The sequence below is a fragment of the Artibeus jamaicensis genome, unplaced genomic scaffold, assembly GCF_021234435.1.
Source record: "Artibeus jamaicensis isolate MK-2021 breed Jamaican fruit bat unplaced genomic scaffold, CSHL_Jam_final contig_889, whole genome shotgun sequence".
NCBI classification, from domain to species: Eukaryota; Metazoa; Chordata; class Mammalia; order Chiroptera; family Phyllostomidae; genus Artibeus; species Artibeus jamaicensis.
The window spans coordinates 4923604-5067782 of record NW_026522005.1 but is presented as its reverse complement, the minus strand read 5'-3'; the positions used below and the strand labels follow the sequence as shown (position 1 = coordinate 5067782).

Here is a 144179-nt window from a genome sequence, read left to right as displayed (position 1 = left end):
GGTGCAGTACTTCTAGGGTGTAAGGTACAAGTGAAGCAGCAACCGAGTTTATTACTAAATGTCATTGTGTGACTTAGGTCTGTAAAATCTAGACCTAAAATACTAGGTCTAGACATCCTAGTATTTGACTGTGACATTCCCCCCAATAATAACGCATGTGGCTTACAAAAATACCATCTAGGAAGACCTCAGATCAAAGACACTATTTAAATGTGAAGCACTATTATTTTTATTTGTGTTATTACTCAGCCTTTTCCACATAAAGAGAAAAAATATGATTTTAGTAAAAAATGCTTTTGTTTTGATATAAGCTAACTACAGTAAGATCGGTGTTATGGAAACTAAAATTATAATACTGTATAGTAAATATTACAAATTTCTTTGCAAAATTTCAATCTCGGCATCTTTAATCTTTTTTTCCACATCACATTACTTAAAAAGACTGAAGTAAATACTACCACATATCATAAAACTTTAATTTTATGATCATAATTAAAAGAATATTGGTCATGAGTAACAGCTGAAAGCACTATTATAGATCATCTTGCCTCAGCTTTGCGGGCCAGGGCGCCGATGCCCGGAGGGAAGCAGCCTGCACTTGGCTGGGGGATGGCAGGGCCCAGGTGAGAATCCAGGCAGGCCTCCTGATGCCTGGTTCTGGCTTCAGTCAGCATTTCATTCTACCTCTTTGAAAGGTGAGTACAACTGACCCTCGAACAACTTGGGGGTTAGGGGCTCAGACCTCTGGCAAAGTTGAAAATTCACATATAACTTTTGACTCCCTCCAAACTAAAGTTGTCCCTCAGTATCTGTGAGGGGTTGATTCCAGGATGCCCCCCCACCCCACCCCGTGAATACCAAAATCCATGGATGCTCGAGTCCTTTATATAAAGCAGTGTAGCTCAATGCATACAGTTGGCCCCCCGCATCCATGGACTCTGAACCACAGATGGAAAACAGTACAGGTACTTACTGAAAAAAAGCCACCTGTAAGTAAACTCACGTGTAAGTTTAAACCTGCATGGTTGAAAGGTCAACTGTATTTGCAACACCATCCCTGCTCCCCCTACCCCCTTCTTCACTGCTTTTATCTCCTGTTCATTTTGAGTCAGTCTGGAATCCTCAGTGAGAAGCTTCTCTGCGCCTCAGCCTCTTCACTTGTAAGACAAGATCGTTCGCGTCTAGTTTGCAGACTCGTTGTGAGGTCCAGGTGACATAACGCATTTGGGAGGTGCCTGGCATATGACAAGTTCTCAATAGTGACATTGAAAATACTAACTGGTCCTTAAAATCCATTTTTCAGGGGAAAATTATTTTTATCTTGGGACAGGCAAGAGATTATTTACAAATATTTTGAGGGGCTTGGACATAACAGCGAAGACAGCAAGGCTGTCTCTCACTCAGACTTGGCGAATGGGCAGTGTTTTCAGTTTACAGACTGGCAGTGCTCAGTAGTAGCCGAACGTGAGAAAGGAGGAGTCCGTACTGAAGCCCACTTGACTGTGATTGCGCCTTCCTTCCTGCAGGGATAGGACCCCTTTCTGAAGATGGAGGAGCCACAACAATACGATAAGGATCGTTGCAGCGACGCTGTACTGGGGGTTTGCTATGGGACAGGCACTTGCTAAGCTCTTCACAGGGCTTTCCCTTCTCCAGTCTCATAGCCGCCCTAGGAGGGAAGTCCTCCCCGTATCTGAAAAGCTGAGGTCTGGAGTTCAAAAATTTACACAAGGTAAAGTACAGAGTTAAGACCTTCAGATCCCAAGTCTCAACTTAAAAAATATTTTATTTATTCATTTTTAGAGAGAGGGGAAGGGAAGGAGAAAGAATGGGAGAGAAACATCAATGTATGGTTGCCTCTTACGTGTCCCCTCCTGGGGACCTGGCCCGCAACCCAGGCATGTGCCCTGACTGGGAAACAAACTGGTGACCCTTTGCTTCACAGGCCCACGCTCAATCCACTGAGCTACACCAGCCAGGGCAAGTCTCAACTTTTAATTCAGGTCCCTATGCCCAAATGCTTGGTGGTCAAACTCATCAAATAACTGCTCAATTTTCTCCTTTGCTAGTGTAGATGAAGGTAATTCCCATCTCTCTCTGGTGCCAGGGGAAAGGCAGCCTTGGACTGGTTTCCAGGCAGTAACAAAGCACCACAAATTGGGTGGCTTCTTGTGGTTCTGGGGCTGGAGTCTGAAATCAAGGTGTTGGCAGGGCCATGCTCCCTCTGAAGGCTCTGGGGAAGAACCCCTCCTTGCCTCTGCTACTTTCTGGTGGTTCCCAGCAGTCTTTGGCGTCCCTTGGCTTGTATTGAATAGTTGTTCTCTCCAATCTGCCTCTATGCCTGACCTGTGCTCTGTGTCTGAGTGTCTGAATCTCAAGTCATTGAATTTAGGGCACACCCTGATCCAGTATGACTTTATCTTAACTAGTTACATCTGCCAAGGCTCTATTTCCAAATAAGGTCACATCAGAAGTGCTGGTTGGACATGAAGTTTTGGAGGGACACTATTTAACCCTCTATAGACAGTTATCTTTGGAAAGAGTATTACTGGGGTGAGAATCCACTCCCAGAAAGGACACATTTTTGTCTTTCCCAGGACAAAACATAAGGCATCTTTCACTTTACATCCCTATTATTTCTACAATCAGGTATTTTCTGTTGCAAATCACAATGGCACATAGTTAGTCTGGAATCTATTTCATAAGCCTTTTGAAATTTTAATGAACTGCAACTAAAATCTAATTTTTCAGAAGAAATAATGCAGCAGTCCCTTCTGAAGCAGACTCAGAAAGTTCGTGGCCGTGAACCCTTGCAAGGAGTCACCCCGAGAAAGCTCACGTCTCCTTCCTTCAGAGCCCCGGGCCCTGGAAAGCAGGGCCATTTGTCAGGAAGCCATTTATCTGTCTTCATTGCTGGTGGGAGTGAAAAGTGACAAAACAATGTTATCGGAGGCTGCGTTCACAGTTGTGATAGGCGTCAAGGAGACACCAACTGGCTCTGCATTTATTTATCAGAACTGCCAATAAGATTTGTGTGCACACAAACAAGTACAAGTATGCATCATAGTTATGTCATAATTCTGGTTGAACTGGAAAGAAAAATTGGCCCCTTCTTAAGCTGAATTTTTGAGCCCTCTTTCATGTTGAAAGCAAATGATTTCTTTGTCGATTCTCTGGGATCCAGCCCTGCTGGTCTTTTCTCCATCTCTGGAAGATGCCAAGCTCGCTCCTGCCTTTATGTGACTGTTGTTCCCTCTCCTTCCAAACTCTCTTTCTCCAAATCTTCCTGAGGCCCGCTCCTGTGTCTCACTCCTATCTGCCCTCAGGATGTCTTCCCTGACCACTTTGGTTTTAGTTTCACGGTAGCACAATCTTAACCTCACTAGTAATTATTAATATTCTGTCTAATTGTTTATGTATTTCTCCTTCCCACCCTCCATCTAGAATACAAGCTCCATGAGATCAGAGACCTCATTTAATTTCCTGCAACATCCCCCACACCTACAGTAGTGCCTGGCACAGAGTAGCTCTCAGAGTATTTGGGACTGAATTCCCCGGCCCAGACTAGATTCAGTCCTCATCTTGGACTAAAGGGACTCCAGAAACTCCATTCAGGAGGACTCACTGTCCAGTCTCTCCACTGAGACAAGCAAGGGGCCAGGCTGCTGGACACAGCTGCGCCCAGCCCTGCTGGAATTGCATGGCTAGGTACTGGGAAGGGTAAGAAGTACTGTCCAGGGCTGCAGAGCTTATTGCTAAAGGCCCAAAATGAAGTGAAATAAGGCCAGAACCCAGTTATCAACCCAAAGGGAATAGGCACAGAGGGAAAATCCAGATTCAAGGAAACAGGAAGGAATTAGGGAAACCAGACCAAAACAATAAGGTTCAAAGTAAAGAATGGGAGGTGGAACCTGGAGGAAGTCCCTGAGCCATAAAATCGTAGACACAGCTGCTTATAGGGTCTTTCACCAAGTGCACAGGTGGAAAGGAAGCTATTAAGGGTAGTGACTTAGACTCATTCACTCGGAATCAGATCAGACTTTCTACTGGACCAGTTCTGACCTCGCACACTAATTCTAGTTATTAGACCTTGATCTTATTCCCCGAACCCAGTGTTCTCCATGGAACCAGGTCCTATATGTCAACATTACTCTTGTTCCCAGTTATGGAGAGACGAGGTGAGCAGAGGATGAAATTAGGTATAGAACGACAGATGTTCTACTGTAAATATATTTGGCAAGCCTGGTTTCTGACTATTAAGTGTGAGCTTTGAAATGTGAAAATACTTATGAAAAATAATTATTTAAAAAGGAACTTATAGTGAGCCTTGGGGAAAAATAGGGGTCATATGTTGCTAACTAGCTAGTTATTCCTATGGATAGGCACTGTTTAATCTTTAGCCAGAGCAATACTGAGATGTTTATGAGCTGATCTATAAAGTTTTAAGTGTGCTTTGTTTACAATGAAATCTTAAAAGTCTGAAAAGTTATTATTGGCTGGATTATATGGGGTAAGAGTCTACATGCTGCTGCAGAAACACATTGAAGAAAGAGAAGCCATGGTCCTAGCCCTGGTCTTGCAGCTAAGTAGGGGCAGGACTTTGGTCCCCTCACATCGTCCGCCAAGTGAGCAGATTTCTAATGTGGTTGATTTTCTGTTCATCTGTAATACGTGTAAGATCAGAATTCGTATGACAACATATACATTTCACTATGTTTTCAAGATATGTGAGCAGTTAGGTCTGAGTCTAAAAGTAAATTTGCTTTCTGATATTACATCATCTGCTTACATTAAATATAGTGTCAAAGTGCAGCCTGGTTTTTGGCTTAAGTTCCATGTGTTAAAGCCAGGACTCCAACTCGCTCATCTCACCTCTGTACCTTCTGCCACAAGGCTATTGTGGACTTCTCAGTTGTTTTGCAATCTCAGCATCTGTTTTTTTGTTTTTTGGAAACATCCTTATAATCTCCCTTGGGGGAAATGTCCCCTCCACCCGTAGTTCATGTTTGAGGAGGCTGTATGACCTAGAATGGGTCTGTCTGAGAATTATCTTCCTGGGGCCATGGTGAGTGGTTCACGGGTGGGTACACGATCCCATCAGAACCAACTGGAACTAATCCTTAAAAAAAAAAACAATTGGAAAAACGGCACATGTATTTCTGCTGGGGCTGTTAGGGATCGTGGGTGTGAGTCTGGAGCTGCTGACTGCGGTCTTCACACCATCAAGAACAGGCTGACTGGCAGTGGAGCAGCCGTGGAGAAAGCGAGGCTGCAGTTTTGTGAGTTGTCAAGTTCTGAAGATCCAGATGATCTAGCTAAGTGTGAAGTTGGTTACTCACGGACTTTAGTTTCATGAGCTCTTAAATTTTATTTTTTTGCCGAAGCAAATTTGAAATGGATATTGTTATTTGTAACTGAAGGAGTCTTGATATAAAGGCACTTTTATCTTCCCTATTGATGGAACAGTAAAAATGAAACCGTTCAAATTTTAAGTCTCATGACAACAGGGATGTTGGCTTTTCCATGACCTAGGTCAGTGCCTGGCCCAGAGAAGGCCCTCGACGAGCATTTGTTACAGTAATTAGAACAAGGAGGCCCACGGACCTGTTCTGTTTTTTAAAATGCCCTCTTTTCTCATTATGAAGTAAATGTTTACTAGAGAAATTTTCTAAAAAGGGTAACAGAGGAGTAACTATCACTAATTACTTGGCTATTAAAAGATAAGCATGGTTAACGTTAGGGTACAGGGTATAGTTTATCTATCATGTATTATGCATTTTAAAAAATGATTTGTATTTCATATATTGTTTTGCTCACTAATTTTCAGTGAATGTATAATAAACCAATTCCCAAGCCACTGCATAATGCTTTGCAGCATGCATGTAAGTGGCTACATAATATTTTATTGTATGGATCAACCAAAAGTTACTTAAGAAATCCCCAGTCATGGACCTTTGGACTACTTCCAATTTTCAATAATATAACCAAACTCAATATTTATAAATATCAGTGATTGGTTTCTTAGCACCATTTCCTAGAAATGAAATTATCAAGCCAAAGGGTATAAACAATTTTAGGATTTCTAATACATATTACAAAATGATTCTGCTCTTATTAACCTAACAATTAAAAGTTTTAAAAATCTTTGCAAGATAAATAGGGTAGACCTGATATCTTTTTATTTGTTTTTCTTTGTTAATGATTTTATATATATATATATTTTTATAATAAATTTTATTTAGTTACTTTTCAAGTACATTTTTTTTATCTATTTCTCCCATCCCACCCCCCGGAGTTTTATATTTTTAAGAAGTACTATCGGTCATTATAGTTCTCCTTTTGTGAATTCCAGAGTAGTTCTTTATTTAATCGACTGTTTTTAAAAACATTCATTGTTGTTTTATATTTAAAGCCGCTGCTCCAGGCCTGTGGAGTGGAATGGCTGCTTCTGCAGGGAGCAGGTCCTTGGCCCTGCCGTTCACAGCCACGTAAGCCTTTTAGAGAGCAACCACTGTGGGTTTTGCCGTTTAGTCCCACGAGCTGCAGAAACATTTGGGGTCCCCCTGCCATACCTGTTTGATATGCTCATGACATGATTGCTTGATATAATCGCCTTCCAAGGTTCCTGCTTATTTCGGACTCTCAGTGTCAGTAGTAGCCTCATCAGATGTTCCTACTTCACTAGTTCAAATCACCATCCTCTTTCCCCAGATTATTGCAACACTCTCCCAAATGGTCGTTCTTCCTCTGTCTCCTCCCTACTCTGATCTGTCCCCTGCCTTCTCACCTGGAAAATAAACAGTCACCCTATCAAAAAAATCTTCACTCAGATCACATCAACCTTCGGTGGTTCCGCATTGCCTGCTGTGTAGAGTCTGAGCTTCTTGCACACTCCAGGCCTTCTGAGCTCAAGGCCTCTCATGCTCTGGTCTCAGCTTTACTTCCATTCCAATTTTGCGGTCCTCTTATAACTCATGAATCTTACCCACCAACAGAACTGAACTGCTCTTTGCCTTTATTCACATTGCTTTGTTTTTCTTGAGTGCCCCTTCACTTTCATCTCTGCTTGTCAAAATCCTTGAAGACACAGTCCATATGCCCCCAAACCACTTCGATGAGGTCATCTCCACTCCCACAGCCAGGAAAGTCTCCCTCTTCTGTACATCAAACACATATTACATATAAATCTTAGAGAACTTACCTCCCCCTGTGGCCTCCTATGGTTATTTTTATAGATGACTTATCGTCCTTAATGAGAACGAGAACACTCATCTAAATATATGACTGTAGCTCTGAAAGGATTGGAGAAAAAAGATCAGTCAAAATATTTAAGAGCCTATGTTTTTTCCCCCAGTATATTGCCAATCTCATCCTTGGCATTTCCTGTGTTTGTATGTCAGCAACCCTATTAAGCTGGTAACTTGTTTATTTCTCTAACTCTGACCCTCTCTGATTTTCATCCTGAAATTTGCATGAGGTTTTCTGAAATGTACTTCAGGATTCCACTTTGTTTTTCTTCTGTGTTTAGGAGGAAGAGAGGCTGGGAGTTGGTAAACACAGCCTGGAGACCTACCCTAAACAGGCAGCCAGATACTTTGATCACAGTTCTGTTAAGTGTCTTCCTTTCTGCTGCCTCATGAGGATCTATTTTCCAGGCCTGTTTTGAGGAAGCAGGGAGCCATGGAGCTGTTTAACAGGGTGTTTGTTTCTTGCGAACTTAATTACGTATAGTCAAAATTCTACAGTCTAGAGCAGAAGTTATTCTTTCCCTTTTATGCTCAGAACAAGTTGCCTGGGCAGAGGGGCTTCTTATGCTTAAGTGCCATGTGGTTGAGAATCACCTACCCATCCAGTATGATCGTGATTTCACTTGGCTTTGACCTGTTAGAAATCCTCTCTTATGTCATCCTGGTTTTAAGAGTGCTAAAATAAATACTCCTAAAAGCATCACAGCATGTTGATACAGTAAGGAAGATAAAGATACAGCCATGCCTCAGTACTCGTCAGCTTCAGAACTTGTCAAACCCTGTAATGTTTCAGCACTCAGGGCTTGCTTGGGACTCACTGCACCTGCTAGAACTTGTATGAGTCAGTTTCAGTACTCGTCACAAGTTCCAGAATGAATGAACAGTGAGTATCAAGGCACGATTGTATTCTGTTTCTCCAAACTGTTTTTCAACCCCCTTTTTGCTCACTGAAACTCATACAAGCAAGATGTGATGGGTGGCTAAAAATGAATTTCATTTTGCACATGACTTTGAATACATTTGGTTCTGGCAAGGGATGGCTTGGCTTAAGCTGGGATCTAAGTCTTTGGCTTTCCAGGAGTCACCGGCGGCCCTGGGGCCTGAGCTCAGGAGCCAGGCACAGAGTCAACCTTCCAGTGGAAGTTTCCACAGCTCATCGACAACCACAAAGGAATCTCCATTGGCCTCTGCTCTCTCTGCCCACCTGTCCCGGTTCCTCTGTGATGTCTACTGCCTTCGTAGTGCCTTCATTTCTGTCCAGCGTTTCTGCAAGGTGCGCTGCAGCTGCGTTGGTGCCTGGCACCAGGATGCTGACCTGTTGAGGAAAACCCTGAGCCCTTCACACAGAACTTCTTGGTTTGCAAGTCACTGCTGACCGGGCTTCAGGCTGGGGCTGGGTCCAGTGTTCATTAAGCACCTTTTGTGTGCCAGGCACTGAGCAAATTGGGCCAAGAGTAAACGCAGTGTAAGGGAGAGGCAAATGGAGGTGAAAGCAGCCTGCTTTCATTACATAGTTAAGGGGCCCAGCCGTAAGGATGAGCCATCATCTTCACCAGGAGGCACTTTCCCTTATTTTGAGCACAATGTGTATTTTTAGTCAAACTCATCTATTTGCTTTCTCAGCCCTAAAGGGTCTGAGCCAAGCATTCTGATTCTGACTTTCAATGTCTCAGTTCATTGATAAAGAAACTGCTGATGGTTCACTGGCTACATTATAACATTTACTCATTCATTTATTCTTTATTTATTAACCTCCTATTCTGTACAAGGCCCTAGACTCACTAGTGTGAAAGAAACAAATATGAATAATAAATCCTTCAGGCTTGCATAAAGGAACTTCTGGACTAGTAGCCGAGATAACCACTATACAACTGTTACAGAAATACATAGAAAATAAGTACTTTTTAGTGGTATATACTACAATGGGAACCCAGAAAAGGAATAATTAATTACACTCAAGGATCTCTGAGGTGATTGATAGAAAGGAGAAACTGAATTTGGGTCTTAGAGAATGAGTTGGACTTTGGTAGGTGAAAAACCGGCAGAAAGGCAGTCTTCTAGGTTGAAGAAATAAAATGAACATGACAGTGAGGCTTGAAAATGCAGGGCATGTTCAGGTCATGGTCCCTTGAGCTTGGGGTGTGGGTGGATGGATAGAACTAAAGTGTTGAGGTTAAAAAGACAGGCTGGTGTTGGACTTTGAAAGGTCTCAAATGCTATATCACCAACATCGGAACTTTATTATTCAGGCAAGAAAGACACGTTCAAGTTTTCTGAGGGGAGCAGCGACCTAACAAAGGTTGTATTTTATCAACGCCATTCTGGCAGCAAAGAGTGAGTTGAAGGGAAGAAGTTGTGGGCAGAGAAACCAGGTGAGAGCTTGTCCAAACAAGAGATAAGGACGGGCAAAAGTAGGACAATAAAAGGGATGCAAGACTATTTTGTCAACCTAATTTACTCAATTCTTTCCTTTATTTTAAAACAGATTGACTTCCAATAACACTTGAAGAATGAGGATGACAATTTAATTTTTTAAAAGGAGGCCTAAACAGGGCATTTCTAAAGTCCTTGTTAGACTGCCAGTATCAGAGAAGCATTTGTTGAAGCCCTAGTGTTTGTAAGGCCTTCCTGGGAGTACATGGGAGGACAAAGACTTCACAAGACACAGTCCATTGTGAAGACCCAGACACAGTGTCGTAAGAAAAAAAATGAGGATTGCAAACACTGTATCCAATATGGGGTTCAGATAATAAAATGCTCCAGGAAGATTGTTCTCCTCCATCCGTTTTATTTTATTTTATTTTATTTTATTTTATTTTATTTATTTTATTTTATTTTATTTTTGTAAGAAGAATTCAGTTAGCTTCCCTTTTTCTGATAGCATCATGGCAAGAAGCCAAATGTAGAAGAAGCAGTTGGATATTTTCTAGAGTACCTGATGGAAAAGCAAAAGCTCATCATCGCCAAGGCCTTGAATCTTTGTTTGCTTTTATAAAAAATTCAATATGAACATTCTTCAGTAATGCATAACCTATTTAGTTAAATTCAACTCACTTTTGTGCTGTACCTGCAGTGTTCTAGAGTTCAAAGACCCCCAAGGAAGCGCCCGAGTCTTCCCTCACTGGCGGGAGGGCCGAGGCGGGTGCTCCCATGACTGTGTGTGGTTGGAAACCTTCTCACTGGCGCACTGCTGCTGAGATAAGGAAAATGAATGGGGGGGGGAGTAAAGGAAACAGTGGGAGTAAGTCAGTTCTCTGTTGTCTTCTTTTTTATGTTGTTAGAGATTTGGCTGAATTGGGTTTTTTATAATCGCTCTGTAAAGTTCATGGAGTCACAGCTTATTTTCCTCATCTGAAGTATAGGAGTCATAATTATAAATGTGCAAGTGCCCAGTTTTGGGTCCCAAGTACTCAATAAGTTAATTTTATTTCCTTTTCCTGTTAGATCTAAGTCCTCAGCATCGGAACTTCAGCTCTTTCTCAGATGAATTTATTATTTTCTCTGAGGCTCCATGGTTGTTTCTTTTTTCCTTTTTCCCTTCCCCCTCTCGTTCTCCCTCCGCCACCCCCGCAAGATGATTTCTTTTTGCCTCTGACTCTTTCCCTCCTTAGTTGACTTGCTGTTTAGTCTTTCCTCTGCTTCTTGATACCGTCTGCCTCTTTGGACTATAAGAAGGATTTAAGTTTCTATTTTAAGGCTCTATTGTATTTATTATATAAACTCTTATGTTCCTGATTCTACACTTAAAAGTAGGTGAATGTAATGTTTCATGTTTATTTCAGAAGACCAAGTGGTACCTTTTATTTAGCCTTGTCATTTCCTATTCTTCACGGAGAGGTGACCTAGGGTGGAAAGTCTGTACCCCAGCGTCTGTTGGAGATAAGAATCGCCCTAGTACACTTTATCAATGGATTAATCTGTGTCTGATTATTGTCTTAGGTAATTGGCCAAGCCAGCTTTTGCCAAGGTACCTCACTGTTCATTTTTCACTCTCATAGGCAGCCAGATTTCAGATCAGCTATTTTGAGCAGAGCTGAGCTCTGGAATAAATTTTGAAAGGCAATTCCAATGAGGTTGCTTTGCCTTTGCCTTCTAAGAACACATGTTCTCTGGTTTGGAGAGGTGAACTAGTCCCCATAGATTGAAGTGAATGCCTGAAAATATACATGTATTTTTCTTGCTTTAAATGTAGAATAGTAGCATTCATTTGTTCATTCGTAATGTGTGTTGATTTGCAGCCTGTTCTGTGCCAGGTGCTGTATGTTGACCCTATCACGTATAACTCTTTTATAGAAGAGGAAACTGAGCCTCAGAGAGAGAAATGATGTTACCACGAGAAGTTCTCTGAGATGTAGGCCTGACTCTGTGTGACTTCTATGCCTCCTCCCATTTTCTGAATGTTTACCAAATGCTTGCTTCCACACTAGGTGAGTTTATGGCTAGTTAGCATAACAACAGCTAGAAATAAAGATTATTAATTCATTTTGCAGGTGAGGAGCTTGGAATAATGACTTGAACTTAAGTACTGAAGAGAGTGGTTTTGAGATGGAGTGGAAGGCAGGATTAGGAGGGCCGATTGGTCAGGGGCCTGGTTATGGAAGGGCCTGAGTATGAAGTGAAAAAGTATAGACTTTAACTGAGACTTATTGTGAACAGCGGAGTTTTTTGGTTTTATTTTTTTGCTTTATCCCCAGAAGAGAAATAGTATTCCCCCAAATCTTAAAGCTTAGAAGTTATTACAAAAATAAAATATATGTGAAAATTCTTTTTTTTTGTAGAAAGGAAACTTCTTAAATTAAAGGTATTACTATATTTTAATGTTTATAAAACATAAAATATATTTTGGTGGAATTTGTAAATGAAATAAATGAGAAGCTGGCTGTATGAATTGATAAATATTAAAGTCACAGCAAAAAATAAAATATGAAGAAAAATCAAAAGAACTACTCACTGAATATAAAAAATAAATCAATCTACTCCAAAGAAGGGTCTTAGAGCTGTTTCACCAGAGCTAGGGCCAAGGATATCTGCAAAATCCACATTGAGAAATGATGGAGCAATCTTTCATGACCGGGATTTTACTCTAAGCCGAAGATATTTTCATCAGTTGGACACCATGGATTCCAAATGCATAGAATTTTACTTTGTGCTATGAAAAAAGGACTGCCAAATAATTTAATGATCTGAACAAGATGCCATGAAGATATTTAAAGAAGATATTTGTGCTTGAGAGCACAAATCCTAATTAAGTACCTCCAAGTATTTCAGAAAAACATTTTATATACAATTTATTATCTGCTAAAATGGTTTTCTTAGGCCATTTTCTAAGCCTCACATTAATTAGTTTGGTTTCAGTATACATTTGAAGGTAAATGCTCATATTTATAATCTTTTAAAATATTAATTAGTGCAAGTAGAAGGTTTTTAATCTTCAAAATGTATGTGTGCTTTTAACATATTATACCAAATAAATCAGTTAGGTTTCAAAATGTAAGATAAGTTACATGAGCCATGCACATTCATTTGAAGAAATTGGCAGAGCTGTTACTTAATTTTAGACTTGCAATCTGCTTAATATATTTGCAATTAGTATCTGATGATTAGGACTAGAAACTTCCTTTTACTAATGGTGTTCAGAATATTTTGGAAAATAAAGGGTCTGAATCTTATTTCGTAAATTTGTGGCGTACACTTACATATTACATATGAAAATGGTTATTTTTAATTTGACACAAGAACTAGGGGATTATATGATCCAGGCTGAAAATATCATCATAAAGGAATAGTGTAATATGTACAGCTGACTTTAATCTTCATTTTTTTCCTTTGTAAAACTTTCTGTATGTGGGGTGGAAAGGGGACCTGAAGCTATTATCCTTAATAAACAAAAGCCTTCTATTGTGCATTATCTTCAATTTCCTTTGTGTTTCAGGTAGAGGAAGTTTTTATTTTTTGCCAATAATTTTTCAACATTTATGTAAATTCTCTATTTGTGTTCCTTCTATACTTAACGCCCTTCATTTTGAAGCTGTTCTCAGACTAGCTCTGCTGTTCTCAAGAATAAAGAACCTGTGTTTCATATACTTTGCATTTCCCCAAGTACCTAGCACAGTGTTCTGCATATACTCTAACCTCAATAAAGTTTTTTAAATGGTGGTATTGGAGTTGATAGTGATGATGAAGGTGGTGGTGGTGATGATAAAGATGGTCCCATAGTGAGCACATTGCAATATCAAAATATCAACTTAATATATTTAGAAAACATACTGAGTTCTTTCTAAGTATAGCATATAGGATAGGAGTATAGACTCTGGAATTAGACTGCCTGAGTTAAAATCTTTGTTACTCTACTCATTAGATCTGCAACTTTGTGTAAGTATCGTAATTACTCTGTACTTCAGTTTTCTCCTCTGTAAAATGGGGATGGTGGTGATGCTTACTTTTTAGGATTATTACAAAGATTAAATGTTATAAGGTTGAGTGTTACTGATATATAAAGGGTTTAAGAGAGTGCCTGCCATAGAATGGACATTTGATACGTGATAGTTATTATCATCACCATCAGTGTTAAATAGAGTCTTAAAATAAAAAGGTACATATTCATTACAGAAAATTTAGGAAGCACAAAAACAGAAAGAAGGGGAACCATCCAGTGTGCTATCCCCCAAAGCAACCATTTATTAATGGTCTGATGTATTTACTTTAATTGTATATCAAGCTGTGCAACTTAGTAGTGCAGTCTTACAATACGTAAGATATCCAGTTTACACCAGTGATGGCAGACTTGGGTGAATTTTAGGTAAAAAACAGTGATCTTTATAAAAATGAAATGGTGTGGCCATGTGGAAACATGGGGAAATGTTTAGCATAACGTTAAGTGGAAAAAGATAAATGTAAAATTAACATGCACATACAGTATATTCGATTTTATAAAATTAACTATGCAAAATAAAATTAGAGTTACTGGGGTAGAATAATGTATAATATATTATAATCATCGTCATTATTAGACTTGTTATTGGTATAATTATTGTTACTTTAACCTTTCCATATCAAACTAATTTTTTAAAACACAGCGGCTGGTTGAATTGTAATTGTTCCATGGCTGAGTCATCAGATGACAGTGTGAACTCTCCTGTCCCCCATACCAGAGGCCTGGAAGGGACACGTAAAAAACAGCAAAGTGCTACTTGCTGGGCACTCATTTGTGTGGGGTTAGTTTGAGCAATTGTATGGTCCGAGTTTATTCAGGGGTATGTCCTAGGGTGTGTGTGTTGGGTGCAGAAAGAAGAGAGAAAGAGACAGAAGAAGATGCAAAAGAAGGAGGCTAGAGGAAGCAAGATCTAGGATAAAAGGGGGTTACAGTGTTCCCTGGGCTAGAAGTTGGGGAAACACCCAGACAGCTACAAACTACATATTTTGTTTTATGTGATAATTAATGCATCCCCCCAATATCCGAATTTCCATGGCCACTTTTTGACTTTTCAATAAAAATGCATATTTGAGTTGAAGGTTACGTGCCATCTGTATCGAGAACCCTCAAGTGACATAGTGACTTGGCAGAGTGGACTACGTGGGATGTTTGTAAAACCTATAAAAATGTCCCACAATAAATAACTTTATTTAAACTGCCTGAGGCTGTCCTAAAGAAACAGCCAGGTTATTATGCTGTGTGTCTTACTCTGTCAATGGTAACTTGACCCCTGGCCTAGGATGAATGACAATGTTCTCCAAGTTCCAGGCATTTTCCTAACTGTAACTTTGAAAGGGGCAGGCAGGAGGTGGAGGCTGCTGAAAACCCTACAGCTGCTCAGAAATACTTATTCATTGGACTCAGTTTAGAAGATGGAAGAATGAGCTGCTTCTGTTTCACAGAGTGGCTGCCTGCTGCCAGGCTAGAATTTTCCCCCGTAAAGCCTCTGCTGTTGAACAGTGTGGCAACAGCAAGCAACTCAGAGGGAGTTTCTCTCAACTGAAAGAAAATCTTTCTTTAAAATCAAAGGCACATTTAAATTTTACCTCTTGGGGTAAAAGAAAATAATGGCAATATCTATTTTCCATTTTGCATAGTTTTATAACACTTTATCTCTAGGGCCTTTATATTACCTCTAGCTCTTGGAGGGTCACAGTTTCAGCCTGGCAGTGGGCCTCTTTTGGGGGTGGTTGCTAATGCTGTGGGGAGGCAATGTTTTATTAAAAGCGACATCGAAACACAGAAAATAGTCCCTGTGAAAAGCAGTGGAAAGTGGCTTGTGCCATGACACTTGCCAAGACACGTATAAAAGCAGTGAAACATTTAAGACTCAGAAGGAAAATAGGGAGGACAAGAAATTCACTTTCGGGGAGAGTTGGAGGACTCCGGAGAACTTCCTCCGTAACCCTATCTTCTCTCCGTGTTTGTGTAGCTAACAGCCTCCATCTGTGCAAACAGATCAAGGGACCTGCATCCTCTGGGCTGTTTCGCTGGGATCTGGGTTGAGGTGGAGGACTTTGGCACTAACTTTGAGTCCATCTTAGATGGCAGGATGGACAGTTAGGGGGCACAGTTTCCTGGGCACATTTCAGAAAGAGTCTGTACTAAGTTATGGGGGGTGGAAAATGAGTTGAACTTTGGAGGTTCTTTACCCTATTACTTTTCCAGCAGTTTAATGATTGACCAAATACTTATCAGCAAATTAAAACCCAGTAGCACCAGGCAGACAGACACAACTGGGCTTCTGTTCAGCAACTCAGTGGGGCCCAGTGGATGGGGGTCTCCGGAACTGATTTGAATAATCCACCTCACTTTGGGTGACTGAGGTGTTGACGGGACCAGGCCAGGCGTGTGTTACCCCTGGGTTGGGAAACAAAAGTTCCTTAAGAAGGATGGTAAACATAAGATCCTTGTGCTCTCTCCCCCCACTTTGCTCTGTAATGCATTTAATCTTTTATTGAATACTTGTATGTGATATAAATATTTAATCATACCCATAGTATATACATACTCAGGCATATGGGGTAAGGCAGTACGGGAATCTGTATTCTAAGAGCTCAAGCATGGTTGGGAAATGAACACACAAAAAACTAACTATGCAATGGCGTGACTATTGGAATAATTCTGATGTGTAGCAACTGGTAAGTGCAACCACTTTGCAAAACCATTTAGCAATGCATGCTGAAGGAAAGTGCACCCATATACCCTGTGACCTAGCAATTCCACTTCAGCATATATACCCAACAGAAATGAGTGCATACGCCCACTGAAAAAGGTACATACAAGAATGTTCATGGCAGCTTTACTCATAATAATCACCCCTGAGTTGAAGCAATCCAAATGCCTATTCACAGAAGAATAGACAAACTGTGTTACAGTCAGGGAATAGAATACTACACAAAAGTATACCTACTGTGTGATATCCTTTATATAAAGTTTAAAAACAGGAGCATTCATCTATTATCACAGAAGTTAACATAGTGGTTACTTTCGGGTGGCCAAGTACTCCTAGTCGGAACAAACCAGGGTTTTCTTGGCTACTGAATGTTTGATATCTTGATCTGAGTGGTAACCACAAGGGTTCACCTTCATCAAAATCAATCAAGCTGTATAGTTAGGATTTGTGCCTTTTACTATATGCAAGTTATCACTTAATAAAGTAATTTTAATTTTATAGATTTTATTTATTTATTTTTAGAGAACGGGGAAAGGGAGGGAAGAGAAAGAGAGGGAGAGAAACATCAATGTGTGGTGGCCTCTTGCACGCCCCTTACTGGGGGCCTGGCCTGTAACCCAGGCATGTGCCCTGATTGGGAATGGGACCAGTGACCCTTTGGTTCTTAGGCCCACACTCAATTCACTGAGCTACACCAGCTGGGGCTTAATAAAATACTTTTATACAATAATTATGTTAAAATAAAGGAAAGTGATATGGTAACATTGATGAGGAAACCATCATTTTTCCCCTGGGAGAATGAGATGCACACACACGAGAGACATTCGACATAGTGTTGGGGGGTTTGGACCTTCCGATCAAGGTTCCAAGGATTCGGGAATGAGTCAAGAGGCAGTGTTAGTGGTCCTGAGAGAAAGCTGACTGGGGCCAAGAGTCAGGCAGTAGGAATGGAGGCAGAGGGGAGGGCATTTCAGAGGTAGGATGCGAAGGGGTCTCAAGTGACTGAAGCTGTGTGTGTGAAGGGTGGGGAGCCAGAAAAGGGGAGAATAAAGACAAGAGTGGCTTTAAGTGCTCTCTTTAGGTGACTGAGTTGCTGATGCCCTTACTAATAGAGAAGTTTGGCGGGGGAATGTATTTGGAACCACCTTAAATCATATGATCAGTCGGCTTAACTTGGCAGAAGTCAGATCAGCATTTAAGATAATTAACAATCTAAGACATGGTTTGAATTCCTCCTCTTTTTGTTCTACACGTGTGGTCACGGCACAGGCCCCTTATAGCATGTCTGCATAATGTAGATCGTAAGTAGGGCCTTTTCAGTGCCCTGAAGAAAAGTTTCCAAATGTCTCATTGTGATGTTTACACACTGATGTAGTTTGACATGTTCAACACCTGATATTCTTCTATTTCAAAACTCAGGTTCATTCTGGAGTATTGTTACATTTTATGAAAAATTCCTAACACAAACTTTCCAGCTGTGGGTGCCCTACTGTTCCAAGTCTAGGAGGCTAGGCACAGTGATATGTGTGTGTATGTGTGTATGGGAGCATGGGTTTTCTTATTACTGCTTTGTTTGCTAGGGGGTGCTGTTAATCATCTTACTGTTTATGCTCATTTGAGTTCTTAGAGTTGAGTACTACCGTGATGTAGGGTAGTGTTCACCCAGAAGAGTTATGGGCTCCACAAAAGCCTTTTGGAGATGGAAAGTAGCTTGTCTCCTGCTTGTTTACTGCTATTATGTCCCTTTTTGTTTTAAACCTACTTAATGTGTTTTTAGGGGACAGTTCCTTTTCATTTCCTCCGTGTTAACAGTGAATGGATGTCACCAGGATGTTAGGAGAATGATGGGGGTTGCAGATGCCTTCTGCTCTCTACCTACAGTCCAGGTCTATAGACAGAATAAACCATTTCATTTCCTGGGATAGGTCAAAGTGACTGATATGGCTCCTCCTCCTGCTTTTCCTGCTGGGGATGGGGGCAGGGTAAGGATGGCTGACAGTTTCCTGTTTCCTGTTTGCCTCTAGGAGAGCACAATTCTAAATGGCCCCATTTCTCTGCCTTTGCAAAAACAATTGTCCTCTGCTCTTAATCAACCCTCCTGGGAAGTCACCTGTGATTCTTTGGGGGGTGTCTAGCCTTCTAGAGATAACAGTGTTGTTAAAAACTTCTCACTGTATGGCTTGTTAGAGGAAAAGATGAACCAGGTAAAATTGATGAGGAGTTATAGCTACGGTTATAGCTAATTTAAGGAAGACTTTCTGAAATTAAAACTTTATTAACTAATCTTTTGAATGTTTTTATATTTTATTTATTTTTAGTATATAATAAATCATGTCTTTTATCTGGAAAACCTTATAATACATTTCTGTTACATTTTTAAAAGTAAGAAAAATTATTTTTCTAGGTCAACCCATTAAATTCGTAAATTTGAACAAATTGATTTTATGACTCATGAAATTAGTGAGGGTTTTCATGAAGTAATTTATGTTGTGAAATGCATTGAGAAGGCCACCAAATTCACATTCGGAGACAGAAATGTACCTGTGATGTGACCCTTCACCTGAGACTCCAGGCTCTCTCTGATTCTATCTGTGTAGTCTCAGTGTTCTTAGGTTTTAGAGTCCTCTACCCTTGTGAAACCCATCCATTCTCAGCTCTCTGAACCTGCTTGCCCTCTTTCCAAACTCTAGGACAATGGCTGTAGGAGCGGTTCAGTGCTTATCAGAATCACCTGGAGGGCATCTTACAGCATAGACTGCTGAGCCTCAACAGTGTTTCTCCTTAGTAGGTCTGGGGCGAGGCCTGAGAATTTGCACTTGTAACAAATTACCAGGTGAGGCTGACCTTGTTGGTTCAGGGACCACACTTTAGGACCACTGCATTAGACTTTTGCTTGAAATGTCTGTGGTAGACTAAATAGTGGACTTCCAAATATGTTCCCATCTCAATCCCCAGAAACTGGCGAAGGGACTTTGCAGTTATGATTAAGGATCTTGAGATGGGGTGATTATCCTAGATTTTTGGTTGGGGCCCAGTACAATCACAGCGGTCCTTCTAAGAGGGAAGAAGAGATCAAAGGCAGATAAAGAAGATGTGGTGACAGAAGTAGAAGTTCAAGTGATGCACTTTGAAGGTGGAGGAAGGAGCCACAGACCAAGAATTTCAGGTGGCCTGCAGAAGAGGGAACAGACAAGGAGACCTTCTCTCCTGTAGCCTCTAGAAAGAAGACCACTCTGCCACGGCACTGATTTTAGCCCTATAATACTCACTTCAGACTTTGAACCTCAGGACCATGGGACAATACATTTGTGGTGTTTTAAGCCATTTGCTACGTGGTAATTGCTTTTAGCAGCAATGAGAAACGAATCCAACATCCCACCCCACACTGCAGGCTACCTAACTCCTGTCCACTTTAGCTCGAATGTTAGCAGCCGTCCACCTCAACGTGCATTTTCATGGTGTTTTACTCAATGACCTCAGTTCAAAGTTCTCTGTCCTCTGTGAATTCCTAGAATATTTAATATCTTGACCAGTTATGTACACTTGGAAGATCTCATTCGTTTAACATCTGGCCACATTGCAGACATCAAGCTGAGGCTCACAATGAAAAGCTAGAATTCCTCTCTAAAGGAGCTTCTCCTCCATCAGGGGAGGCAGACATACCTCCTTAATCATATGTAGCAGATACATGACTATGTTCCATAACTGTACGTGATTTATATGTGTAGCATATATCATATATAATACAATGAACTGCATTAGAATATGATCATTCAATTACATGTCTTTCTATAATACATAGAGGTTATATACTTCTGGCGAATAGGGACCATTTCCTTTATCATTCATTTTCTGAAGATGGCAACAGATGTTCTCTTGAGCTGTGCTCATTATTTCAAAAAGCCTGATAGAAAAATTATACTTTTCTTATATAAGGATTAGATAAATCATCATTTCAGAATTACATATATGTATAAAATCTTTCAAAAGTATGGGTCCATAATGGGAGAGGGGAGAGAGAGAGAGAGAGAAAGGAATCTCTTTTTCAAACCAACAACTCCCACTTCATCATGAAAAGAGCATTGAATGGAAGCCGAAAAACCAAAGTTATTATTTTGGAGCAAATAAGTCTTCTGTGAAATGAGTGAATCTAATTAGGTGATCTCTGAGGTTCGTTCAGATCTGCAGGTCTGTCCTCTTTTCTGACAACCAAAGCACAGTGTTTCCCGGACGAGGAGGGCTGGGTGAACGACGCAGTCTCGGGCTGTGTGCCAAGTGCCCCGGACTGCTCTGCGCTCCACGCAGCACTGAAGCGCAAGCGCCTCTGCTTGGCTTCTCAGACATACACTGCAGTGAACGCTTACACTCAGGAGAAGTTACTTATTTGAAAATGAATTCAGATAGGCTATTCTAGTGTAGCAGTTTAGCATATATGTAATACGTTTTGTTCTCTATTAACCAAAGAAAAGGTCTCAATGTTCTAAACACATTGCTGCCTAAGGGACGGGCTACTCAGGACAGCACAGAGTGAAGTGAAGGTCCGGCAATCAGTGTCGATTTGACAGATGTAGGTTAGGAGAGACTGCGAGTCACTGCAGGGCAGCTCGTCAGAAATCCCCAGTCAGGACAGTTCTGGCTGAACTGCAGATGAGTTCTTCAAATGGCGATGATCAGAAATGATACATAAAATTTAAAAACATATCTTGAAATCTTTGAAGGCACCTGAGAGTTAGCAAGACAGACAGAGTTCGAGGAGCCGAGGTGCTGGGGAGAAGAAAAACGCAAAATAAATCCAACGTTTCGTTGCCAGTATTTCCCTCCAGGCGTTGGGTGATTCACAAGTGGAGGGTGAAATGTGAAGAAGCGGAACAGAAAATGGTGGCTGAGAGGCTGTTTCCACTGAACTGTTATATGGCTGATGGAACAACATTGGAATCTAGGGCCCACCAAGAAGCGGGGCAGCTCTTGTAAACATTCCGGACATTCATCTGGGATCCCCCTAAAGTTGCAACCTAGGAGTGAGGATAAAAGAGACAATCCTTACAAAAAATGAAACCCTTTTTCATGCCAGCTCAACCCTTAATTGGGTGACAGGGATCTGTGACTACTTGCTAGAAGCAAAAGTAAATCATCTCTGTAGGACTACAGTATCACACAGAGCTCCAAGTCGTCTCTGTAGCTTTTTATCCTCAATGTCTGGCATGCAATAAAAATTTGCCAGGGACACTAGCAGACAAAACTGAAAATCAAAGAAAATGGTGGTCAAAAATCAAGACAAGAAAAACAGACCGTAGATACAGATGGACACAGGTAAAGACACAGGCTCCAACATGATGTGTTTGAAAGATCAAATGACGAGATGGAAAATTTCTGCCAAGAACTGGAGACCATGAAAGAAAGCTTAACCGGGGTCTTACAACTGAAAATTTCAGTCATTGAAATTAAGAATTGAATAGATGGGCTTAAGAGCACATTAGAAAGAGCAAAGAAAAGGTTAAGAAACTGGGAGTTAGATCAAAAGGGAATATCCAGACTGAAGAACTGTGAGAAGGCAATAAGACGAATACAAATTCAAACACAAGAGACACTGGAACGCAGTGCAGGGTTCTAATACATGTGCCTGGAGTGCAGGGTCTCCCTGGAGACAATACAGCAAAAGCAGTGTTCTCATTCTGATCAGAGTTCCCTGAAACTGATGGAAGATATCAAAGCACAAATTCAAAAAGTGCTGTGGACCTCAAGCAGAATCTTCAAGCAGAATCTTCAAGCAAAATACTTGCTCTGGGGCCTGGATCACCTGAATGGGTTACTTAGGCCTAGTGCTAGTTTACCCAACTAGAATATTACAATGTTCAGACTGTCGTGCAGTGAGGGGTGGCCACTGAGATGTAGCAGAAGTGGTTGATTTGGTTCGCCAGGAAAATTCTTTAAGAGAAATAGATACTGTCACATGCCCTTTGCCCTTGCCCATTACCCCCTTTCTGTTTCATAGAATGAGGCATGGCAGCTGGGATGCAGCAGCCTTATAGGTTCATTGTACCATCTTGGTGGTTAATTTTGTGCCTCAAACTTGTGTAGGCCACAGCACCCAGACATTTGGTTAAACACTAGTCTAGATGTAGCTGTGAAGTATTTTTTAGACCATGTCAATATTTAAGTCAGTAGAACAAGCATCACTTTCCTTCTGTAATGTGGGTGGGCCTCACCAAATCTGTTGAAGGACTAAGAGAAGAACCAGTATCCCTCAAAGTAAAGGAGATTCTGCCTGCAGTTTCCCTTTGGACTGAAATGGAAACGTTAACACTTTCCTGGGTCTGTGGCCTGCTGGTTGCAACATCCTACTGATGTTGGACTTGCCAGCCTCCATACTCATGTGAGCCAGCTCCTTAAAAATCCCCCCTCCCATGGATTATACATGCCTCCTATTACTTTGGGTTCCCTGGAGAACCCTAATACAGCTGTGAAAGTCATATGCCAAGGACAATGGAGGAGAAAGGCACAAGTTATCTGGTATTTCCATAGCAGCTCTAAATCACCTCCCTACGGACTTCTTTTGTGTGGGAAGCAAGTACATGCTTAAACCTATATATGCTTATGGGTTTTTCACAAGTTTTTTAAATTAAATACACAGCCCAAAATAATACTCATGGAAAAAATGGCATTTAAAAAGTACCTGAGGACTTGGCTGGGTAGCTCAGTTAATTGGAGCATCATCCTGATATACCAAGGTTGCAGGTTCGATCCCCAGTCAGGACACATACAGTGTTTGATATTTCTCTCTCATTCTCTCTCTCTCTCTCTCTCTCTGCCCCGTTCATCTTTATCTCTCCCAAATCAAATAAAAACTAAAAAAAAAGGAAAGTACCTGAATGATGACCAACTTTTCTTTTTACTCATACAGTAGGCATGCAGGGCAATGGTCCAAGTTGATTCCATTTTCATCACGTGTTTATTAGTCTCTATTTTAAAACATGTGAAGGGACGAGGAACATGGAGTCTCTACTCTGTGTCATTAACAGTTAATGGCCATGAATCAGACCAACTGAACCTTTCACATTTATCTAGTTCTACCACACGAAGAGAAATTTCTCTTGATTGGTATTAAATGCTCTACATATGTAAAAAAATCTAATCAAATTTCTATTTGATTCATATATGACAAGTGAGGTAAGGCATTAAAGCACATAATATGTTATAAATAGCATTTATAGAACAGCTGTTTTAGGACAATGACTCAGAAACTTATTTTTTAATTCCTTTGAAAGAAGAAAAACAAGCTAGTTGAACATCACAAAAATGAAGCAAAAATATAATTTAGACCAAACCTAAAACTGAGAAAGACTGGCTAAAATTATTTGCTTTTATTCAAAGGTCAATTTAAGACTAGAAATTAAATATTGTACACTAGACTGTCTTATATATGTAGAATCAAAATAATGTTACTTAATATGTATTTTCTCCCACCATTTGCCTTGCCCCCTACTGGGTTCTTAATTGTACCCATCATGACAGTGATTTTATTCTCGTCTTTAAGAAAAAAATTGGCTTTCCTTTAATGATTTTTTTTCATGAAATATGTTGGAAGGAATTTATAGATGCTCTTGTTACAGGTTTTGTCTGGATTCTGAGAGAAATTTCCATCACATAAATTGTGATGTGAATAAATGCTGCATCATTGGCCTAAAAGAAATTATGTTAAAATTTAGTAAAGTCAAAAATAAACAAAATGCTTTGTGGCTAATGATTAATTCCCTATTTAGGATAAGTTTTATCAGATGCATCCTATCTAAAGTTGGTATGGCTGGGAAATACATAGTTGGCAATTTTTTTAACAGTCCAATAGTAATATTTTTCTGAGGCTGACTATAAAAATTTTAAAACCTTTCTTTGAGAGCAGCATTTTCTGAGCCCGAGAGCCTTTTTTACTTTTGTGTGCCATAATCTAGAGAATTAACTGGGTGTTCAAATTGCAAAACCACAATGTCCAGAAAGTGTGAAGGCCAAGAATAGAGAAGTCTTTGAAAATCCAATGTCAATGTGAAATTGGGTTTCTTTATTCTCTTTATTTAATCTTTTAATTAAAAATATTTGTTTTCTGTTCTTTTGTCTGTCATAAATACCTCTGGTAGGCCTTGCAGACTCGCAGGCCAAACTTAATTAACCAGCCGAGTGACATATCTCTCCTTTCCCTGGCCCCATGGTTTATTTTCCCACCTTTATCTACATCCTGTTCTACTGTAACTTTCAACTCTTTTCATGTTACGATTAGCCAACTGGCCTGAAAACCCCTTCAAAAATTTCCCTCTTATTGTGTCTTTTTGTTTTATCCTGAAGAAAAGAGTTTAATAGTTTGAAAATAAAACAGAAGGCAGAAACCATATGGGGAGGGTGGGGGTGCAAAAGTGGGTTTACAGTTGTTCGTATGGAGAAAACATGCAGGTTATGAATATTACAAGAACTCTATTAACTCAAAAGAATGTCACTCACAACTGTAAAACCACTATTTAGTTGACTTCCTTTGGGGTTTTCCTTCAAGGCTGTACCTTGTATTTTATTTATTTATTATATTAAACATTTTTCAGCTACACTTTGTACTTTGAGATAGCTGTGGATTCACATGCAGTTGAAAGAATAATAGAGCAATACTGTATTTTTTTTTACCCATTGTTCATAATGGTGACATCTTGTAAAACTATGGCATGATATGATCAGGATATTGACATTGATACAGTCCTGATACAGATTCCCTTTACCATGGGATCTCTCAGTTGCCAGTTTATAGCCACAGCTGCTTCCCTCCCCTCACCCCTTACTACCTGGCAATCAGCAATCATTGTGCATTTCTACAGCGTTGTCACTTCAAGGATGTTACATAAATGGAAACATAGTAGTAATAATCTTTTGTCTGGGTTTGGCTTTGGCTTTTTTTCACTCAGCATGATTATCTGGAGTCGAAGATCTTTTCCTGTACTTACTTGCCTTTTGTGTATCTTCTCCAGAAAAGTATTTTTTCATGTGTTTTACCTATTATCTAATTTTCTGCTTACTCATTTCTGTTTGTCATTTTTTTTACCATTGAGTTTTGATAGTTCTTTATATATTATAGATACTAATGCTTTTTAGAATTTGTGGTTTGAAAACATTTTTTCTAGTTTGTAACTTGCCTTTTTGTACTTTTAATGGGGACTTTTACAAAGTAAAAGTTTTGAATTTTGATGAACTCCTATTTATCGATTTTTCCTTTTGTGGCTCATACCTTTGGTATTAAGTGCACACACTCTTTGCATGAGCCTTTGCATAAACTCTTTGATTCCAAAGATCCCTTCTCTTTACTAAGTTTTATGTTTTACATTTAAGTCTGTGGTCAATTTTGAGTTAATTTTTTATCTAAGTATGAGACTTAGATAAAGATATTTCCTTCCTTCCTTCCTTCCTTCCTTCCTTCCTTCCTTCCTTCCTTCCTTCCTTCCTTCCTTCCTTCCTTCCTTTCCTTGTCTACGGATGTCCAATTTATTGAGCATCATTTTTTGAAAAGCCTGTCTTTTGTTTACTGAATTGTTTTGCACCTGTGTCAAATATCAGTGGAGTATGTTTCTGTAGGTATATTTCTGGGTTCTCTATTCTGTTTTATTGACCTATATGTCTGTCTCTCTACCAATACTCTGCAATCTTCATTATTATAGCTATTAAGGTATTATTAATTATAATAATAATTAAGATATATTTTTAATTTGGGTAGACTGAGCTTCTCACTATATTCTTCTTACTCAAAGTTGTTTTAGCTATTCTAGCTTCTTTGCCTTTTCATCTAAATTAAAAAATAATCATGTATCTATGAAACAGTCTTGCTGGGACTCACTAGGAACTTTGTTAAGCCCTTACACCAATTTAGGGACAACTGACATCTGTACTATATTGGGTCTCCCAATCTATGATCATCCTGTCTCTTCTCTTTATTTAGATGCTCTTTGATTTCTTTCTTCAGTGTTGTGTAGTTTTTATCATACCGGTTTTGTACATGTTTAGTTAGATTCACATCTAAGCATTTCATTTTATTAGAGTTCCTGTACAATGACTTAATTTTTAATTTATGTTTTCATTGCTAATATTCAGAAATATGATTGAGATTATTTTGCTTATTTTATGTCCCATGACCTTGCTGAACTCACCTATTAAGTTTGGGATTTTTTTTGGTAATACTTCCTGATATTTTACTATGGGACAATTATGGCATTTGAAAATAAGAACAGTCTTATTTACTTATTCCTTCATGGTCTTCATACCTTTCATTTCCTTCTCCTGCATCATTGCGCTAGCTAAAACGTCCAACACTGTGTTGAAGGGTGGTATTAGCAGACATCTGTTGTGTTTCTTTTCTCAGAGGAAAAGCACTTTCTTTTGTGACGGAATATGATGGTAGCTTCAGGTGCTGGTACATGGTCTTCATCAAGCTGAGGAGGTTCATTTCTATTTTTTTCAGATAGTTTTTAACATGAATATATTAAGTATGTTTAAATGCCATTTCAGGTATTTATTTTTATGATAATGTGCTTTTTCTTCCTCAGCTTATTAATATGATAGATTACACTGATTTTCAAATATTAAATCACTTTTTACAATTGAAATAAATCCTACTTGAACATGATGTAAAATTCTTTTTATATATTGCTAAATTCTATTTGTTGGTATTCTGTTAAAGATTTTGCATTTATTCAAGAAGGATATTGTCTTATAGTTTTGTCCTATAGTTTTCTTTTATGGTACTATCTTTTCCTCATTTTGATATTTGAATAATGCTAGTTTTAAAGTATGAATTAGGAAGCATTCCTTCTTTTTTTCTGTTTGTTGGAAGGGAGTTTATAGAACTGGCAGTAATTTCTTCTTCAAATATTTGCTGCAATTCTCCAGTGAAACCACGTGGTCCTAGAAATTTCTTTGTTGGCAATTTTAAGATTGTGAACTCAAATTCCTTAATAGTTATATGCTATTCAAGTTCTTAGTGTTTGAGTTGTGGTAGTTTGTAGTTTTTGAGGACCTGGTCCATGTTGTCTAAGCTGCTAAACGTGTGCAGACGTTTTTGCCGTGGTCCTTTATCCTCCTTTAATGCCTGCAGCCTCCCCAGTGATGTCTCTTTACCATGTCTGATACTTATTTCAGCACTTTGTGTCTTCTCTTTTTTTTTTCCTGTGTCAGGTTTGCCAATTTTATGAATCTTTTCAAAGTACCAGTTCTTTGTTCTGCTGATTTACTCTACTGGGCTTTTTTTTTCATTTTCAAGTTTAATGATTTTATCTTTTTATTATTTCCTTTTTTCTTTTTCAGTCTGCCTTCTTCTCTCCACCTTTCAGAGTCTTTTAATGTTTGTTTTCTACTGAATGTCTAGGTTTTCAGTTGTAGCTAATGGGAAGAGTACACCTACTCCACCTTCCCTGTCTGTACGTTTTGTTTATATGTTGGGTAATGTTCCTGTGTTTCACTACTGGGGCATAGGTTCAATCTTATCCTTTGCTGTGCTAAGGGACAACCTTTGGAAATATGGGGCATGTTGAGAAATAGCTTTCTATGTTGGCTTTTCATCCTTGTGATGGATACTCGGTAAGTGCGTATTGGAAGTGAGCAAGACGTAGAACTGAAGACAGTGAATTCAGTGATTACTTATGGTAGATATAAAACTTCTGCTAGTAAGCTGCTGCTAGGAGGACTGCCTCTGAGTTTCTGACCTTTTGGTGGAAAGGGGAAGGAGCAGCTGGCTCAGAAACCTTGTTGTCAACTCCCCTTCAACTCCGTATTGTTCCCTCTTCCCTTGCTTCAAAATGATCTCAGACCTGGAAAGAGAAAAGCAATGCATTTTCATGACAGAGATGCCAAAAATCACTTGGATTTACCGTAATTTTATATATGCTTCAATGACCAGTTGAATTGTATTCATTTAAGGTTTTATATTACTTGTGAGTCAGTTTTATACTGCAACGGTGCTCACATTTTGGTTGCCTTTTATCATTCTGATGTAAAAATCATGTTGAAGGGGAAATTGTTTGCGCATATAATGAGTATAACTTGCATCCTAGGGGCCTTGAAATGCAGTTTACTAAACTAAATACAACAAACAACAGTCTAAACATAGATTTGTCCGTAGTCAAGCTCTTCCTGTGAAGGCTTAAAAAAATCCAAACCTAGGGAATTGTCACAGTTCCCATTGTTATTCACAGGCTTGTTTGGGATCCTATGGTGGCAGCTGCCAGAGGCCTGACCTTTCGGCAGGGAGGAGAAGCAGGGACAGAGTTGAAAGTCTCTGGATCTAAACAGCACTCCCATGTTCACTGTCACCCTTGGGCTTACTTGAAAATATGGTAATGGTTGTAGAATTTGATTAGATGATTCCAGTAGTAAAACAAACTCAATTAGCTAACAACACACGTGAATGCTGCAGAATAGAGAGTTAAAATGCCTCCAAGTCCTGTCAGTTGTTTTAAACTCTGCTTCTCAAGTGGCTTGCCATCCAAGTGAGCAAATATTTGTTAAGAAATGGCCATGTGCTGGGCACTATCACAGGGGCTATTGGCAGCACAGTAATGAACAAGCCCCAGTCCTTGAATTTAAGGAATACACAATCTAGAGGAGAAATAAAAATGCATGCAAATAACCGCTGTACAATGCGCTGGAAATGAGGCTTCATGAAGCAGCTGCCATTTGAACTGAATCTTGATGGATTGTTTAGTGGCTGGAAGCAGCAGAGATTGACTCTGGCCAAGTGAAGAGTGGGGGAAAGGAAAGGGGGGAATCTATAGAGAATTGTGGGTATAGCTCCAAAATTGAACTGAAAACTGAACCTCTGAGGGCACAGGCATTGTGGATCGATGTATCAGGACTAGCGCTGGATTTTTCTTCAGAGTGTGGCCTGTAGGATGGGTCAACACTAACACTATCGGGCCCAGTCACTCCTCTCAAGATGCACATCTCAAGGCCAGAGGGCCTGGCAGCCATGACTTGGACCCTGTGTCCACCTCTTGGCCAGTGCAAAGCCAGGGGAGTCATACCTTAAAGGAAGATCACAGGCTGAAAGCCAAATCCAGTGGCTCTGATATTGTGCTGCACAAACGACAGACAGGTGGAGGGAATAGTTGAGTAAAGACAGAGGTAGGGAAATAAGGAAATCTTTGAGTATAGCAAAAGCTAGTCTGGCTGGGGCATAAGGTGAAGGAGGGGCTAAGTTGGCAGAGATGAGGAAGGAGAGGCAGATTGGAAGTGGGCAGTAAAAGGCCTTGGCCACTATGTTTGGAATTGGTTTTAGAATCAATGGCTGGGAGTGGGAGGAACCAGTTTGCTAAGATCTGTGCTGTAAGAACAGTTCTCTGTAAATAGCCTTGGGTTGTTAAAAGGAAAGTCTGGGGCGAGAAGATTACAGAGGAGGTTGCCTAGGTGAAAACAGGGAGAGAGGGCATATAATGATATTATACTTTGCTTACCATTAAATAAACACAACAATGAACAATTTTATATGCTTTATTTTTACCCAGTAAAAAGCACAGGGTGTGCATTATCATTCCTCTGAACAAATATAGTATCAGAAGCTTGACAAGCTAAGGACTTGCTTTAGATCCCATGATGGGTAAGCAGGAGATGGGACTCCCCCTCAGGTCGTCTGGGCAGGGCCCCTCTCTAGCAAGGGAGACCTTGCAGCCAGATCTACATGGCTTGGCTTCACTGCATCACAGGCTGTGACCCGTTTTCTTCATGACTAGGATGAGGTTGTGCCCCAAAGTACATAATTCCAGTGCACCTGAATTTTGGCTTATGTTTGACTTGCTTATATGCCCCAAATAGGTTTTTCTTTTCTTTCCCTTGAAAGAGGATTTTCCAAAAGGAGTTTCAAAAAGAATCTGTGTGAACCTGTGCTTAGCAGGTACGTGTGAGGACGATGGTAATGCAGGAGGAAACCGAGTGGTGGACAGTTATGAACATGAGGCCGTGGGACGTCAGGTTGCCCAGGTTAAAACACCTGCTCTGCCTTGCACTGGCTGTGTGACCTTGGTCAAGATGCCTGACTATCTGAAGGTCAATTTCTTCATTTGTAACACGGAGATAGTAAGGGATCTACCCTAAAGAGTTGTTGTGAAGATCAGACGAGATAATGTTTTTAGAGACCTTGGGAGAGTGCTTGGTATATAGTAAGTATTTCTAATGTTGTTATTTTTACTATTGTTATTATTTTCTTAACAATAACCAAAATAATATGGCGGGAGAAGTGTTCCAAATAGTTCTGTGACATTTGAGCTTCGGTGCCATCTAGCGGCCAGGACATTTCAGAGTGTGATTTCAGTTTAGGTATTGTGCCCACAGGTGACTGACCTAAGGACCTGTTACTCTGTAACTGAATGAGTTGCTTCTAACTGATGTCAAAGGTGAGTCTTGGGCATGCAGGCCAGGATCAGGAATGCTGTATGACCTCATTACCAGTCTCAATTGCATAAAGAAGATAACTTTGTTTCTGTAGACAAAAAAGGAAGTAGAGCCTTTCCTCCCTTGGACTGGCCACACAGTGGACCTCATTGTGCTTCCAGTGGGTATAGCGGCCTCTCGGAGGGATGCAGGCTACTAACGGACTTGCCATTGTAGTGGTTAGGAATGTGATTATGGTGGTCATGTGTATTATGACTCATCAGTGTAATGACTTTAGTAAGTTACTCGAGCTCTTTCAGCCTCTGGGGATGGCTATCACAATGTGATAACATATGTAACATACAAAGCAATAGAGCACTATGTACATGAAATATTGTTTACTATACGGAACCATAGAAAATATGTACTCTTCTCTTATTATAAGCAACAGAACAGTAAAGCTCAACCAATTCTTCCTGGCTGGTGAATGAACACAGATGACAGACTCTTTTGGGGATTCCTAGGGTTACTCCCACACAGGGGAATAAACTAAAATCTAACTGAAACAATGACGTAAGCTTTTCTTTTTTCTTTTCATGTTTTAAAAAAGGGAACATGAGTTAAGACAAAATTGGCCAAGAAGCCCAAAGGCTGGAAAACAGTTGATTCTGAGTATCTCCTGAACGCACTTTGCTTGGGAATTTCTGGACAACGGCCATGACCATGACGGTGATGGCACTGATTCTGCGGCAGGCTCCGTGCTCCGGACGCACTGTGTGGCACCTCATTTACTCTGTGCCACATCTGGGAGGTAGGTTGGTTAAGAAGAGTTTTGGTGCTGAGGCTGCTACCGTTGCCACATCAGTACCTCCCGGTGCTCAGTGGACTCCCCTTTCTGGGCCCTGCACCCCTGTTTTGGTGCTGTTGGCTTCCTGAGCAGCAAGCATCTTCCTCGATCCTACTTGGCAGCTTGTTCCCTAAAGTAGTTTCCCTTCATTGAGGGATGTTCTGCAGCCCCGAGGGGATCATTAAAAAGTTAATTTTATAATACTTTATCTTAGTGTAGTTTTTCAGGGTCAGGATCTTTTACCCAAATCCCCTGTTTTATATTTCCGTTTCAGCCTCCATTGTTGAGTTCTGTGAAAACAGCCTCCTGTTTACATGCTGCTGCCGCAGAGGGAGCTTAGTCTTTCCTACAGAGCTGTTTTTTGACTTAAAAATATTTTTGCCTAAAAATGTGTTCTGCCTTGTAAAAGCAGGATCTTCTTTTTTACTTTGCTCTATAGAAGTGGTTTATTGCTACTGTTTGGGTTTTACCTAAGAGTTACTACTACTGATTATATTTCCAGTCGATCCTGGACTGGGATGGCATAACTTTCAGAAATGCCTTTTAGGCAGTGATGTTGGGGAAGAAATATCCACATGATTAGAATGAAATTGTTTAAAGTGCTGCCCCTTAGTCCATGTTTTCTGAAGCATAACAATGGTCTAAAATCTCACTCCCCCCTATGCCCTAAATTGACTCCATTGTTGCTTTGGTTGCCATGATATTTTATCTTGAGCTATAAATCTTGTTTCTTGATATTGTAATGTAACATCCCTTTGTTCTGTGAAGGCTGGGGTTTTAAAGGACTGTACTTGAGTCTATTTGTTGCTGGTGGTGGTGGTCTCAGGGAGTTAACGTTCCTACCTGCCCTGGTGACTTACACAGGAAGCTTAAGGTGCAATCAGACTATAAAGCCCCGACCAGAAAGGAGACCATAATTTCAGCTACACACTAAGCAGATAAGAGATGTTAGCTATTTGCTAGTCAGAAAGATAAGGGAATGAGTTTGATTCCTCATTAAAAGCTTCATGGTTTAAGTAAAAAAAAAAAAGAGAGAAAGAAAGAAAGCTCTGGGTCTTGGCTTATTAAGTTACATAAACAGAGTGAAGTGTCATGGGGGAGAATGGAAACTCTTGGTGTGACCTATAATTAGAAAATTTCCACACAGGGAATAAAAACAGAGACCGTATGCCACTTCCTGACCTCAGTAACCCAGAGAGGCTAAGCCATTGGTGGGAGACAGATAAGAAAACACCAAGGAAAGGAAACCTGAGCAGTCAGTCTGCCTACTTGCTCTGATGGGACTCAGCCTGAGAGCCATGCTTGGAAGGTGCCCTTACAGTTTAAATCACCTCCAAGACAACAGGAAGGATGAGGGCTTCCTGATACCGAGGTCTGTACGAGGGAAGAACAGGCTGTGAGGTGACTCCTGGGAGGAAGGCAGACGGTCAGAATTCTGCTCTCCCACTCGTTTGTTATGACTTTGGGAAAATATTTCACTTTTCAGAGCCTCCATTTCTTCCTGTGTATATACAGTAAGTCCTCACTTAATGCCCTGGATAGGTTCTGCAACTTTAAACTATACGGTGTATAAGGACACCAGTTTTACTATAGACTATTTGATATAAACCGGAGTTACATTCCTATGGCATCTCATCAATATTATAATGAAAGGGCAATGAACAAAACAACCTTAATCAAGGACCTGCTGTATCTTCCTCCTACGTATCCCCAGATATCCTGGAATGCAGTAAGAATGTTGATTCTGGTGGTTTGTTGGTAGGTTCCATGGGTCAATAGACCTAAACTGTTTGAGAACAGGGATTGCCTCCCAGACACATAACACAGCAACTGGCATGTGGTAGATACTCAATTAATATTAACTGAGTAAAAATGTTTTAAAAAATCCTAGTATGGTGACTGGCCCATAATAGCTGCTGGTTGGAACTGTGGTTCCACCATCGTGCGCTGCTGGAGGGAGTGCGGATTGGTGGAGCCACTACGGAAATTCCTCAACAATGAAAAATTCAACTGCCTTATGGCCCAGTGATTCCACTTTCAGGTATATAGCTGAAGAAAAGTAAAACACAAATTAGAAACAATATATGCACCCCTGTGTTCATTGCAGCATTATTTACAATAGCCAAGGTATGGAAGCAACCCAAGTGCCCGTAAGTAGACAAGTGGATAAAAAGGAGGTGGTGCGTATATACAATGGGATATTACTGGGCTATAGAGAAGAATGAAATCTTACCACTTGTGACAGCATGGATGGCCCCAGAGGGTATTATGCTCAGTGAAATAAGTCAGACCGAGAATGACAAATATCATACGATTTCACCTATTTGTGGAATCTACAGAGCAAAATAAATGAGCAAACAAAATGGAAACAGACTCATAGATACAGAGAACAGACTGATGGTTTGACAGAAGGGAGGGGAATTGAGGGACTGGGTGAAAAAGGTGAAGGGATGAATGAGTACAAATTGGCAGTGACAAACTAGTCTTGGGAATAGGAAATAAAGTAAATAATATTGTGGTAACTATGTATGGAGTGAGGTGGTTACTTGAAATACTGAAGGAACCACTTTGTAAAGTATATGATTGTCTAACCACTCCGCTACACATCTGAAACTAATACAAAATAATATTGAATATAAACTGTAGTTTTAAAAATAATTGTAGTTTCATTTCATATATATATTTAAAGATGTATAAGGTCACTGATTGAGTGACCTTAAACAAATCTTTTTACCTCTCTGGGCTTAGTTCTTCATCCATAATAAAAGTTAGAGCAGTCTGCTCTATCTAACAAAGATTTTCTTTTTTCAAAAATTATTTGTACCCTACCCCCAATGGAGGCCAGTCTGTTTTTAATTAATAAATTATAGCTTTGGAATCTGGCTTAAAAGTATATGGTATAAACAAGGAAAGCCTTAACATGTTAACTGACTTCAATTTCTACCTGAAAACTCTATTACTCCTCAAATAGTCCCGGTTTCTTCATATCCCATCCAGTTAGTGTACTTTCCACTCTCAAAGGTGTCAGGTTTGGGAGGTATTTTATATGGTCACCAAACTATGAATGATGCGGAAAACTGGCCGCCTGGCCAGTGAGCACTGTGTTCTCCTAAGCTCTCTGGCAGGAAGGTCAGGCCTGGTCGTTTGTCCTCTATACTGGCTTGAGCAGCTGTCCCGGACATGCTGTTGGCTTCTGGGGAGCCAGAGAAACTCCAGCATATTTAGAGAAATTTAGAACTCTATCATGAGGAACAGCATTAGGACCAGGAGGTGTTGAGCTTAAAGAAACCTCTCGTGTGATAGCTGATTTTTGATGTTTTAAAACCATCAGGACTCTTCGAGTGACATAAGAAAAGTCCACTAAGGACCAGTGAGAGACCCACTTATAAGAAACAGATTAATCATGGCTTTTGCATGTAGTGATATCAGTTCCTGTGTCAGGATATGGGACTCTGTCCACAATACACAAATTTTTAAAAAGCTGGTGGCAGAAGAATATATGTAGAATCTGATTCAATTTAAGTAAAGATGCATTCATATGAAGTTTGTCCAGAAAAAGCCCAGTAATTGTTAATATGATAAGAATGGTTCGTGTGACATTTATGTCACCTAGAAGCCAAGGAGAGTGGGCTGGAATGTGCATGCATGAACAATGACGACTGCACTGTGCTAGTCAATGGGGGTGGTAGATGCTGTTGAGTGAGCATGTGTACTGTGTGACCATTGCATTCAAAATGACTGAGTGAGTAGAGCAATGAATCTGCATCAAACTTTGTGTGAAGCTTGAACATGCTTCCATGGGAACTATTCAGATGATTCCAGAAGGCTACAGCTGTGGGCAACTGGTGATTGCCCACACAACAATGTGCCCACTTGTGCATCATGTATTGTGCAGAGTTTTCTGACAAAACATCAAATCACGCAGGTGACTCAGCCCCACTACAGCCCAGATTTGGTGCCCTGTGATTTCTGGCTTTTCCCAAAACTAAAAATATCTTTGAAAGGGGAAGAGATTCCAGATCGTTGATGAGATTCAGGAAAATACAATGGGGTAGCTGATGGCATTTGGGAGAACTTTGTGAGGTCCCAAGGTGCCTTCTTTGTATCTTGTATTTTCTTCAATACATTGCTCTATTTTTCACATTATATGGCATGATACTTTCTGGATGGACCTTGTATATAACTTTGTTTAGAAATGGAAAGTGTGTGAGTAAATAGAATGGAAAAACCACTGTTAAAAAAGTTACCTCTAGAAAACAGAATTTGGTGGTGTGTAATGGGGGATCTGTAATATTTTACTCTACAAACTTTTATAATGTTTCACATTAGAAAATGCTACTGTTTGAGTTATCATGGCTTTTTAAAAGAGTAAATGAGAAAATGTTGTGATGAGAGAAAAATAACGTAATGTAAGGAAGAATATCAGTACTTAAAAGAAAAAGGTTAGTTGCCTTTGGAAGTAATGAGGTCCCCTTTTCCAGAGAAAGCCAAGTTTGGAGAAAGGCTGGTCAGTTCTGGCAGGAGACACTAAGGTTTGATGGAGTGTTGAATTAGTGATTTGTAAGGATCTGTCATCCCTGGGATTCTACTGGATTTTGAGATTCAACAAGATTAAACCATTCAATGGTTGCACTTATAACCATTTCAAAACATAGTCCTGGGCTAAAAAAGCAAGAATTAAGCTATTATGATTACTCTCTGTCTTACTGTTTCCTCTGTTTAATGTTGCTGTTATTCTTCTTAGTTACAGTATTATGGGATATTTCCTGAGTGGCTACGGTGTTGCAGACCTTTTGCTTTTCATATGTAATTTTATTTAATTTTCACTATACTGCATGGTGGAATTATTATTACTTTTATTTAATGGATGAGGAATCTGAGGCAAAGAGAGGCAATACAACTTGCTCAATGTCTCAGAGCTAGCAGGGTGGCAGAGATTTCGGGTGACAACCCTTCAACATCCATTTGATCCCCTCTCCAATTACATACGTATTACAAAAATGTAACTTTAGAAATTACTTCCTCTCTAAAGGAGGTTTCTGATTAATTGAAGCCAACAATTGTAATGAAAATTTTAAAAGTTAACATTCTCCCCTCATTGTATAATGATTGGGAACTTGTTCATGTGCTTTTTCAGGTTAATCTTTCTGAGGCAATGACCTTGGCCCTGGTGGGACCAGGGCATCCATCTGCTTGAGTGGGTGGGGTGGGAAAACACGAGGGGAGGGTGTGGAGATTAGACATCTTATGTATAGAATGTAAAGACAAAGGTGCAAATAATAATCCCTCCTGCTGTCGAAAACAAATTGCATTCTGCCGGAAGACAGCTATTGTTCTGAGGAGGGATTTTCTAAATTCCTTAGTTTCCCCCTAAGATACACTGAAGAAAAGTTCTTGCTTTCTCAACTAGAAATGAGATACACTAGTTACTAGGCTTGTTGCACTGCCATATAACATGGGCACGAGATGATTAGCCCCCCTTTTTCCAACCCCAAAGAGTGATGGGAAGAGAAGTGGGCAGGACAGATAAGGGAGTGAGGAGAGAGATGAGGAGCAGGCAGTGTTATATTGTTTTTTTCACAATAAAAAATAACAGCTAAAATTGAAATAAATTTCAGTCCCTCATTGTCACTATCCATATTTCAAGTGTTTAATACCCACGCATGACTCATGGCTTCCGTGTTGGATATTTAGAACCAATGCACCATTGTAGAGTGTTCTGTTGGACAGTGCCTCTCCAGGTGATGCTCAGTCTCAGGTTTATTAGCCCTCTGGCCCCTTCCTGGTTTGTGGGGATTGGGTTTTCCCCTTCTGGGTTGAAACTTCTGAGGGAGGATATGTGTTAAATGTAGCCAGAGAAATTTTAGGGAGCCTGAGGGGCCTTGCCCCCATCTCTCAGGCACAGCCTGGAACAACTGCAGTCTCTCTGGGAAAGCTGGGTGCCTGCAGACTTAAGGTCAGAGATGGCTGAGGGAGGCTTCTGATGCAAAAGAGGTTCGGTTTCCTGAGATGCTGAGGCCAGAGTGACAGGTGGTTGGAAGAATCCTGGGGGCCTAACTGCTGAGGACGTCTGAGAAGATGCTGGCTGAGGAATGTCAGAGAAGGTGGGGTGAGGAAGGCTGGCTGGCATCCCCTTACCCTCTCAGACCTGCCTATGAACTGGGGCAATGTGTCAGAAGAATGAAGAGAAACTCAGCCTCTGCAAAACCTTTGCCGTCAGGAAAGTTGAAGAAAGATGTCTTAAGGGTGACTGAAGAGCCCCAAAGTCCAAGAAGCCCAAGCTCACTGAAGGCCTGCCCCAGGCCACAGGTCTCCTGCCTGCCCAAGCTAGAAGGAAGGGAAACCATGCCCCTTTTCCCACCTGCCAGAACCCCTGCAGATCTCACCCAGGCCCCACCCAGTCCCCACCAGCACAGGAGGGGCCAGATGGTTGAGGACTCCGACACCGAACGTTATCTAGAACAGCACTGTTTTATAGAACATTCTACAAGGATGCAGACATTTTAAGTATCCAATATGGTATTTATGAGCCATGTGTGGCTATTAAATACTTGAAATGTGGCTAGTGACACTGAGGAACCATAGCAGTTTTTATTTAAAAAACAATATAACAACATTAAAGGAAAATTTAAAACAGAAAACAGTAACATAAACTACTAAAATTCTTCAGTACATCAAAAAAAATATTTTTCCTGATCTGACAAAAAATAGGTATAATTTTGATTGATTACAAAAAAAGTAATAATAGTAATTACCTACCCTTTTTGCTCCAAAGAGACCTTCTAAAAAAATCAGGCACCATACTTGAACATAAGGATTTCTGGTACCAAGAATTAACCAATCAGATACAACCTTATTATGTGACCTGACCAATAAGATGCAACTCTGTTACATGACCATATATTTATGGTTCAGGATAGGGCATTTACACCAGGTGGCTATTATTGTATTGCATGGTGTCCTTTTTTTTATTTGACATCTAAGGGAAAAGAAGTCAGTGCTCCTGACTAAATAGTCAGATATTGCATGTTTTTAAAATCCTTAGAGCACACCTGTTGAAAATTGTTGCTCTAACATAAAATTACTTGTGTATTCTCTTTGAGCCTTTATTTACTTGTATCTCTATTTTACATTTTTTAATTCATGGAACACATACAAATGAAAATAAACTTCAAATTAATTTGCCTCTAAGGGTATACTCTAAAATATTTCTGAGTACAAGGCTATAAAAACGAACTTTGGTATATTTTTGAGGATGATTTTAAAGACTCAGTAAAAAAATCAAATAATGTAGCTGTGTACGGGTATTGAGTTTTAAATATTAACTAATTAACAGGTAAAATAAAATAGCCACAAATATCTAGTGGCTACCATACTGGCCAGTGCATACTCTATAGGAACTATTTAATGTACCGATTGAACTGTGTTTTAAAGTAGGAAGGATGAAAAGATAACGTTTCCCCTCTGACGAGTGGGCGTTGTAAGGAAGAATGGGTTAATTACACATCAGATAAAGAAACTACCTCTTCTTTGTATGTCCAGTGAGTGTGAGATAAATTTGTGATCCCCTTTGCATTATTGCTAATGAATATATGCTCATTGTTGAAAACTCTGGAAAATACAGAGGAGCTAGAAGGAAAAATGAACTAGTATCTATAGTCCCACCACTTCCCTCTTTATTTTCGTAAACATCCGTCCAGTCAAATGTGTGTTTGCATGATTATTTTTACGAGTGGAATTATACTGTCCTAATGTTTTTGTCATTTGCTTTGCCTCCTGAATTATGTCACAAATAGTCCCCAAAGAAGCTGTTAAGCCCCCACTGTCTTCAGTGGGCTCGGGTCATGAGTGTTGCTCTGATAAACGTCTTAGAGGTTAAATCTTGTGGAGAGTCACAACTTGTTTCTTGGCTACTGATCTGGAGAGATCCCGTGTGCCCCCAACTTCTGTGAAATTTTCTTCCTGGCACATGCAATGTCCCCTTCCGTTCAGGAGTCATCTGCCCTGCTCCCTCTTCCCATCCACCCCCGCTCAGGAACACCCTCCTCCTCACTGAGGGAATTATAGGAAGATAGGAGTTATGCCCCCAGTGAAGGAATTATAGGAAGATAATTTACCTCATTTTAGCCCACCAGGATTAATCCTGGTTGGGAGTAGGGTTCCCCACTTGTCTCCGCATAAGATTTAAGAGGTAAAGAGGCCATACGGTTGTTTCCTGTTTATGGAAACCTCATCTTTCTCCGTGTGTCCTTCCTGTTCCCTTCTTCCTGTCTACGCTTCATGTGCCCCCCGATTTCCTGCTCTGTGTCCTGCCGTGGAAGCTTCTCTGAGCTCGTGGTGGGGAGGTTGGAGAGGATCCTTACCAGGCAGGGCCACTGTGTATTCTCTACTTACTCAGTCATAGATTAGTTAAAAACCCTTCTTTCTAATCTGACTGATTTCCACAGTTTAGAACTATTTCCCCAGCCTGGCTCCCTGCTCACAGTGCCAAACCATTGTTCTATGGTCACTACGGGGAGATAGATTCTTTAAATGATTAAACCATGACAAGAGTAAGCGGAATGAGAGAGTCATTCATTGCTGATAATCCTCTTCACACCATATGAATCATCTGTCCCTATGTGTCTGCCAGAGTGAATAAGAAGTTACTATAAAGAATAGTAAAAATTATTTTATTCATTTTATTTTGAAAAGGCAATACAAGCACAAGGCAAGAAATGAAGAAAGCACAGAAAGGTACAGAGTGAAAAGTAATTTTTCCTTTTACCCCCATCCCCAGAGAGATTGGTTCTTTGCAGAAGCAACTGCCAATGTCCTGCGGAGATAACTGTGCTTGTGATGTCCGGCGAGGGAGTTGCCAGCCGCCTGTGCCAGCGTGTGTGTAGCAGCCCGGAGTGCGTGAAATGCAGTCAGTCCAAACTGAGACGTGTATAAGTGTAAGACACACATCCTATCTCAATGACTTGTGAAAGGAAGCTTGTAAAATACCTCACACATAATTTTGTATTGATTGTTAATGTTATATTTTGGATATTCTTAAATGCATTTTACATGTTTCCTTTACTTTTTTTGTAGCTACGAGAAAATTTCAGTTACATATGTGGCTCGCATTTGCAGCTTGCATTATGTCTCTGTTGGACATCTCTGGGCTACATGGAAGTGAATATACACGTATACATGGTTGTGCGTGTGTGCCCACGTGCAGGACCATGTATGGCAGCATGATACAAACTTCGTTCTTCACCTTTCTTTTTCCATTCAGCAATGGGTCTTGGAAAACATTTTCCATCACCGCATAAAGAGAATTTTAAAAGATTGATTTACAGTTCTGTTGTATAAAACTCTATTAACATAACTAGCCCCTTTTGTTGAATCCTTAGGTTGAGTTCATTTTTTCTCAATTTCTACAGATGACACTTAATAAATGGCCTTGTATATTTTAGATTTACGTAGTTGAAAAAACTAGATCAAAGAATATTTATTTATGGTTTTGGCCAATGGGCAGTTTTGACAAATGTCAGGTTTATTTCCTTAGAGGACATACCAATTTGCACACCCATAAGCCATGTATGAGCAAGCACATTGCTCCTGACTCCCTGAGCACAGTGCGATGCCAGACATTTTATCGTTGCCCTCCTGATGATTGGAAAACTATGTGACTAGTTTAGATTAGCTGGTCATATGTATGGTTTAAAATATATCTGAGAATAGTAATGATGAATTTCATGTTTTCAAAGAATTTCAGGTGTTTCTCATTTAATCCTTACAATAACCTAGTGATATAAGCATTTTACCTGGAAGCAAACCAAAGCTGAGGTAAGGAGGAGAAATGGGTGCAATAAATGTTTATGCACATACATTCATTTAATTCTCAACACAACATGGAAGAAGATTTCATAGTTTGTGTTATTCCCATTTTACAGACGAGGACACTGAGGTTCAGCATGGTTAGGTAACTTACAGAAGTCCCACACTGAGCAAACAGAGATGTGATGGTGTAGCTTTGCTGTCAGACAAGTGTGAATGAATTACTTTACCAGTTGTGTGAACTTGAACAAGTACATTAATATGTAAAATGGGGCATATAAAAGTATCTATCCCATGGGAGTTGTCAGAATTAATCAAGATCATGTATTTAAACACTATGCCTGTGTTTAGCACGGTGCCTCGTACACAGTAAGCCCTTAAATCCACGTGTGCATGCCTCTGTATGTGTGTGCCAAGACTTAAACCCAGGTTCTTGGTCTCCTGAGCTCCCACTTCATTTTCCCCTCCTGGTGACTCAGTCACTTCTGGGCAGCCAGTTTGTCTGATCAAGTTATCTTTGTGTGAGTTGGGGGCAGGGCAGGAGCAGAAAGGAGGCATTTCCTGGTTGTCTTGTGCCTGCCACATCCTCTCCAGCTAGGGAAGGTGCTGATTCTGTCTGACCTAAGCATCTTCCTCACCAAATGGGTCATGGGGTAGTATTGATAAGGCGGAGACTCCTACAAGGTTTGTTTGATGTCTTGGAGCAAACCAAATTGTAAGCCACATAGACTTATGAACAAAAACAAGGGGACACTCACTCACACGGGGCCTCATGTGGGAATTGCGCATGGCCTGGGGCCACTGTTGATTAAATCAGGCAAGCCACAGTGTATTGAGATGGCCCCCAAATCAAGTAAATTATTATAATACAACAAACTACAGTTTGAGCAGAATTACTGTGCTTTTAGAATGGTCTTGACTCTTTTCCTTTTGAAAAAAAGACAGGAAGTAGGTGATCAGGAAATGCAGGAACAATAGCCATTTCCTGGAAGAGTGGCTCTGAAGTGATGACTAAATGTTCAGACACGCGGGAACTAACTGGCAGAACCCGAGGCCCTGGGCCACTGCAGAGAGAAGGGCCAGAGTTAACTATGGGAGCGGCACAGAGCTGCCTGCTTCGCTGAAGTATGTTATGTACACATTTCCCTATCTGGCGAGAATGAATGACAGATTGTGGCAAGGTTATATTGCACCTGGAGACCATCAAGCTGATAATTGGCAAAAACTGCTACCTGACTCCAAGGCTTTAAAAAGTTCTTAGTGTCAGGCAGGAGCAGCCAAGAGGCACTGCCTTCATTTGCTTCAATAAAGGAAACGTCCTCGAGGTTTTCGAGGGCGTAAACATGGCAGCTCCTTGGGCTGGGCAGAGTAGGACAAAAGGGGAAAAAGTGGGACAACTGTAACAGAATGACAGTAAGATATTTTTTAAAAAATGGTAGCTCTACCAGCAAACGATGAAGGTTTGTTGGCTTGTTGGCCTTCGGTCTTTTAAATCTACTGAATTCCGTGTTTCAAAAGCTTCTGTATGACTAACAGAGTTTATTAAGCTGAGAGTTGTTTTCTCTTTCAAACTAATGAACCATAATTTGTAAAACATGAAACTACCCCTCTGAATGTCTTATTGGCCTTAGGATATCAGAGTTAATCACACTGAATTAATGCCACTCCCGGCAGGAGCACAAGCCCAGGTTGCTTTAGCTATGCCAAGCGGCCTCATTGCCGGCCAGCGCAGGATTTCTGCTAGGCTTTGTGAAGGGTCGGAAAGCCCTCCCAGACGCCTTCTCTTCACCTCCTCCGACCCTGCTGGGGACCTGGCCCCACAGCACCGGTTTTGCAGGGACCCCTTGGAAAGGAGAACGTCTCTTTCCAGTGGAGCATCATGTTCAAGTACCATGGATGTTTTCATGTTTATGAAAACATTTTAAAGATGAGGAAATTAAAAAAAAAAGATGAGGAAATAAAAAAAATTCATAATTCCACCACTTGGATGAAATAAGTGTCTTCTTTACCTCTTCTCATGCCATTTCCCAGAGGTGACGCTGTAAACAATTTGTATATATTCCTCCATTTCTTTTCCTGTGTGATTAAATGTATACTCACTTTCTTAAACAACGTGGATCCAATTGGCTACTTTTTACTTAGATTTTCCACATCAGTACCTAGAATTCTTCCTTTTAAAAATGGTTGCAAAAACCGTTGAAGTTTAGCAAAGTTTAGTAGTACGTGCTATTTATTCTTCTAAGCACTTTACAAGTATTTACTCACTTTAATCTTCATAATGATCAATGAGGTAACCACTTTTGTTATTCCCATTTTACAGAGGGAAGAATTTGCCCAGGATCATACAACATGAATGTAGCCAGGATTCCAGCTCATACAGTTTGACTCTCACCTACACAATCTGGTCCGTTGCTCACATTTGTAGCTGCCGTGGCATGGAAGGACCACAGTCTTGTTGGCCATTCCAGTTATTTTCTTCTTTGTTATTGTAGTGGTTAATGAACATCCCTAAACATCCTTCTTCATGCAGTTGTGCTTTACTTTCTGAGGGGTTATCTGCTAGAAGTGGGATTGCTGGGTCAAAGTATAGGTGTACTGAAATTTTCAGTTGAATATCCTTTCTGAGCACCTGCTAGGTGCCAACTATATTTTCTTGTTCACTATCACGTTTAACCTTCATGGCTATCTGGTGCCTGTGTGTCTTTTAACCTCTGCGGGTTATTATCATCCTCATAACCCACAGAGGTTAAGAGATTTGTCTTGAATCCCACAGCTGGTCTGTACCTGAAATCCCAGCTCTGGTCTCCTGGCTCCCACGTCCTGTGTGAATTCCACAGTGTGCTAGCTTTTAGTGCCGTAACTGCAAAGTTGGTTTTTTTTCAATTTATCTGGGGAGCCAGAATTTAAGCCTAAGCCACCAAACCAGTCACTGCTGCACAGTCTCTGCTCTCTCTCAGTTAAAAGGATTTGCATTCCTAGGGGGGGGGAAACATATTTCCTTGGAGCTCAATGTTACTAGAATATGTTGATCTTGAAAAATGATTTGTAGAGTTTAAATTATTTCTAATGTTTTAGCATGCCTTTAATAGAAGGCATTAACGGTATTTAACGAATACAGTCTATATACCTGTATCAAGGGTTTGCTTAGTAAACATACTAAATAGAGAATCATAGCTTTATTTAAAAATCTAAATACAGTCTGATCAGGCAACAATTGTGGGTTTTCTAGGTCTCTTCTCTCCTCCCTTTTTGGGACCTGTTACTACTACTCTGCTGCTTACTGATGGGCTAAGCCTGGGTAAGTTATTTTATCATTTTAAGCCAAATATCCTTATCTGGAAAGTGGGGATAACAAAAGTACCCCACTCTGATTTATTGTGAAGGTTGAACCAGGTCATTCATGCCCAGCATAAGCAGGCAGCCGCGGTAGGAGCACAAACCACGCCCAAGACTGCACAGTTAGTTATCAAGCAATCTGGGTGCAATATGCAGTCCATGTGAAAATTTCCAAAATGGAGTGTAGAGAAAGCTAGTGAATAAATGAGGTTTTTGGCATTTGGAGTGAGTGCAGCGAGGAGTCTAACATGAAATAAACCTGACCCCTGAGCCTGGTGCCTACCACTGGCCAGCCCCTGCTCAATCAGTCTCCACTGTGACACTCCTGCGAGGCGCTCCCGGCTTCTCTGACTACTGTTCTTTTACTCAGCCGGCTGCTCCACATGCCTCCTGCCTTCAAGGTTCTGTCTCCAACTGCTTCCATTTCTCATCTGCAGCCTCTCTATGGTGATCTGTTTATGCTTAGGTAATTACCAAAACTTACAGATGAATTAAGGATAGATCAGAAAAAAGAAGTTTTATGTTATGGGATGGCCGGAAAATGCCTGGGAGGCTGGGCTAATTTGGAGATGGGGGGTAAGGCAGGAAGAAATTCAGTTTAAAAGTGTCAACTTTTGTGCTTGATTTTCACCATTGGCTTTTTGAGTTCCTGGTTAATTGAATCTTTTTGCCAAAATGATAAAATGCTCCTCTTCTGAATTCGGGCGAGTGGATAGGAACAACTGAGACTCCGTGAAGTGTGCTGAGGAGTGTGCGACTCTCTAGGTGCGTGTGGGAGAGCAGTTCCTCCAGATGTGGAAGCCCAATCAGTTAGCATTGCTACTCCCTGCAGCTGGGATGAGGGCTATCTGGAAAAGAGGCTGAATCTGTTGGCTGACACAAGACTGAGGGTTTTATCCATGGTTTTCCATATTCTGTGTCATTGAATAATTAAGAGTTGGCTTGATATTAGTGATGTGGGAGCCTCAGAAATAATATGTGGGAGTTTGGGTGAATAACATTTTAGTGCTTAATAATACCTGGAGATGACTATTGGGTCTATAAGACTAGCCAGGAATCTCATGAAAGAAGTTCCTGTGCTGACATATTGGCTCCCGTTTTATTTTATTTGGTGCAGTGATCCAATGAAAATAATAATTTTTACTTTTCTGGTTTATTTGTGGGTTGAACTCAGAAGCTAAGGAACACAATACTGAAAGAGAACTGGGAGGAGAAGGAATTAATGAAGCCTCCCCAAGGCTCTGAATGAAGAATGCTGTAGTGATCATCTGTGGTCTGGCCTGCCCAGTGTCCTTCTTCTACACACAGAGTTCATATCATTCTTTAGAAGAATCGCATCTCTCTGAAACTTATCTTACTGTGTAAATAGAGATGGCGCTGCTCCCTGGCTGGAGAGGGGACTCGACTTCAACCAATTAGAACACCACATCCCTCTGGGCGTCGTAACTGATTCTGGGGTGGGCCTCTGACCAACACTGGATCAAAGAGCAACAATCCTGAACCTCCTGCTCCAATTGTTGGGAGAAAGATTATTTCTTTCTGTTGGCTTGCTGTACTGGCAGAATGTGTACCTGGAACTGCTGGAGGTTTATCTGCTACCACACAAGGATAGCCCACCAGAGAAGGAAGCCAACATAAAGAAAAGCAAAGTCAGGGGTAGATAATTCCCGATGACACCACATGAGTATCTGGATCCAGCCATACTGGAAATGAGAACTACTTGGATATTTGTTATATGAACAAATAAAATCTTTCTTTTTTTTTTTGTTCAAGTGTGTTTGAGCTTTTTAAAATCTCCAGTAATTTAAAATCTATTCTATTCCCAGAAAGGAAAAATTGATCAATAAAGAAATTTGTAACCTAGAGAAATAAAATGTCAGAATATTCTGTTAATTTTCATGGTGTTAAAAACATGATGAGACTGGTTTCCTATTGGCTGGTTTCCAAAATATGTCAGGATGAGAAATCCTGTTATCCTTTTTCTTTTCTCCCAATGTGTTTCTGACAAACCACATGGCGGTCAGATAGCCACGACCATGTCCAAATCCCCTGTCCATCCAGTTTTATCCTGTCCAGAGTCTGTTTTGCAAAGACTAGGTATCTCTTATCACCCTTTTGTATTTGCTCTACACATCCTATCTTATCTGGCACCCAGTGATAGCCAAGTTTCTCTGCAGATGAGCATCTTCCCAACATGAACATGTGAATTACACTAACCTACAGGTTGTCCTTACCCGCCAGGTCTTGAGGAAAGAGCCTAGAGGGCTTACAAAGATATGTGGTGGTAATCTATAGGGAGAGAGATGAAACTGCTGAGACCACAAATGCAAATGAGGTTGACGTTAGCTTATGTTAGAAGGATGATTTTCTCCAGAGAGCAGTTAGTGCCACCCATTGGTTACCAAGAGCTGCACCTTAGACCTTTGATGTAGGTCTGTAAAGTAGAGTTGGCCTAATGCCAAGAGGGCATTGACAATGGAACTTCCCAACCCCAAGTGTCCAGCTTTACACTGTAGGAAAACCATGCTCAACTGGCAAGAGTTTATTTCATGTTCTGAGCAGTTTGCAATGGGCAGATGAGACCCAGCACTGGCCTGAGCAGTCCCTAGGGATTGAAAACGAGAATGTCTGCTGGGGCCAGGCAGCTGGCGGAGTTGGGCGAAGTGCCCCGTGTCCGGGCCTGAGCTCTGGCTTGTATGATTGAAGAGAGCTGCCACTGTTCAGCCCCAGTTAGAAGGCATGTACCCATGCAGCATGGGGCCTGCGCTGCAGATCTTCAATGCTTCACAGAGCGGCCAGAAACCCAGAAGGCATCAGTTTGTAACATCTGACTTGATGGTAGCATTAGCGACTGTGCCAGGTGGCTGGATTTGGGGTTGTGTTTAAACTTCATTTAGTTCACTTCATCAGAGCCCAGAGTGTCGTAGTTTAAAGTGCAGATTCCAAGGTCAGGCTGACCTGGGTTTGTGGCCTGGCTGGACACTCACTAATGCCATGACCATAGCCAGAGAACTTAACGTCTTAGTGATGAAGCTTCAACATTTGTAAAACAGAACTGCAGTTTCCACATCAGACTTATGTGGGGTTGGGGATGGTAGAATTGAGGTTAAATGACATGATACTCTTAAAGTTGTTATGCAGTGGCTGTGTGAGAGTATAAAGCTTTAATAAATGCTGGTAACTGTATGACCAGAGCAATACGGTTTTTGTACTCCCCAGAAGCAATCAGAGAGACAATTTGCATAGTGGTTAAGAGTGGAACACATCTGGAGTCAAGTCTTGCTCTCTTTCTGGGCATGAGCTTTTGGCCTCAATGTTCTCATCTGTAAAATGAAGAGTTAAGGGGGCCTGTTCCATAAGATTCTGAGGAGGGTTACATGAGTTAACACATATAAGTGAGCTAACATTCCTAAAACATTTAGACCAGAGCCTGGCACACAGCAAAGACTCCAGGAGTGAAAGGTTATGATATTATTATTGCAGTAAAGTTTAATAGCTCTTATGACTTGTCACTCGAGTTAAGACTGTTTACATACCCTGGAGCTTGTGGTTTACATTGTGCTACCTTTAATAACACCTAATGCAGTTATTTTTTTAACCAAAAAAGTTGGAAATGTTTACTTACTATTAGAAGGGCCACTTCAAATCTACAGTGAAAGGTGTAAAATGTAGAATGTAAAAAATCAATGCAGTTATGTCAAGTTCTTTAAAAGCAGGTTTTACAAAGCTGACCTAGATTAGGAAAGAATAATTTGAGAGTCCCTTTTGTGCAATGCACATTGCTGGGTCTGGAAACAAAGCTAAAACAATAAATGGGGAAGGTAAGCACCTCTACTTCAAGCAATGTTTGTGTTCACACATGCATATGGTTGATGTGGGGGCATTTTCTAAATTAATCTAAAATTTATTGCCCTATGCACTGCCTGATTCTTCTCATGATTGGAGAAGTATAACTGCTTAAAATGGAGAGTTGAATATTTTGCTTAATTGGGTAGCTATTTATTGAATGACTCCTGTTGTAAGCAGCTGTCTGTATGGTTTGATCAGTGTGGACAGCTGGTCTGAATAACATGAACCTCTTACATGATTTTGTCAATAGCTTTTGGGAGGTTTGGGGATATATTATTGACATATTGTCTTCAACTGTTCACTTCATTTTCTCCATGTTTGCCTGTTGACCTTCCTTTTATTTCCTCCTATGGAAAGGTGTTATAATAAATAATTGGCTTTGTTTCTGTGTTATTTCCTACACCCAATTCATTCTTATTTAGAACTGCAATGAAACATTATTAAAAGGTTTAATGTGGGGTTTCATAGTTCAAGCTAAGACCAACTATATGTGGGGAGAATAAAATCTTATTTACTTTATTTTAGGTCAGATTATTTTCAGATAATTGAATAAAGTTAGATAGATTAATGTGTTAGATAGATTAACACTTAAGAATTTTAAAGAGAGAAAAATTCTTCCCCTAACAACTATATAAATGAGTTTGGAGGAGGAAAAAGCCTCAAGTTGTATTTCAATAAAAAGAAGCATACTTTCTCTAGGATAATTTATAATTTGAAGATCTGACCCTGTAGTTTGAGTTCTACATTATAATCTTATTACAATTAAACCCAAAGAACTATTTTCTCCCTTATTGGAAGTCCAATTGCATACATGATCTCTATATAGTTTTAATAGTATAATTATATATTGCCTCTAATTTGTTGCCTAAACACTATTCTAACAAGAAAGACCTTCCTTCCTTCCTTCTAGATTCCATTTATTTATTTATTTATTTTGAGAGAGAGAGGAAAGGAGGAAAAGAGGGAGAGAAACATCAGTGTGAGAAACATTGATCAGTTGCCTGTAGTACATGACCAGACAGGGACTGAACCTGCAACCCAGGCATGTACCAGACTGGGAACTGAACTGGTGACCTTATACCAGAAAGACAGTCCTTAGAGGGGCGAAGTTATGTGGCTCATTATTATGCCCCTCCACCCAAACTTTTCTCTTAGCTGAGCCCAAAGTCAGTGCATAATATCCAGATGTATTTGTTGTATTGTAATGTGTTTCTATTGGGCAAGATATTGTTTTCCCTAATTTAGCTGAATAGTCCATTGTCAATTTGTACTTTTTGTAAATTTAAGTCTCTAATAAATTGCTTTGGTGGTCAGGCTTCTGTAATGATTTCCAGGGGGTTAGCACTTTTCTTCTTTAATCTGTGTAAGATTTAAAGATTAAAGTCTCTTAGAGAGAGTTTTGGGTGACACTCAGTGTGAGCGTCTTTGAAGAAATAAAGTGGAGGAAATGCCTTGCAATTATGCCCAAACATACCTACTGTCATTTGCTTTGAGTTTTTGTTTGAGGTTCATAGAAAACCATCTCCTTAAAGAGAGCCATCTTGGATTATATTTAGCCTCTCTTTTCAGTGTATGGAAGGGGTGGGGGGTAAGAATCACGCTTCTTTCATCACTGATCACTTTGGGTGACATCAAAGGATTAAGGGAAATGTTTTTTTTTCTGGGCCTCTCACCTACTTCTCTTGTCCCTTCCTCTTCACTCTCCATAAAGCTTATCTTGGAAGCCAGGCACCATTTGCCATGTGACAGTAAGGTGTGTATAATATATGTTCTGATAAGTTTGTGTTTATAACCCAAATACATGGGGCTGTCACTGAGGTAGGAATTGCTCGCTATCCCAGGGTGCATCCTGAATGGGGATTACCAAGGCTGGCCTTTGGTCAGACTGTCTTCCTGACATAGCTCTCTCTCCCATTTAACATCTATATCTTCACATAGGAGATCCCCCTTTTTGTTGCTGTTGTTCATTTTCTTTTCTAATCTCCACCCATCTGTGCATAAACTTTTGTTTCATCCTGAGTAAAACAATTTCTTCCAATTTCAGGGGTGGGGGTAGATGTGAAAACAAAATGAAACGGAAAGCTGTTCAGATAACCCAGGAGGATTTTAAGACCCCTTTGTTACAACAATCCTTTTATGTTTGAAATATTTATTGGGCCTCTTCCTGGTCACGATCGGAAGGGAAACCTGAATTGGTGCCCTCTAAGCTGCTTGGGCGGGCGGAAGAGTACATGTTTACAGTCAAGATGGTGCTTGATCTTGAAACGACAGGAAATGATTTTGCAAATCCAGATAAACTATTTTATCCTAGAAAGCATACATGCCAAACACAGTTTAAAGTCAGCACACAAGACTTCTTTTATATTGACCCATGGATAGAGTGGTGGGAGAAACTGACCCTTCATATTAAGGACAATTTGATGCAATAATAGCCTTTTAGTGGTGTGTGTTGCCTGTGTGTCTGTCCTCTTGCAGATGTAAAATTTTAGACTTCGATGATGGAGCAATGCATAGTGAAACAGTGAAATTTGTGTGAATGAATGAATGAGATAGATTTTCACCCATCCTACAGCTTTTGGAGTTTGCATCCTCATGCCAAAACTTCAAGTGAATCACAATAGACTCGAGCTCCACTTTTTGTACTAGTTGTGTATTCGTTCACTACTAGTTTCCTTCTGGAGAGGGGAGAGCAAGTGTCTTAGTTCCATTTCTCCATCCAAAATTATTTTAAAATTATTTAAAGTTTATACTCATGAGTAACAAGGGAAAAGATTATCTTGAAGTTTATATAAATGAATATTATGGGAAATTACCAAGAAAATTTTGTAAAAGAAGATTAGGGAGAGGCACTTTCCTCAGCAAATTTTTTAATTTGCTATAAAGCTGATAATAAAACAATTTAGTATTTATACATAGACCAATGGAATACAAGGGTCTGGAACAGATTCAAGTATATTTGCTGAATTCATATTGCTAAAAGAGGCATTTTTGATAGAAAAATTATTTAGTAAGTAGTGGCAGGACTTTTGAATTAGATCAGTTAACACCTAGCATTTAGTGACTATTTACTGTCTGTCAGATACTATTCTAAGAGCTTTTCATGTATTAACTGAATCCTCATAACAACTCTTTGAGATAGAAACTATTATTACCCTCATCGAAAAAAAACAAACTCAGGGAGAGTCCAAAGTCACAGCTCATAAGAAGTGGAGTCAGAGTTTGAACATAGGCAATAAAATGACATCATTGCCTGGTTAATTCTATATGTAAACAACTGAATTTCAGATGGATCCCTTTAATTTTGTAAAACACAATAATAAGAGCATTAAATATGGTGAGTACATTTATATTATCAAACATAAAAAATATGACAAATATATAGCACATTATTAACATAAGGCATGTGCCATAACCTTCCATGGCTCCTGGGAGCAGGCAGAAGTTCAGTGCAGCAGCGCAGGCACTGAAACGTCTTCAGGAGAAGGACTGTTGTTGCTATTAGGATCCTAGGACGGTGGCAGAGGATGGTGGGTTCAAAGCACAGAAGAAGGGATTATTTTTAGATCAAAAGAAACAGAAATAGGACAGGAACAGAGGTAGGTAGGTTAGCCTGTTAGAGAATGGGAGATGAGATATTCCACCTGATGGCTTTTCTCTTTTCCCTAATGTGGAGTAAAGGGTTAAAGGAAGTAAAGAAGGCTTGAGGAAGGTTTCCTGGAGAATGAGAAAGGAAAATAGTAGGATGGCAACGGGTCCATTGAAGGTTGGTGAGCATCAGTTTAGAGTGGAAATTATATGCTATTTTTAGATTTGTATGCACACAGGAAGCTGTATTAGAAATGAGTAAAAATTTCTGATAAGAAGTTAGGAGTTTTACTTTGCTAGGGAGAAAATTTCTGAAGTCCCATTTTGAGAAAAATATCAAGAATTGAAAGGAGTTACTTACTCTTATGTTAGATAATTTACTTTTAGTCACAGAATTTTTAAACAGCTTTGTTGACATAGCACTTATATACTACACAATTCAGCCATCTGCACTGTACAGGTGAATGGTTTTTTAGTATATTCATAGATATAGGCAAGCATTACCATCATCAATTTTAGAATATTTTTATCTCCCCTCAAAGAAATTCACACTATTTTTAAAAGATTTTATTTATTTATTTTTAGAGAGAGGGTAATGGAGAGAGAAAGAGAGGGAGAAAAACATCAATGTGTGGTTTCCTCTTGCACACCCCCCACTAGGAACCCGGCCCATAACCCAGGAAATGTGCCCTAACTGGGAATTGAACCAGCAACCCTTTGGTTTGCAGGCCCATGATCAATCCACTGAGCCACACCAGCTAGTGCAGAAATCCATACTTTTTAGATACCATCCTATGCCCTAACCTCCTCACCCCCTCATCCCCTGGCCCTCGACAACCATCAGTCTATTTCCTGTCGCTGTGGATTTACATGGTGGGGACATTTCATATAAATGGAATCATACAATAGACAGTCTTTTGTGACTATCTTTTTTCACTTAGCATAATGATTTCAAGGTTTATTGTAGCACACATCAGTAATTCATCCCTTCTTATTGCTGAATGATATTCCGCTGTATGAATACACCACTTTTTATTTATTCACTTATCATTTGATGGGCATTTGGGGTGTTTTTAACTTGTGAATAATGCTGTTATTAACATTCTTGTATAAGTTCTTGTGTGGGCATATGGTTTCATTTCTCTCGGGTATATACCCAGGAGAGGAATTGCTAGGTGATATGGCAACTATATGCTTAGACTTTTGAGGGCTTGCCAAGCTGTTTTCCAAAGTGACTACAATCATTGAAATTCAGAAGTAGGGAGAACCATGGAAATTTTTAGAGTTGCTTAATTCATCTCTAATAACTATTCCAGGGCAGTTAATGGACTTAACCACAATTAAAAAGCTAGTTAGTGGAAGAATCTAGATTCTGATTTTTTGTTTAATTTTGTTGTGTTTTATTTCTTTAACTCTTTTATCTTAGATATTTTAAATTTCTTTACACATGTCCTCACACATACACATGGATGAATTACCATGTGTCTTCACATGCATTAGTTTTCATTAGCATGATGACAAACATACTATTTTTAGTATAAACTTTGCATTTTCCTTTCTCTTTTCTGTGCTCATCTTCTTTCTCTCTCCCACATTATCTTCATTCCCATTCAGGTAATTAATACTAACAACCTAAAAACTATTCTCTCATGTCTTCTCAATGATAATATTTTTGCAGACACATGCATAGATATCACATCCACAGAGACACCCGAATGGAATTTTTGTCACTATTTTACAAAAATGGGATCATGTTATGCTATTTTCTGCATGTTGCTTGTGGAATTCCCTCCAAATCAACCAGTAAACCTTTCTTTCTTTATTATAAATGCCTGCACAATTCTCAATGATGTGGGTATTTTATAATTTATTGAGCCTGTTGAATGAGTGTTCATTCATTGTTTCTGGGTTTTAATTTAATTCCTAAAGGTCAATGCTACAGTAAACATCCTTGCTACTCAGGTGTGGTCCATGGGCCGGCAGTACTGGCATTGCCTAGAGCTTTATGGACGTGGAGACTCTCAGTAGCCCTGGCCTAATGCATTAGAATCTGCATTAAGTCCCCCAGAAGATTCATGTTAGTACTGAAGACTGCACACTGACCCAGCACATGTAACCTTTCATTTCACGTTAGTGCTATCATTTTGTTATTTAGGTCCCAGAAGTGGGATTCTGGGCAAAAGGAGGTATACATACTTTAAATTCTATTAGATGTTTTAACAGATTGCTTTCTCTAAAGATTGCAGTGCCTGAATTTCTACCAGTAACTGTCTGAGAATACCCTTTTCCCATGTTCCCATTATGAGTGAGTATTAATGTTACAATTTTTAAGGACATTTGCTATAATAGGAGCATTTAGGTTTTATTAGTTTTTTCCCCATATAACTGAGCAAATTGTTCATAAGATAGTATTATCAGAATAGTACCAATGTGGAATTTTGGATTTCTAAGTAAAATGATAGGTGAAACACAAAACAAAAAAAATAACAAGAATAAGGATGTAACAACCCTAATAGAAAATTACTCTCTTCTCCAACCTTTCTTGGTAAACGTGAGGAAATGAGTACCCAGAGTAGTAACCACCTGAAAAGCTGGGTATTGCACAACGCCTTGTTCACACTAACTGGCAACAGTTTCAGATAAATATTTGTCAGAAAAGGCAAAGCACAGTAAAGGTTTGCACAAAGCTTGCTCAAGCTCAAAATGAGTCAGGGATTCAGAGATTTTTTTTTAAAAATACCATAGTTTGCCCATCAAAGCTTTAAAAATGTTAGCAATATCCAATGTTAGTAAAGATGTGGAAAACCAGACAATCTTACAAATTGTTGATGGGAGTAGAAATTGATAATGTCCTTTCAGGGGATGATTTGGCAGGGCATATAAGACATCTCAGAGCACATGCCTTAAGACTCAGCAAGATAGGAATCTGTCTCACAGAGATGGTCAGACCTGAGGGAAAGAAATATTAAAAGATCCCATTGAAAAATCTTAAACGTCCATTAGTAGGGACATAAATTAATATAGTTTGTATATTGACAATGTCTATATCAGATATGGGATGCTCTACAAGGCATAGTGCTCAGCAAAAAAATCTCAAAACAATATATTTTGTACTACCCACTTTCGGAAGCAATAACACTAGATGTGTGCATGTGTGTCACAGGAAAAAACACACACACTGATCTTCTAGTGCTGGTCATCTCTGGGTACATGCGTGTGAGGCAAGGGGTTGGTGATCAGAATGATGGCAAAGGAGGGACACACCTAGCATTGTCTAAGTAATAACAGTTATAATCGTTAACATTTATAAAATACTTACCACGTATCTGGTATTGTGCTAAAAGCATTACATGAATAATCTTACTTAATTCTGACAACCACCTTATTGAGGTATTACTGTTATTATCTGAATTTTCCCTGTAAATTAACTGAGTCACAAGTAGGCAGTGTAATTGGCTTGAGATGATTCAGACAAGAAGTTGTTATGCTACGTTCAGAACGAAGGCAGTCTGACTCCAGAGACCTTGCTCAGAACCTCAACTCCATCTAGCTGCACATCTATACATCTTTCCACCCATTCTTCTACCCATGACCCACCTACCTATCATATCTATTGTCTATCTATCTATCATCTATCTAACCATCTATTATTTCTCTCTTCATCTCTTCTGCCACACTAAGCTTCTCAGGTGGCCTTGAAGAAAATTAAACCCAGTTACTCACTCCTACCATTGACATATAATATAACTTCTGAAAATACAGTAAGTTTTTCAGAGTCGCACAATTTACAGGTGATGTAATTGGTTCTGATTCCTATCCAATGTGAGGAGGATTTGCCTCATTTCAGGACATTTGTGTGACAGCCTGATTGTAGGTCTTTGAACGGAGTAGAAGATATAGCCAAGTGTAATCTACCCACCCCCCAACTGGCCACTGATCCCCAGAACAGAACATTTCATAACAAGGAGACCTCAGTCATCCTCTCCCTTATTTTACTAATGAAGAAACAGGCCCTGATTATGCCAGTGGCAGAACCAGTGTTGAAATCAAGTTTTCTGACTCTTGGTTTAGTGTTCTTTCCTCTGTATTAAGATTTGAGACTGGGTTAATCATGACACTCTGTTGCTTCTTGTAGGGTGTCACCAGACAGGTGGACACAAGGTACTGGCCCAGTCCTGCCTATGGAGCCCTCCAAATTTGTCTATCTTTATCTAGAAGGAAAGAAAGTACTGAACAGCCAGTGTTGAACAGATGTTTCAATCATCAGCCATTGATTTGGCCAGTGTATCCTCCTTAAAAATTACAGAGGTCAAACTAATTCCCTTGGGGTCATGTTTAACTATGCAAATGAGCTAGTTGGTTTTTAGAGACTCACTCCAACTCTTCCATTTTAAAGGTTTCAGTTTCCCATAAATGAGAAAACCAGCCTGGTGATATGGTTAAGCAACGGGCAATCAGACAATGGTGGGCATGAAGCGAGTCATCTGCAGAAGCCATGGGCAGACTGATGAAGCACAACGGTGGGTCTGGGACATAGAGAGGGGCAGGAAGTCATTTTCAGCTAAGCTCATGTGCAGGTGACAAAAAAACAGGTTAAGGGTCAGGAAACATGTGGACCCTGAGGAGAGCAGAGTAAGAGCTGAGCCCAACCCACTTTTCCTGATTTTATTCAAGCCAAGCGGAAGGCAAAGGGCTGCATCAACTAACTTTCCCTGAACTGGTGCATCAGCAGAACGTGCCGAGCCTCAGACACTGGGGTTCATGACCACCTGGCTGCTCTGCTTTGGGCTCCAGCAGGCAAAGGGAAAGAAGGGCCACTTGGACACTTAGAAGAGCTCAATCTTTCTCAAGGATGGCAGCTGTCAGAGAATGTCATTACCCAACAGAGCATTTCAGCATGTTCTCCACTTTATAAACCTTTAGCCTCTTATAACTTATGATAAATTCCATGAGTCATATTGCATCAGATTTAAAATTCAGGCTTCTGAGGCTTTGGATGTTTATTAGCACCGAAAAGTCAAAGTATTTATCCATCTATTAATTGAGGAAAATTTTATTTTCAGATTTATTTAAATATTGTTTAAAAACAATATTTATTGTTTTTTCTAACCCTTACCCAAGGATATGTTATTAATTGATTAATTGAAAGAGAGAGAAAGGGAGAGAAAGAACAATCAGTGTGTGAGAGAAACACTGATTGGTTGCTCCCTGTATGCACCCTGAATGGGGATCGAACCTGCAACCGAGCTATGTGTCCTGACCGAGAATTGAGCCCACAACATTCTGATGTACTGGGAGACATTCCAACCAGCTGAGCCACCCATCCAGTGCCTAATACTCTTAAATTTAAAAAATCTGTGTATAATGAGCATTCTTCATGCCTAATGGTTGACTTTTATGGCTTTTTTGTTAGTATTCTACCTCAGTTTCAGTGGCTGTTTCTAGGTCATTTTTGGTAAAGCAAGACTATTGGAAAAGAAAATAATGTAAATATTATATATATGTATGTTAATTAAATTATTTTTTAAATTATAAATGTAATACATTTTTAAAAAATCTCCACCAGAACAGAAAATAATAAGACAAAAAATAGAAGTCAGCTGCTAATCTCACAAATATTAACATTTGTACAATTCCTCACATTGCCTTCTGGAATTGGTTTGTGCATAAGGTGCATTTTAGAGGTACAGATGTCTTTTTTTTTAAATTAAATGGGATCAGATGAGACACACCTACTGGCAGTTTGCTCTTTTCCATTAGCAATATATTTAACTTTTCCCTATTGATAAATATTAAGGCTGTTTTTATTTTTTAATCTTTTAAAAGTATTTAATGGAATTTATTGAGGTTACATTGGTTACTAGAATTATATAGGTTTCAAGCGTATAGTTCTGTATCATCTGTATATATATAAAATTACTTTTATTGTATTTTATTGTTGACACTACTACAGATGTCTCAGTTTCTCCTCCTCTGCCCCCTCAACTCAGCCGCTACCCCATCTTCTCCCGACCTTCACCACACTGTTGTCCGTGTCCATGGGTGACGCATGCAGCATGTATGTTCTTGGCTCATCTCTTCCAGCCCCCCCATCCCTCCTCTCTGAGATCCATCAGTCTGTTCCATGTATCCACACCTCTGGCTTTATTTTTCTCATCAGTTTATTTCGTTCATTAGATTCCACACATGAGTGAGATCATACGGTATTTGTCTTTCTCTAACTGGCTTATTTCGCTTAGTTTTAAAGGCTTTTTAATCATTTAATACTGCAATAAATACCGTTGTTATAAGCACCTTTGTAGACTTGTTACCAACTTATTACTGTAGGTAAAACTTTTGAAAACCGGAAACAGAGCCTAAAGGCAAAAATAAAGGCTATGACACCTCCATACGTTTATCCTCTTTGGTCTTTATCCTCAACGGCTGCGGGTAATTGGAAGCTGACTATAGGGAAAGAAGAAAAGCAGGAAATAAATATATTTGGGAAATATGGACAAGGGTTTTCTTATTTGTCATGAGGTTCAGCTTTTAGTAGAGATGTCACTTGGTAATTTTCCTCCTGGTATACTATTTAAAAGGAAGTGATTGCATCTGCCACAGAATAAGTTACTTTTTTTCTTTAAGTCTCTCCACCGTTGAGGTTTTTGTATCACCCCAGCCCTTGGTTTTGCTTCTTCTGAAGAATCCTCTGATAGTCGTTGCATATCCTGTAAATTTGAACGCTGTGTATTTAGCCTTGCATATTTATTTTATGCCTATTTATTTTATGCCTAATATACCTATTCTGAGCTGTTAATTTCATGAACCTCTTTGGCAAGCTTTATACCTCTCTATATCTTTATGCCTATATTTTATGCCTATTTATTTTATGCCTAATATACCTATTCTGAGCTGTTAATTTCATGAACCTCTTTGGCAAGCTTTATACCTCTCTATATCTTTTGTAGGAACTCTGCAGCAGTACACACAGCTTTGGAAATGGTAGTGAATACTTAGTCACTTCAAGAATTGATTTCTCTAGACTTGAAGAGTCCTACCTTATCCTCTATTCAACAGCAACGAATAAATAAGGGAAATATTTATTCCCATAGACCCTTCCTAAGGTAGACCAATACTTGGCATCCCAATTGAGTTTTCAATCTGTGTTTCCAGGGTCCAGGTGGACAATGACCATGAACCTTTGTTTTGTTTCCTTTCATGGGTCAGGTGGCCTTAGCTGGCTCATAAGTAGAAACAGATGTTGAAAATAGTAAGGAGGTACGTGGTGCCAATGTCTCAGTTCTGGGAAAAGGAAACACTTCAGAGAATAGGTGCCACCTGTAGGGGTTGCAGTCTGCCAAGCGAAACCAGTTAGGCTTAAAGATAGTGAGAAATAATCCCCCGGGGTGTAAGAGATGTTTGTTTATACATGAAGTTGAGTGGGTGTGTGTGTGTCTGCATGTGCGCCCAGAGCTTGCTCCACTCCACTGGTGCCTGTGACCTCTTTATAAATCGCAGTTGCTGAAAGAAGACTTTTTATTTAATATTTGACCTATTCAGAAGAACAGTGCTGTTAAATCTGTTTTAATAGGCATAAAATAAAGAGCTTTGAACTTCCTTCTGTTTTCAACCATTTTACTTTTGTTAAGTTCTCTAAAAAGGGTTTAGGGCTTTGAGGAGCTGTACAACTCTGCACAAAGATTAAACATTATTTACATCTTCTTTTCAGCAGAACTTGGTTATATGTGTGCTACTAATTTTACCTAAGGCCATTGGATGAAATTTAGTATAGACTTAGGTCTCTGGACAAATTACTAACTTGTGCCTCAGTTTCTTTACCTGTAAAACAGGTGTAACAATTGTGCACATCTCCTATTTTTACTGAGATGAGAAAATGTTCTAAGAAAGTCAGGGACCTTCTGCCAAGATGGAGGCATAGGTGGAAGCACTGTGCGTTCTCACACAACCAAGTTTAAAAACAACAAAGTTTTAGCAACAAAAACGTAGCCAAACCACAGAAAATTGAACTATACAGAAATCTGACAACAACAAACCCTTCAGCCAAACTGGTAAGAGGGGCAGAGCCAGTAGCAGAGCGGGTCAGGCTGGAAAGATCCACCGGACAGACCTGGGCGCTCGACCCAGATGCACGGCATCCATAGGCAGATCCCAGGTGTGGAGAAGCGGGCGGACCCACTGAGGGCGCAAGGTGGTGGACTTACAGAGGGCTGACCACGGTCACACTTTCACATGCAGATAAAGTGGTGAAGGAGCGAGTGCTGAGACAGACCGTGCAGGCCCCAGTGGCAGGAAGTGGCAGAGGGGACCACCATTGTCCCTCTCTGACCCTGCCCCCACATACGGCGTCACAAACCAGCGACCTGGGTGGCCCCGCCCTGGCGAACACCTAAGGCTCCGCTCCTCATATGTAACAGGCACAAACAGATAAAAACATGGCTCAAGAACAACTCAGAGCCCCAGAGCCAATAAATCTAAGCAATGAAAAATAGCCAAACTTTCAGATGCACAGTTCAAAACTGGTGATCAGGAAGCTCACAGAACTGGTTGATTATAGTCACAAATTAGAGGAACATATGAAGGCTAAACTAATTGAAATGAAGGGAAATGCACAGGAAACCAATAGTAATGGAAAGGCAACTGGGACTTGAATCAAAGGAATGGACCAGAGAGAGGAAAAAAATGGCCAAATAGAAAAGGATGAAGAAACAAGAATCCAAAAAAATGAGGAGAGGCTTAGGAACCTCCAGAACATCTTTAAATGTTTCAACATCCAAATTATAGGGGTACCAGAGGGGGAAAGGAACAGCCACGAGTGGAAAACTTATTTGAACAAATAATAAAGGAGAATTTCCCCAATCTGGCAAAGGAAATAGACTTCCAGGAAATCCAGGAAGCTCAGAGAGTCCCAAAGAAGTTGGACCCAAAAAGGAACACACCAAGGCACATCTTCATTACATTAGCTAAGATTAAAATGAAAGAGAGAATTCTAGAAACAGCAAGAGATAAGGGGACAGTCACCTACAAAGGAGTTCCCATCAGACTGTCGGCGGATTTCTCAAAAGAGAGAGATCTTACAGGCAAGAAGGGGCTGGAAAGAAGTATTCCAAGTCATGAAATCCAAAGACCTACATCCAAGATTGCTCTATCCAGCAAAGCTTTCATTTAGAATGGAAGGCCAGATAAAGTGCTTCTCAGATAATATCAAATTCAGGGAGTTCATCATCACCAAGCCCTTATTATATGAAATGTTAAAGGGACTTATCTAAGAAAAAGAAGATAAAAAAGATGAACAGTGAAAGGACAGCAAACTCACAGTTATTAAGAACCACACCTAAAACAAAAGCAAACTAAGAGGACAGCTAGATCAGGAGCAGAACCATAGAAATGAAGATCACATGGAGGGTTAGCAACAGGGGAGTGGGAGGAGGAGAAGGAGGGAGAAGGTACAGAAAATAAGTAGCATAGACAGTAGATAGAAAATAGATAGGGGTGAGGGCAAGAATAGTAGGGGAAATATAGAATCTAAAGAACCTGAGACACGTAGTCATAACTAAAGGGGGGGAATGGTGGGGGAGGGGTGTACAGGGTGGAGGGGAATGAAGGCGGGAAATAGAACAACTGTAATGGTGTAATCAATAAAATATATTAAAAAAGAAAGTCAGAGTATGTAGCACGTAAGAAGTCATTTATTACTACTACTACCTTACTACTCTTGCTAATGCCATTACTGCAGCTACCACAACTGTCCCATTCCTTCATCTCTCTCTCTCCACCCTTCTTTAATTTACAAAGGTCTTCGATAGTTTAATTTAACTGTGACATTCTAGTGAAATTTGTGAATATTTCCTAGGTATGGAATCCATAGTTTTCCTTGAAATTGGAATTTCAGTCACGAGGCTTGATGTTATACAAAGAGCGCTGTATTATGAGCTGAGTTTCGTTGCAGCTCTATCACCTACCAGCTTAGTGACCCTGGGGAAGTTGCATCATTCCTGGGCTTCTGTTTTCTCACTGTAGAATGGGAGTGGGTGAATGAATGAGATGATTTCTAGGGTCCTTTCTGTGAGAAACTCAGGAGGATTTGGACTATATAAAACCAAGGTATAGCCCTGGCTGGTGCAGCTCTGTGGATTGAGCGTACGCCTGTCAGCCAAAGGATTGTGGTTCAATTCCAAGTCAGGGTACATGTCTGGGTTGCAGGCCAGTTGCTGGCAGGGGATGCACCAGAGGCAACCATACATTGATATTTCTCTCCCTTTCCCCTCTAAAGATAAATTTTTAAAAAATCTTTAAAAAGAAAAAAATGAAGGCATAGAAAAACACCATAATATTTTATACTACAAAATTAATTCATACTACAAGATTGCTAATTTGTTTTACAGAAGCAAATTTTAAAATAATCCAATACAAATGAAACAAATTAGAGTTGAACAAAATTTTTCTATAATTAATAAACAGGACTAAAAATAAGGACGTCAGATGATGAAATTTCCAGTAGCAGGAACAATGTATCAATAGGGGTCCATGTACCTTCAGAAGTTAGCCGAGGGCCTGGTACATAACATAGTAGATCTCCAAACACATTTGCTGAAATAAATTAAATAGAATTTACAGTCTCTGTGGCATGTGAACTGAAGAATATTACATTTGGATTGAACCCACAGTTTACATTGTGAAGAGCCTGCAATTTCTGAAATATGAGGCTTCATATTAAAGCCTTGTGGTTGCCGAGCCAACATCATCGTTATTACCTGGGAACTCGTTATACATGCCGGTCCTTGAGCTTTACCCCAAACATACTGCAAGTTATTTTTTAAGCAAATCCATGATAACAATGTTGCTTTACCTGCAACTATATATGGCTCAGACAAATAGAAGGGCAGGGAACACTTCCCAATTAATTTTATGAGGCTAATATTGTCATGATCACTATACCAGAGAAAATATTACAAGTAAATTATAGACAAGTGTCCCTCCTGAACATTGATTCAACAATCCTTAACAAAATATTATCAACTCAAATGAAGCCATATATAAGGAAGATAGTACATCATGCCCAAGTGGGATTGAATTCCAGGTATGCAGGTTTGGCTCAATTCAAAAATCAATCCACAAAATTTTCCAGAACAGCCATACGATGATCTCAAGAGAGTCAGAGAAAGCATTTGACAAAATTCAGCATTCATTCATAACTTCCAATAAACTAGGAATAGAAAGAGACTGTCTCTGATAAAAGGAATCTATGAGAAACTTATAAAATTATAGTTAATGATGAAAAACTACATGCTTACATTTTAAGCATGGATGTGAGGCAAGGATGTCCACTCTCATCACTTCTATTTGACATTATATTGGTGATCCTAACCTATGTAATAAACCAACAAATAAAAACATACAGATCAGAAAGGAAGAGATGAAACTGTCTTTATTTACAGAAACATGGTAATCTACATAGAAAATCCCAAAGAATCTACCAAAAATCTATTGGAACTACAAGGGCACAGGTTATAAGAACAATATAAAATATTAACTGTATTTTTATGTAATGGCATAAAACAATTTAAAATTAAAACAAAAAAAGTAGCATATGCAATGACATAAAAAAACATGAAATTCTTTGGGATAAATCCACAAAAATATGGTAAAGACCTAGATGCTGAAAATTATGAAACACTGATGAGAATAATTACACTCAAATGCATGGTGATTTTCAGTGACTGCTACCCCTCAATATTTGATCCCTGGTATCAATATGTTCTCCCACAGCAAATCAGTCTGAACCATGTAACTAGTAGGATATTGTGGACATAACAGCATATGGCTTCTAATTCTGTGTCATAAACCACATTGTGGCTTCCACCTTTGTATTTGGGGTCACTTGTTCTAGGGAAACCAATTTCCATGTCATGAGGATGCGTCAGTAGTCCTGTGGACACTCCCAACATTCAGCAAGAATGTGAATCCTTCTGTCAAAAGTGGTGTAGGTCACATCAGAAGTAAGTTTTTCAGCCCCAATCAAACCTTCACAGGAACCTAATTCCTGGGCTAAATGTCAACCACAACCTCATGAGAGACCTGGAACTAGAACAATTCAGTAAAGTGCTCCCAACTTCTGAACTACACTCATGAACTACACAAAACCCTGTGGTACTAAATGCTTATTGTTTGAAGCCAATAGCATTTAAAGCAATTTTTTATGAAGCCATAGAAAACCAACACAGGTTTTGGTACCTGGAAGTGAAGTGTTCTTTGAACGTTTAAAATGTGGGAGTGACTTTGAATGGAGTGGTCAGAAGAGGCTGTCAGGACTTTGAGGAAGATGTATAAAAGACTAAAGAATATTGATGAGATGATTATGTGATTTTTATCCTTCATTCTGTTAATGTGGTATATCATATTAATTGATTTCCATGTGTTAAACCATCCTTGTGTCCCAAAGACAGATCCTACTTGGTCATGGTGTATGATTATTTTAATGTGCTGTTGAATTTGATTTGCTAGTATTTTGTTGAAGATTTGTGCCTTGATATTCACCAGGAGTATCAGACTGTCGTTTTCTTGTGGTGTCTATGTCAGGCGTTGGCATCAGTGTCATGCTGGCTTCGTCAAATGAATTTGGAAGTGCACTCTCCTACTCAATTTCTTTGGAATAGTTTGGGAAACATTGGAGTTCATTCTTCCTTAAATGTTCGGTATAATTAAATTTGTTATTCAAAATGAATGCTTTTGCAGAGATCTATTGTACAACATTATTCCTGTAGACAAAAATGTTCTGTTTTACATTTAAAAATCTAGTAAAAGAATAGATCTCATGTTAAGTGTTCTTAATACAATAAAAAAGTAAAACAAAATAAAAAAAGAAAATTATGGCTCAACATGGTTAAAATTGTCCAGGTAGCAGAGCTGAGATTCTAATCTGGGTTCTTCTCGCACCCAAACTCCCACCCCTTAGGAATGTGCAGTACTGTATTTTCCTTTCAAACAAACCTGGAAGACTTGGAAAAGGAAAATGTCTTTAGGAGATTCCACTGGAAACTAAATACCACAGATTTTATTATGTAGGAATCTGATTTTAAAAGTAGCAATGACAGGTTATACCTGTAAGCTAATGAGAATTCCCTATATATTTTGAGTATTTCCCCCTTTCACAGCTAGGTGGGATATATTTTGAAGGATTTTTCACCCTTTTAAGTCATAGGGATAGAGTTATTAAAGATCTCATTATGAAAGAAGGACCTATGTTGAAGAATTGAACAAGCATTAATAAAAAAATCAATCAATCAATGTAAAATTAAAAAATATTTGGACCAAACCTTGTATATCAAATCTTCTCCACATAAAATTATATCAAGCCATTAAAATATGTACATGTAGAAACATTACATAAAGAAATGAATATTCATGAGACTTGAGTGTGGTCTTAAAGGAAAATACTGGATATGAGGCATGAAGTTTAGCAGAAAGACCTAAGATCTTGTCTCAGAGCTTATTTAGTTAAACAGTTGGGTTTCTAGGAAACTTCAAGGCCATCGTTTCCCAGCAGCCTGAGCAGAAGCCCAAGATATAGAAACCTTTATCTCAAAGAGATTTGTGGGTGTTGGTTTTGACTTATAGAGTGACTATCAAGAAAAGTTGTAAAAGAACTACAAAGTTTTTACAAGAATTATGTCAGCAACATTATAAACAACTTAGACCAGTATTCAGTTATTGCTCAAATTTCCTGATTGCTTCACAATTTTAATTTAAGGACACTGATTTGTGAAGCTAAAAATATGTAGATTTAGTTCTGGCTTTTCCATTTATTAGTGGTGCGGGTTGTCAAAGGTGCTTAAATTTTCTGAGCCTCATAGGATAAGTTTTGAAAAGTAAGTGAGATAATATATAAGAAAATATCTTGTACAGAAGGAGGTTCATACATTTTAGCTTTTAAAATGAATTATTGCTGAAAACTTGTGTCTTTTCTGAGGTCAAGATCCTGTTTTGACACTACCATACAACACACGTGGAAGCACAAAATATTATAAGAGAACTGCCCCGTGCTGTTTAAGCAAGAGAGAGAGAGCCAAGCACCGCGCTGCACCTTTCCATACCCATCTGGGCAAATGAGGTGTTGAGTGTAGCCTTTAATGGCTTTCTAAATATTCAAAATGTATACCACATGTTTATTAATATTTAAAATATAAATTATCAATAAAATATTCAAAATATGAGTATAGAATAATACATAAAATCTCTTCTGTCTTCCCAGCCCAACCTGGATCCTAAGGGGTAATTATTTTTAAGTTTGATGCATGTCCTTCAAGAATTTTCTTCTTTGCTTATATGTATAAAAAGTATTATGTGACTCTTGCAGAAAATTTGTCATCTGTATTTTTCTCACCGAGGAATAACCACTGTTAAATTCCGATGTATATGTTTTTAGTCTATTTTCTGTGTACAAGGACACACATACAGATATTTTGAAACTTTTAGAAATACAACCTCATAAAGAATTTTAAGGATCATTGTGGTTCTGGGGTCCTCATTATAGACTGTGATTAATTCTTGTGACTGGATGTCAGAGCTAGTTCTACATGTTACTCCAGTTCATTGCAATTTGGCTTTTGACTTTGGGAGCTAGGAAGGGTGAAAGACAGCATCATGTACTACCTTGATTTCAGCAGTGTTTCTAGATCAGAGAAACTGATCTAAACGATTCATCTTTCTTGAAATTCAATTTTGGTGTCTTCCTCCCTCTCAAACTCCCCCAAGCAGTTCTTTCATTCAGAATTGCATTTAACAAAAAGCACAACTCAGAAGAAACAGGAGAGTAGCTTCAATAAACATAAAAGCTTATCTTCTGTTTGAAGCTAAGGCCTGGGAAGCTGTAAATCTTTCTATTGAAATCAATTGTTGTTACCAAATGGTTGGCTTCAGACTCTTTTATTCCTTGACATTTTCTTCAGCAGCAGATAGGAATAATTCATACTATAAATATTGAATCATAATTTGAAACATTCAAGAATATAATAAGACCTTTTATTTTATTTGTTTATTTTTTAAATTTGTATTGAATTCATTGGGTGATGCTGGTTAATAAAATTATGTTTCAAGTGTACAATTCTGTAATATGTCATCTATATATTATATTGTGTGCTCACCATCCAACGTGAAGTCTCCTTCTGTCACCACTTATCCCCCCTTTACCTTGTCCTATTCATCCCTACCCCCTTTCCCTCTGGTTGTAAGATCTTTTTATATTGCAGGCGCTCTTTAGGGAGACTCGCCCTGAATCATGGCAAATACATTAAAATGCATTCACATCTCACATTAAGTATATTTTTGGTTGAAGAATATTTAAAACTGTTTTGAATAATTTAGAGTTTGCTAAGAATAAATTATTTTGTTCTTATAAGTTACTTTTTACATTTCTCCCATGTTTTTGGTACTCTTTAGAAAGCTCACAGTGACTATAGTACACAATGGATAAAGTAGCCCTGAAGCTATAATGGATGTTTTTATTTCTAAGTTTTGGAAGGATGTTTTTCATTCTCATAAACAAGAGTTTAACAAGAGTTTAATGTGATTAGAACCACATTAGTGCACACACACACACACACACACAAATCTATTGGTCAGGTTTTCCTCCCAGAGATTCAGATTTAATTGGTGTAGGAGGGTGCCAGGTACCACCAATATTTTTTCAAAATGCTCCAGATCCAGGGGATTCTAATGTGTAGCCAGGATCGAAAACCACTGGTTTAACATTAATTAATACTCTAGAAAATAAATGAAATAATAAATGTCTAATAAACACTCTAGTAAAAACAAGAATAGTATAGTACATTTAGTTCGTGGGTAAGTTTTTAAATGGCTAAACTTCTATTGTTTTCACAGATATGCCATAATTACCTTGCTATAAAAGAGAGATGGATAATTTGCTGAATAAACAGGGATTGTTCAGTAATTTGTCACCTATACTTTAGAAGCAGACCTCTGGGCCGAGTGTGGGGCAAAACCTCATAGTGTTGATGTTTTTGGAAGACTGTGGCAGTCACATGCTAGAAGAAATTCTATGTCGCCAAGTGTGGTTGTGGAGAATCTTTTCAATCCTTTTTTCAAAATGCAAATAATCAAGATCTGTCTTCAGATCTTTTTACCAAGGAGTACATTTCATTGAAAGAAGAACCAGCATAAGAGTTTGCTTTAGAGTATAGCTTTGGATTTATTCTGCATTGGCTCAAATCCTGTATCCACCCCACACAACCTACATGGCCTTGGGCAAAGTATTTAAAGTCTCCGAGCCTTAGTTGCTACATCTATGAAATGAGAATAATAGTACCTACTTTACAGGTTGGTGGTGAAGATGAAGAAAGTCAAAACATACAAAACGCTTATAATAGGGCCCAACACATGATAACTCAATTAGTTATTGTTATGATGATACCAGTGGATGAAAGGAAAGTATTTCAGTGAAAGAATGAAAAATACTTGTCCTCAATTGACTGGAAGTTTAAAGAAAATACTTAGGAGAACTACACTAAGCCTGCTGTCTATGTAACAATATAATGAGGAAGACAGAAATACATATCCAAATAAATTTGATATAAAGTAGGATATCATATTCACTACACCAGATAATGAATATGGGTTCTTGGAGTGTGGGGAATATAGTGGTCATTGGTTTGTTGTCTCCTTAAGATCTATTTTCCCTTGTTTTCTAAAAAATCTTCACAGTTTTCTTTGAGACATAGTTCCTTCCTCATTTTAATGGTGTGGTTTTGATGCTATAGACAGCACCTTTAATTTCAGAAGCAGATTAATTGATCTAAGCCTATTTGTATCAATTCTGCTTGCTATATGGTCTGAATGTTTGTGTTCCTCTCTCCCTCAATTCATATGTTGAAATCTTGATAGGTGAGGTCCTTGGTAGATGGTTAGGTCATTGGGTGAAGGGCTCACTAATGGGATTAGTGCTTACATATAAAAGATCCCACAAAGCTCCCCAGCCTCTTCTGCCAAGAGAGGACACAAGAAGAAGTCTGCAGAAGAGGGCCCTAACTTGACCATGCTGGAACGCTGATCTCAGACTTCCAGGCTCTAGAACGGTGAGAAATACATTTCTGTTGATTATGAGCTACTCAATCTGTAGTTCTTGCTATAGCAAGATACTACGGTGCCCTATGATAATTGATCTAGGAATGAACAAATGAGATGAAAAATATTTGCTGAAGACAAAGAATCTTCCTCGTTATTCCTCAGGGGCTTCTGGCAAAGAGTTTTCTCTTTCTGTGGACAGTGTGGTGTAAGCCCGGCCGTTTGTTTTGTGCTATGACGAGCATGTGAGGGCTGAAGTCAGAGAATCACAGAGAAAAATAGCAGATGACACAGTGAGACTGACAAAACTAGCTGAATCCAGCCCGGAACTTACAGTACGTGATCTTACACATGTAAGCCAACTTGAGTCAATTTTTCTGTTGCTTAAAACCCAAGGAATCCTGAGTATTATATCAGTGAGAGAGTAATTCAGATGGGCAGGGCAACAGGGACAGGGGAGATGTCTTGGGGCCTGGTCTTAAAGGAAGGCCGGCCTCCTAGAAGCAGATATGGGAATAAAGTACATTCTTATTTTTAAATATTTTATTTATTCATTTTTAGGTAGAGGGGAAGAGAAGGAGAAAGAGAGGGAGAGAAATGTCAGTGTGTGGTTGCCTCTCTAGTGCCCCATACCGAGGACCTGGCCTGCAACCCAGGCAGTGCCCTGCTGGATACCAAACTGGCGGCCCTTTGGTTTGAAGCTCATGCTCGATCCACTAAATTACACCAGTCAAGGGGGAATAAAATCCATTCTTAACTAAAAGAACACTTTAAGCATAAGCCCGAGACAAGGGAGTATAAAGTATTTTCTGTAAGTGGCTGGTGGGCCTTATATGGCTGGAATATTGAATATGTTTATGGTTCAGTGGAAGGTAAGCTGAAAAAAAAACAGCAAATGGGCAAACAATGAAGCTTTTGAACATCAGCCTTAGGTTTGGGGGCTTTATGCTGTGTGCAAATGTCAACTGTCAAAGATAAAAGACAGAAGGACCCTGTGTGTTAGGAAGAGAACTTTGGCAGCAGAGTGATGGATGGATTGGAATAGTCTAGGACAGAAGCAAAATGGTCATGAATCGGGGCAGACTGAGAATGTATCCATCCCCCCAAGTAGGGGATGGATACAAGAGATGTAAATAACATCCACAAGATTGGATTTGGGTGGAAGGGGAAAGGCAAGGCAATGACACAGCTGCCAGGAATGGAGTCTACATGTCTGGAAGGCCTCTGTGCTTGACAAGGCTGACAGAGCCGGTGTAGGAGTGGAGAGACAGAGTTCACTTGGGGACACTTTGAACTTACGACATTGATAGAACATACACATGGAGACATCCAGGAAGAGCTGGAGATCAGAGTCTGGAGCTATGGTAGGAAATCACAACTGGAAAGCACAGTTTTGCGAGTTATACTGCCAAAGAAGATAGTTGAAGACACAAAGGGGAATGAGATCCTTGAGAAAGTCATGGACAGAGACAAGGGATGATGAGCCAGAATGGATTTGGAGATTCCCTATGTTTAGGGTTGAGTGAAGGAGCTTAAGCCACTGAGGGGTCTTGGCTGGATAGCTGGGGCTGTTCAGTGTAACCAGAATCAAGCAGAGACGGGGCTTGAGCAGGGGGTGGACAATGGGATGGCTGTTACGGAGATGCTGGGCAGAGTCAAGACTGAGAAGAAGTTACCGTGTTTGCGGAGACAAGGTGAAGGCTGACTTCTCTTTCAAAACATTTCCTGATGAAGGAAAGAAAAAGTAACAGACAATTAAGTAGCTTTAGGGAGAAGTAAGGACAAGGTTTTTTATGATAAGGAAATGTATATACAATTGGCCTTTTGTATACAATCCAAAGGCCAATTTTATTGTGTAATATTTTCGATGCGTTGCTTTGTTACTGGACTCATTTTCTCCACATCTGGAGCTTCTATTTATATTATGTGGTCAGATGCATGAAATGACTCCCTTCTGGCTTTTCATTTGCCTATAACCAGCCTGACCAATTTTTTTATGATTATCAGTTAGATCTGAAGTTGTATTTTTCATTTTATGTATAAATTTCTCCCTGTGTGAGGTGTTCCTTGGTGAATTGTTTCATTTTGGTTTTATTATGTGCACCAAGTTAGTGAAGTATTGTAAATGAATGTTCAGAAACACTCATGGAGAGAGAGCTTTTATTTGTGCCTCAGGGGAATACTCACCCATGTTTTGGAAACTCTGGAGACTAAACATATACAAAAAACGTAAACTCTTCTGCTGTCATTGACTAGCAATGCTGGTGAAGCAATATTATTGGGAAACACTACCTTTATTCTGTAAAAATGTGAACACTGCAAACTAACACAACTAACCTGGAGGTTTATGTATATGAAGGGGGACCCCAAAATACCCTGAAAACATCTTCTGGAGGATGGGCCCCTTGTGGTACAGGTGTCCCTGGCTAGGTTAGTGTTCTGGGAACCTCTCTGTATCAGTGAAACAGCTGGAATTGTTGTGAGAGGCTGTGTTAGGGTCCAGTGAATATTTTTTTGAAGGCTCCTTCAACGCATTTGCCCATTTCATGATGGGCAATTTACAAGGGCACCTGCCCACACCTCGCTGAGTGTTCTGCAGTTTTGACCAAATACTCCATGACCCATGTGCCCCACCCTCTCTGTTCACCCAATCTCGCCCCAAGTGACTTTTTTTGTTTGTTTTCCTGAATGAAAAAAAGTCCTCAAAGAGAAACATTTTGCCAGTGTGGAAGAGGTGAAACAGAAGAGCAGAAGGACTGAAAGACATCAAAATCGACGAGTTCAAAACTGTATTGAACAGTTTTGAAAAATGTCTCAATAGGTGGATTGTGTCCAATGGAGAGTGCTTTGAAGGTGACTGAAATTTAAACATGTAAGAATAAATACACAATTTTTATAAATAAATTCTGTCTTTTGCGGGGTTCCCCCTCATATATCCTTCTGTGAGGGATGAGTAATTTGTAATGATTTACTTGGAAACAAAAGTGATTTTCTTTTTTCATTATTCGGTTCTTAAAAAACCTGATAAGCTTTTAAGAGGGGAGATGGTATTAATTTGTTGGAAAGTGGTTACAGTCTGCAAAAGGCACAGCCATGAAGTTCAACACACACATTTCTTATATAGTACGTGCAAATCTTAGAAATATTCTTTTCCTTTTCCTTCATCACTCCAAATCAAAAACAAAACTCCCATCCCCACTGCTTAATAAATTAAGGACTTGTTCACTATTTGTAACTATGTTGCTGTTGTATAGTTATATTTATTCCAACAAGTTTCTCTCTGTAGATAACTGCAATGGATACTCCAGAGGCATGTCACTGTGGGGGGTGGGGAAGGGAAGAGGAAGGAAAGAGCAGAAGAAAGGGAAATGATGAAAATTACTTGAAATTCATCAATGTATTGAGAGGTGAGTATGCATAGAGACTGTGTTAGGCACTGAGAACCCAAAATAAATTTGACTTAATTCCTGCTTTTGAGGGAAAATCATTCATATAACTACATGACCATATTATCATCTATCGTCTATCATATCATGTAAGTGTACTGTGTATATAGAAGAAGGAAAATAATTTCCTAGCTCTGTGAATAACAAAATAGCCCATATTAATTTGCTTAAGATAAAGAATATATTCAGTGCAGCCCTGGATAGATTTATTAAATGTATGACTATTATTTAAATGTCCACTTAAAAATGATCAGGTAAAGTGCGCGATACATAGCTAGCACGTATTTTTTTAATTGAAAAAATTTAATTGTTGTTCAAGTACAGTTTTCTGTCTTTTACTCCCATCCCCGCCCACAACGAGCACATATATTTTTAACCCCGTGGTATCTTTCGCAATAACTCTACTTAACCAGACACATCATGATACGTCTATAGTGTACAAAATACATTGAATTAAATAAGCATCGTCAGCATATATTTCACCACTTTCATTATAACTTAACAACCATCCTTCTAAATCCAAGTACCTGCCCAGGTAAGATTTAATCTCTGCCTCCTTTTTCTGAATGGGTCTCAGTTGAAGAAGACAGCTGGACACAACTAAAACATATCACTTAGGAAGGGCATGGAGCTGGGTATTGAAGGACGAATTCTAGTGCTTTCAGGAGAATAAAAGACAAGAAAATAATCCATGGGAGAAAAGAAGTCCCCCAAATGCACAAGCACTTAGGTGTATAGAAGCAATTGTTTTACTTCGGAGGAAAAGACCAGTGTTCATGGGTAGAAGGTCAAGATCTAGTTGGGTTGGGATTCCTTGGGAGGGGGGAGGGGGATCTAATTATCTGCCTTTCATTTTTCCTTGGACATTTGTCCCAGAGTGATTCGCAGTGACTCTTGGCCTTCCACCCACCTAGGAAAATGAAAGTGGTTACCGCGAGGAGGCTGAGGAAGCCGGTGGCGCCAATTCACTCAGCCTCACTCCTTGAAAGAAGCCAGAACTCAGCAAGAAACTGTCAGTGCTGGAGGGGCGTGTCCTATATGTTTCCATACCTCCCTGCTACTCAATCCCAGTTTCACCTCTTAGTTTCTAAATCTTATCTCACCCCAGCCCCGACCTGAGAATAATAATAGTATCTTCTCCATTCAGTCACTGACAACACTGCAGTAAGAAAATCCTAGGAAAGTACCTGGCACATAAGATCTACTTATTTTAAACATCAAAGACTGTCTGGATTAGTATCATGTCATTAACTGGTGGTGAGAAAAACTATACATTAATTGTTTGAAAACAGACAAAACAACTTCTTTTTTGCAAGAGTTTTAGAAAGGCAAAGGAAGATTTACTTACATTAAGAATAAATAACTTACTGTCCTTACTCTCTTTTTTAAAATTTTATTTTAATTGTTGTTCAAGCACAGTTTTCTGTCTTTTACTTCCATCCCAACCCACCCCCTAGTCCTTTCCACCGCCCTCCTATTTCCACTCCCCCTTGTAATTGTCCATGTGTCCTTTATACTTGTTCCTGCAAACCCTTCCCCTTACTCTCTTCTTTACTAAGGACTGCTCATTGTGCTTACTGCCCTCCCAGGATGCTGTGGAATGAAGGAGTGGTGAAGGGAAGCATTCAGCACGATGCCTCAATGGGTGTTGGCTACTTTCATTATTTTCTAACATCCTTTTCTGGTGCCACGTGGATTTCCAGTTAATTATTTAAATTCCCCGCATATTTCCCACATTAAAACTTGTTCTATTTATCCTCATATGAGATATAACAAGAGACTAAGTGGGAGAGCTTGAGAGGGCACACAGGCATATGTATTTATCATGACTGAGATTGTTCCTTTGCAGGTGAAGGTCGTGAAGTTCTGTCTCATCTGTCCCCCACATGGGGTGGGGAGTTGTTTCATATTTATTAGACTGTAAGACTTTATGAATAAAACCAAACGCAGACATACCCATCCAAGGCAAGCCTGGCTTTACGGTGACATAACCTTCTTTATCTTGAACCTACAAATACATTTTTGATTGCTTATTTTTTGTTATTCTATTAGAATTGTCCCCAATTTTTCCCCGTTGCCCTCCTCCACCCAGCCCCTGTCCTTCTCCCACAGTCCATCCCCACACCGGTGTCCATGTCTGTGGGTCATTTGTACATGTTCTTGGCTAGTCCATTCCCCTCCCCTCCACCACCATGCCCTACACACTCTCCCCTCTGGCCCCTGTCAGTCATTCCATGGTTCCACGTCTCTGGTAGTTTAAGTTGAAATATAAATCACACGGAGAGTAAAACAAATGTGAGTGTGTGAGGAAGGGGGATAATGACAGAGAAAGGGTATGCTCATAACCTCTTAGTGCTTTGCTCACATCGGTCACAGGTTCTGGTAAGTTACAGCATAAATAAATACTGAAAACAAAGTAAATGAAGTAAACATGATAAAGGAGAGAGTGTCATGCAAATCTGTGGTCAACAAATGGCAATATTTGAAAATATAACAGGCACTAGAAGACAGAGTAGATTGTGATTTACACCTTTTGTTTGTAAAAGTAACACTTTCTTATTTTGACAGAATGTTATAGAAATACATGTAGTCAAAAGCTCAAGTTTCCACCCACCTGCCTCTCTGCTTCAACCATTTCCCAGAGGTAACACTGAGACACTGACAAAGTGAAAACGTCAATGGTATTTTACTAGACCAGGTACCACTTTGATTCGCTTCTTAACTCACATTTTTTTAAATCATAAAGAAACATGTAAAAATAGAGAGAATAGCAAAATGAATGCTTATATACTCATCACCCAACTTCCACAATTATTAACCTTTTGCTTATTTTCCTATTTACTTCTTAAGATGTGACGTCTGAAATACTGGTGGCAATGGAACCAAATCACACAGAGCATAATTTAGGCAGTGTGCTTTGGTGATGTGAACACTGTATGTTCTGCGTGTACAAGACCCAGAGAAGTAGCTGGAGAATACAAGGCACTCTCTGTGAGTAAGTTAACTTTGCCCTGAGTGGAGCTGCTGTGAAGACCACTCACTGTGCTCTTATTACCTTTGTTGTCAGTACTGTAACCTTAGTCCTTAGTTCAGTGCCTACTACATCGTAGGTGCTCAAAGATTGTTGTTGAATGAATGAGCCTCATTTGCAGTTTAGGTCAGGGCAGCATGACGGAGACCAGCATTGCAGTGTAACTGACCTGTGCAGAATACTTCCTATTGTGTCTGGGGCGCTTACTATGTGCTACGCACCTGTGCTTACCAGATGTTAGGTCCTAGTCTAAGTGCCTTACACACAGTAATTTAATTGTTGCAAAAACCCTGCAAAAAAGTACTATCTATGACCATTTTTGGTGTATTTTATAAGTATGCAACCAGTTAGTTATTCAAGACCCCATGAATAGTAAGGGGTAGATCTGGGGGTCAAGTCCAGCCAGTGGCTCCAGAGTCTGCGAACCTAGTCCTGCTCTTTGTTTTACCCTCGAATGTGTCTGAACACTGTTTACAGATCACTGAACACACATGGGTATTTTGGTAAGAGGGAGGCATACCTGTACTGACAGGTTAACTCATAAAGTCACTCATTCCCAGTAGCACCTAATAATGGAACAGACTTTTTTTTAACGGACACTGTCATTTTTCATGAACACAAGGCCACGTCTGAATGCTGGGTGGGAGGGGATGCCCGAGGCTCATTTCATTGAGACCCTGCCAACTTCTGGTCTTGTGGCCATCAAAGGCGCATCATTTCCTTCCAAGGCTTCTAACGGGGGTTATTACCATGGCCTGCAGGTTCTGGTTTGCATTCAGAGGAGACACTATCTTCTAAAGTGAGACGTGAAAAAGGAAGTGTCATGAATTGCAACTAAGGCTGAGAAAGAAGAATTGTTTGGAGATAGAGATGGAGAAAAATTGCCTTCTCCAAATCAGGCTCCCTCTCCCTCCCCCTTATCCAAGTTTGCCAGAGCCCATCCTGTTTTCTTTGCTAAGTTTACTAGCAGGAAGTGAGGAGTTTCTTTAAGGCTACTCCTGCCCCCGACAAATAAAGAAGTCTTGGACTAAATAGCAGTGCATGCACACAGTGGGACACCATGCCACCATTAAAAAGAACAAGACGGAGCCCCGAGGGTTGATGTAGAATGATTTCCAGGTTATATTTTAAAGTGAAGAAAGTCAACTTTCAAACAGTATTTATACCAAGGCTACTCTTTGTGGCCCGAGGAGAGTGATATAGTTATACTTACATGTGCCTAGTCTTTGCTAGGATAAAAAGGAGAGGCAGAAATGCTTGCTTCTGCCGAAGGAAGGGCTTTTTGTTCTAAACACTTTCATATTTAAAAAACCCTTTAATCCTATACATACATTATATTTCAGAGTTAAACTATTTCAATTGTTAACCTGGATAAGTAGGAAAGTAAATACAGTAAAATATTTTTTAAGTAGCAGAACAAAAGCAACAGTGTTCATTGATTGTGTATTTCAGAAAAGGTTTGGACTAGCTGTAGAAATAACACTAATTCTACCTCTTCATCTCGCTAAAGGATGGTCCTTTAAGTTGTCATTCAAAGCACCTGAGAGCTAGGAGACAGGGATCCAGGACGCCCCTAAGTTAGGGGACATCTAATGTCATTCCCCGCACGTGGGGAGAAATGGAGAGGAAAGAAGGAACAAATGTGGTCAGAAAAGGTTCCGAGTTCTCCTCCACACAGGCAGACAGAGTTGTGAGGTTTGTACTGGGCGTTCTGGGTGCCCAGGGTCTGGGTGTTTTCGCTTCATTGCTTCTCTAGTGAAGCCGGCTGCTGGGCGTCCGTCCCCTTCGCCTAAGGGTATCTTGGCTAGACGCTGTGCTCTGAAAAGGCGCCTGGTCTAATGCCCAAGAAGAGTAACGTTAGGGGTTCCTTGTGGAATAACACGATGGGCAAAAGCCCTTTCTCAATGAGAGCCACGCTGGCGGGACCGGGGACCCTCTTGCCCGCTGCGGGTACGCCAGAGTCCTGAGCACCTCCAGATCTCAGGAGGCCCGAGGTAGGTTTTTGGAGCAAGCGGAGTTGGGGGAGGGGGCTCAAAATTAAATGCCTTTGGTGGCTAGACAAGTAATTTAAAAACAGTTGAAGCAGCCAGGTAAAAGAAAATAGCGGGCACTTTGGAGAACTGGGCAAACGCGTATTGTTCCAAAGACATTTAGATTTAGGTTTTTAAACTACACCCGAACTATCGGAGTTTGAGATCCTGGTTTCCTTCCCCATAGTATCCGCTTTTCTCTAGTTGCTTCAACCTGTTGCCAATCCTCAACCTGTCCCCTAGTCACTTGAGGCTCGAGTTGCACCTAAGACGTACCAAACTTTGGCTCGCGTCCTGAGGGCTCGGTGTCCCTCGTTGAGCCCCCAGTATTGCTCTCCAATATTTCGGTGGTCCAGCAACCGACGCTTAGAAACTGTTAATGGCTATATTTTACTTTTGCCAGAAACAGGGTTGCTGTGCCCGAGACGTTTTTCTCTCCCTCGGGTGACCCTGGGGCCAGGAGCAGTTCCGCGCCCAGTGGGGCAGATAAGGTGATGTAACGGGTGTTCGAAGCCCGCGATCCAGCGCGGTACCCGGCTAAGAGGCGGGGCGGTCAAAAGGGTGAGGGGAGCCCCGCCTCTTAGCCGGGTACCGGGTCCTGCCCCGCCCCTCGTCCTGACCCTCATTGCCCCGCCCCCGGGCTCTAGAGTTTCGGCCCTGGCTCTCACCCAGCACTGAGTCCCGGGACCCCGGGACAGCAGGCAGTGTATGGTTTTGTTTCCTCTGCCCGCGCGGGGCATCAGTCGCGCGCCACAACAAGTCCCGGGCTGCCCTGCCGCCGGGATATCCTCGCCTACCGGCACCCTCCGAAGTCCCTGCAGCCGCGGCCGGAGCCGAGACACCTTCGCTTTACGCACCCCGGAGTCCTGCGCAGCGGCGCGCGTTCCACCTCCACGCCTTCTTTGCAGGGCGGGCCCCGGGAGAAAGAACCGTGGTCACTGCGCCCCGCGCGAGGTGCAGGATGGAGAGCAAGGCGCTGCTGGCCATCGCTCTGTGGCTCTGCGTGGAGACCCGGGTTGCCTCTGTGGGTAAGGAGCCCGCTCCCTAGAAAGAAGACGGAGAGGTCGGGTGCGGGCGGAGAGATGGGGATTCGGAGAGAACTTGGAGGCCGGATCTACCTCGGAATCCGAGAGCCGGGGAGTTGAAAGTGACCTGACACTTTGTGTTCTTTCATTTGCCAGTGAGGAAACAGGCTCAGCGACTGGCCCGAGATTACCTCGAAAGTTATTGGTCCCCTGAGCCCGGTTCCTTTTACACGACTCTGGTCTCGGACAGGAGCCTCTGCTGGAGCGCGTCCCGCTGACCTCCAGGCTCTGGGGAGGCGGGTGTGGAAAGGCGCCCCAGGCTGCCAGACTGGAGGTGCTCCAGCAGGCGGGAACCTGCGCGGAAAGTCGTCCCGCTGCTCGCACCACCCTCGCCCGGGCGCAGGGAAGGAAGCCTGGCAGGGAACCCCAGCCAGTTCGCTGGGATCGCACCGTGCGCTTAGGTCCGCCTCTGTAGGAGGCGAGCGGAGACCTGGGGCTGTTTCCCTTTTGGCTCGAACTCACGTACACACCCACTCTATGAGGTGGAGTCCACGGGGAGGAAAACATTTTTTTCCCTTTTTGGTGCAGGGCGTCACTTACCTCGCAGAGAGAAGAAGAAATTGGGGCTTGGGCCCGGGACTTTGACAGCTTCCCAAAGTGTCTCCAAGTAACAGTCACCTAGTAAAAACCATCTTTCAATGCGCTTTGGTCCTTGCGATAAACGCAAGGTCAGAAAACTTACTCCAGCGGACTCACTACCTACATTTAGCCCCGCTATGACTCTCCATGTGGCCAAATATTTAGCTTCTTCAAGATCAGGAGCACATACGCTCTTGATGAAATAAATTCTCTTTTCTTTTCTTTTCTTTTCTTTTCTTTTCTTTTCTCTTTTTCTTTCCTTCCTTCCTTTCTCTTTTTCTCCCCTTCCTTCCATCTTTCCTCGCTCCCTCCCTCTTTCTTCCTTTCCTTTCCCTTCCCTTTCCTCCTTTTTATTTTTGCCCTCCCCCACCCTCTCCCCCTCTCTGTTTTCTGCAGCCGCAATTTGCTGATTCCCAGATTTGCACTTTTTGGAGGGTGAGAAAGGGGAGAGGGTGTAGAAAATGGGGGAAAGAGTCAAGTAATTCAGGAAATTCCTTATATCACAAGAAAAGAATTAGGTCTTTAAGAACGACACACGTATAAAGTAACGAGATCATCTGTCTCTAGTCATTGAATTTTCTTAATTATTTGGTTCACCAGGGCCAGCTCCACTAGGGACACTCATTTGTTCCCGACGAGCCCTCTCGCTTTCCCCTTTATGGGGAGAGAATGAAGGTCTGGAACATGTGGTTCTGTACCCCACAAAGAAGTGAGTTGTGTTTAAGCCTGGGGTGTTTCCTCGAGTAGCAGCAATGAACTCATCGCGTTGTCCTGAGTAAAATGATGAGGTTGCCCCTTTGGAGTGTGTGACTTGTTTAATTGGATTGGACTATAATTGGTGCCATCAAATTTTAGGGACAGAGGCACTGTTGTTTTTCCCTCCTGTCTTTGGAAGGGTAGCAGTGCACAAATTAATTAATTTTGGCTATGGGATTTGAACATAAAGGGGCTTTTTACTGAGTAGTAGCATATGTACTTCTTATAATTATTTCTTTGGAATTTCTAAAGAGTAGAACCCAAACTTGCCAATGAAAATGAATGAAACTTAATGGAGCAAAAAGAAAAATGAGTATTGGCTACACATACAAGTTGAAAGTTACCATTATTGATAGCCTTATTGTATATATTTTTGTTGTTGATGTGGCTTTAGAATAGTATGGTGTTGTTTTGGCTTCCCATGAAAAATACCTTAACATATTTTTGACATAGGAAAGTACATCTAGAGTGTGAGATAATCTGTTGCAGAAATTTATGAGGCTCTTCAGGAATCTCTTATTTTCGTGGGGGGTGGGCAGGGCTTAGACTTTACTTTAATTTTTTATTTTTCACATGAATGTGCCCAAATAATGGATTCTTTCTCGTTTGGATCATTATGCAAATTATTTTAAGTTACTGTTTTCAACATGTTTCTCATGTTGAAAAACATAGTGGTTTTTGGTCAAGTTTTGTATCCGTGTTTATCCAAATGAGTTGTTTTCATTTTCCTTTTCTGAGACAAAGTGGGACTTCCTTATTGGGAGGTTTTTCTTTTGCTTTTAAACATTTTGCTTTATTGTTTGTCTCCTTTGGGGGTAGTTATTCCCTTCATATTGGCAAGTGCTGTGCTAGTTAAATGAATATGACCATCCAAGACCAGTGTTTGTCCAAGAGTGGCCCATAGGCCATGTATGATTGAGTCACCTGAAATGCTTGTTAAAATGCAGATTTGTAGGCCAAGGGATATTCTGACACATCCTAGATTCTAGGGGCCATTGCCTGAAACACAAGTCAGTAACAGTGCCAGTTAGTTTCTGAGATTTGTTGACAGAAGTCAATTTATAGGTTTTTAAGATTTTTTATTACATATTTTTACCATGTTATTTATCAACAAATCTGCAGTTATGTCAGCAGCCTATTTTGCATGTCTGGGTGAATCTGTGAGAACACGGGTGATCAGTTGCTTGTTTTGCCTGCAGCTTGTTCACAGTGGGATCCATAGATTCAATGCATTGGGTATTTGCACTGAATATTTGCTCATTCTCTGTTTACTCATACTCTCTCATATTTGTTAATACCCTCTTATTTGCCCAACAAGGTCAATGCCAGTTTAGGCCTAGAGAGTCATTTGTACTTAGCTGATATGAGTTAACAATCATACTAAGCTTGGGTGCTTACCAAGCATTAATCTCTTTTTAAGTTGGTATTTTGAAGATCCGGGTATCAGTTAAGCCTATTACAGCATGAACAGTTTTCCTTTCTCTGATGCTTTTTCAATGCGTCGTAGCTGGTTGCACTTAGTTGACAGAGAACTCAGTTTTCTTGCTGTGGAGTAACCTAACCCCCGGTGAGAAATCTGTCCCACGACATTTTTAGGTAAAATCAGATTTCTTCTGTTCCAAGCTTGGTATCAGGAGGAACTCAGAGGTTTGATTATCAAGTGGAGACTCCTCAATTATAGTTTATTAGCATTATACTTTTTCTGGTCCCATTCTCTGAGGGAAAGTATATTAATAAGCATGACATTGGAAAATGTTTTTTTATTCAGTTCCTCTCACCTAGTTTTAATATAGTCTTTCAACCTTGGCAGTTCAGTTACCAGAGGAAGTACACTAGAAAATTGATAAAGGAAAATGAGGCAAGTTTGTGGATACTCCTATGCCCTCCAGGGTACATGTGAACTATGCAGAAATCTCTCTAAGTAGTATTCATTAATCAGCACTTTAGTCGAATGTGTGTATCCTATGTTTTATAAGACATGTCAGTGGGTCCTTTCCCAGCGGAGTGAGATCATCAAATGAAGGTTCATTTGGTTTCAATGCCCCATATCCTTTTGTAAGACCTTGAAGTTGGCAATGCAGGAAAACAGGAACTCCACCCTAGCTCCATGAATTGCAGAACTGTTGTGTTGGTTTATGACCATCTGCCCATTCTTCCTGTTATGACACAGCCTGTGAACTTTTACTGGGAATGGTGAAAAGTAAATTCGCAGGTTCATACAATGATTTGCTGAAAAGGTCTTTTAAATTTATGGAGTGTGCATTGTTTGTGGAAGGTGTTTCCTATTGGGTCTGATTCAGTGGCAATTATATTCATTTATTTAATTTGTTTCTAGGTTTGCCTAGTGTTTCTCTTGGTCCACCTAGGCTCAGCGTACAAAAAGACATCCTGACAATTGTGGCTAATACAACTCTTCAAATTACTTGCTGGTAAGGATTGATTTTAGATATGTATTTCCTGTGTTAAGTAACTCATTAGTTAGTGAAAAATAATTTCCATACAGTATAATTGATTTACATTAATTGTCTGTAAGTAGCTGGGTTTCTAAGAAGTGATGTAATAATGAAAAAATGAGAAAGGTCTTCTCGCAAAATTCTGCACAATTTTGCTGACATCTTTTTTCTAGTGCCATCTACCAACACACACACACACACACACACACACACACACACACCCCAATGACCAGTACAGCATATAGTATATAGTAGAAACTCAATAAATATTGAATGAATAAATGAAATTGAGTGTATATAACCTTAAGCAATAGACTCGAAGAAGTTTTGGGCCATATTTTATAAAAATCAGAGTGGCTCTTGGGCATGTGTTTAGCTATTTTTAAGAACTTCATGTCATGATAAAATTCTGACTGTGGTAGCAATTTAATATTCAGCTTTTAATGTTACTGAGTGCCTCCTCTGTGCAGGTGATGACTTCATAACGTGGCTTAATATCCTGGAATGCCTCTCTTCTCACTTGCTAGCAAGAAGCCATGCTATTATTGATTTTTGCTAAGTAGGCAAACAGGCCTTTATGACAAGAAGAAGAGGCCTTCAAATGTTGCCTTTCACCTCTTACCCCAGAAAGAAAAGTCAAAGATCTTGGGGTTTAACGTAGTAATTATTCGGAAGCTCGTCAGGACCGGTTTGGTTCGGCAGAATGATGGGTAGATGCAGTGTTGCTCCCTGAGAAGAGTGCTGGAGATTCACCAAGAAGAACCTTGGGCAGCTTATTGCCATTGTTTCCAATTGTAGAATATCAAGTGTTCAACACAATGACACAGATCTATTTTAGATTGCAGACGGTAAAGGATACCCTAGTCCGTTAGGGAGAGTAGGTCACTGGGTGAGAGTAGGTCACACCCAGCCCCTGGGGGAAAAAGCACACTAACAGGTGCTGTTTCTCTAGCTTTGCTATTTCAAGACACATTTCTCAGTAGATTTTCCTTTTACCTTCCACAATAAGGAATATTTAAAGTCTTCAAGATTTCATACTGCTTTTTAAAACTCTGAATAAATATTACTTATGTTCTGAACAAGCTATGAAAGTCCATGGATGTAGTTGCAACTTCATGAAAATTTCAGATTCTTTGAAAGAAGGGCCAGTGATGCTACTTACTTCCTGGCATTGACTGTCTCCCCTGGGACTTGGAGGAGAAATGCTGCGATGAAAGTAACCTATGTCTTAGTATGCTCCTTACAAGGCCCCATGAGGCTCTTAGACAGTTGCAACCCCTTCCTTCCTTCCTAACCTCGAGTCTTACTATCCTGCTTGCTTGCTCTTATCTGGCCACTCTGGCTTGCTTGCCATTTCCCTAATACTCCAGTTATGTACACACTCCAAGGCCTTTGTGTTTGTGTTCCCTGTGCCTGGAATTCTGTTCCTTCCAACATTCATGTGACCCACTTCATCGAGTCCCCTCCTTCCAAACTCTTCACTCTTTTCTTTGCATTATCTGTATTTTGTCCATGGTAGTTATCACTACCATTTAAAGAATACATATTGATTACTTTTTTAAGATATCTGCTTTATTGCAGTTTATTTACTTTTTAATTGCTCATCTCCTCTAATTGGACTGAGATTCCATAAAGGCACTGATTTTTGTGTGATTTGCTCACTGCTGTTATCTCCAGTCTTGAATATGTTGGGCACACAGCACACACTGAATAAGTATTTGTTTAATAAATGAGGGAGTAAATTAACAAAAAAAGTTATGAATCCTTTTGAGTGATTTCTGAAACTGAGTCTACGGCTTTTTGTCATTTGTTGATGTAAGCTGTCATTGTTGGTAGAAGTCTGTGTGACTGAGTATATGTATAAGTTTGAGAACAGAACCTTCTGTGTTGTTGTTATTGTATCTTATTAAGAAACAGCCTCATAGTGTGGCATTTTACAGTCATACTTTCCTGGAATTAATTTTTCAGGGGAGAGAGGGCCGTGGACTGGGTCTGGCCCAACAATCAGAGTAGCTTTGAGAAAAGAGTGGAGGTGACCAACTGCAGTGACAGCCTCTTCTGTAAGGCACTGACAATCCCGAGAGTGATTGGAAATGACACTGGAGCCTACAAGTGCTTCTACCAGGACACGGACGTGGCCTCGGTTGTTTATGTCTACGTTCAAGGTAAGTGGTCAAAAGAAATTCATTTCCTACACTGATTTACAAGTTATGAAACACAATAGGCACAAAGAAGAATTGGAGTACAACAAAAGGTTCATCCTAAAGGCTCTTGGCCAACAGGAACATACAGAATTCTTCTCCACCAAGGCTTCCTCTGAGAATAAGACTTATTGATTTGTTCTGGAGCTCGGGCTCTGTTACATGTCTTTTGTCCTTGCCCAATTAGTTGTGTTCTGATCTTCGCTTCTAAGGGAAATCTGTGTTCACAATTGGCTATGGGGATTTATAAAAAGGCTTCTGATGTTTGAGAAAAAACCCTTAGAAATACTTAAAAAGAAAGGTTCAGAGTGAATTATGGAGAGGTTTCTGTGGTGAGATAGGTTATCTGCAGTGGTAAAAAGTTTTCCCAAGAATGCACAGGGAAACAGCCAAAGACTCTGGATCTTCTTTGTACATAGGAACTTTTCTTTTCCCTTTTAGACTTTGTAATAAACAATCCCATAATCTGGTGCAAATGAACATGCTGCATCAAAGGGCCTTGGAGAACAGTGTTTCTTTCCTCGGTTTGGGTGGTCTGAGATATTGGATGATATGCCCCATCTTTCCAGAGCTGACAGTTGGGATTGGCACACCATGGAGGCCAATTTAACATCCATGTAGGATCAAAACACAATGTTACATGCATTCAGTATTTGTAATGTGAATCATTCTTGCTTCTGTGTTTCAAGACTCTTCTACTACCCAAATTTTCCTATGAAAACCTGTCGTCTTAACTAACAAGATATCTATCATATAATTTAGAGGAATGTAAGTGTTGTATGTAATATTTTGCTTGGATGTACTAAATATTTTTTTCAGGGAGGATGAGCTTTTCAGACATATTGTTTGTACATGTACATAACTCTTTAAATCATAGAGGATTTGAGGTAGGTGAAGAAGGCTTTGCCTTTTTTCCACGAGCATCTTTTACACAACAAGAATTCCGACAGCTTTGGAAAACACACTTGCATATTTCCACTTACATTTAGAGAATGTAGTAGAGTCAGTGCAATGGAAACGTGGAAACCACATCAAAATAGCGTATGTCATTCCTGGATTGCAAAATATTTGAGGGTTATTTTTGCTCAGGGTAGGCACAATCCAAAACGGACTTCTGTGCCTTCCTCCTCTCCTCTGCAGAATCTGAAAGAGACAGGGCTCAGCTCTTCGAGAATCTCTGGCTCCTTTTGATCTGGCAGTCTTGGGAGACCAGGCTTTCTCAGAAGACTGCAAGGATTTCCTGCTTTCGGCCTGTCTGGAAATAGACTACATGATGAACCTCTCCCATAATATCTCCTTATTTCCTTCTCCCTGGAGTCAGGAAACCTGGAGACATGTGAAAATTCATTTCATGCGTTTCAGTAAATATTTTATTTTGAGAGGATGGGTGGTTGTTTGGGTTTCTTTTGTTTATTTCCTTTTCATGGGATACTGAAATAGAACTGATTTACCAAATAGCTTTAGTCTTATGTCAAGGGGTTAATTCAGTTTCCAAAGGCTTCTTCTGTAAAGCAAGCAAAAGCCTATCTCCGTAAGATTTATAGCATTTCCTAGCATACAGATAAAAGGTAGCTACTACAAAGAAGTAGCAAGCTCTAGCACTGTTTATTTGTACACTGCCCATCTTTAGTATGCCATCAAATTCTGTTTCCTTTCTAAGAGGGGAGCTGTTCAAGATTTTGGTCATGAAGCTTAACAATGGGAAAGAAAACACTTCAGTATTCCCTATGGGCAGCCCTTTAATGTCCCTTCTGGTCCCCACCTTACTTCCCTAGTTTTCTGACCCCACTCCTTCCAGCAATGGATGGAGCCAGGAAGTGGGTCCTGGCCTCACGAAATAATGGCTGTGGCATGTGGTGGGCTGGTTTGGCTGCCTTTCTGTGCTTTCCAGCTGGAAAGGAAATCAACCTTCTGCTGTTGCAGAGAATTAGTGGCCTTGTCCTCTTTGGTTTAATTAACTCTCCCTTCACTTGGACCAACCATCTTGAAAAGTGCTAAAAATGCTAAGCCAGGTGTGTTGGGCATGGCAGCTTGAAGCATTACCCTCTGAGGTTTGAAGCAGGACTTGGCACCACATCAACTCCATCTCTGGGGGATGGATGAGTGTCCCAGGAACGTTCAAAAATGTCTGAACAGTGTTTGTACAGCATTAAAATCTTTTGTTTTCTTCTCACTCTTTGCCATGGTGGTTTTTCATGTTGTTGTCATGGAAGATATTAATTATTTCTGAATATTAATCTAAATGCAATAACTAATAAACAGTGTTTTGTAGAGAATCTCATATGTAGTTTTCACCACTTTAAAGTACCCACATGGAACATTTCAAAAATCATTAATTATTTCTCGTTTATTTTAAACGTCTTTTGGGATCCATTAATTTATTTTCATGGCATTCACATTATTTGCCTAAGGAAAGAAAACATGAATTTTTTAATGCATATTTTATTGTTATTCAAGTACAGTTGTCTCCATTTTTCCACTACCACTTCCCCCTACCTCCCACTCTGAATCCTGTCCAACTTTGGCTTTCCCCACGGGTCCTTTATACATGTTCCTTGACAACCCTTTCCCTTCTTTTTCCCCTTATTTCCTTTTCTCCTCCCCTTTGGTTACTGTCAGTTTGTTCTTTATTTTAATGTCTCTGGTTATATTTTGCTTGCTTGTTTGTTTTGTTGATTAAGTTCCACTTATAGGTGATATCATATGGTATTGGTCTTTCACAGCCTGGCTTACTTCATTTAGCATAATGCTCTCCAGTTCCACCCATGCAATCAAAAAGGGTAGTAGCTCCTTCTTTCTTTCTGCTGCGTAGTATTCCATTTATTTAACATCAGTAAGCTCCGTAGGTAAAGTATAAAGATTTAAGCTCGGATTTACTTAAAAATTTATATATGAAAAACATAGTGTATATAAAAATGTATATGTATATATAAAAATGAAGACGTATGCTCCTTTATTTTGAAAAAATCATAATGACTGATCTGTTTAAATGTGAAACCTATAAAATATACTGTAGTGATTGATGATCCTTGTGAAAGGAGTCAATCCCATTCTGAGAGGTTTTTTTCAGATGTTTCTCACACACACACACACACATACACACACACACACACACACACCCGTCCTGCAGGATGTCCATGGAGCCATGTCCTGACTGGCAGGTTGATGTGTGGCTAGTGTGAAATGTCTTTGCCAGTCATTCACTTCTCAGGTCAGAGTTTTTGAACCTGAAAGAGAATCATTAACTAAATGGACTTAAATTTTCTAGTAAATCTCATTAGCTAAATGGAATTAAAATTTTTTTTAGATCACAGATCTCCGTTTATTGCTTCTGTTAGTAACCAACACGGAGTTGTGTACATCGTGGAGAACAGAAACAAAACTGTGGTGATTCCATGTCGTGGGTCCATCTCAAACCTCAACGTATCACTTTGTGCAGTAAGTTACATCTTCGATCATCTCATACGTTTTCATAACTTTAAGCTAATATTAAGATGGGTAGCTTGTTTATAATATAACATCAAGAATGAGATTGAAAGATATTTTAGGTAGGGTCAAAATGACAATAAATAAAACTAATTTGTATTCTTAAAACTGTCATTTTTTAGTGATCATTTTACATGGTTTCATTTTTAGATGGCACTCAATTAACTATCTGATGTTTCTTCTTCTCCCCAGAGATATCCAGAAAAGAGGTTTGTTCCTGATGGGAACAGAATTTTCTGGGACAGCAAAAATGGCTTTACCATTCCCAGCTACATGATCAGCTATGCAGGCATGGTCTTCTGTGAAGCAAAAATTAATGATGAAAGTTACCAGTCTATTATGTACATAGTCGTGGTTGTAGGTAAGAGGACGATTCCTTTCTAATTCGTTATTACCACACAAAAAAGTTGGTTTCCTATATTAAAATGCTGGAGATTAAGGTGTAGGATAAAGGACAAGGGATTTAAAAAATATGTTAACTCAAGATGTTGGTGTTGGGCAACTGCTGATACCTATTTTTTTTTAATCAAATAAACCTATGTACAATCCAAGTTTTCTTATCTCTTGCCAAGTTCAAGGATGAAAAAGTACTATTAACTGAGGCATATTTTATAGAAAATTTAATGTTCAGAACATTACTTGGCATCGATTATTTTAATTAGACCTTTTATGGAAAGGTCAGCAGTTTACTAAAGCTGGCACCATTGGCAATTGACTACTCAAAATTTTTAAAAGATTTTATTTATTTATCTTTAGAGGAGAAGGAAAGGAGAGAGGGAGAGAAATATCAGTGTGTGGTTGCCTATTGAGCATCCCCTGCTGGGACTGCCTACAGCCCAGGCATGTGCCCTGACTGGGAATCGAACCTGCAACCCTTTGGTTCACAGTCCCCCACTCAATCCACTGAGCTACACCAGCCAGGGCAAATCTTACTATTTTTCTATCCATAGGGCCACAACATCTTTGAGATACCCACAGATCTGCTTTGTAAATCTCTATAGACCATTTTTCCGGAAGTTCCCAAGTATTGGCGAAGCCCTCGGGGGGGAGAAGATGTGACACATTTTAAAGCTGCGTTATTTTTGGAAGAACTTGTGCCAAGTCATAGATTTGTTTTCCTTCTCACTTTCTGTTTTTTCAACTTACTTGCTCCAGGGTCCAAGATTTATGATGTAGTTCTGAGCCCCCCTCACAGAATCGAGCTGTCTGTTGGAGAGAAGCTTGTTTTAAATTGTACAGCAAGGACTGAACTAAATGTGGGGATTGACTTCAACTGGGAATATCCTTTGAAGGTAACACTAACAATTTAAAGCCAGATCTCTAAGTACTTTGATAATCACTTCTAATAGAGTCTGCTTGAGAGAGATAGGGATCGCTGTAGCCACATATATTGTAAATGCCTTAACTCACTCACACACACACACACACACACACATTTTAAGAGGACTGCAGAACAGACAGCATTAATGGAAAAGAAGGTGCCAAGCCCAGAACTGTCCCACTCTGCTTCACTCAGGGTGTGAAGATTAGTTTTCTCCGGGCGATTGCATCTTCCCAGTTTGCATTATCTCTCCGTCCTGAAAAGTCCTTGATGTATTTTCCCTTTAAGGGAATTCCTCTTCAAGAAGTACATGAGTCACACTTGTCCTTAAACAACGGTCCTATTTGCTGGTTTCTGCAGTTCATACCCATCTCATTCCCTCTGTCTCAGGTTTCAAAAACCCTAATTCACTTGGTGCTGTTTATTTCTCCTGAAATAAATGCATTTGTTGTCTACCTATGTTAAAAGTTCTGAAACCTTTACTAGTAGCATTAAATACTGTTCACCAAGGGCCAAGACTTGATGTTCTGGGTATCTAGACGTTACTGGGTAATGTTATGCAGACTTTGGAATTTCAGTAAACTGTTTTTCAGCATCAGCATGTGAAGGTTGTAAACCGGGACCTAAAAACTCAGTCTGGGAGTGACGTGAAGAAATTTTTGAGCACCCTGACTATAGATGGTATAACCCGGGGTGACCAAGGACTCTATACCTGTAAGGCTTCCAGTGGGCTGATGGCCAAGAAGAACAGCACGTTTGTCATGGTCCATGGTAAGCTAAGATCTCTTTGGGGATTATGCTGTACTTTGGAAAATGAGATGGTTTAAATAAATTTAGATCAGCTAGTGATTCCTGTTTTGTTCATTCAGAAGATATTTTTGAACTCTTGCTAGGCAGATCACATGACCTAGAGGTCAAGAGCATAGCTTGGGTTTAAGTTCCAACTTTAATGATGAGAAGAGCCAACATCACTAATGCTCACTAAATAGTACTTGCAGTAGCTGCTGTTGCTGCTCTTATTGCTATATTGTGCAGAATGTTATTATCTAAGATGGTTTTTAAATTTTCATTTTACTGCAAGGCAGAAGATCCTACTGGAGTAAGCATGGGCCTTGCAGTTGGAAAAACCTGGATTGGATTACTTTCTGTGGGGCTTTGAGCAAATAACTTATTCTCTTTCACTCACATACATGTCTCAGTTTAGATGATAGTTTATGTGGCACCCAATTTATGAGCCTTGGTAAGGATTTGGGGTTTTATAATGTGGGAATGCATGGGAGGGTTTCAAGCCAAGACAGAGACCTGTTCCGGATTATGTTTTGATAGGATTACTTTTTTTTTAATGTGGTATACTTCAGGGAGGTAAGGGAAAAGTAGGGAGACCAGTTAGGAGGCTAATTGCAATAATCCGGATGACAGATGGTGGGTGGGTGGGACAAAAGTGGTGGAGGTAGCAGTGGTGAGAAGTAATCTGATTTTTAGAACTTAGAGCCACGAGAGTCTGCTTATTACTTTGTTGGCTGTAGAGTGTGAGAGAAAAAGAATGGAGGATGACCTTGGGGTTTTTTATCTTGAGTGAATGGTGATCTCACTTGCTGAGATAAGGAAGACGGGGAAAGGAGTAAGACTGGAGGAAACAGGATTGGGTATGTTTGTTTGGAGACGCCCACTGAACGTCCCAAGGGAGATATGTAATGTATAAACCTGGTACCCGGAGAAGTCATGGCAGGAGACGTAAATTTAGGAGTACGAACCTGAGGCTGGGGAAAAGGTAGATGAAGACAAGAGGTCTGATGACTGAGTCCAGGGGTGCATGGTGGGGCATGTACAGAGTGTCACGAAAGCAGAGGAGAAAGAGTACCCAAGTGTCCTAGAGGGGCTTAGAGAAAGCTTCACAGAGGGAAACCTGCTTAAATTGAGATTTCAGCAGTTGGTAAGCTCTCGTACACTTGCGAGAGAGAATGCAAACCTGGAGGTGTGGGAGAAGCTGGGATGTGACCGATAGCAAACAGTACGAGGAATCTCTGAACTTCGACCCACAAGGCCTTCGACTCTTCACTTGAAATGAAATAATAGCCCAAATGAACACTTACAATAAGTTGACATTTTTGAGAATAACTATTTTTATTTCCTTTCAGAGAAACCTTTTGTCGCTTTCGATAGTGGCATGGAATCTTTGGTGGAAGCCACTGTGGGAGACCATGTCAAAATCCCTGTGAAGTGCCTTGGTTACCCAGCTCCAGAAATAAAATGGTAACTCATAGAAATAAATGCAAAGCGTTGTTCTACATGAAAGTAGACCTTTAGATTGTATAATTCCTGGGTTTTTCCCCCATAGGTATAAAAATGGAAGACCCATTGAGTCCAATCACACGGTTAAAGTGGGACATGCACTGACTGTTATGGAAGTGAGTGAAAAGGACACAGGAAATTACACTGTCGTTCTGACCAATCCCATCTCAAAGGAGAAGCAGAGCCACGTGGTATCTCTGATTGTGAATGGTGAGTCTGATAAGTTTTCCTTCTCTGTCCAACATTTATTATAAAGAGTATGACCATGTTTCCCTAAACAGCCAGGCTGCCTTTCCTTTGTTGCCTGCTGCTTCAGTCACAGCAGCAGTGGGGCTCCTGTGTATAAAAATGCTCCAAAGTAGCACAGTTGAAATGAGGTGTAGGAGAGTGTGTTCTGGTCATGTTTGCTTAACAGGCCATGCAGATGAGCCGTTAGGTGGTCAAAGGCAAGGTTAAAGTCGAATGTACCCTCATTGGCTGAAAACTGAGAATGTCTGCGGGGACAGCTGACAAGCCCAAGCGGCACCACCTTTGTGCCTGTCTCACGGAATCGTGCCGCTGGCATTGCAAATGTGTAAGACTCTTCTCGAATTTTGTGGGAAGCTTCCAGTTTGACTGTGCAGTGGACGTATTGGTGATGCCAAGGCAGCTCCACACTGTTAGCCGGTTGGAAGCTTTTCCATTTTTTTTAAACAGGAGTCTATGATCTGACTCTGAGGCTGTAAAAGGAAGATACGAATTTTTCGTTTTAAGAATATGATTTGAACTTCATTTTTCCAAACTGAAAGATATAAATAAATTCACTAGGTGGGGGAAAAATGAGTTTTATGGTCAAGTAAGTGTGGCAAATGCTAAGTTGATGTAAAACAGGCATCTTTATCGCAGGGCTTCTCAGGGCCTTCATTATGCAAATGCATGTTGCCATTCTGCAAGGGGAGACGCATAGTCTTCCAGGTTTAACACATTTATTTGACCGAAGCATCCCTCCCCCAGTAAACTCATTAATATCTTGTTCCAAACACGTTTGGGAAATGATTCTCCATTGTAATTCTTTGTTCTCCCTGCTGGCATGCATGTTCAAACTTCAGGATATTCTCATGTGACATGAAGGTGCTTCCCCATATGTCCTGCCACCTCCCTGTGTATCCCTTGAGGTTGGCTTTACTTCTTTGCTGGGACATCAGCTTCAAAGAATATTTAAAAGTAACAATTTCCAGAAGTGTCCCTTAGAAGCCACTTGGGAGTTGGGGATTGAGAAGTGAAGTTGGGAAGCTGCTAAATTAGGTGGGGAGAAGGAAATGAACAGGAAAAAAAGATGTAAAAATGAACAGTGAATAATCCTATCTCATTAATTCATGAATTCACTGAACATTTTTGACTTGCCCTGGCATTTACCCAGCTATATAAAATCAGCATAAAAAAAAGAATTAAGGTTTTGAAAGTATAATCTAAGGCTTTAAGTTGAAAGTGATGAGAAAATAGTTTCACATTAATGACTTTAAAGCCAAAAAGGAAAGAAAAAAAGGACAAAAGAACGGAGGGGAAAAAGGAAAGGGAGGCAGAGTGAGAGAAGAGGTGAGAGTGACTTTGAACGTATCATTGATATTTTTTATGTTCTATTTTTCTCATGTAAATTGGAGAACAATAACAATGGTTGTGTGGATTAAACAAATTAATCAATGTAAAGCACTAAGAACAATGCTTGTTGCATAATGAATGTTTTCACTGTATTATTCACAACCATTGCCTTTTCCTTTGCCCTGATTTGTGACATGGGAAGGACAAGGAGAAGTATCCCTGTAATGTCGATGAGAAAAACTGAGGCACAGCGTGGTGAGGTTTTCAGTCACTCAGTTTATTAGATTATTACTGCCATTAGCAGTGGTGGTGGTGGTAACAGTGGCAGTATCACTGAGAGTCAGGTCTCCTGTTTTCAATCTAGGTATTCTTTGAAACACCAAATGGGGGCAAAATTACCTGCTTAGAAAAATGTGGGCTTTAGTAGCTCATGATTGCTTGGCATTGATTATTTTAATTAGACCTTTTATGGAAAAGTCAGCAGTTTACTAAAGCTGGCACCATTGGCTGTTGATTACTCAAATTTTACTACTTTCCATTCCGCAAAGTTAATTGACATTTCAAAAGTCGTTTTTCCCATCTCCAGTCCCACCCCAGATTGGTGAGAAATCTTTGATCTCCCCTGTGGACTCCTACAAGTACGGCACCACCCAAACAATGACGTGCACGGTGTACGCAGTTCCTCCCCCAAGTTCCATCCTCTGGTACTGGCAGCTGGAGGAAGAGTGCACCTACAACCCCATGTGAGTAGGGCTGCACCCTCTTTTTTCTTGCCATCTTGCATTTCTTATGGCCAAGCTCTGCTAAGATTCCATTCTAAGCTGAGTAGGCTGTCTCTAATAAAAAAAGAAATTATCCCTCAGGGGGTGCTCTTAATGTCCTTCTATTCTTCTCTGTCTTATGTTTTAGATGTCTTTCCTTGGAGCATCCTGCTGTGAGGGTACCTGTCCTTGTCATAGGTCAGCCCTAATGTACACCTCTCCAAATTCAGGCTCTTGGCTCACTTTGCTAATCACCAGTCTTTGGGCTTTCTCCTTAACCAGTTAACCAGCCAATGCCTCATCTCTCCTTATCTATAAGAAGGTTCATCTCAAGGAAGTGCTGCTGGATTCAAGGGAGCAATAGAGCTAGCTGTAGCCAGCCCTCAGAGGCTCCGGCCCAGCTTATCAGGTTCTAACACAAGTACAGACATCCTTAGGGAAAAAAATCCCAACAACAACAAGCCACCTACACCACCCTAAGCAGTTCACTTCCTGTTGTTGTTTTTGAGATGGCCACTACTAGATTCTTCCTCCAATGCTGACGGTTTCCTACCCAGAGGCCAACTGTCCCACGGAGATTACTTTAAGAGGCCAAATAGTTTTTTAGTTTCCTTGCCTTCCTTTGAACTAAATTAATTTGAATTGTCTTGTCGATCCAATTTATGAATGGAGGTTTGTTGCCAGAATAAGCTGCTTCCCTCCTGTATCTTGAATGAATCTACCGACACCTTCTTCCCTCATTGCTGAGACCTACTTTTAATTGGCACCAAGTCTTGTAGCAGAGTAGGATGCATTGGAAGTTACTTCTTTTTAAAAACTTTTGATTTTTACTTACTTATAGAGAGGGGGAAGGGAGGGAGAAAGAGAGGAAGGAAAGCATCGATGTGAGAGAGAAACATCGATTCGTTGCCTCTCACATGCCCCCAGTGGGCACCTGGTCTTCTGAGAACATAATGACAAAAATGTGACTCTGTTCCTCACTATAGATGTGAATTAAAGAAATGGGTAATCATTGTGTGATCTTTTATCTCTTTCTTATAGGCAGGCTATCTTGATGACAAACCCATATACCTGTAAGGAATGGAGAAGTGTGGAGGACTTCCAGGGGGGAAATAAAATTGAAGTCAACAAAAATCAATTTGCCCTAATTGAAGGAAAAAACAAAGTGAGTTTGAAATGCTTTAATATAAAAATCTGTCTCTTGTAAGGAAGGATGGCATGGAAGCAGGGTATAGCAGTACGTGAGGAGTATTGGAGACTAATAATCAAATAAACCAATGATAAAATATTAGCATATTAGTTTGAAAACACCACTGACTTTTAGAAGCACCATTAACTTATTACTAGCACAGAGTAAGATAAAACACATATGTCATTAAGTCTATACATTCGTTGTAAGGTGACTCTGATTTTATAAGTATGAAAATGAGAAAATAATGTTATATTAAAACACATGGTTTCCAGAGCCCATTTTGTGTAACATCTGAGCTAAAATGACATAATTATACTTGCATGAATTTGAAAGTGGTCAATTTAGTTGGGTGAATACAGTAGGCAGGTCATCCCCGTTGTGGGGACAGCTGTATTTTAATCTGAGTGTATGTGCATAAACACAGCATCCATTGTTTATGGCTTGGGATTTTTTTTTCACAGACTGTAAGTACCCTTGTTATCCAGGCGGCAAATGTGTCAGCTTTGTACAAATGTGAAGCAACCAACAAAGCTGGGAGAGGAGAGAGGGTTATCTCCTTTCATGTGACCAGTAAGTGCTGCTCTCTAGGGGGTGGGCTGGATCTCTCACCAAAGGGGTGCTAAGCTGTCTGATACTCCATGGCCCTTGATATTCCTTTGAGTGCCATGGTGTTTAGGAAGAGGACTTGGGCTGATAATTGATGCTTTTGTTTATAAATTGAAACCCCTTACGTAGCTCTGGGGATCATGTGAAGTAGGTATATCCAACTTCACTGGAGAGATAATGGTTTCACACAGGCTTTTAAATCATAAGTCATGCATCATATTTTCATCAGAGTTTAGCACAGTGCTTGGTTTATTGGGGTTCAGTCAATATTGGTAGGCTTGCTGCTGACCTGTTGACAAGGTTGGGTTTTCTGGAGACAATTGAAATGACATAGGAGCAGTGCCCTCCAAATGCTGGTGATTTTGTCTGTTCATCTTAGTTTTATGGATAAACTTTAGCTGATATTTGATAAACATTTATAAAAATTTATTTACATTTCCAAATAATAATTTTTGGTAAAATGATACTTTTGGCAACCTGAACTGTCCGTTTGGGTTGTCTTCTTGTATTACTTTGTCTGAGATTGCTAGAGCTTCGCTTCTTTTTGTGCTTTCTAGTAGCCTGAAGGTGACGGGAAGACAATAGTATGCTTCTCAAGTTGAATGACTATCTTCTAACCATGGGTTTTACATTTCAGAGGGTCCTGAAATCATTCTGCAACCTGGCACCCAGCCAACTGAGCAGGAGAGTGTGTCTTTGTGGTGCAGTGCAGACAGAGCTACATTTGAGAACCTCACATGGTACAAACTTGGCCCGCAGGCTCTGCCCACACCTGTTTGCAAGAACTTGGATGCTCTTTGGAAAATGAATGCCACAATGTTCTCTAACAGCACAAGTGACATTTTGATCATGGAGTTCCAGAATGCATCCTTGCAGGACCAAGGAGACTATGTGTGCTTTGCTCAGGACAGGAAGACCAAGAAAAGGCATTGCGTGGTCAGGCAGCTCACAATCCTAGGTGGGGAGGCAACTCTGGGTCATCCGGAGGCCTTTGGAATGTCTTGCATGTCGTGTTTTCAGGGGCTGAGTAAAGATTACTGCCCTCTAGGAGTTTATAAAGTCTACTGGGGCACACTTATCTTATTCATTGAAAGTCCTAGAGGCAGAAAGAAGCTAATAATGGTGAAGTGATTCAGGGTTGTCCAACCTGAGGCCAGTGGGCCACATGTAGCCCAGCATGACTGTGAATGTGACCCAACACAAAATCATAAATGTGCTTGAAATTATGAGATTTTTGTGATAACACATCATAATGTACTTAATGTGTGGCCCAAGACAACTCTTCTTCCAGTGTGACCCAGAGACACCAAAAGGTTGGACACCCCCAGAATAGCTTGGTTCTTTCCAGCCCTGATGGTCGAATAACTCACTAGTATCTGCAAAGGATACCCTGAGATGATAATTTTCATGGATTATCATGAAATTCATGAAGATAGCTTCGTGAATTCCCCGTGAAGTCACTGTCTGTACGTCATCTAACCCTGGGCCCTGCACAGAGTCTGTGTAGCCATGACTCTGTCTCTAAGGAAAGCAGGCAAATCTGGCGAGTTTCTCTTTGTGGCCTCTCCTTCAATTTTCTCCTACGCTCAGTGCTTCTCCCAAGTTTCTAAGATGCGTGTGTCCTGTTTGTTTGTCTTTTGGAAGGGGAACTTCTCAGGTAAACTAATCTATAGCAAAGTTTTAGAGGAATAATATCTTCAGAGACCTTGGCATATTTTAAGAGGTATCTAGGACCGACATTAGGATGTGTTTTGCTAGTGTTAAGATTCAGGTGTCAAAAGAAGAGGCATTTTTAGGTGAAATCCCTGGGCCTGTTAAAACCACCACCTGTCCTATTTTCTGTGCACATTGGTGGCTGGTCTGGTGTTCAACTGCTGGAAGAATTCAGAAAGAGATGCGAAGGAGGCCCCTGGCCTTGCCATGCCCAGGAAATGTATGATCGTAAAGAGCTGGTTTGCTTTCCTAAAAACCCCCAAGTTGTTTCCCAAAAATTATTCTTAGAAATTGAGTAGCATCCGGAACATTTGCTAAACCCCAGGTCATTCACTGCTGAGGTAATCTCCTTTTGCTAAATGTTACAATAGATTATTTCAGCAAGATTCCTTTTGATGTTCAATTGGTTTGGACAAGCTATTCCCATAGCACTTTGATGACTTATAAGAAAAGAGTAAATCTAAGTTTTGCTATGCATGTAACCAAATACCCATGGGCTTACTTTTCTTTAAATCTTTGACTTTCCTTAGGGTATTGTTTTTGTTTGTGTTTTACTGGAAATGGCATTGGTCTGGGTCTGGACTTTTAGGTCCCACCAGATTCTATTAGTTCTCCTATTCACTCAACTATGAAGACTTGGGAAAATTGTTTAACCCCCTGAATTGTAGCTATTTAGTTGTAAAATAAAGCTGATACTCTCTTCCTACCAATTACAGGACTGATAGTGAGCAACATAGGGAGTATAAATGAGTTTGGTAGAAAGGACCAAATAAATACAGGGCATTCTTTGTGTATTGACTTCAGTGTTTGTTACACTGAAGTTTTGCACCTTCCAAGAGAAACATGGCATAACTCTGGGGTGTCAGCAGCTAGAACTTTCTTGGGAGGGACACCATGTCTAATTAGGGGAAAAATCCATAAAGGTGATAACCTTCATTTTGGCATGTGATTACCAGCTTGAATCACTAATATGAAAGTTTAAAGAGATGCAGCGACCTGTCTGAACTTTCTGCCTATTGATTTCACTTCACTTTACTCAGTGAGCAATGGCACTTACATGATCCTCTGTGTGTTTTCAGCTCCTCTGTGTGTTTTCAGCTCCATCAACCAACAGTGTGTTGTTTACTAAATTTAAATGGTTTAATAATTTACTGGCACTCAAACCATTTTTGAAGTTACACCTAAACGTCGCATTTTCTCTCCGTGTGCATAGAGCGCATGGCACCCCTGATGACAGTGAACCTGGAGAATCAGACAGCAAGTATCGGGGAAACCATCGAAGTGGCGTGCACAGCCTCCGGGAATCCCTCTCCACAGATTTCCTGGTTTAAAGATAATGAGACACTTGTGGAAGACTCAGGTGAATAGAATGTGTCTGTCTCCCTTTGGTTGCAGAATTTTCCTTTGGTTGTCTAAAGTCCACATTACTTTTTGATTTGTTTGAGATAGAAGAAAGTAACGATCTAAGTGTCCATACTCTGTTTCATTGCACAGCCTTAGAATGAGAATATTCAGGTCTCGTCGAATTCTCATGGAAGCCAGGGGTGATGAGACAGTGATTGCTTTGGAGTTAGATATAATAGGCCAAGATAAAGGACAACATTTTGTAGTTTAACATTTTTTCCTGAAAAACGCCATCAGGCCACATCATAAATGAAAATCATAATTTTCCTCTTCTCTTAGGCATTGTACTGAAAGATGGGAACCGGAACCTAACCATCCGCAGGGTGAGGAAGGAGGACGAAGGCCTCTATACCTGCCAGGCCTGCAGTGTTCTTGGGTGTGCAAAAGTGGAGGCCTTTTTCATTGTGGAAGGTCAGTGGGCCTTGACCAGCAGATCGGACTTTTCAAAATTAGCTTGTGTCTCATAGACACTCATATACTTTGCATGGGAAGATTATATGTGGTTTTTAAAATATTCTTTGTATTTTGTAAATTTTCTATTATGAATATATATTATTTTAACTAGAGAGCATAATTACTGTCATTTTAATTTTGGTTGCATCACATTTTTATCCCTGCAGTTCTCATTGTAGAAAATCCTTAGCCAGGCTGGCAGACTTTCTGCCTTTCCCTGGTTCTTTCTTTATTCGAATGGCTCAGTGAGCTTGTTATATGGAGTTATACCCCTATGTTTATTTGGAAAATCACTAGAGTAACTGCCTGGTCATGAAAATCAGTGCTATCTAAACAGTCACAAATGTTCATAGTTTTCTCGAAACTAAAGATAATTAAGATTCATTTGTGAACAATAGACCATTGCTTCTCTGAAATGAAAAATTGGGGATTCTTATCTAAACGTGAAAGGATACTCGTATGTGTGTGCAGGACTGATGTGAAATCCGGCATGTTCTCAGATGGGAATGGTGATCTGTGACAGAGTGTTTTATCTTCAGGAGTGTATTCATGTGCCTTTTTTGGTTAATAACCCATCAGGGGACAATGACAGTGTATTGTGCAGGTGAAGGGATGATATTCGAGGTGGGGGAAGAAGGGTGGTGACAGACAGAGGACTTGGCGGATCTCTGTGGACTCCTCCTAACTTTTCTCTCCAGGTCTAGATTGCAGACCCTTTAATCTGTCAATCTCTGTTGCCAAGTACTGCATCTTGATACCTTGATTTATTTTCAAATCTGGGTAGGCTTATTACCATTTCACACACTGCACTGGCAAATGAAATTTCAAGTGCATGAAATAAATAAAGATTTCAAGTGACATGGTGGTGTTGTCACTTCTACAGTGCATCAAGCATGGGGTGGATCCTAAGTGAGGTGTCCTTTTCTCCTCCTTGCTCCTTATCACCTTCACTGACTGCCGCTGATCACCAATAGCTAACTAGGTAACTTTGGCACAGGGATTAGATTTACTTCTCGCCTGAATAAAATGTTAAGACAGGAAGAGGTAAATGTTTACCTTCCCTGCTAGGCTCTCAAATGTTATTGTGGGAATATTAATAGACAAATGTATCTAGACAATTGAATCCCTGAACTTTTTACCTTGTATAAATTGACTTTTAATCTCTACATACAGAGAATGACTTCAAGTATGACCATCAGAGGAACCAAATGTACTTCCAAGCATCTTCGGTGCTTCCCTCAACTGTGAACTCTTATTTTGCTAATGCATTAATTACTTGTCTTTCTGCCTTCTTGAGGCCAGCCTGGGCCACTCACAGGTGGTGACTGGTTTGGTTCACACTGTCCTCAGCCACTGGGGACCCTAGGTGATAATTGCTTCCTTATCACCTCTTTGGTAATCACTCTGAGTGGAAAGCGCCCTCAGGCCTTAATTTCACTGACTCAGCCATCCTCTGGCACCCTGAGTTTCTGCAGCTTTTTCTCTTCTCTTTTCCTTCCTGAGAGTTTTTTTTTTTTAATTTTTCAGTTGACATACAATTTTGTATTAGTTTTAGGTGTACAACACAGTGATTAGACATTGATGTAATGTAGGAAGTGATCACTTCAATAAGTCTAGTACCCATCTGACGCCACCCATAGTGATTACAACATTATTGGCTATATTCCGTATGCTGTTCTTTACAGCCTGCAACTCTTTCTGTAACTGGCAATTTGTACATCTTAATCCCTTCCCCCTTTTCAACTGGTTTTGCCAAAACCTTTCCCATCTGGCAAACATCAAAATGTTCTTTATGAGTTTGTATTTTGTTTGTTTGTTGTTAGTCTTTCTCAGACACCATACACATCAAAACATGGATTATCAGAGTAAAACTGGATGTTTATCTTCTCCCATTAGAAGTACTTTTCTTCTCTGTAGAACATAACCTGTTTTCTTTCCATCAAAGTCTTCTTTCAAACACTTTCTATGGTTGTCTTTGAAGACATTAACATTTCTATCCTTCATTGCTTTAGAATTTTATTGTTGGAAGCTTTCATGAGCAAAGTTTTGTAAACCTTAAATTACCCATGAAGAATATTAGACTCCATCCAAGTCAGAGGGGTGGGACTTTTTATTTAGGATGTTTCCCTGTTGGTAAGCTTGAACTTTGTCATCTTACATCAAAAGGTGTGAGTCTCCAACGGTTGATGTTCATTCAATTGTGTCTTTCCAGGTGCCCAGGAAAAGACTAACTTGGAAGTCATTATTCTAGTAGGCACTGCAGTGATTGCCATGTTCTTCTGGCTACTCCTTGTCATTGTTCTACGGACTGTGAAGCGGGTAACAAAATAATTTCTCTTCCACCCCATGCACTTTGGTTTTCATGATTAATGAAAGCTGACTGGGGCTCTTTGAGTTGTTTCTTCCCATTGTTAGGGGCTCAATGAGTACAGTTTATTTCAATACAATAACATTCTTGCCCATTTTCTTTTGGCTGGACCACTGGGCTTTAATTGATAGAAGCCACTAGAGGAGAAAAGGGCTTGGACTGTCTAGTGTAATTAAGATTTAAGAACTTAATTCTGAGCTCATTTAGTTGAGGGGACACTGGAAACAGGATGATAATAGGACTATTCTCACACTCTGTGAGTTTTATTTAAAAATTAGACATCAGGAATGAGGCTTCTATCAAAATAATAACAAGCATACAAAACAACAGCCAAACAACGGAATGTGTGTCACTTAAAGGAGTAATGCTTTCCAGGCCAATGGAGGGGAACTGAAGACAGGCTACTTGTCCATCGTCATGGATCCAGATGAACTCCCCTTGGACGAACACTGTGAACGCCTGCCTTATGATGCCAGCAAATGGGAATTCCCCAGGGACCGGCTGAAGCTAGGTGTGCTTTCAAGTGATATTGACTTGATATTGGGCTCATCAGACCATCTCTTCTTTCTTTAGGATGATGACGAATCTAGTCTATGCAAAGGTTGGATTCTAGTTCAGAAAGCATTTCATCTCTTGAATTTGAATAATCATCCTTTTAGTCACTTAGAAGTAGGGTCCCTTATAATTACCCAAAGCAGGACATTTGGTGGGTGAAGGGAAGAGATACTTAAATAGTTAAGCTGGGACCAGGAGTAAACCTGACTGTCCATGTTAAACTAGGATGTGCAGTTACCCTACTTAGTTGGAATCTGCGAATCACATTGGTGGTATAATAGCCCAAGTCCATGTTGTCACCGCTGTTTTTGTTGATTGTAGGTAAGCCTCTCGGTCGTGGTGCCTTTGGCCAAGTGATTGAAGCAGATGCCTTTGGAATTGACAAGACAGCAACTTGCAAGACAGTGGCTGTCAAAATGTTGAAAGGTAAAAATCAAAGTTACGTGGTGGTGTGACCCTCTCTCTCTTTCATCTGGTCTTTACATACGAAGAGAAGCTTGTTATCAGTGGCTCTGTGACTGGGTGGGCCCACCAGTCCAGCATTCAGTCAACCTGCATATCTTTGTGCAAATTGGAAAAACATTCTCTTATAGCTTTGTGCTAGGGTGCATGGCCAGGCAGGCAGAATTGGGGATGAGTTTCAGCTGTCTGCTCCCTCCTTCTCCACCTCACCTGGGAGTCCTTGTGTAGGACACAGCTTGTACAACTGTCCTGAGTGGCCTGGCTCTAGGGAGAAAAAACCACCTTGGTTATATACAAATCATTTTGTACTATATTATGGTGCATTGGTAAGATAATTATAGACCATCCAGAAATGTGAAGAGAAATTTGATATAATGAGTAAAAATAGTAGAGTACAAAAACACCATGTTCCCTATAATTGGAATATGTAATGATTTCACATATAAAAATAATATGTAAAATATGAATGGTAGTGCTAGGAAAAAAGGATTATGGGTGATAGTTAGAAAACTAAAACCTTTGCAAACAATTGTGAATCTTAATAGTAACGTAATTCTGGTCTTGCCATTTTAATTTGGGGAGATGATGCATACAGCACCTTTTGCTCCAATTATGATGTGCTTTTATTGATGGAGATGATGCTACCTACCTTTTGCCAATAGGTCTTGTGCATTTCAAAGCCATCTCTCTTCTTTTGCCTATTCTCTTTTGTGGCCAAGGGGATATGTAATTTTGAGGTGGCTCATTAGAACCTGAGGTGTGGACCATGTCTGTGACTTACAGGGAAGGGCATTAGCTGGCACTGGATCAAATTCACGGTCTTAGCCTCATCAGCCTCATATGCCAACTGGCCTTACCAGCTGGCCCTTGTTAAGTTTCCTGCTTGGCACAGATTGGTGGGAACTTCAGCACAGCCCCGAACACACAAGGATATTTAATACATGGTATTGCTTCCTTACGAGGAAGCACTGAAGTAATCAGGCCCCAAGAAGCATAGTAAATGTGGTATATGAAAATCCAATTTTGTAAAAGAAGAGAATCTGGGCATGATTCCACTTGCAGATGGATTCTCCACTTGCAAAAGACTTCACTATGAATTCTTTTAAATATCAAACATTCCGAATGCACTTAAAGGAATAATTTGATTTGGAACCAGAAAATATAATTTATATTTAACTTTTAGGGGAATGCACCTAGTCTGTAAAGTGGGCTACAGTTGATTAATCCCTGGAGAGGAGGTTGCAGAGATGTATCAGTCTTCCTAAGGCAGCGCCCACATTTACAATTGCCTTCTTGGCCCTGTATTTGCAGAAGGAGCAACACATAGTGAACACCGAGCCCTCATGTCTGAACTCAAGATCCTCATTCACATTGGCCATCATCTCAATGTGGTCAATCTTCTAGGTGCCTGTACCAAACCAGGAGGTGAGTACCTGTGGGTGGTTCTCGTTCCCTGATTCAGGCATATGCATCTCTGCTGCTATTTGAGGGAAACTGCTCAACTCCCAGGGCTTTGATTCCCTTAACTTAGGACACTTGGCCAGATTTCCAGATCCAGGGTGTGGCAAAAGTAGGTTTACAGTTGTGAGTATGCAAACCACAGGGTTGATTCTTGTATTATTATTTATGAATTATTGTATGATCTTCCATACAAACAACTGTAAACCTACTTTTGTCCCGCCCTGTATAAATATATTTCATGGAGGTTATATGGGCACTATAAATTATTCTAGCTCTTCGTGTGAATAAAAAAAGGTCATAGCACTATGACATAGTCTGTTACTTGTGTAGCAGGTATTTAGATGAGAAAAGTAAACTTCCCCCAAAACTTGAAAACAAAAGACACCGACAGAAGGTCTCCCTAAAATGGACTCATCTTAGGTGATTCTGTTGAAAAGCAAGTGGGTGTGTTTTCTTTTAAAATTTTTGTCAGTCTTGTGGAATTGCCTTTTGGAAAAAGCCAGGCTACCTTATAAGTGGCTTATGACCAGCTGATTTCTATGATCCTGTCCCCAGTGAAAGGTTGTAGCTTTTTTATGATATTTTCTGGTTGAAAAATACATCAAACACTTAGGGAGAAACATCAGTGAAACATGTCCTCCTTTCCTCACATGCTGTGCTGTCTGCAGGCCCGCTCATGGTGATTGTGGAATTCTGCAAGTTTGGAAACCTGTCCACTTACTTAAGGGGCAAGAGAAATGAATTTGTCCCTTACAAGGTATGACATTCCCTACCTCAACTCTGTAAAATGGGGGAAAACTCAAAAAGGTACAGGTTAATTTTTTTGTTAAAATTCTGTGAAAAACTTGTGAGGGGTCTTCTCGAATTACCTTCTGGGTGGACATAGGCTTCTCGTGATTTATTTTTGCGGCTTCATCTATGGACCCATGATAGATGGTACCTGGAGAGAGGAGAAGGTGGGCGTGGTTAAGGAAAGGAAGGCCAGCTCGGGATATTCTCTGTCCCCTGGAGCGGAAATCTCTCTGTAGAGAGCACACGAATGTTGGAAGTGTGTCTGAATGAAACTTGAAACAAGGCATTTATCTCTGTGAGCTCAAGAAGGAACGAGGCTTTATGGAAGAAAATCTATTATATCTAAAATACTTGTCCACAATTTTAGCCTAGAGACTGCATAATCCTGACATTGATGTCCTTCTGGTCTGTTTCTAAGTAGTTACAACTGTTTTCAAAGTTTGCTATATTTTCGAGGTCCATTTGTAGTCAAGGAGTTTGTTCATGTGCTTTTTTATAGACCAAAGGGGCGCGATTCCGTCAAGGGAAAGAATATGTCGGGGAAATCAGCATGGACCCTAAACGCCGCTTGGACAGCATCACCAGCAGCCAGAGCTCAGCCAGCTCTGGATTTGTTGAGGAGAAGTCCCTCAGTGACGTGGAAGAGGAGGAAGGTACCTGCCATTGCTTTCTCATGCATGCTCTCGTAGGAACAGGCAAGGGGACAGGGTGCTATGGGAAATTCTGCTGTGGGAAAAGTCCGATACTACCTAATATTTGAAAGACACCCGAATTTCTAGACTGGCTACCTTTAGTCTCTCCAGAGGGGAAGTATGGAAGCTCTGCCTAACAGTGGGCGAGGCTGCAGGACAGAGCCTGGCTAGCCTGCGCCATCTCGAACCCCAGGAGAACTAAGTGGTTGGCAGCTATCAAGCCAATGCTGTTAAAATGTTGGTTTAGTGTTTATTAGCAAAAGAGGCTCAGTGCTATGTTCCAGAAGGGCAGAGAAGGCGCTCTGGGGGCTGCTTAGTCTCCTGGTTGCCCCAGGCAGTTCAGCCCCACATTGCTTACTTCACCAGCCCAACAGAAGTCCTCACTTCATCATACCCAACCTTCTCCAAGGCACTGTAAGGGCCATCTCTTACTTCTCCCCCACCCTAAATGGCTTATCAAGTCTTGCTTCCAACCATACTTCCTCAGAGGTGTCTTGGAAAATACACTTTTCTTTATCTGGTCATATTTCCGATGATATTTTAGGGTTCTTTCTGAGTGGTGCTACACTCCCAGCCTAACTTCCAGGACTTCCTCGAACTTCGAGATACACTATCTACCTGCTTCCCCCAGAAGGAGCAGAGAGCGCTCCATGGAGGCAGAGCTAGGGCTTCCTTACACCTGGCTCCTCGTGAGGCATGAGCTTAGAATAATCCGATCATGAAATAGTGGAAGAACTCTCTTCTCTTTCCCTGGATACGAGGCCATAGATAGTACTGGAATCTGACTTCGTGCTCTGAAAAGCCTAGTGGGCAGTGTGAGGCTGGAAGGTGGTCTGGAATAGTGTGAAGAGGTGGTCTAGACTTCACAGAACTGGACCCACTCTGAGTGGAGCCACCTTGGCCCTGTCCGTCTCTCTCCTAAAACGGTGGCTGGTGAGCTGCAAACCCAAGGGACTGGGCTCGCATGTCGGAGAAGATGGAGTGCTGGCCTCGAATTTTTCCTCCATTTCCTCATTTGGAAAATGAAGCACTCTCACAGGTTTTTCACCGAGAGCCCCACAGCCCTAAGCATAAAAAGTCATTGAGGAAATGGTTCGAAATGTTTCTAATACACACCAAGTTATTACAACTGAGTTTTCACTCATTGTACTTTGGTATTTGACTCCAGCAAATAAGCCATGTCTTATTCTATCTGACTAAAATGAAGAGATCATGTTGAAACACACATGAATGTCTTAGTGGTTATTTGTACCAGTTTCATGGAGGTACATACCACCAGTTTACGAAATTCACCATTTGTCTTCATGTTCCTGCATTCCCTCATTCACTTCTCGAAGGAGAAAAAGCAACCTCCTAGGCCAGATTTACTGCATTTGTAGCACTTTCTGATCTTGAAAGTGAGAGAAGTAAATCTGTTTCTGGTATTTTTAGTTATCCGTTGTAGATTATAATTTGACCTTTGTTGTTTGTCCTAGGACAAAGCCTGAAGAGAAAAGATTCAGTGACCCTGAATATTGTTGTTTTATTTTTAGAGTTCTTGATATGAAACTATTGTTTATCCCTCTGGGTACATGGAAAAAAAACAAGTTTAAAACAGTAAATTTGAACAACTTCTCTTTCACCCTGTTATCTCAGCCAATTTCACCTCTATTCTGTCTCCTGGATTCACTGGTTCAATCTGGCTGAAATGGAAGAACTAATATTTTTGCTAAGGAGTATGATGAAGGCTAATAATACTGTTTTTCAGCAAATTTACAGAACATAGAGGCATTTTCTTTCTGCTTGTATTTCCTGAATTTAACTCTCATGTTCTCAAATGAAGACTATTCAAAAAAACTTACAAATAAATCGTTTCTGTTGGAAATACTGATCTCTCTACTCCTGGATCTTCTTGCAGCTTCTGAAGACCTGTACAAAAACTTCCTGACCTTGGAGCACCTCATCTGTTACAGCTTCCAAGTGGCTAAGGGCATGGAGTTTTTGGCATCTCGGAAGGTAAGAGAGCTCAAGGGAAAACAAAGTCTCTTCGAGGTTCACAGATTTAGAAATAAGATCTCCGGTGCCAGGCGCTGGTGTTTGCTTGGCACTGTAATTCATTCACAAGTCTGGGGAATATTAAAAGAATTCTATAGGGAAGACCCCCGTTTCTGCTCCCTTAAGGTGGTATAAGGATTTCATGAAATTAATTTCTGTGATTCTTGAGCCTTTGATTATTGAGCGCCCATGAACTGGAAGCGGTCTTCTAAACACTAAGTGTGTGAATACTGCGTGAACAAACAGACAAAACTCTCCAGCTTCATGGAGTTTACATTCTGTGGGGAGGAGCAAACAGTAAATACCAGCAAGTAAAATACACAGTAGATTAGATGGGAGTAAGCACTGCGGGGAAAATGAAGCAAGAAAGGTAATGGAGTATACAGGAGTGGTGTGTTTGTGTGTGCATGCTCTTGTGTCTGTGTATGTCAGCTTTAAACAAAGTGGACATGGGAGACTTTATAAGATAATGTGACATTTGAGCAATGACCTAGAAGACGTGAGGGGTTGAGCCTTCTGGATATGTTGGTGTAAGTCTATTTTTAATTTACTTTTACATTCATCACCGTCCATCAAAAAACATGTGTTGGTAGTATAATTAGAAACCAGGAAGGACAGGCTTCAGATGAGAGAGACTAAAGAGCTAAAATTAGAAAAGTAGGCCAAACAAAGGCTGAGGTGGGGACGTGACAAGTTACAAATATTCGGAAGGTTGTAAACACCCCAGAGGGAGCACGGTTGATTCAAGCCACCGTTCTGGAAAAGGGGATAGTGGATGGTTTGACATTAAGCAAGAAAAATTCAAATTAAATTTCAAGAAAAATTGTAGTTTGACAAAACACACCTGTTGCAGCCTGCTGGGGGAAGAAAGACAAAGAGTTTTGGAGTTTATTATTTTTTGCTTCTTTGCTTCTAAATCAGAGCAACACCCCTAACCTGTTTATTTTCCTGAGGTTGCAAGCTCATCTTAGGTTTTGGAGCTTCAGAATCTGAGATATTCCTGCCAGGCGCTCTTGTCTTCTTTCTCCTACAGGGATGGGAGAGAGGTGGAGTCTCATAGGATTTTGTCGAAGAGAAAAATCTCTTTGCCCTTCTTGGAGATCCTAAGTTTTTTAAATCACTTTTTTTAAGGCCACAGCCTGCCATTTAGTCAGGGTTCTTTTCAGTGACTGGGGAAGAAAGCTAAAGATCCTTTAGCTCTCCCTGCTTAATTGAATACCACCTGGTTGTTGGGCTAATGACGGAAGCTCTTAGGTTGGTAAGAAAGTATGAAGGGTTGTCTCTTTTTGGGAACCTCCTGTCTTGCTCAGTCATGCTAGGCAACGTGTTTTTAAATGTGCCTCCTTCAGAGGAAAGCGCTTCCCAGATGTGAGGTGTGGGTGGTCAGGGATGCTCGGCTCAGGTGATCACCTCTACACTGACCTGAGAATTCTCGTCAAAGCCTTTCATTCATTCGAAATTGTCCCCCTTGACTTACTCTCTCACAATTCTATGAGGTGGAGCTAAAGCTGTGTAGCAGTAGGAAGTTAGATGATGTTGGGGGACCTAGAGAAGGGAGATAGGGGAGCAGAAAAGAAAAGAAAAGAAAAAAAAGCCAAGGAGAGTTGGTTCTCCTTTATATTGCACCAGGGAATCAGCCTGGCTAGTGAGAAGCTGCAATGGCTTTAATAGACCTTTATGATAATCCCCCACTTTGAAAACAGGATGAGCCCCACTGGGAACTGTTTATCAGAGCCAGTCCAGCTTCAGTTACATATGGAATGGGGAAACCAACAAACCAGTGGGAACCCTTGTTTCTGGTTTCCGTGCATTCATTCAAAATAAATCCCATTCTGGGGCGTCCCTTAGAATAACATGTTTCAACTGTATATGGAGCCAGGCAAAAGGGATGTGTGGATGTGACCAGAAACACATTCTTAATTGTGTCCAAGAGAAGTCTATTTACGACTCCCTCATCATACTATAACTTAATTATTTAACTCCAAAGACTGGGTCTGTTTATAGAATAAGCAGATGTGCATCTCAACAAAACTCAGACTTTTCCCCTGAAGTGTTGATAAAAGATATTAACCCAGTGCTTGTTAATCAGTTGGCTTTCTAATGTGGGTTTTTTTTAGAGCATGAGGTCATGACAGATGTAGAAAAGATCAGCTGTGCTGAGACCTAACACACACACGATTTTTTCTGCAGTGTATCCACAGAGACCTGGCGGCACGAAATATCCTCTTGTCGGAGAAGAACGTGGTTAAAATCTGTGACTTTGGCTTGGCCCGGGATATTTATAAAGACCCAGATTATGTCAGAAAAGGAGATGTAAGTTTCAAAGATGAACCCGGTGACCTCTTAAGTGGCAGAATTCAAACCCCTCTTAGCAAACATCAGAGCCTGCGTTCAGGAGTAAAGGAAGTGTTTTTCTTCAGAAATTTGCCAAGTTGGAAGCTGATTCCTTGTCTTCTACCCTCTTAGGCACGCCTCCCTTTGAAATGGATGGCCCCAGAAACGATTTTTGACAGAGTGTACACAATTCAGAGTGATGTGTGGTCTTTTGGTGTCTTGCTCTGGGAAATATTTTCCTTAGGTGAGTCATCTCTCTTGGTCCTTCCATCTAGACTCCACAGAGAATGGTAACAGCTAGTGACCCCCAATACTCCTTTCCCTGTCTTGTATTAAACCTTTATTGAGGGAAACTTGCAAGCTTTGTATTGTAAAACCTAAAAAAGAAAAGAAGGGGAGGAAGAAAAAAATGTATAGATGATCAATATGTTCAAGAATCAGATTCAGGGATTCCTATAAGAGCAAATCAAATCAAATAACAGACATCCCATTCCTGTTTTATTTTAGGTGCTTCTCCTTATCCTGGCGTAAAGATTGATGAGGAATTTTGTAGGCGATTGAAAGAAGGAACTAGGATGAGGGCCCCAGATTACACCACACCAGAAATGTGAGCCTTTAAAAGTATCATTTTATTCTCTTTCTTTGCTCCCTGCTGAAAAGACTTGTCATTGTAAACTCCTCCTTCATGGCTCAGTTTGTGCCCTACCTCTTTCTTGTAGTCCTTCCTTGATAATTTCAAGCCCTGAGCAATCTCTTCTTGAAATGACATTCAACATTTTATCTATACTGTCCAGTTAGTTTTTATGAAGTGTTGATCTGCAATTTTCCTCTCTGTACACACCTGAAGCTCCCAGTGCAGGGAAGCTGCAAATGTCCTATGATTCCCTGTTTAACATCTTGCCTCCTGATGGACTCTTTGCAAACATTTGCTTATTCAAGTGCGTACTTTCAGCCTTGGATCAGGAGGAAAGAGGCAGTTAATTAATGCCTCTAGGCATGATTTAATATTTAATGTTACATATTAAAATATGTATTAATATCAAATAACACTGTATTGTTTATTAAATATTAAATTATTTATTATTTACTATTAATCCATCAATATGGTGTTTCTCTAGGTACCAGACCATGCTGGACTGCTGGCACGGGGAGCCGAGTCAGAGACCCACGTTTTCAGAGCTGGTAGAACACTTGGGGAATCTGCTACAAGCGAATGCTCAGCAGGTTTGTGACCTCCATTCAAGAAGCTTCTTAAAAGACTACTCAGGTGTCAGGACTCCTCTGCTGACTACATCTTGTCACGGCCACCGTGCTGTTCTCTCAGCCACCGAATAAGAAGATATAGTTTTCCCGATCTGAGCAGGAGTGTTTTTTTCAAAGCTATACTTACCCTTTGAGACAGATGAGATTCTAATTCTAATAACCTGGGAGCAGACCACTCTTAGTCTTAATGATGTTTCTTTCTGTTAAGTCTTCAGATGCTCTTCTGAAGTTCAAATCAACACTGCCCAACTAGTTGATCCAAAGAATACCAATAATGGATGGAATTTCAGGGAACTTTTAATATATTCTGCAGGCAAAAACACATCTGAACCCTGCAAAATAGATGGCTTTATTTTTCCCCAATAAAATCCCAGGCCCCCATAACTTCCAGAGGAGGATTTTAGACTTGTAGCCTTCGCCACTAGAAAGTTATTTAATCTCCCGTCAACACCTCTTACTACAGTGAATGGAAGCCAATTTCCTCCCGCTTTTCTTTTGAACAGCTGGGGGACAGTGGGTCAAATCTGTTTTTATCGCGAACCTTCCAAACATTTAAAGGTATCATCTTGCCCTTCATTTCTTTCTTTTGATGAAATAATGTTAAGTCGTGCCGCCTTTTATTTTAGAAGACCCATTTTTCCTGCACGTTTATTGCTGTTCTCTAGACCATCATCAGCTTTTCCATTGCCTTGAAATCCACAGGCCAGCCCTGGTTGACACGTCCTTTGAAGGACCTGGCTCATGTGGATAGTTTCTCAGCTCTGCGGGGCTCCGTGCGCCCTGTCGCTGCGTCCGTGACCAAGCCTGCTTGGTCTTTGCTGTGGCCGCAGTGTTCTGTGTCCCCTCGCCCATCTCCCTATTCATGAACTCCTTTAATATACTTTCAGGCACACATCCCTTTCAAGTGCCCTTTTGTTTTTTGACAAGCCATTTTTAATGTTGTCTTAAAGTTTTACCTTTCAGATATGAAGGCAACACACCCCCTGACCAAGAAGGCCCCTTGCCCTTTGTTTCTCATGAAAAGGCCCTTGAAGCACTGAAGCCATAACAATAGCACTCTGTGTTTATTGTTTCAGGATGGCAAAGACTACATTGTTCTTCCCATATCAGAGACTTTGAGCATGGAAGAGGATTCTGGACTCTCTCTGCCCACCTCACCTGTTTCCTGTATGGAGGAAGAGGAAGTGTGTGACCCCAAATTCCATTATGACAACACAGCAGGAATCAGGTACTGTCTATGGCCAACATCCCCCCGGCGGTTGGGCCTCAAGGTCAGCTTGGGGAGCGGGGTGGGAGGAAGACGTTTTATAAAACTGCTGCATCCCCCTTGTACATAGCCACAGCCCTGAGACGAACATAAAGAGAAGCGCCCCTCGAAGAGGGCCGGGTAGGTGTGTTTCCTCCATCTGTGGCCCACATTGCTGCCATAGCGCTTCCTTTCAGAATTTTAAGCCCTGCAGCTGCAAATAGCTGGAATGCCATAGTTTGTTAATCTCCAGAAAAAGAGACCGATTTTACAAAGACATCTGTATTTAAATGATCCCCATGTACTCTTTTATTAATGTGAATTAAGTAGGTTGGAACGATTTGGGAAGGAAGAGTTCTAGGCATCTGTGAAAACAGACTTGTGCCTCTGGGGCGAGGAGACAGCGAGCCACGGGGATGTGCCCTGCATCAGACTGGACAGCACATCTTCAGAAGCCCCGCCCAAGTCTGATGTTCAGGGTTTTATTAATATAATGAGGCTTCTGGGCTTATTTAAAACATGTGCACTGCAGCCCTTCCCTGATTTCTAAAAGGGTTCTGAAGGCAGCTTCCTTTTTTCTCTCTCCCAGCACCTGTGCATAAGGAAAAAGTTGGTTTACTACATTATGATGTTAAAATTGCCTTTTTCTAAGCATGGAAGGATGGCGAAGACCACATTGTTCTACTTGGGACTACTTCCCTTGGCTTTGTTTCTTTTCACACCCCTTTGGGTGTTTTCCTTCTGTAACTGGACCCCCGGACGGCCATGGCCCAGGATGCCCTCTGGAGCATGCTGTGGCTGCAGGGAGGGGCAGGCCTTTGAGCACTTGGCCGGGTTGCCACGTAGCAGGTGAGGAGGCAGCCTGAGCAGTCGGTGTTGTGGCATCGACCACACAGGGCAGCAGGAACTCTGTTATGAGCCAGAAGAAAGCTCAGAGTGGCTGGAGGCAACATGTGAACCGCCTATTCCATTTTGTCAAGAACTCTGGGCATTTTTCAAAGAGCTTTTCCTTATATTATCAGATTTTGCCCACATGATAACTCTGTGTTAAGCAAGGTAGAAAGTGTGATCTTTTAGGACGTAGATGTTGAACATGAGGTTTGGAGTGATTACCTGGGGGAACACAGTATCCAGATTTTGAGTCATATAGAAGTGGCTCCCACTCCCGGGTAAGCTTTTCAGCAGCTGTGTGGCTTGGGGCAGGTCTTCACTGCAACCCAGGTGAGGTCACTGGTGTCATTCAGAGTAATTGTTGTGAGAATTACTGATATAATGAATTTCTAAGTGCCTGGCATTTAGGGAGCTCTCAATAGATGATAGCTCTTATGTGAGCTGCTTACATTTACATCCCCAGAATGATTTCATTTTCTCTGATATTGAACTCGATGCCATTTTCTTCCACACCAAAGAGGGCTTATCAGAGAGAAAGAGTCATGGAATGAAAGCCTACAGTTCCACTCCCGTGTTAAAAAATCTTAGTTCAAGTTCAGCTGGCCTTCTGGTGCAGTAATTATTCCCACAACACTATTGCCTCCTCCTTTATCAGAAAGCCATTTGATCATGAGCTCTGCTCCTTGGGTTTTCAGTGACCAGGTGGAATGAGGACCCAAGTCGGGAGTGTCTTGGCTCACTCGGGCACTTTGCACATGGTGCTGAGAGTCGATGAAGTCATGTTTGTGTAATGGAAGTGCCAAATTCGATGCTGGATCTGAGACAGGGCTGCTAACATTTATCCCCAGAAGCGTGGACAAATGTGACACCACACTCCGAACACAGGCCTGGCTTCTATTTTCTTCCTGTGATTTTTGAATTGGTCTTTCCAGTTCAGTTTCTCTTTTATCCAGCCACAATTTGAAAAATAAAATGGAAATTGGAATCTTTTGTCTGCACTCCTTCCCAACCACCTCCACCTTTTCTCCTCTTATAACAATAAGACTCCACAGTCACCTTTAAATCATCTGGGCTAAAGGAGAGGCATGATCCAGGCATCTGCATATGACATACTTCATTCTGATGCTCTCTGTGGGTCTGCTTCCCTGGGGAGACAGAGACGAGGCCGGGGTGTGCCAGGCAGACTTGTTTTCTCCTCTTCCGTGTTGCCAGTCAAGTAGAAAAGCCGAGAAGTTGTTCTCACTTGCTCCCTCCTTCTAATTTTCAATTCCATTGCTTTATAGAGCTGGACAGAGACATCACTGTGGGAGCCAACCTGATGATTTGTTGCCTGGTTAAAAAATATGTGTTCAGCATTTATTTAGAGAGGAGCTGAGAGGTGTGCAGGGGAAAGGTGGGGAGGAAGGACCACTGGTGTCTAGACTTAGCATTTTCTCTCATTTCCCTGAGGATCAGCTCTGGCCCCAAGTTTGCATGCTTCCTGCAAGAAAACACATATTAACTGCACTCATCTTTCTTCAAAGGCAGTTTGGGGACCATCTGCGGTCACTCCATCATTTTCCCTGGGAGTTTCATGTCTCACGCCAAGCAACTTATCAAAAATTTCTTTTCAATTCTCTCCCAGAAAAAGGTTTTGGCACAGAGCATTTTCTTCATTTTGGTTAATTGTTGGTAATGACTAAATGTTCCTTGTAGAGTGATGCTTTCGGCTAGAGGTCCCTGAATTTGGCTCTGATATTAGGCAGCTGGAAGCGAAACTGTCTTTTCTCCATCTTTTGCCTAACCTACACTCCACATATCCTCTTCTCCCCACCTCCTCTCATCACATAGTCAGGTCACATAGAGGAGAGAACAGTGCTGTGCACATACTAGGTGCTTAATGAAAACTTGAATAATCAACCCACTGCTTTCTTCTTTTTCCTTCCTGATACTTTTCTAAGCGAGTCAATATGGAGTAGGGTAAAAGAAAACAAGACAAAGCAAAACAAAAAACCCAACAACAACCAAATAATTATCTGCATGGGCTTTAGTGTCTAAGACCAAAGCTCAAGTCTCTGTTCTAGCTGTTTCCTCCCTAAAGCTTAGCTTCCTCATCTTCAAATGAGAAATAAAACACTGCCCTGGATGGTGTGGCTCAGTGAATTGGGGACGAGCTAACAAACCAAATGGTCACTGGTTTGGTTCCTAGCCAGGGCACATGCCTGGGTTGTGGGCCAGGTCCCCAGTGCAGGGTGTTTGAGAGGCAACTAATCTGATGTTTCTCTCCCTTTCTTTCTCTTTCCCTTCTCCTCTGGGAATAAATAAATAAAATCTTTAAAACACACACACACAAAATCTATTCTGTAGTTTTGGAAAGAGCATATAAAACATGAAAATACCTTTTTTAATTGTGAAGGGCCATGTAACTTTTGGAGTGATTGGGCTCAAAAGTCAAGCAGCTGGCCTTTCTAAGGTAGCTGAATCATTGCCCACGATAATCAACCTTAGTTGATTCTACATCCTGAATAGCTCTTGAATCTATCCACTTCTCCAAACCCTGTGAGCATCACCTTTCTTTAGTTAGGCTGCCCTTCTTTATCTCAGATAAGTGGGATTTACCCCTCTTTGGTCTCACTGGTGCTGATCTTACCCTTCTCAACCCGGAGTCATCTTTCAAAAGGATATATCTGAGCTGGTTAATCTTATGCTTAAAATTCTTCTGTGCTTGTTCATTATAGTCTAAAATTATAATCCACGTATTTCAGTTCCGTGATTGTTGGACAAGTTCATTAACCTCTCTGTGCCTCAATTTGTCATCTGAAGTTGGGATGATGATATCCTCCCCTAGAGAGGTACCATTTGTGAAGATGCCACAAAACAGTGGTTGAGGAGCATTGTGCCCAGTGCTTGGCCTAAGGAAGGGGTTGCTGAATGAGTGAGTGAATGAATGATCAACTACACTACCAGTAGGTTTTAGTAACTGCCACTTTTAGGGACTGAACTTAGGAGAAGAGGGCTTTTCCTCTCCCCTTGTGTATCTTGTCTTGTTTCTTGTGGAGTTTTCTGAGTGAGGATGTCACCGGTGAACTTCATTGGCTTTTCTCTGTGGGAAGAGGAACCCACTTCCTGGGGCAGGGGTGGGAGACACAGTTTCCATTCTCTACCTTCAGCCCAAGTGAGTCCTCACTCTAGTCATTCACGGAAAACACAAGGAAACACAAGTTAGCATGTCCAGAAGACTATGTGTGCTGAGAAGTACACTGGGAAGAGAGTGAAGAGTGAATTTTCTGTCTGTTCTTGTGAAAAGGACTTTCCTGCTCTCCACTTAGGCCATTAGTGATTTTAACCAAGTCACTCAGGCCCACCTAAAGTCACAGGAAAGGGAAGGAGCGCCCCCTGGACACAGGTGATATGTGGTCTGACAAGTCCTGTTTGGACTCCTGCAGGAAACTGGCACCCTTTGAATAGAAAGGAGGACAACAAGGTTTGGTTGATGGAACATCACTCTTTCTAAGAACACTTACCACCTGCCATTTATTTACCACTCTCATTGTCCTCATTCATCCTTCTGACTTAGGGAGGGAAAGTTATGGCCAATACATTTTAAAGATGAGGCAAAAGAGGCACAGGAATATTTATGAGTTTCCCAAGCTTGTGTAGACTCTGAAATTGACAGAATATCTCATGGCCCTTGGACCACTGCCCTTTCCTAAGACCAACAACTCTGTGGGCTGAAAATAGGGGATAGTGAGACTCAGCCCCTCCCCCGTCTACACACCAAGCCTTTATTACATGCAGATGGAGGGGATTGTCTTCAGATCCTGCTGACTTCAGCATTTTATAGTGAGAGTCAGTGAGATCTACAGGGGTGTCCTTCACCCATCTTCCATTGGATGTTTGCTTTGTGAACATTACTCAGAAAAACTCTCCTAGGAGACAGCTCGGCAGATGTGAAACACTGGGTAACATGTCGAGAACTCAGTGGAAGAGTCTCATGCAATCAGGAAAACAAGCAGAGGGCAGTTGATTACTTAGTTTGCTGTTGTTGTCTTTAGTCCAGCCCTGGACCTCAGAAGCACAACTCAAAAAAAAAGGGGCTCATCTAGGCTCCTCATTTATATTATACTTTTAAATGGACTTTCACAGGAAATTAAGCCTTCAGTGTGTGCTAGCAGAGAAAGACTTTTGTTTTGTTTTTCTTTTTCTAAAGGATGTTTTGAAGGTCACTATTAAACTTGTGGTTGAAAGATAATGAACTTAGGTATCACTTGTGGTATCTGCAGCCAAATATACCACCACTAAAATATAAATATTTTTCCTTTTGCAGTCAGTATCTGCAGAATAGTAAGCGAAAGAGCCGGCCTGTGAGTGTAAAAACATTTGAAGATATCCCACTGGAAGAACCAGAAGTAAAAGTAATCCCAGATGTAAGTACATCTTTTAAAAATAGTCTTAAAAATTATACAAAAGATGAAACACTAGCTAAATAAATATTAGCCTAAGCATTAGAGACTTGAGGCAAATTATAAGGCTTTCCTTGAGGGTCTGTGTCATGGGGTCGCTACTGAAATGAAACTTATTCTGTAAGGAAAGCCCCTGGTACAAATTCAAGGTACTCTACCCTCATGTCCAATTCCACTCAAGTGTAAATACTATCAAGGGAAAAGAAGGATGAAAATGGGTCCCTCAGCTTCTTCTTCCTAAATTCCTGTCTTCTTTCTGGCCTGGGTCTGCTTCTATGAACTTACTCTTACAGCTTGCACAGTTCCTGGTTCTAATCCCTTTACCTCCCTCTGCAGAACATTGGAATTGAGTTATCTGATAGGTGGGTTAAGAAGTCAGTTTAATTAAGTAATTGGTCCATGCACACACTCAATCACCTGTGCCATCTCATTATCTCTTAAAAAGGACAACCAGACGGACAGTGGTATGGTCCTTGCATCAGAGGAGCTGAAAACCTTGGAAGACAAAACCAAATTATCTCCATCTTTTAGGTAAGGCTCAGCCAAATGGAAAAGACTAATTTCAATGGGAATTTTTGGAAGGAATTTAGGATTTTTGGTGCAGGTGCAGAGCTTTTCTATTTTGTGTCATTAGCTGGGCAAATTTACATCAAACTAATAAAGAACTTAAACAATTAAGTGTAGGTCTAAAAATTTTTTTAACTGAATCAGAGGATTTTTACGAGATTTGTCTGGTACTGGTTAAATAACAAAGAGGTCATTGGATGTGATCCCTGAAGAATTTTCAAACCTGTGCATAAAAGATGTGTCTGTTCTTGAGAAGAAGTAAAATATATAAGCAAGCCAATAGCTACTTGTTTAGATTCTTAAATATTATTGGCTGAGCTCACCTTACTTAATTGTAGAAAAAATACTATGTTTCAAATATCATTTTCTCCATGAGGTTCAATAGGAATTTGTAGTTGCTTTGAATAGCTATACCTGCTATGACTTTACAAATAAATGAAAGTTTGAATTTATAAAAAAAATAGGATGCATGACTATAGAAGCTGGGAGTGGGCTGGATACAGGAGGGCCAAGGGGGGGAAGTTGGGACAACTGTAATAGAATAACCAAAATATTTAAAAATTAAAAAAATAGTAGGATGCAGAATAATTATTTATTTGCTAGTGGGTTCACTCTAGGTAAGAATAGAGAAGATTTTGATCTACTTATAGTCTAAGTCAATAACCCATGGGTTATTGATGTTCATGTTGAAAAAAACATTAAAATGCTCCATTATGCTATTTTGTTTGCCTTAAACCTAAGGTAAGACATTGTGAAAGCTAATCACGCTTTATTCACTGATTCAAAATATATCCATAGAGCAATGACTGTGTGGTAATTACCATGCCATTGCTTGAGACACTAAATTATTTTTATTGTGGTTGGATTGGAAGAAAAATTTCTAGTGATTTGAAATAACTTTTAAACCATATATGAGCACAGAGTTAATAAAATCCCTTTTGCAATTTTTAATATGAATAATTTAGTAAAGCACTTATTAAAGGGAAAAAACCCACATCTCAGAATGATTCAAGAAGTGCAAATCCTAAAGCTTTGGTTCAGCAGAGCCTGCACTTCTAAGCTTTGACACGATTACCGTCTGTCATGATGCCAACACCATTGAGAGCATTCTCTTCTTGCTGCCGAGTGATCCAAATCCTCAGTCTTTCCAAAGAACGTGATTCTGATCAGTGCAAAAGCAGTTTCTGAAATGTCTGGCTTGGTTGCACACACACACACACACACACACACAACTTATTAAAGTTTAACATTGCTTGAGAATTTTATTGATGCCATACACATGCCTTGCAATCCTCTAATTGACAGTTTGGGGAAGGCACAAGTGGACTTCAGAACATCCCAATTTTCTTTCATATCATGAAAGAGTCCCTTTGGCTCCTATCATTGTATACAAACTTGTCAATCTGTAAGGCCATAAAAATGTTCCATTGGTTGGAGCCTTTGCATAACTCAGGAGAGCTGCCTTTCATCTCATCTCAGGCTTGAAAGACTTGGACCTGAATAAGAGGACTTATCTGAAAGAACAAATTCATGCTAGTACCTGAAAATAGACATTGTCTGAGTAAACCTGATACGTTGATTAACGAGTGGGAGAGATAGGGGCTGGTGTCTCCAGGGAGATTACAGCCCACATGGGGTCGGGAAGGGGGTTAGGGTAAGAAGCACAAGAACTGCCTTCTCTCTGCCAACTCTTGTGGTTACATTTTTTCCCCACAGTGGACTGATGCCCAGCAAAAGCAAAGAGTCTGTGGCATCTGAAGGCTCCAACCAGACCAGTGGCTACCAGTCCGGGTATCACTCCGATGACGCGGACACCACCGTGTACTCCAGCGAGGAGGCAGAACTGTTGAAGCTGATGGAGCCTGTGCCGCAGGCTGGCAGCGCAGCTCAGATTCTCCAGCCTGACTCTGGGACTGCGTTGAGCTTCCCTCCTATTTAAAAGGAGGCACCCAAGTCCCTCACTTCTGGAAATCTCATGAGAGGTGCTGCTCAGATTTTCAAGTGTTGTTCTTTCCACCACCAGGAAGTAGCCACATTTGATTTTCATTAAAAAAAAATGGATCTCAGACTGCAGGGAGCCGGTCCCCTAGGCATTTCCTGACAAGATGCTTGTGACCCAGGAATGTGTTCGTGTCTTCTCCCGTTGTTGACCTTACTCTCTTTTTCATTTATTTGAAAAACATGTATGATACTCCCTATTGTGGGTCTCCCCACAGGTTATAACAGAAGAAGTTCAAGAAATGGCTTCATCTTCTAAGATGTAGCTATACCTGGGGAGTTGACACCTCTGTAAAACTAGGTAATCCAGGCAATGGAAGTGCTTTTGCTATTGAAGATGAGAAAGACCTTTAGGGCCGAGTCCATCTAAGAAGCTTTGTTTAGGATGTGGGCCCTGAGCCAAGTCTGACGTGTGAGGTTTGGACCGATGGAAAGGAAGATGCCGGCTTCCTTTGAGAGTGTACTGGAGCCTGCAAAGGCATTGTGTAGGCTCCAGTGGAGGTGGGCATGGGGGCCGTGAGGCAATGTAAAGGCTTCAGACGAGGTTACTGGTTTTAGAAGGTTGCGTGCTCTTCCCAGTTGGGCTAAATGAGAGTTCCTTGTGCTGTTTCCGACTCCTAATGAGAGTTCCTTCCGGACTCTTACGTGTCTCCTGGCCAAGCCCCAGGAAGGAAATGATGCAGCTCTGGCTCCCTGGCTCCCAGGCTGATCCTTTATTCAGACGCCACAAAGAAAGGACATTCAGACAGAGGCTCCCTGTCGTGTGGAAGAATTCTGACTGTACACACCAGCTTCTGGCTTCTTGGGGATGAATACTCACACATCTGTCCCTGTGGGATGTGTCAGCCTGAATGCAGCGGGTTCGGCGTCAAGCTGTGGTGTCGAGGCTCCGGGAAGGAGTCCCTCAGTGGTTCCTTCGCCCCGTGCCAGCCCCCGCCCTTGCCCCCACCTAGCCAGTATTTTAGTCATTTGGCCTCTGCACCCTAGTAAAAGCCGATTTGGTTTGTCCTCTCTCTGGATAATTTAGTCAGATTTCAAAATTATTTTATAGCCAAAGTTATAACAATATTATTGGATTGTGTAGACTTTTAACATGTAAAGCTATTTCTACTGATTTCTGCCTTTGTTCTTTTCCTTTAAACAAAACAAAACAAAATGTATTTTTCGTTTGGTACCATAGTGTGACATGCTGGGAACCATGACTATAAAACATGCTATGGCACATATATTTATAGTCTGTTTATGTAGAAACAAATGTAATATATTAAAACCTTGTATTATATATAATGAACTTTGTACTATTCACATTTTCTATCAGTACATGTAGCATAACAAAGGTCATAATGCTTTCAGTAACTGATGCCATTTTATTAAGAAAAACTGAAAAACTTGAAGGAATCCTTTTGCAAGTTATCATGACTGTAGCTATCATTTCTCTCACTTCTAAAATGAAGGAGGGGAATCAGACATAATTTCCATGTGGTAGTTTTTTATTTTTACTTGTTCTCCTATTTTTCTTATAAAGGATATTTTCATAAAATGTTTATATACTTTATAAACCAATAAAAGTATTCTTAGTAAAAAAAACAATGGTATAATATTATCCTAACTATTTTGAAGGTACATACTTCTGGCTTGAGGTAGAGTTCCTTCTCTCCCTCCCCTTCCTCAGGACACAAATAATTTATGCACACGTGCATTCTCATTACAGTCCAAGCAGTTTGGGGAGTCTTGAAACATGGACTGATGGAGAGATACATGATCAGCTCCCTAAAGTATCTGTGGCCTCCAGTAACCCCCATGCCTGTTAGAATAGCCAGCCATGAAATCGGAGGGTGGGAGGTCCAGAGATAGGCGGCCGGACCCAGGCAGTGCAGGGACGCGGGGGCATATTAATAGTTTTCATGGTATGTTACTCTGTACTTACAGTGTCAGGATATCTGTTCCAATGATGCCATTTTTAATGATTACGTTTGCCTGAATTCAGTGAGTAGAATTATCTAACAAATCATCTGTACCAATGAGTAGCCCTATTCTTTGCGATATTTTATACAAGATTTTGAAATGTTTATGTAGTCAAATATGCCTATCATTTTAAAAAAATAGCTTCTAGGCTTTTGAATCGTATTGAGGAAGGTCTTCCCAATTTTAAAATAACCCCAAATTCTCATTTTCCTTCTTTTTTCTGTACATTCAGATCCACTTAGGATTTATTTTTCTACGTGGAGTGAGGCAGCTGCAGGTGTCAATCATGGGAGCACCATTTATTCGGTATACCTCTCACCCCCTCCCTCCTCTGTGATTGGGGAAATATACACTGTATCGTTTTTTCAAACGCTGTCACCTTCCTGAGACATTCTGCATGAGCTTACGGTGAGGAGTGTGGCTGTGGGTGTGTGTGGTTTCTGGGGACGACACTGACAGATGGGGCCATCGTCTGGGATTAGTGCATTGAGGTTTCCTGACAGATGTCAAACTTTTCCAGCCAGGTCAGGCCTGGCTTTGCCTTGCCCATTAATTACAGTGTTATCCAGTAAGTGAATAGGAGGAGAGTGTAGATTATTCAAGATAGAAAAGACCTCACAGACAAACAGAATTTTCTTCATTTTAGGAAAAAAAGAGATTTTGTTTCTCGTGAGCAGCCCCTGGTACCATTTCCAATGCCAGGAATTTGGATTCAGTTGCAAGGTCACACTGTGAAGAAATGCTTTCAGCACCTCAGGCAGACTGATTAGGAGGTGAGGTTTGGCCCTCTCTTTCCTCTGTCATCCATGCCCCTTGTTCTTGGCTGCTTTTCTCTCCTCATTTGCCCCTGTTTATAAGAGTACTCTGTGGCTTTTTGAAGTGTTTCTTGCATGGCCTTATTTTCAAAGCTTTAATTGGAGGCATTTGTTGTGTTTTGGATGAGGCCATGCTGCCTCCCCTTGGCTCTTGCCCTCCCTCCCCTCACCCTTTACTGGCTTTGCTCCTTTGCCTTCTCCCAAACTCCTGTCACCTTCCCCTTCTGTTTCTGTCTTTGCCACCGCCGCCCCCAGCAGCCCTTCTCCTCAACTACATCAACAGGGAGGATGAGAGTTGTGGGAGGGTCAAGTTTATTACCTGTGGACTAGGGTTCCCTATTAATTAATGCACATTTCTTTGTCCTCTTCGATGCAAGAAAGAAGAAAAATAAAAATCTCATACCCATACTTTATAGTTAATGAAACCCATTTTTTCTGTCTCTCTTAGCACGTTTTTCTTTCTGCCTCTTACCCAGGTGTGTTTCACCAAGAAGATAAAATGTAGGCGAACCCAGAAAGCTAAAGCCTTTGAATGAGTCACTTTCCATGCACATCTTTCCGCACTGCGTGCCCTTTCCCCTTAGCTGCAGTAGTGCCACACTCATGCCCTCCTGGGTGGGTAGTGAGTGCCCCAAAAGGGGTTCTAATCTGTTCCTGTAAAATTGCATTCACTTCATGAATATCTCCATGTCAGGCCTTAGATGTAAGTGGAAAATCTAGGCAGTCTTTGTATAAGCAATTCTAAGTCCATTTGGTGGGGGGGCAGTTACAGAATGATCTTAGGTGATAAAGAGATTTAAAAGGTAAAAATAATTTACTCTGTTTTAAATGCAGACAAGTCTGGAAGGAGCAACTCAGAGAGAAATTTAACAACCAAATTGGCCTGACATTCTGGACTGAAAATCTTACAACAGACCAGTCCCTATGCAGGTCTGACTCAGAGATAAGGACCCTGAGTCAGGGAAAAAGTTTCCTAAAAAAAAAGGGAGACTACTGATAAGACAAGGGTTACAGTAAACTGTGATCAGTATCGAGTGAATGCTAGTGAGAGGACCTGTCTTTTACCTTTCTTGACAACACAATATATGACCTTTTAATATAACTCATAGGCACCTCTGAAATAACATTAAATTCAGTAGCCTCACTCATTTTTTGTTTAAAAATGAGAGAGTGGAAACATATGGCTTAGTTGTATATTCCAGGTCCTTTAGAACCTCTGCTCAGTGTACTTACCAATAACTGGTGATAGTGGACCCTCACACCTTAATCATTTGATGCTCTCCACTTTTAGATGCATTGGCAGGGAATAAGAAAACTGGACTCTTCTCTGGTTTTGATCTAGTCTGTGCTCTGCTTGTGCCTCCCCTCTTTGTCAGGAAGTGACATTTAGGGGAAATAAATTCAGGAAAGTGGGCTGAGTTCTTCAGTGTCCAGTGAACCCTCATCCCCTGACCCTCAGTCCCTGTGCAGCTCACCAGCTACGGGACGTGCAGTGGTTCCTCAGGGACCCTCTGAACTACTCTAGCCAGGGGAGGTTTAATGGGTGCTATGCTGTGTGGGTGATCTCTTTAAGCTGCAACAATATCCTGACAAAGGGGATTGAAAACATTCCATTCATTGCCACAGAAAAAAGCATACATGGAAATGAAAAGCCAGATGTGAAGCAGAGGATTCAATCTGATAGACAGTGACCAAACACATCCCACATTCACTCCCCAGGTTAAAGAGAAAGTTAGCAGACGGAGTCCTGTAGCACACATTGCGGGGAAGCTCGGCCTCCCATAGAGTCAAGTACCAAAGATTCAGCCCTTGATAGTAAACTTTAAATGAGCAATTCTTCATGTATGTGTTTGTTATTTGCTTATATTTAACTGTACTTATAAAATGCTTACAATGTGCCAGATACTCCTTTAAAAAGTTTATTAATATTAACTCAGTTAATTAGTAGGGACCCTAAAGCAAGATGTAGGCAGCATGGTGTAGACCAGGTAGCAAGCCAGAGTAGGATACATAAAAGGATCTTCTCTGATGGTTTTCACAAGCATCTGTTAGGCATTTACTATATGCCAGGCACCTCGGGAGGCAGTGGTCAAAACTATGAGTATTTCCTTAGCTGCATGGGTTAAGGGTTAGCAAAGAACCATAGAGAGGAGCAACTTAATCTTATTTCAGGACCATGTATTATTATGGCCTCACCTTAATGAACTGAGTACAGTTCTCATTATTGACTCTATCCAGTAATTCTTGAATAAAGATCTGATTTCAAGAGCCCTTGTATGTATTGTATAATACATAGATTCCACCATGGGGGTACTTAACCTACTTTAGAGTTGGAATGTGCATGGGAACAACCAAGTAAGAAGTCACCTTACTGTGAAAGGTTGAGAAAATTAGGCTTATTTTTGTCTGGCTTACCTCATGTGGCACAATTTGCCTTTCACCTGTTAAGCAAGATGGGGTTCTGATAGTGCTCTAAAAGAGCATGTTGGCAGACATCATATAGAAAAACAGAAGCAATCTTTGGTTTTATCATAAATAACACTGTGATGTCCTTATATTACTATTCAACATTTTAAATGTTTCTAGTGGCTGCAAATCCAAAACACAGAAAGAGTAAATTCCAACATCGTCCTTAGTTTTGCTAGGAATTCTTCAGCAATGAGGGTTGGTTTATACAATGACTTCTCCATGGTCACTGTGAGGTATTACATTATCATGTGCCTGCAACATTTCTTCCATACACCAGTCTCACAAATCAAAGTGTGTAAACCACCTTGAGAATCTTTCAAGCAGCCTGTACTTCAAATCAATGGAAATGAATTTTCTTTTAGTTCAATCATTGTGAATAAATCATGACTTATTGCTGTGCCCCTTTCTCCCCTCCCCTGTCCAATATGGTTGGCAAATCTCCTTGAGGACCTGTCATGAAGAAAGAAAAAGATCCTCATTCTTCCCGTATCACCTTCCCCATCAGTGAATTTCAGCGTCTGCCCTGCTTTCATGCTTGTGATCCTTTGTGCTGGAGGACAGCTTGTTGCTTCTTTACCTGAGGAGCGAGACAAGAGGATGTCATGCCAGAAAACTTCCCTGAGTCAGATCTTGCAGAATTAGTTAAAAATTTCACTTAAAAAAGTACCGATGAGTATTAATTTTGGATGACATATTTTAGAGCAAGCTTAATCACAACATGATAGAATTTTTAGATAAATACACATTACGAACTTAACTTTTATTATGTTTCTGTGTTTCATAACAACAGATACTGCAAGTACCTCTGTAATCACTGAGACCAGAGCAGCTTGAAGGGCGGAGAACTAATGAGCATCCACCATATGCCAGGCGTTGAGCTATCATGCCTCACATATTACCTCCTTAAATTGGAGACAATATTTGAGGACTGTATTTTTCATTCCTAAACTTCTCCATTAAAGACTACTCCATTAAAGACTTGCATAAGGATTATCTTAGCATGGTGAACAAAGGGCTGGATGGCATGTGCCTGGGAAGACTGCAGTGCGAGAGAGTCAGGATTCAGAAAGAGCTCAGTTGTGCCTTGCTGGTGGGACTGCAAATTGGTGCAGCCACGATGGAAAACAATATGGAGTTTCCCCAAGAAACTAAAAATAGAACTACCATTTGGCACAGCAATCCAACTTCTGGGTATCTGTTCGGAGAAAATGAAACACGAATTTGAGAAGATATATGCACCCCAGATTCACTGCAGCATGTTCACAATAGCCAAGCAACCCGTGTCCAGTGGTAGACGACTGGAGGAAGAATGTGCGGGACACACACAGATGGTGGAATGTTACTCAGCCATGAAAAAGAATGAAATCTTTGCACTTTTAACAGTATAGATGGGCCTAGAGGGTATTAGGCTAAGTGAAATAAGTCAGACAGAGAAGGATAAATACTGTATTCTTTCACTTATATGTGAAATCTAAGAGCCAAAATAACCAGAGAAAAACAGAAACAGACTCATAGATACAGAGAATGCACTGATGGTTGCCAGAGAGAAGGGGGGAAGGGGGTGAAAAGGTGAAGGGGAATAAGAAGCACAAACCCCCAGTTATAAAATAACTGTGTCACAGGGATGGAATGCACAGCACAGGGAACATAGTCAATGGTACTGTAATAACTTTGTTCAGTGACGGATGGCTATTAGATTTATTATGGTGATTACTTTGCAAGGTACATACATGTTGAATAACTGTGTTGTACACCTGAAACTCATAACATTGTGAGTCAATTATACTCTAGTGAAAAAAAAAAAAAACGGGCTCACTGGTCAGGATTCAAAGGCTGACTCAAATCAATTTGATTTCTGTGCACAAGTTTTGGGATGGGGCACCATGGCTTTGTCCATGGCTTGAAACAAATAAGTATCAGTTGGCCAAAATCAATTAGACAATGACTAATTTGCTAAAAATCAGTTTTGTTAAATGAACACATAGATTCCACCATCAGCGCAGTCTCTGTATCTATGAGTCTGTTTCTGTTTTGCTTTGGTTGGATGTTTGTTTTGGCTTTTAGAAGGTCACATATAAGTCAGTGATTAACAATGATTAACTCATCAAATTTAAATCATCAATATCCAAACCTTTAAGAATTATTTACAAAGTTTACAACAATTGATAAAGTTTTCTGTGAAATTGTGACAAATGTTTTTTCATGTCTTTCAAGCAGAATTTTATGGAATTTTCTCACCAAAGATTTTTTCATTGCTTTTGGAGATAGAGGGAGGGAGAGAAGAAGAGAGAGAGAAACATGATGTGAGAGAGAAGAATCAATTCGTTGCCTCTTGTATGTGCCTGGATGGGGCATTGTACATGCCAAGAATGGGGACCAACTTGCAGCCTAGGTGTGTGCCCTGTCTGGGAGTTGAACCTGCAACCTTTTGGTTACAGGACAATGCTCCAATCAAGTGAGCCACACTGGCCAAGGCTGGAATGTTCAATTTTTCAAAAGGCTTAAATTTCCTCATGAAAATATTTAATCACTTCCAATGATTTATTCAAAGTCATCAAATTCAGCATAATATAACATTATTTTATATATTTGCCATTAATTTTGAAATTCTACAAAGGGATCCAAACTAATCACATCAGTATGAAAGGTTGAAATTTTCTTACCAATAGCTAGAAATGTAAAATTAAAACTTATATGACATTTGAGGCATGTTGAAATGACAAAGGAATCAGAACTCAAAAGTGTCAGGAGCAATTCCACTATTACCGAGAATGCTAGTTCCAGCCAGACAGGAATTTCTGCCTCGTTCCCCTTTGTCTCCAGTGCCTAGAACAGGGCCTGACATATATGGTAGGCATTCAGTATCTGCAGAATGCAACAATAAAATCAGTCACTTGGCAAATAGAATTTCAGTCAATTGGCTCTCAGCGAATTGATTTTTGGCATTTTAGCCTGCTCTCCTAGTCACCAGGAGGAGCAAAAAAAAAAAAATTCAAGGGCTTCTGTTGATTGTACTTCAGGGCGTATTGGTGTTTCCAAAGAGGTGAGGGACATTTTAAGCTGAGTAACTAGACAAACATGTGAAGATCAAGGGAGGGAGATGTCCCACTGTCTCCAAGCTGATCAGACCCACTTGAATTCTGTCACTTCATTTTGTAACCACATTTAAGAGATAACTTGAGCCCTGGCTGGTATAGCTCAGTGGATTGAGCACAGGCCTGCGAACCAGACAATCGTGGTTCCATTCCCAGTCAGGGCACATATCGGGGTTGCAGGCCGGTTCCCTGCAGGCCAGTTCCCAGCAGGGGATGCATGAAGGCAACCATACATTGATATTTCTCTCCCTCTCTCCTTCCCTTCCCCTGTAAAGATAAACAAATAAAATCTTTAAAAAAAAGAGAGAGATAACTTGACAAACGAGGGTGACCAGATGGTCTTACATAAGGCGTGGTTGGGAAACTAGAAATAGGCATATACAAGGGCTCTCTTTTAATAAATGAAGAGGCTTCCATGGAAAGTACTCTGATTCTCTTTTGTCTTCCCAAAGGGTAAATTTTGTCCATGGTCAAAGGATAGAGACCACGAGAATGTCAGACCTTGGATCATCTGATTTCTAATCACATGCCCTTGTCTTTGTGACTTGTGGGTTCCCCCCTTCCGTAGAGTAAGTAGAGATGGTCCTGTGAGGTCGTTGGAGAAAAGCTAAGGAGATGTGAAGAGTTGAGGGATCAGAGTACCAGTTGGACCAGGCGGTCTCCAAGTTCCTTTCAGCCCAACATATTAGAGATCAAGTAAGACATGCCCATGCCTGGATCCATGTTTGGAGCTGAGTGATCATGTGCAAGTTACCTGACCTCTCTGAGCCTCAGTTTTTTTCATTCATAAAATGGAGATAACAATACATACCCTATGAGGTCATTGTGAGGATTAAATAAAGTAATGGATGTAAATTGCCTAGTATAGTGCCTGGGATGGTGCACACAACACTTGCCTTACCTGTTACTATTATGAAATCAGTGAAAAGAAATGTACTATGTCTACTTTTCTTTTTCCAAGAACTGATAACCAAGGTTTCAGTCTGAAATGGTTAAAGTAGACTCTTCCAGGAGTTTTCCAAGTTCTTCTGAGGGCACGGAAGTTGTTTTTTTGTTTTCCAAATAGCTGCTCCCACAGATGACACCCAAATGTACACACAGCACTTCAGCCTTTGCAGAGCACTCCAGACTTCTGCTTTGTTCAGGGGTCTGGGCAGACTGGAGACAGGAAGAGGCGCTGAGACACAGTGGCCCAGGAGCTGGAGTCCAGGCTGGGTTAAGCAGAAAAGTGGCTTCGTGAGTCAGAGGCTGGGAAGCTCCTGCAGGGCTCCTCTGGCTCTTGGGCTCCTCCCACTGGGGGACATTTCCTGCTTTTCCCAATCCTCGGCCCTCTCCTTCCACCCCCAGGAGTTCCTTAAGACAAGGTCTTTCACTGAATTGTTATAACCCAAGGGAAGGAGTTGTTTTTAGTGTCTGCCAAAGCTGGGAATCTCCTAAGCCTTGAGAAAGCTGTGTGTGTGGCAAGTGGTTCTCCTGCTGGGGTGTACTTTCCCGTCTCAGCAAAAGGAAGCCAGTAGTGTTGACTTGTTTCCTCAGGGGGCAGAGGGTGTAGTCAGCTTGTGAGTTAAAAAGCCCAGTGTGACTACCAATACAGTCCTCAGCACCCCTGGAAAGGGCAAAGACTTCACTTTGACTTTGGATGAAGAGCCCCAAAATCCCCCGGGATTTGCACACTCAAGCTCCACATTGGAAGGAGGTCAACATAGGAAGCCCTGGTCTCCTGGGAAGAGGAGATGACGTTGGTCGTTGCTGTCCAGACTCAGCCTTTGACAGGTTTATGGAGGATGGAAGGCAGGGAGAAACCTCCCTTGGCTTTGGCCTCTTAGCGGGATCAGGTTGGAGCTCCGTCAGGCCCCTCCTTGAGCCTGCAGAGTGATTAGGCCCCAGACTTTCCTGGGGTCGTTTGGAAACTGCACAGGCCATCTAACACATGGCCCTGATAAGGATCTCCCTCCCAGAGATAAGGAGCAGTTTAAGGGAATCTGAGGAAGCCCGGATTTTGTTTGCATAAAGCTGGACAATGTAAAGTATAATCCCTACACAGATGCAATTAGCTGTTAAACGTATTAAGTCATGAGGAAGGGGTGCTCTGCCAGTTCATAAATTACTGTGAATTTGCCCCGCAGGAACCGAGGGCAGGTATCTTTTCCTGCCAGATCATTAGAATGGCCACTGATGATGGATCATGAGGCTGAGCTTACGGTAGTTTCAGCAGGCCCTCGGCTCCAAAGGAAGAGGGACCTATAGGGGAGCCCAGCCATAAATGACCAAAGGCCCTTGGCCTTTTGTTTCCCTAATATAAGGGAAAGGGCGAGAGAGTTGCCTCTGAGAAAGGCCTTGAAGAAGTCACACCAAGGCCCGATAGAGCAGCCAGCTTGCTTAGTGTTCTCTGCTAACACAGGGCTTGATGCTGTGGTAAGTTGCCAGGTGACCTTGGTGATGGCTGAGTGCCCCCCTCAAAACTGCCAGGTGGATGCCCGGCAGGGCCATTAAGCTGCAGTCTGTCAGAAGGAAGGGGACTCTAAATCTCACTTCTGGCGAAATAACTGCTAAATGGCCCTCACGTTATGTGCCAGTTATGGGCAGGTAATGGGCACCTCCAAATTCCTTTCATTGATTTCCTATAAATAATAATAACAACGACAATAGTCAATAATTATTTAGAGCTTACTCTGTGCTAAGCACAGTACTACAGTTATATATCTGTTACCTAATGTATATCTCATAATGTATGTCTATGAACTAGGTACTAATATTTTCACTGATTTAAAAATAAGAAAATGAAAGTACAGGCAGTTTAATTTTATACAAAATTATACAGTTAATAAGAAGTAGATGCAGATTTTAATCCCAGCAGCTGATTCAAGAGCTTAAACTCACAGCAGGTATTTTAGGGCTCATCAGAAACATCTCTCCATAGTCATATAGAGAAATCTGCCATTCCTGACTCCAGCTGGGGTCAAGATCAACCGAAAGTAAAATGTGTTAGATGAAGATGCTGTTAGAGCCCATCACACTGAGCTCGTTCATGTCCTCTCATTGTCTGGCTGGCCTAGCCTGATCTTTGGAAATTCATTTGGGGCTCTTCTGTCATAGCTGACTTTATGTTGTTGCTGGGGAACTTTCTGAGAGGGTGAAAGAGCAAAGCAGTCAGTGAACAGCATTTGTGATCATGCCTTTGAGTATCTTCAGATTTTATAAACAGGGCTTTTCAGGCAAATAACCAACAGCTGGGGTGGGATGCTGGGAAAACTGTTGTAATTAAAATTTGAGCGTTTATCTTTTTAGGGACTTTAGCTGTTATTTTTTTAATTAGAGATGAAATTCAATATTACTTTTGTTAGTTCCAGACGTACAGCATAGTGGTTAGATATTTGTATAATCTACGAAGTGATCCCTGGACAAGCCCAGTGCCCACCAGCACTGTGCACATTTACTATAATGTTACTGACTATATTCCCTGTGCTGTACTTTAGCTCGAAGTAATCGTTTTGTAATTACCAATGTGTATTTCTTAATCCCTTCAACTTTCTCACCCTGCCCCCCACCCCCCTCCACTCCGATCTGGCAACCAAGGGTTTGTTCTCTTTTTGAGTCTATTCATGTTTTGTTTGTTCATTTATTGTGTTCCTCAGATTCCACATCTAAGTGAAATCAAATGGTATTTGTTTTTCTGTTTGACTTATTTCACTTGGCCTATTACCCTCTAGGTTCATCTGTGTTGTCACAAATGGCAAAATTTCATTATTTCTTCTGGCCAAGTAATATTCCATTCTATATGTACCACAGCTTCTTCATACACTCATCTATTGGTAGACACTTAGGTTGCTTCCATATCTTGGCAATGTAAACAATGCTGCAATGAACATGTAAATAACTTGTATAACTTAATGCAAAAAACCCAAACAATCCAATTTAAACAATGGTCAGAAAACCTAAATACACATTTCCCCAAAGAAAACATACAGATGGCCAATCCACAACTGAAAAGATGCTTAATATCACTAATCAAAGAGAAATGCAAATTAGAACCACAATGAGATATCACCTCACACCTGTCTGAATGGCTTTCATCAATAAACCAACAAAAAACAAGTGCTGGTGAGGATGTGGAGAAAATGGAACCCTTTCCCGCTGTTGGTGGGAATGCAGACTGGTGCTGACACGTGGAAAACAGTACGGAGGTTCTCAAAAAATTAAAAACAGCCCTGGCTGGTGTGACTCAGTGGACTGAGTACTAGCCTGCAAATCAAAGGGTTGCAGGTTTGATTCCCAGTCGGGGCACATGCCTGGGTTGCGGGCCAGGCCCTTAGTTGGGGGTGTGCCAGAGGCAACTACACATTGATGTTTCTCTTCCTCTCTTTCTCCTTCTCTTCCCCTCTCTCTAAAAATAAATAAATAAAATCTTTTTTTTTTTAGTTTAAAACAGGAGTACTTTATGACCAACCAATTCCATTTTGGGGTTGCTATTGGAAGAAATACAAAACACAAATTTGAAAAGACATATGCATCCCTGTGTTCAAATTTGGGGTTTTAAAGCAAAATCTAGGGGAAGTCCCTTCCCTTTGGGTTGGCCAGCTAACATGCCAATAGTCAGGCTCTCAGGAGTGTGTGTGCCCAGGCGGGATAAGATGTGTGAGGGTGAGCAGTTGGCCTACTGCCTTTGGGGGAGCTGGCATTCTCTTTCTCTCCTGGTTTCCTCTCTGCATCTTCCAATCAGAAATGTTTGAACGTGGAAAATGTCTGATCTGAGATTCCAATCTGCATTCACTGCAGAGGCCAATTGTGACAGAACTGCTTTCTTTCAGATGCAGTTGGATCTTTGATCCTCTGACTTGCGATGGGACATTGCCAGAGACTGAATCACTCTAAGTGAAAGCTGTAATGATTTCTTGAAAATGACAAGAGATTCTCCCACCAGGAACTTAATTAAGAGTTAGTTTCAGGCTACTGCTGACCTCGGCAGCCTGCTGGGGTTCTCATTCCAGTCTCCCTGGGGCCCCGCACTGCACAGTGTTGAAGGGAACAGCATGACTCTCACAAACGCTTAGTGCAGCAGACGACAGGGTTTGTGCATCAGACTTAGGATGGCAGCAAAGTAAGTGGCTCTGTGGCCAGCAAGGACCAGGTAGGACTGGAGGAGAGTGACTGGGTCAGCCAGGATATGCTGAGACAAAAACACAGCTTACTCCATATCTTATCAATTGCCACTCTGTGTGATTTAAGACATTTTTTAAAAAGCGTGTATGTGGGTGGAGTGGGGCAGGCATGGGCGGAAATCTAAATGCTGTGGTACTCATTTCCAGAGTCTCCAGGAGATAATGTCCCCCCAGAAGTGTTGTGGGGGCACTTAGGGTAGCCTTACCCTGAGACAAAATAATAATTACAAGGTGATTTTTTTTTACATTTTCTGATAAAGCTCTCTCTCTTGCTTACTGGCAGAAGCTGATGAACATCACATTTGAGTTAAGGGCTAAAAGCAGCAGGGAGTGTTGAGATAAACCACTGCAATTATGAACTTCCTTGCTGTTTAATGGCACAAAACCCATCAGCAGTGCGGTGGGCCTGAGCGGCCCCCACAGTGCGCCTGCCGTCGTGTGGGCCTGGCCTATTACGGTTTATTGGCAGCCAGCAGCTTGTGTTAATGGTACAGCAGTCATCTCCACGAAAAGAGCACAGTTGTCTCTCCTAAACTAGTTTTTGTCTGAGCACCTGAGCATGAAAAAATTATTGCATGTATATTTAGAATACATATAGTTAAAACCAAATAGTAAGTGAATATATATTCTAATAGTATAAGCATAGTTAAAACAAAATAATAATGTCATTATGTAGAAAGTAATGTGATTTAAATTTCCTATACATACACACATATACATATTTAGAACATATACATATATATTTAGCATATGTGTATAGGTTAGTAGCCAGATATCAATGACACATATATAGTGTGCATGTGCATATATTCTTATATACATACACATTATACATGCATATGTAAAGACATAATGGGGTTAGACTACGCATGGTGTTTTGTAGATCCGCTTTTTCAGTGCACACGTACTGTGAGCATTGCCCCACGTTGTTAAATATTTCTCTAAATTGTGCCTTCTGGTGCTTGCATAAGATTCTGTACCATAACAACCAGTTGCTGTGGTTTGACATGTGTTTCTTTTCCAAGTTTTCTTTATTTTAATTAGTAATCTGATCAACATTATTGTGTCCCTCTTTTCTTTCTTTTGGAGACCTATTCATAGAGACAGAGTTGAAGGCTTAAGGTTAAGAACATTTTTAAAGACTTTATTAACTACTGCGAATTTATCAATTCATACGAGTGATACAGCCCAGTAGAAAAGCCATTTAGAGAATATATTTTGTTGGTTTTATTGAAGCCTTAAAAATATTTATACCTACTAATCCCGTTTCTTGGAATTTATACTGGGGAATTTATCTAAATTAAACAAATGCAGGAGGTGACTATCTATACAAAAAATGCCACTGCAGCACCCTCTGTAAACAGTAAGATTTGGGGAACAATCTAAATGCCTTAGAAACACGAAAAGGTTCTTGAAGATCATCTAACTCGTATTTTTCAGACGTAGAAACTAACATCCAGAGAGTTGAAGTGACTTCCCCGGGATCACACAGCAGGTTCAGGCGTTCTGACTGCTATCCCAGACGATAGCCGGCTACTTGGAGAAGTTTAACTTATTCCTCTCAAAATGCTCCAACCGTGGGCATCATGGATATTCAACTCTTGATGTCTTAATCTCTTTTGGGGGTAGTAGAATTTTCAAAATATACTTTAAATCTCCTTGCACAAGTATGAAATTAAAAATGTATTAAATTTGCTTGTTAAATTAAATTTTAATAAATTTAACACATTTATTAAAATTAAATGTATTAAAATTAGATAATTAAAATATTAAATTTACATTAATATCTGACAAAATAAACTTTGTCAGATATTAAAACATTGAAAAATTACATATCTTACCTGAGCTTTTTTATGCAATGCCTACATGATATATTATTTTTAAGATTAGAAAATAAAAATATTTTTTATATAAAAATACTTAAAAACAATGCTCTATGAGAAAATCTACCTGTTCTGAGCAAAGTAAAACATTAATCACTTTCTTCCTCTTGGGCAACACAAAAATTTTAAAAAATTAAATTACAGTTTACATTCAATATTATTTTATATTAATGCCAATTGTGTAGCATAAGGGTTAGACAATTATATACTTTAGAAAGTGTTTGCCCTGATATTTTCAGTATCCAAAGGCCCCATACAAAGTTATTACAATATTATTGATTCTATTTTCTATGCTGCACTTTACGTCCCCATGACTATTTTGTAACTACCAATCTGTACCTCTCAAAGTTTTTCACCCAGTTTTCTCACCCACTTCCCCTCTGGCAACCATCAGTCTGTTCTGTGTATCTATGAGTCTGTTTCTGTTTTGTTTATTTGTTTATACTGATCTTTAGATTCCACGTATAAGTGAAATCATATGGTATTTGTCTTTCTCTGACTTATTTTATTTAGCATTAATACCCTCTAGGTCCATCCATGTTGTTGCAAATAGTGAAATTTCATTCTTTATAATGGCTAAATTATATATATTACAGCTTTTATACCCACTCATCTATTGATGGGTTGCTTCCATATCTTGGCTACTGCAAATAACATTGTAATGAACAAACGGGTATATATATTCTTTTGAATTAGTGTTTTGGGTTTCTTCAAATGTATACCCACAAATGGAATAACTGGGTCCTACGACAGTCCCGTGTTTAGTTTTTTGAGGAAGCTCCGTACTGTTTTCCACAGTGGCCGCACCAGTCTGCATTCCCACCAACAGTAGGGAAGCGCTCCCTTTTCTCCACATCCTTGCCAACACTTGCAACACAATAATTTAAAAAGCATTTGCTTTAAACTGTTATTGTCTCCATCTGCCATGGTAACTGGATTTAACAGTTAACAATTTAAAATTTATTAATTTTCAAAAAATGAATTCTTATTCAGGTTTAATAACACATTTACCAATTTTTGGTTCACTAAGCTTATGCATTTATTTCTTCTGGTTTCAGTTTCTTCTTGCATACATTCCTTTCTATGAGGAGTTAATGCATTAAAAGTGTCCTCAACCTCTGTCAGTATAAAGATGCCTTTACTTTATTTCATTTTCATGAGTGATAGTTTAGCCAGTTATGCACTTTTTTCTTAACACTGGTTTTACAACTATGAGTATATTGTTCCATTACCTTTTGGTTGTTGTGGACACGAAGTTTGTTGTCTAACTGCTGCTCCTTTGGAGATACGTGGGTTTTTTTCTTTGCAGCTTTAAGATTTTTCTTTTTGAATTTAGTGTTTATAGTTTTATTACAATGAGCCTAGATAAACATTTATTTTTATTTATATTGCTCAGGACCTAGTGTGTCCCTTCACCATGAACTATGATTTATTTCTTCATTTTTAGAAAGTATTCAGCTATAATCTCTTTTTTTCTCTATTCTCTCTGGAATTTCTAATCAGATGGATTAGAGGTTGGAGATTTCATTCTTTCAGGTTTCCTTGATATTTCTTTCACGTTTCTCATCTTTTGGCTTTCTGTACTGCATCAAGGAATTAACATTTCCATGCTTTCGTTTCCCCATCTGTGACTTGTAGACCAAATAGTTCGCACATGGCATGGCTATGTATGTGCAAGGGTGAACTGAGTTGTGTTCGGCAGCCTCAAAAATAGTGATCCTTAAGGAGGAAGGAAGGAGAAGGAGATGAGAGGGGAAAAAGAGAGAAAATGAAGTTATCATCCCCAACATTTTCTTTCTAAATATATCCCTGTAAATCAAAAGTGCCACAAACATTAAGCATGTAGCAATGAAAAACATTAATGCTATTTGGAGATTTACTCGAGGGGAAGATGAGGTCTTCAGTCCATCTATTCCAAAATATGAGGCAATATTCATAAAGGCGAACATTTATAAAAGAGCTCAAAATTAATGTTTTAAAGCAGTACTTGAGCCACAACTCTGAATATTATGTTGAGAAACAGATGTTAGTGGCACGAAGACACCTGTAGTTAGAATTCTTACAGTTGAAGCCCACTTATATGAAGTTCAAAAACAGGCAAACTCAATTTCTATTGTTTTGAGATATGTATGTAAATGTATATAGTAAAGAACAACAAGATTTTTTTTATCATTAAAGACTGAAGTAGTGATTACCCCTGATGAAGAAGCACAGAAATGTGTGTGATGGGGGAGTGTCCTGTGGGACTTCTAGGATGCTGGTTATATCCAATTCTTGAAGTAGAGCATTGTTCTCAAGAGTGGATTTTTTGGGAGATTTGGGTATTAAGATGAGTATTAACTCTGTAATTATTATTTTAAATATATACATTCTGGGTTATGATATATCTCACATTAAAAAGTAAATATATGGGAATTTTATTTTTATTTTTATCAATTTTCATGTCTAATGATATGTGTTTCCAGGAATAGAGCTGTGATTTGTAATACTGAACTTTTATAACATGAGAGTCTACTTATAAAAGCTGTAGGTTCTGACTGTGGCCCAGAAATCACGTGTCCTAACTCAGGACCCTGTATTAGTCGGTATCATTTCTGAGCAAGAGGCCAGTTGGAAAGGACGGTTTTCAACGTGAAGAGGGAATGGTGGATTACACGCAAGACAAATTTTAGGTATTTCCTGATTCTCGGCAGGATGAGCTTCTTCCGTGGGTCTGTGGTTCCCGTGTCCCTGCAGGGGTGCTGTTGTGCTTGTTTATGGATGGTCATGACAGGGCAGGAACACTGATACACGTCCAGTGTTCAAACAGGCCTTCAGTGGCAGGGAGCAACTGGAGTGTCCGTACAGGACACGGAGAAACTCCAAGTCCCAGCAGCAGTCCTCTCCTGAGCACAGATACTAAAAAACAAAAAACCCCCCAGCAACATCAAACTATGCCGGGGCAGCTATTTCTACTAGGGGTAGGTGGAGTTTTCTGGTTTAGACAGGATTGTATTTTCTGGAGAGTAAGGAAGAGAGAAGCCAAAGGCCAAAGAGGATGTGCTTCCTTCCTCCCTTAATTATTTAGGCAGTAACTCCACACACACACACCACCATGATCTGCAGTATGTGTTTGCCAACAATGAATTCTCCATATATGCACATGGGGAAAAATGCCTGAACTAGATCCTGGCCTTTCTAAATTTATTTTTGTGTTGTGTTGCACAGAACACTTTGACCTTCTACTGTGCAAGGTATTGTAGTTGATAAGTCTTAGAGTCATGCAACTTGTATTTGAATGCTTTGGGTCTTACTAGCAGTATGTTCTTTGCTAAATTACCTTAGCTAAGCACTGGTTTTCTCATCTCATTCTTACTATTCAGGGTCATTGCAAAGATTGGCAACGTGTTAAGGTGCTTAACATTGAACCTTGCTTTATAGTACTTCCTCAATAAGTGGTAGTAGCAGTAGTAATTGTTTTGGTTGTTCTCTTACTGGGAATACATATTAACTATTTAGAAAAAAATGTAAAATTGTATATTTAATCAAGACCTTGCCGGGAAGTTGTTTCCACTGGTGCTGAGTAGAGAGGGCAGTGGAAATGTGCAGATCATTTCTTTTGAAAGTTATCCCAAGATTTCCAATAGGAAGGATTCTAATCCATTCATTTATTTGTTCATCAAACATTTCATAGGCCTTTAATTTGCTCTAGACAGTGTACTAAGTGCTGGAAATAAAATGGTGAGCAAGACAGATATGTTCCTATTTCCATGGGTTTATAGTACAGGGAACATTTTATAGGACCATTGGCAAACAGTTTGTGGGCTGCATTAAAACAACAAGATCCTTTGAATGTCCATTTCCCAGTGGATTTCTCAGCCTGAGTGTTTTTTGAAGCAAATGTTTGCCACAATTGGGATGCCCTAGCTCATTCCCAAACTGGCCACCAACCTTGAATAGGCCATGGCAAATTCAGGCAAGGAAATGTCCTACAACTTCAGGAACCTGGACATTTCCGACTTATTCGGGAAGGATTTGAAAACCACTTAATATAGATATCCTGTAAAATTCTATTCCACTGGGATCTTTGTGTAGTCAGTTTTTAAGAAGTATTTTCTTCTATCAGTAAGGCAGGAATCACAACAAAGAAGAAGGAACTACCCCCTAACCAGTCACTCCATGCCCACATGCTCCTTCTTCTTTTCTAAAAGAATAATCTTTGGCTTCTATTTTTTTAATTTTCATCATTTTACTATGAAAAATTTCTAGCTACAACACAGTTGAGAAAATTAGACAGTAAACATCTGTGTACTCTCTACCTAGAATCATCTTTTAACATTTAACTATATTATGTGTCAATTCATCTACTTATCCCTCTCTCCATCCTTTAATTCACATTTTCTTTACTGCATTGCAGTAGAAGTGAATTGCAGTAAAAGTGAATTGCGGACATCAGTATGCTTCTCTATGTATTTCAGCCTGCGTAACATTCAGTAGAGTTCAGTGTTTGTTTGCAGTATTTTCTCTTGATGTAAAATGCACAATCAGAGTGTGAATCTTAATAAATCTAAAGTACAGATGTGCTGATTTGGACAATTTATGAGCCTGTGTAACCCAACCCTCTTTCAGGGTATTAGCACCATCAGGCCCACGGACTTGTTTTGTGCTTTTCCTGATCAAGCTTGTCTAACCCCACTCCCGCCAAGCCAGAGTTCTGAATTTTTCCCACCATATCAGTTTTTCCTGTTCTAGAATTTTGTAGAAATGAAGTCACATAGTATACTCTTCATGTCAGGCTTTTTCCACTCAGCATAATATTTTATAAACATATATTTTTTTAATTTTTTATTTTATTTTTGAAAAGATTTTATTTATTTATCTTTAGAGGGGGAGGGAAGGAGAGAGGGAGAGAAACATCAATGTATCATTGCCTCTCCTGCGTCCCCTGCTGGGAACTGGCCTGCAACCCAGGCATGTGCCCTGACTGGGAATCAAACTGCGGTTGTTTGATTCTCAAGCCTGCACTCAATCCACTGAGCTACACCAGCCAGGGCTTCAGCATATTATTTTTAAGGCTCAGTTATACTGTTGTGCGTATCCATAGTTCATTCCTTTATATTATTGAGTAATATTCCATTTTATGACTATGAGACAGTTTTACGTTTTCCTACTGATGAACACCTGGACTGTGTCCAGTTTTTGCCTCATAAATAAAGCCACTATGAACATTCTGTACGAGTCCTTAGTAAAAGTATGTTGTTATTTCTTTGAGGTAAATACCTAGGAATGGAATAACTGGGTCAAAGATAGGTATATTTTTTAATTTTATAAGATATTGCCAAAGTTTTTCAGAATAGATGTACCATTTTACACTTCTTCAATAAATGCATGAGAGTTGTTTTACATTGTGGATTGATAAACTTTTTCTGTTAATGGCCAGAGAGTAAGTATTTTAGGTTTCGTGAGCTATATGGTCTTCGTTGCAACTACACAACTCTGCTGTTATAATGTGAAAGCCATCGACAATTTACAAATTCAAGAGTGCGGCTGTGTTACAATAAAATTTCATAAACAAAACCAGGGAGTGAGCCTGCCAGCTGTTGTTTGCCAATTTATCTCTGTCCTTGCCAGTGTCTGGTGTCAGTCTTTTTATTATTTACTTATTTATTTATTTAATTAGTTTGTTTTTTTACTGTTGTTCAAGTACAGTTTTCTGCCTTTTCCCTCTACCCCTTCTCATCACCCCAGCCCTCCCTGCCTCCCTCCCCCATTTCCATCCCCCGGTTGTTATTGTCTGTATATCCTTTATAAATGTTCTGTAAACCCTTCACACTTTTCCCCCATTTCCTTCCCTTCTCCTCTCTGATCACTGTCAGCCTGTTCTCAATTTCAATGTCTTCAGCCATACTTTGCTTGCTTGTTTGTCTTGTCCGTTAGGTTCCTGTTAATGGTAAGATCATATGGTATTTGTCTTTCACTGTCTGGCTTATTTCACTTAGCGTAATGCCCTCCAGTTCCATCCATGCTGTTGCAAAGGGTAGGAGCAAATTAAAACCACAATGAGATATCAGTTTACACTGGTCAGAATGGCCATCATAAACAAAGCAATGAACCACAAATGTTGGAGAGGTTGTGGAGAATAAGGAACCCTAGTGCACAGTTGGTGGGATTGCATACTGGTGCAACCACTGTGGAAAACAGTATGGAATTTCCTCAGAAAACTAAAAATGGAACTGCCTTTTGACCCAGCAATTCCACTCCTACGATTATATCCTAAGAATCTTGAAACACCAATTCAAAAGAACCTGTGCACCCCAGTGTTCATGGCAGCACAATTTACAACAGCCAAGTGCTGGAAGCAACCCAAGCACCATCAGTAAATGAGTGGATCAAAAAACTATGGTACATTTACACAATGGAATACTATGCAGCAGAAAAAAAGATGGTGTCCGTCTTTTTAACTTTAGCTATTCTAGTTAGTGTGAAATGGTATCTAATTGTGGTTTTAATTTACATGTCTCCAATGGCTAATGATACTTTTATGAAGAAGTGTCTGTTTTGGTCTTTTGCCACTTGTTTTAAGGAAGTGCAGGCTACCCTACTGGAGACAGAGACAGAAACCGTGGGTGGAATCAGACATGAAGGGGAAGATATCAGCTTGGAGTCCTGCGCAGTCTAGCCTTCAGATAATTCCAGCCCAGTCCAGCCATTATCCAATTGCAATTCCATAAAAGACCCCCAAAAGAATCACTCTGCTGATGAGCCCATGAGCCCAGACAATTCACATAACTGTGAGTGATAAATTGTTTTAAGCCACTAAGTTCTGGATGAGTGTGCCACTGTGTAATAACTGGAACTGGTAGTTACTAACACTCTCTCTTCTCAAGTGTTCTAAAACGGAAGACTTCAAAATAATTAAACTGTGCCACACCATCATTTAAAGTTTTGCATGTCTCTCTTACTTTTATCATTTTGTTATAAACGAGATTTTAGAGCATTTTTAGGTTTGTTTACATCATAATTGAGGGGAAGATACAGGGATTTCCCACAACCCTTTGCCCCTATCCATACATGGTCATTTGCTACCAAAGACAAACCTACATGGACACATCATAAGCACTCAAAGTCCATCATCTACTTTAGGGCTCTCTCTGGGTCTTGTACAGTCTGTGGATTTGGATAAATGCATAATGACATATCTCCACCATTATGGAATCATACTGAATATTTTCACAGCCCTAAAAATCCTCTGTGCTTTGCCTATTTATCCCCCATGCCCCACCCCCTCGGGCAGCCACTGATCTTATTACTCTCTCCATTGTTTTGCCATCTCCAGAAGGTCAATGTAGTTGGAATCATACACTATGTAGTTTTTTAAGGTTGGCTTCTTTCACTCAGCAATATGCATTCATATTTTCTCCATGTCTTTTCATGGCTGATAGTTCATTTCTTTTTGGCAGTAAATAATAGTTCATTGTCAGGATATACCACTGTTTATTTGTTCATTCATCTGCTAAAGGACATCTTGCTTGCTTCCAGGTTTTGGCTATTATGAGTGAAGTTACTATAAATATCTGTGTGAAAGTTTCTGTGTGGACATAAATTTTCACCTCCTTTGGGTGAATACCATGGAGCATGATTGCTGGATTATATGGCAAGAGAATGTTTGATCATTTTGTAAGAAACTTCCAAACTTCCCTCCAAGGTGACTATATCATTTGGAATTCCTATACGCAATGCATGTGAGTTTCTGTTACTCCATGGCCTCACCAGCATCTGGTATTGACAGTATTCTGAATTCTGGCCATTCTAAAAGGTGTGTAGTAGTATCTCACTGATATTTTAATTTGCATTTTTCTGATAACATCTGATGTGGATCATCCTTTCATTTGCTTATTTGCCATCTGCATATCTTCTTTGGTAAGGTGGTTGTTCTGGTCCTTGGCTCATTTTTAAATTATGTTGTTTGTTTTCTTATTGTTGAGTTTTAAGAGCTCTTCATATATTTTGGATAACAGTTCTTTATCAGATGTGTCTTTCACAAATA

The 144179-nt window shown here is 40.4% G+C and overlaps 1 protein-coding gene across 1 annotated transcript; it reads left to right on the top strand.

Annotated features, from left to right (window-relative positions):
• The first annotated feature begins 78445 nt into the window (after positions 1-78445).
• Positions 78446-122054, top strand: KDR (kinase insert domain receptor). The gene is made up of 30 exons (XM_037139450.2): positions 78446-78810; positions 82538-82631; positions 84624-84820; positions 88164-88294; positions 88535-88703; positions 89498-89634; positions 90257-90434; positions 91802-91916; positions 92002-92165; positions 94120-94276; positions 95336-95459; positions 95948-96056; positions 96730-97050; positions 99019-99165; positions 99489-99620; positions 101875-101981; positions 102406-102541; positions 102907-103011; positions 104359-104472; positions 105177-105265; positions 105800-105953; positions 107890-107987; positions 110217-110339; positions 110493-110604; positions 110868-110967; positions 111479-111584; positions 112700-112851; positions 118067-118166; positions 118648-118733; positions 120486-122054. The coding sequence occupies exons 1-30, from the start codon at positions 78744-78746 to the stop codon at positions 120706-120708; spliced, it is 4047 nt and encodes a 1348-aa protein (XP_036995345.2). The 5' UTR covers positions 78446-78743; the 3' UTR covers positions 120709-122054.
• The last annotated feature ends 22125 nt before the right edge of the window (positions 122055-144179 follow it).

Bases quoted from the DNA above. Each gene is read 5' to 3' on its own strand.
- KDR (XM_037139450.2), top strand. From the start codon at position 78,744: ATGGAGAGCAAGGCGCTGCTGGCCATCGCTCTGTGGCTCTGCGTGGAG. The intron at 103,012-104,358 runs GTAAAAATCAAA...CTGTATTTGCAG, and splicing joins GGCTGTCAAAATGTTGAAAG to AAGGAGCAACACATAGTGAA. The intron at 110,340-110,492 runs GTAAGTTTCAAA...CTACCCTCTTAG, and splicing joins ATTATGTCAGAAAAGGAGAT to GCACGCCTCCCTTTGAAATG.